The 107,827-nt window shown below is 44.5% G+C and overlaps 7 long non-coding RNA genes and 1 pseudogene across 10 annotated transcripts; 5 read left to right on the forward strand and 3 right to left on the reverse strand.

Moving 5' to 3' along the window:
* Positions 1-1,811: 1,811 nt before the first annotated feature.
* LOC140632571 (uncharacterized) lies at positions 1,812-28,589 on the reverse strand. Of its 2 annotated transcripts, XR_012030165.1 has the most exons (5): positions 27,297-28,589; positions 10,192-10,326; positions 8,734-8,962; positions 6,015-6,228; positions 1,812-2,676 (listed from the first exon to the last, which is right to left on the reverse strand). It is a non-coding gene; the product is annotated as an uncharacterized lncRNA (long non-coding RNA). The 2 variants fall into 2 exon arrangements; XR_012030164.1 differs by having other exon boundaries at positions 6,015-8,962.
* LOC140631611 (uncharacterized) lies at positions 14,109-24,018 on the forward strand. The gene is made up of 3 exons (XR_012029137.1): positions 14,109-14,314; positions 22,650-22,854; positions 23,754-24,018. It is a non-coding gene; the product is annotated as an uncharacterized lncRNA (long non-coding RNA).
* A 5,891-nt stretch (positions 28,590-34,480) lies between the features above and the next one.
* On the forward strand, positions 34,481-40,165 carry LOC140632572 (uncharacterized). The gene is made up of 2 exons (XR_012030166.1): positions 34,481-34,769; positions 39,151-40,165. It is a non-coding gene; the product is annotated as an uncharacterized lncRNA (long non-coding RNA).
* Positions 40,166-50,317: 10,152 nt separating this feature from the next.
* On the forward strand, positions 50,318-55,427 carry LOC140631427 (tax1-binding protein 1 homolog; annotated as a pseudogene).
* Positions 55,428-61,251: 5,824 nt separating this feature from the next.
* Positions 61,252-72,273, reverse strand: LOC140632573 (uncharacterized). 2 transcript variants are annotated; one of them, XR_012030168.1, is made up of 3 exons: positions 72,146-72,273; positions 67,187-67,388; positions 61,252-62,774 (listed from the first exon to the last, which is right to left on the reverse strand). It is a non-coding gene; the product is annotated as an uncharacterized lncRNA (long non-coding RNA). The 2 variants fall into 2 exon arrangements; XR_012030167.1 differs by lacking the exon at positions 72,146-72,273 and having other exon boundaries at positions 67,187-67,616.
* Positions 72,274-73,222: 949 nt separating this feature from the next.
* Positions 73,223-94,354, forward strand: LOC140632575 (uncharacterized). 2 transcript variants are annotated; one of them, XR_012030170.1, is made up of 3 exons: positions 73,223-74,146; positions 91,668-91,802; positions 93,244-94,354. It is a non-coding gene; the product is annotated as an uncharacterized lncRNA (long non-coding RNA). The 2 variants fall into 2 exon arrangements; XR_012030171.1 differs by lacking the exon at positions 73,223-74,146 and adding an exon at positions 88,934-89,209.
* On the reverse strand, positions 77,374-87,403 carry LOC140632574 (uncharacterized). Its single transcript, XR_012030169.1, has 3 exons — positions 87,220-87,403; positions 78,650-78,854; positions 77,374-77,750 (listed from the first exon to the last, which is right to left on the reverse strand). It is a non-coding gene; the product is annotated as an uncharacterized lncRNA (long non-coding RNA).
* Positions 94,355-94,413: 59 nt separating the features above from the next.
* Positions 94,414-98,627, forward strand: LOC140631612 (uncharacterized). Its single transcript, XR_012029138.1, has 3 exons — positions 94,414-96,190; positions 97,063-97,179; positions 98,347-98,627. It is a non-coding gene; the product is annotated as an uncharacterized lncRNA (long non-coding RNA).
* Positions 98,628-107,827: the final 9,200 nt, after the last annotated feature.

Below are 107,827 nucleotides of genomic sequence, written 5' to 3' on the forward strand. Positions count from 1 at the left end.
TGTAGCTAGCTTTTTCATTCATTTCTTGTAGCTACAAAATGAACTTTTTAAAAAAACTTTTATTTATCTATTTGACAGAGGGATAAAGAGCATAAGCTGGGGGAGCCACAGGGAGAGGGAGAAGCAGACCCTCAATAAGCAGGGAGGCCCGCTGTGGGGCTCCATTCCAGGACCCCCACATCATGACTTTCGAGGAAGGCAGAGGCTTAACCCACTGAACGACCTACCTGCCCCCAAAATGAATTTTCTTAATTTCATTTACCCAGTAGGGGTTTGAAATGATTTATTTCAAATTTCCTGTTGTTACACTCTTTCCAGTTCCTAGTTTTGACTGTAAGCATGCTGAACTTGCGGGCATACTATGTGTGTAGGGGGGAGATGTGTGCTTGTTTGTGTGCTGTGTGTAAGAGGCTGCCAATTCAGTTTTGTTTTTAGAGGATATATGCTTTGTAAGTTTCTTTGCCCCTTTATCTCACTGTATGACTACCAAATACAGCCCCACTTTCAGTATATGAAGTATATATTACCTTACAATGTCAAGGTCATTGGTAATATCGATGTACAATATCTTCAATTTGGTAGGTGAAAGATACATGCTGTGGTTTCAATTTCTATTTTTTTTATTTTTTAGGAATTTGAACCTTGCTTAATAAACTTAAAACAAAGAGAAATGTATGTGATATGAATGGTATTTTGCTTTCAACATAACCAAGTAGCTAAATTTTACTAGTTTGAGATTCAGTTTAAATTCCCTGACTGATGTTTACTGGGAGCTGCCTTGAGTTCTTTGCCAAGTGGGCTTCTGCAGAGGTCAGCTAGCCGAAGGTATCCAGCATCAGCAAAGCAAGCATGAGCGAAGAGTCAGAGAGAGAGAGTATGAGTAGGCTGAGGCAGGAATCAGGTTAAGCATGAAGTTTTTTTCTTAGACAATTTTCTTGCTTGGTCTAGCTAAGGTGCTATACTTTGGTCTTTAGTTTCAGAGTCCTCTCAACCCTTCACCTCACAGCCAGCACCAGTGTCAGCCCCTAACCAAATCAGATTTTGGATGCCCCAATCTCTGGACTACTTTGTGCCCATAGATTGGAGAAGCTCCTTGCTCTGTCTCAGGAACCCTATTAACACATACAGAAAAGATTCAAATTCTTTATTAAAATGGCTTATTTAGGAGCACCTGGGTGGCTCAGTGGCTGAGCATCTGCCTTTGGCTCAGGGCATGATCCTGGGGTCCTGGGATCAAGTCCTGCTTTGGGCTTCCTATGGGGAGCCTGCTTCTCCCTCTGCCTATATCTCTGCCTCTCTCTATGTCTCTCATGAATAAATAAAATCTCAAAAAAAATAAATAAAGTGGCTCATTTAATTCTTGATGGATGTGTAAGAAAGGAAAGATGTAAAATTTCAAGATGGTATATTGAAATTTTTCCTCTTTTTAAGTTTATGGTCTCATCTAAAAATCATGATTAATATAAAACAAATAACAAAAAATATTTTTTTAAAGATTTATTTATTTATTTATTCAGAGAGAGCGAAAGAGAGGCAGAGAAACAGGCAGAGAGAGAAGCAGGCTCCATGCAGGGAGCCCGACGTGGGACTCGATCCCTGGTCTCCAGGATCACACCCTGGGCTGCAGGCGACACTAAACCGCTGCGCCACCGGGGCTGCCCTAAAAAAATTATTTTATTGGAGTTCAATTTGCCAACATTTAGCATAACACCCAGTGCTCATCCCACCAAGTGCCCCCCTCAGTGCCCATCACCCAGTCACCCCAACCCACCCCCCACCCCCCCGTCCACCTCCCCTTCCACTACCCCTTGTTCATTTCCCAGAGTTAGGTGTCTCTCATGTTTGTCACCCTCACTGATATTTTCACTCATTTTCTCTTCTTTCCTTTTATTCCCTTTCACTAATTTTTATATTTCCCAAATGAATGAGACCATGTAATGTTTGTCCTTTTCCGATGGGCTTATTTCACTCAGCATAATACCCTCCAGTTCCATCCACGTTGAAGCAAATGGTGGGTATTTGTCGTTTCTAATAGCTGAGTAATATTCCATTGTATACATAAACCACATCTTCTTTATCCATTCATCTTTCGATGGACACCAAGGCTCCTTCCACAGTTTGGCTCTTGTGGACGTTATTGCTATAAACATTGGGGTGCAGGTGTCTCAGTCTTTCACTGCATCTGTATCTTTGGGGTAAATCCCCAGCAGTGCAATTGCTGGGTCGTAGGGCAGGTCTATTTTTAACTGTTTGAGGAACCTCCACACAGTTTTCCAGAGGGGCTGCACCAGTTCACATTCCCACCAACAGTGTAAGAGGGTTCCCTTTTCTCCACATCCCCTCCAACATTTGTTGTTTCCTGCCTTGTTAATTTGCCCCATGCTCACTGGTGTGAGGTGGTATCTCATTGTGGTTTTGATTTGTATTTCCCTGATGGCAAGTGATGCAGAGCATTTTCTCATATGCATGTTGGCCATGTCTATGTCTTCCTCTGTGAGATTTCTCTTCATGTCTTTTGCCCATTTCATGATTGGATTGTTTGTTTCTTTGCTGTTAAGTTTAATAAGTTCTTTATAGATCTTGGATACTAGCCCTTTATCTGATAGGTCATTTGCAAATATCTTCTCCCATTCTATAGGTTGTCTTTTAGTTTAAAACAAAGATTATTAAAATATCCTAAAAACAGAAAGAAAAACTAAATATTTACATATTATTAAGGAAATCTAGATTCATTCTCCTAAGATTGTCAAAGGGAAAAGATTGTAATAAGTTAATGTAATGTTGAATGTGATATCACTGTTATATTTCTTTTTTTAAAAGATTATTATTTTAGAGAGGGAGAGGCAGTGGGAGAGGGAGGGAGAGAATCTCAAGCAGACTCCCAGGGGAGGTCTGGAGCCCAACCCTTGGGGCTAGATCTCACAACCCTGTGATCATGACCTGAGCTGAAATCAAGAGTGGAATGCTTAACCGACTGAGTCACCCAGGTGCCTCCCTGTTGTATTTCTTTTTATGCTTTTTTTAGGAACAGAAATGAGGGGGCAGCCCCGGTGGCGCAGTGGTTTAGCAGCGCCTGCAGCCCAGGGTGTGATCCTGGAGACCCTGGATTGAGTCCCACGTCAGGCTCTCTGTATGATGCCTGCTTCTCCCTCTGCCTGTGTCTCTGCCTCTCTCTCTCTCTGTCTCTATGAATAAATCAATAAATCTTAAAAAAAAAGGAACAGAAATGAAATATGCTCAAATAGTGTAAGCATAACATAATTTATTAGGGGATAATTTTTTTTTTAATTTCATGGAATAATGAGAACAGAGATTTTTGCCTGAACATCAGGAATGGCTTTCGGTACCATGCAGCAAAGTGGCTCCCAAAGAGAAAGCGGAAAACACTGAATCCTCAGCTACCACCACTGCTGATCTGTTCGGAATCCCCAAGCCCCTGGCAAATGTTAGATTATTGGGTCATTCCAAATACTTGCGGGGAATGTGCACATTGAATAATCCTTATGCATTATTGTCGAGGGGTGAATGTTGCATGTATCCTAAAGAAAAATATAGCATTACTCAATAAAGTTAGGCTTTTGTACTTTTTTTATGGAATAATTCTAGTCATGGGTATACAAGGGAAATTCTCTCACGAGGAGTTATCATATGTGGTGAGGGTGGGTAGTTAACATTCCAAATGTCCACTGCGGGCAGCAGAGAGGTAAAATGTGGCAGGGTTCATCAGAAGGTAATATATTAGCATTGGAAACAACCTATGAAATGTACATGTAGCAGGGGCACCTGGCTGGCTCAGTCAGAAGAGCATTCGGCTCTTGATCCTGGGTCACGAGTTCGAGCCCCACCTTAGGTGTAGAGATTACTAAAAAATAAACTTTAAAAACATTTTTAAAAAGAAGTGTACAGGGGCATCTGGGTGGCTCGGTCAGTTAAGCATCTGCCTTCAGCTCTGGTCAGGATCCCAGGATCCTGGGATCCAGCGACATCAGGCTCCCTGCTCAGCGGGGAGCTGGCTTCTCCCTCTCCCTCCTGCTACTCTGGCCGCTTGTGCTTTCTTTCTCTCTCTGTCAAATAAAAAATAAATTCTTGAAAAAAAGAAAAAGAAATGTAGAGGTAACAATTTTAGAAACTTGCAGTTGAATGGAAAATCGTACTAAATTAGATATATAATTTAATAACCATACATGAATTGAAGATATACAGACTTAAAAGAATGTCATACATTACAAGACTGCTACAAAAGCACAGAAAAGGGACGCCTGGGTGGCTCAGCAGTTGAGTGTCCGCCTTTGGCTCAGGGTGTGATCCTGGGATACTGGATTGAGTCCCACATCGGGCTCCCTGTGGGGAGCCTGCTTCTCCTGCCTGTGTCTCTGCCTCTCTCTGTCTTGTGAATAAATAAATAAATCTTTAAAAACAAAAACACAAATAAAAAGTTTGTAATGGGAAGAATTACAATCAAATTGTAGGGAGAGCAGAGAGCAGAGAGAAAGCAATCACTAATGACAGAATGCACATAATCACATAAAACTGGATAGAGGTTCTGAAAAAAAAATCACTAAAAACTGTGGCATTAACTCAATGCACTTATCCAATGCGTCTGAAAAGCATGGAGTATTTTAAGTCTCTCTTTGACTCTCTGATTCAAATAATTGGATGAAGACAAAAATAGAAAAAATATAATTCTAAGAAAGGCGCAGGGCCTTTCCTTTTCCCATCTATACCTAATTACTTCTTTACTCATTTACCTACTTGATATGTGTACACGAAGACCTATACTCTCCATTCAGCTCTAGCATAAACCATTTTTGGGACCTTGTAAGGATCTAACCGTGCTGTTCTCACCTCTAAAAACCCGGCAATCTTCTCTGATGTGCCAAAAGTGTGATCTGTCCACGAGTGCCTGACAAGCACAGCAGTTTTCTCCCTTTCCCTTTCCTTCTTTTTAAGATTTTGTCTCTTTGAGAGACAGAGCGGGGGAGGAGGGAGAGGGAAAGGGAAGGAGGGAGAGAGAGAAAGCACCAATGGGGGAGGAGTGGAGGGAGAGGAACAAGCACACTCACCCTCGGAGCAGGAGGCCCGACTCCGGCTCAATCAATCCCAGGATCCCAGGACACAGGGGTCAGGATCTGAGCCAAAGGCGGACCCTTAACGGACTGAGCCACCCAGGCGCCCGCAGGGGTTTTCTACGGTAAAAGGAAACAGCCAGGAATTGTATCTCTCTCCCCAAAGACCATCTTTTTTCTCCCTGCCCTTCCCTTAATCCACTCCTGGGGAATTCTTCAAACCTTCAGCAGCGGCTCCCAGAATGACGCAATTTTCTCCTTAATCCTACGGGGCTCGGAGGCACTTTGCAAGGCAAATGAGGATCCGCCCCCGGGACTGGGACCGTCCTTCGCACGCCCCGGGCCCCAGAGCAGCGCCCCGACCCGAGCTGGGTGCCCCCCCGCCCCCCCCGCCCCGGGCGGCTCCGGAGGCCGAGGCGAGGGATCCCCGCCGGCCGCGGCTGGGGGAGCTGCCTCGCGGGGGCAGGTCCAGAGCCGCTCCTGCCCCCGGGCGCCCGCGCACTGCCGGGGGCTCAGCCGCGCTCCTGCCGGCGCCCCCAGGCCTGCGGGGACGGGCGCCGCGGTGCGGGCGGGAGCCCCGGGCCCCACCTGCCGGGGCCAGAACCGCGGCCGAGCGCGCGCGTCCAGGCCCGGACGGCCACGGAGCTGCGGGCACCGCGACCCGAGGCGGCGGCGGCGGGCCCGGATAGGGGACACCCAGCGCCTCGGCCCGGGCCCTGCAAGGAGCCTGCGACCCGCCTCTGGAAGTTCTTCCTGCCATACAGAACGTTCCTGATTTTTCCTCTCCTGGATGACTTACAGATTTTTTTAAGTTAGGAGAAAAACGCTCTTAATGGGATCTATGATGTGCCAAGGAACTTTTACCTCTACTTACACTTGTCACGGTTCTCTTACTGTGTATGTATACAGCAATTGAACCCTCCTTCCTACTTTCCAGTGTGGGCTTACCTCTCAGAGGGTGGCATCAGGCTCAATAGGAATATAGGTGGCCTTGGGGCAGGAAGAGCTGGAGGTGAACTAGAACACTTTGCCCGAAGTCAGAGGTATTCTTGGCGAGGGAGGGAACAGCAGAGGACACCTGGTCAGGGGTCTGTCTCCCTTGAAGCTGAGTGTGACCCTCCAGCTGAGTGCGGACAGCAGATGTCAGCGTTCCTTGAATGTTCTGGAGGATGCATTAGCAAGGGGGAAGGTACAGGTTAAGTTTAGGGGGATAAATAGAAAAAGGAAGACCTTAAGCCTTGTGCTATCTGAATTGACAGCTGTGGGGTTCCAGGGCATCAGCCCCAGGTCAGACAATTCTAGCAGCTACAGAATCCGCCTCTCCCGCCTTCTCCTGGGACCTGCCTTGTACCAATATCCATATGGACTCTAGTAAAGATCCAGCAAACGTGAAGGCTCCTGAGTGCAGCCATTTGGCGTGGTGAGGCTGTGGCCTCGGAGTCTTAGATGCTGCAGAGAGTTACTCTTTCCTGTTGGTGTCCTAGGAGAAAGATTTCTACTTCTTCAGTCCTGCAGCCTGCACCCTACATGGAAATGGCTGCGCTGGGAGATGTGAAAAAGCTTGTAGTAAGGACACGTTTGTCTTTTAAATTTTTCTGTCCCCTCAGATGTTAGAAATCAAGACCCAGAAAATGGGCGCTGGCATTAATTTAGTCTTCCTATGAGGACATTTCTCCTTTCGCACAGACAGTTCTACATTTCAACACAAACCATTCTTCACTATGATGAGGTTATGTCCCAATAAACTCATCATAAGTTGAAAATACCAGAAGTTGAAAAAGCATTTTATACGTCTAACCTACTGAACATCACAGTTTAGCCAGGCCTACCTTCACTGTGCTCAGAACACTTCCATTAGGCTACAGTTGGGCAAAATCATCTAACACAAAGCCTATTTTATAACAAAGTGTTGACCCTCTCACATAATTTATTGAATGCTATACTGAAAGTGAAAAACAGAATGCTTGTGTGCAAACACGTATGAGAACAGAATGCTTGGAAGCACATGGGTTCCTGACCCTCGTGATCAAGGGAGCTGTGGGGGTCACTGCCCAGCATCACAAGAGAGAATCGTACCATGTATCACTAGCCTGGGGAAAAAATTCAAATTCATAACTCAAAGTACAATCGCTATGGAATGTGTATCACTTTAGCACCACCATAAAGTCAGGAGATCATAAGTCAAACCACCGTAAACCACAGATATCTGTGTAGAAGAGCTGAAGTCTTGCGATTGCTTCAAAAACGAAGACAAAGCCACATTTGCCTTGCCCGCCTTGCAGAACTGAGTAAGCACGCTCGGTCATTGGGATCAGAGAATGGAAGTAGGTGGTCAGGGGCACCTGGGTGGCTCAGTGGTTGAGTGTCTGACTTGGCTCAGGTCGTGATCCCCGGGTCCTGGGATAGAGTCCCACATCAGGCTCCTGCTGGAGCCCTCTGCCTGTGTCTCTGCCTCTCTCTTTCTGGTCTCTCATGAATAAATAAAATCTTAAAAAAAATAGTAGATGGTCAGAGAGGAGTTGGAGTGGCTTTGTGGTTTGGATGTGGAGGGAGCTTCCCCATCTGATCGGCCTCCCTTCCTGTCCAAAAGTCTCTCTGTCTGCTCTTCTTCCCCTCCCTCTCGTTCAGATTTCTTTTTTTTTAATAATAAATTTATTTTTTATTGGTGTTCAATTTACCAACATACAGAATAACACCCAGTGCTCATCCCGTCAAGTGCCCCCCTCAGTGCCCGTCACCCATTCACCCCCACCCCCCGCCCTCCTCCCCTTCCATCACCCCTAGTTCATTTCCCAGAGTTAGGAGTCTTTATGTTCTGTCTCCCTTTCTGGTATTTCCCACACATTTCTTCTCCCTTCCCTTATATTCCCTTTCACTATTATTTATATTCCCCAAATGAATGAGAACATACACTGTTTGTCCTTCTCCGATTGACTTACTTCACTCAGCATAATACCCTCCAGCTCCATCCACGTTGAAGCAAATGGTGGGTATTTGTCGTTTCTAATGGCTGAGTAATATTCCGTCTTTTAACGACAAGGAGGCAGGTTGGCCTCCACAGTATGGAAAGACATGAGTTCCATAGGGGAGGAGTGGCTTTTACCCTGCATCAGCCCTGGGACCGCCAGGTTTGAGGGCCCAACAGAATCAAGTTGTGGGCAAGAATGGGAAAGATCAAAGAGGACATGAGCTCGGAAGACAGTGAAGCATGGGAATCCAGGCGCAAGAACTAGAAATTGCAAAGAAAAGAAAATCTCAGGGAAAAAAAATGAGATGAGAGAGGAAATGATCCAGGTATAGAACAGTTTCAGAATATGACTGAGAAAGGCTGACAGAAAACAATAGAATGAGGAAAAGAAAAAACAGCACCATAAAAGGGCTATTGTTGAAAGAAATTCAACAACAGGAACTGGATCCCGTGTGTCTCTGGGACTGTAATTGTTGAAAATTAGAGTCGTATAGATCTTGTTCCCCTGCTACACCTGCTGAATTTCTGAATTTCCACTGCTCCAGACTCGTCTACCCGACTATGTATCCCAGGGCCCAGAGCAGCTATCTGCCTTGGGCGCCAAGGAAATCCCAGCCAGTGCCCGGAACACTGGAAGAGAGGACAGACATGCCAAAACCAGACAGAGGACTCCAACTCCCATGGGACTCAAATCACTACCTGGAGAGTTGGCAAAGCACAGGAAGCCGACAGACTCCCTTCCAGGTATACTTTCCTGGCCAACCTGCTCCAGCTGGTCCACAGACAGCTTGAGAGAGTCCTCAGAACCAGGACCTTGTGAGCACTTCCTTCCTCTGGGGCCAGCTAGAAGAAGACACTGCCAAGATTCCTCCATCTGCTTGGAGTGGGTTGACTCCTCCTTGTCTTCCTGCTCGTGGGCAGCTGCCACCTGTCATTTGACAAACAGGAACTTTGAGATCTCAGCTTGGAAATCTTGATTGCATCTCCTTTAAAAATATTCTCAATAAAAGCTCTATTATTCTTCTTATTGGATCTTCCTCTTAAAAAAATTATGGCTCAATTAAGGTATCTCCAATTTGCTCAGTAATGATGTAAGAAGTTTTTGTCTTTGTTGTCTTTATAAAATTTTTGTTCTTTTTTCAATAAAACTGTACACAAATGTCAGCGTCTTTTTGTGTGAGTGTGTGTGTGTGTGTGTGTGTGTGTGTGTGTGTGTATGTAGGGGAACTGGACAGCTGTTGGAAAGGGATGCAACTTAGGGTCAGTGTGTAGCTCAATGAGGTCTTATCTGGGGTCCATGACACTCTGGGTTTGAGCAGCAGGAACAACCAAAAATCACCTTTGGATAGGGACTATGAGTGAGTGATCCTGGTCATTAACTGGAGCAGCTGCCACCTTGCTGGCCTCAAAGACAGCCTTGAGATTTGGCAGATAGGACAATAGATGAGAAAAGGGGGTATTGGAAAAATACAATTAAGAGGTAGTCCTTGGGCAGCACGGGTGACTCAGCGGTTTAGCACCGCCTTCTGACCAGGGGGTGATCCTGGAGACCTGGGATTGAGTCCCACGTCGGGCTCCCTGCATGGAGCCTGCTTCTCCCTCTGCCTGTGTCTCTGCCTTTCTGTGTGTGTGTGTGTCTCTAATGAATAAATAAATGAAATCTAAAAAAAAAAAAAAAAAGGTAGTCCTTGGGTAGGCCTAAGATATTTTTTTGAAGTCTACATTAGGGGCTCTCTCTCTAAAATAAAGTCTTTTTTAAAAAAAATTTTTTAAGGGATCCCTGGGTGGCGCACTAGTTTAGCACCTGCCTTTGGCCCAGGGCGCGATCCTGGAGACCCGGGATCGAATCCCACGTTGGGCTCCCGGTGCATGGAGCCTGTTTCTCCCTCTGCCTGTGTCTTTGCCTCTGTGTGTGTGTGTGTGTGTGTGTGTGTGTGTGTGTGACTATCATAAACAAATAAAAATTAAAAAAAATTTTTAAGTAATCTCTATACCAACTTTGGGCTCAAACTCACAACCCCAAGAGTAAGACTCCCATGCTCCACCGACTGAGCCAGCCAGGCACCCCCTTCTTTATTTTCTAAGATATCACACCACGTTTCCCCCTGTTACAAGATTCTCTGCACCACCCTTCCTGGAGTCAAGGCTATAACTTACCCAGGAAGTAATGTTTACTTGATCTTTCCACGGAGAATTGAAAAAGCGTTGTTTGTATCCACCTATTAAACCCAGGATGATATTATTTCAGTCCTGTAACTTCAGTCAATTCCAATTCCTTCGATTAGGGCTAGCCTGAAAAACATAAATCATACTACTTTGAGCAGTTGATATACGCTGGAGACACTGGTGAGCCTTTCCTTAAATACTTCAATATTTTTGGTTTAATTTTTACTTCTAAGAAGTGCAAGTTAAAAAAAAAAGACAATTGTTGAAGATAAGAGATTGCCAGAAATTCCATCTTTACTTTTCACTTTTAACCTTACTGTTTATTTTCTTCTTTCCAAATTAATAACTGATCACCAGGAAAGGGGAATGAAATGTGGATAAATAGTCCCTGAATGGACTATGGTAGATAGTCTACAATCCTCCTTGCCAATGACCACAGACAGAGATGAGAGCACAACTTCTTATTAGCAGCTCTAAGGTCCAAAACTTCTTAAAGCCCAGTCTTTTTATTTCACAATTCAGTCCACCAACTATGAGGTAACAAAACAGATCTGAAGTAAATATATATCAAGCTCTTTATTACAATCATCATGAATATTTTTTTAACATCATGATTAGTAATGCTACGTTACAGAATGCTACCCCAGACCAGGATGGTCACAGTTATAATATCTCAGAATATGCACCTTCTAGTCCACTAAAATCCTCTGCATTCTGAATTCTAAAGCACATCTGTCCCTAATATTTCACAAATACTATTGAGGTACTATGTCTTTCCTAGTTATATATAAATATGAAATTATACTATACATTACGATTTTAAGATTCATCAATTTAGCTGTATGTACGACTTGTTTTTCCAATTGCTACAGACCGAGTTCTAGAATGAATACAGGACATTTTACAGAAACCGCACAGTTGCCTCCAACCCCTCTCCCTCACAAACAATATCGAGATGAGCAGCATCTTGTAGGAATCCCCAGGGACCTAGAGGAGACCCTTTCTGTGATATGGGTCCAGGAGTGGGGTTTAGAGGAACAAAGGACACGACCTTCCACAAACACTTCCATCATGCCTTTCAGAATTAACAGCAATACCAGCCTTTTGACAGGTCTATTCACTTCAAATCCTTACCACCAGAGCAATGAGTCACCCATGTTTCTAACTTATGTCTACTTGATAGTTTCATAGTTTTATTTAGTGTGTTACCTTCTCAAGAATGATTTGCGGCTTCTCTCCATGTTCACTTTAGCCATTCTATATTAACCTTCTATTTAGTGTCATCTATCACTTTTCATGTATCCTTCAATGAATGGAAGCTTTTCTTCTTTCCATAAACTGTCCCTTTTCCCAGCCATTGTCCATAGTGAAGCATGTCGGGATTTCCACATTAAGCTACCAACCTTCTTCTCATCCTTTAGTCTTAGCTGTAGGAGATTCTCCTACTGAAGCCAATCCTGAAGCACGGTTCTTACCCAGGAGCTTCTCTAATAATTTCTGACTCTCACTAACAGTGGGACCCACGAACAGGGGGATAGAATACAGGCTACATGGCCCCTAATTAAAAGGAAACACAGCACCACATATGAAGTATTCTTGTCCCTAAAAATTCAGTCTAAATGCAATCACATCACTAAATCTAACAATATACAAGAGTTATGAGGGGGACGCCTCAGTGGCTCAGTAGTTGAGTATCTGCCTTCAGCTCAGGTCATGATCTGGGATCCAGGATGGAGACCGGCTTCGGGCTCCGCATGGGGAGCCTGCTTCTCTCTCTGCCTATGTCTCTACATCTCTCTCTGTGTCTTTCATCAGTAAATAAATAAAATCTTTAAAAAAAGAGAGAGAGAGAGAAACAGGGATCCCTGGGTGGCTTAGTGGTTTAGGGCCTGCCTTTGGCCCAGGGCGTGATCCCGGAGTCCCAGGATCAAGTCCCACGTCGGGCTCCCGGCATGGAGCCTGCTTCTCCCTCTCTCTATTCCTCCCCCCTCTTGCAGTCTTTCTCTCTCTGTCTCAAACAAATAAAAATAAAATCTTTAAAAAAGAAAGAAGAAAATCTATTAAAATGAACAAACAAACGTGTTTTACAGGAAAGAGTTGGGGAAAACTATGGTACATCTGAAAACCCAAAACTATGTAGCCCTTCAAATGAAATGAAGTAAATGCTTTTGAAAAGCTGTCCTACAGTACCACGAACCCAGCACTGGGTGGGCTGCCGGCTCCAACAGCAGGACTTGGAAGAAGTGGAAAAGCCAGGCTGGAGAGGAAAGCGCTGTGGCTAAGCCACCAGGTTCAGGTTAAAGGGGGCAGAGTTCCAGGATCCCTGCCTGAATGGAAATCAGGTCACAGGACTCTCAGCTTCTACCAGCAATGACCTGTCTCAGCGTTTCTGGGTCCCATTCAGCCACATGGTCTAGAGAACTCAGGAAAGCTTTACAGGTCTAACTGATTGGGTCATAGCATTACGTGGTCATAGCAAGTTTACTTGCATCTTCTGAGAAGCAAAATGAAACAAAGGAACAAAGGCTTCCAAGGAAGATATCTACACCTGCCCTTCCTCTGTTGAGCCAATGCCTGGAGATTATTTTGCATACACTCCTTCCTTTTTCTTTTTTTTTTCTTTTTAATTTTTTTTTAATTTTTATTTATTTATGATAGTCACAGAGAGCGTGAGAGAGAGAGGCAGAGGCATAGGCAGAGGGAGAAGCAGGCTCCATGCACCCGGAGCCCGATGTGGGATTCGATCCCGGGTCTCCAGGATCGTGCCCTGGGCCAAAGGCAGGCGCCAAACCGCTGGGCCACTCAGGGATCCCCAACTCCTTCCTTTTTCATTCATGAATACCTACTAAGTGCCTACATTATGCTACATGGTGATCAAGGCCCTGGAGATACAGTGATTGACAACACAGATGTGAATTATGTGTGATGTGCCTGACACATTCATGGGAGGAAACAAGCAGGAAACATGCTCACAAATTAAAAAAATATATATATATATGTGTGTATGATAAGTACTATCAAGAATATTAAACAAGATAAGAAAGACTGTAGCTGGGAGGGTGCTATCTAAGCTAGGGCAGTCAAGGAATTGTCAGATATGGCGGTGTCCTTTCAACTGAGATCTGAATAATGTAATGGAGGAAGCCGTGCAGAGTCTGAGAGAGGTGTTATCAGAAAGAGAGAATATAAAGTACAAGGGCTCTGAGTCTAGAACAAGTTTAATACAATCATGAACAGATAGAAAGCAACTGGTGACCCAAGTGGGAGGTATCTGGACTGGAACCATCCTGTCCAAGAGGGCTTCTTGGCCTCCAGACAACCGTAAAATGTGATTTGGATGAAAGATGGAAATTTCAATTCAGTTTCAATTGATTGCTGACAATAAGACTACTCAGATATATGATATTGATCCAGTATATTATGAGATTGGCCAGAGATGTACCCAAGAGATTGGTAAGGGAGATCCAACCAATTGTGTGTAAAGGTGTGTTTTTGCATTTTCTTCCTAAGTGTATCAGATTATATTACCCCATATCATTTGGGCTGCTTAGTTTCTAAATTATGACACACTAACGTCTTCCAGGACAGAATAGAAAAGAAAAAATGTGTAAGAGCAAAACATTGTAAGTGATCTTTCAAGGAAACTTTCACAGTCACTGGAGACCAGTAACATTTTGATTTAAGAATAAGTGTAACTTTAGATTGTATAAATCAAGATTCCCTAATAAAATCTCCTGACACAGTGAGTAGTTTCTGGTTTGGGGAGTTAGATGAAACCAAGGCTGCTCAGCAGGTTTCTGCCTTGGGAATGTGAGTCCCCACTGCGAAACCCCACTGCTCTGGGTGTGACAGCCCCCCAGGTACCACCCACTCTGTACAATGCAAGTGAAATACACTGTTCACACCTGGGAGATACATTCTGCTCCTTAGCCCAGGAAATGCTGAAGCCACTTTCCTGGGGTCACCACTGGAATCCTCAGTGATCCCTTGCCAGTTGGGCTTACTCTTGCTCTCAGGGTCCATCCTCCAGACACCTAGAGACCACCCCTAGGAATTCACATTTCTGGAGAGAGTTCCCATTCTTGTTTTCAAGGAAGGCTTCACATGCGCTAATGTAAGTATTTTTTGTCTCTTCCTTCTCTAGACTTGACGTGGCAGTCAATTGCGGAGGTTCACTTCTCTGGATTTAGCACTCCAGGGGGTGCCTCTTTTGTTCCTGGGTTTGTTTGTGGGGTTTTTCCAGTGGAAAAAGGCGGTTTTAAAGAATGGGGCAGTGTCCTCGGGCAGAAAGAGCTGCTGCCATTGAACTCTTCTGAGGCCACATTATTTTTCCCCATATCTTACCAAAAATGTATATCATTTTTTTAATCTTCCTTAAGAGCAAATTGAATAGGTTATATATCCACTCAGTAGCCACGTGATTTTGGATAAGTCTCTCCAGGTGGGAAAGTATTGGTTGTTGGTTTGTTTGTTTTTTTTAAGATTTTATGTATTTACTTAGTTGAGCGAGAGTAAGAGTGAGAGAGAGAACAGTGGGGAGAGGAGCACAGGGAGAGGGAGAAGCAGACTCCCCACTGAGCAGGGAGCCCCACGGGGCTTGATTCTGGGGCTCAATCCTCAGACTCCATCCTCAGACTCCATCTTCAGACTCCAGGATCATGACTTGAGCCAAAGGCAGATGCTTAACGGACTGAGCCACCCGAGGGCCCCTCCAGTGGGAAAGTGAATGTGAATGCTTGGCCGTGGTGACTATAACACACAGAGCTGTGGGGTGTCCCAATGGGGAGCTACATTACCAGACTAAACACTTGCAAAGCAGCCCCTCATGCAAACAAATTACTCAGATTCTGCAAAGCTACATTTCCTTACCAGTAAATTGTACATAATAATAGCTAAATAATAAATACATAAATAAGATACTAAAAATAAAACTTATCATATAGTACCTATCATATATCCATTCTTCATAAATATCAGTAGAATTCTTTAAAGTGAATAGCATTAGAATTCTTTTATTTTTTAGTTATTCTTAATATTCTATAATCAAAATGATACATATTTCTTTCCAAGTGAAATAAAACAGGGGGATCCCTGGGTGGCTCAGCGGTTTAGCACCTGCCTTCGGCCCAGGGCACGATCCTGGAGACCCGGGATCGAGTCCCACATCAGGCTCCCTGCATGGAGCCTGCTTCTCCCTCTGCCTGTGTCTCTGCCTCTCTCTCTCTCTCTCTCTCTCTCTGTGTGTGTGTGTGTGTCTCATGAATAAATAAAATATTTTTAAAAAAGAAATAAAACAGTAAAGTATAAAGTGAAAGCAGAAGTTCCATTCTCACTTTCCCTACCGCCCAAATGATAAGCAACCACAATGGATATATTTTGGAGGCTTTCTATAATTTTACACAAATGTAAACATACTATTTTTACTTCCCTCCAAAGAAATCCTATTATAACAGGAATCAACAACTTGTCATTTATCAATATTTTGGATATCTTTCTTTCTTTATTCAAAAATACTGTCCCTCTGGGCACAAGGTGGCTCCATAGTTGAGCATCTGCCTTTGGCTCAGGTCGTGATCTCGGGGTTCTGGGATCAAGTCCTGCATCAGTCTCCCGGCAGGGAGACTGCTTCTCCCTCTGCCTGTGTTTCTGCCTCTCACTGTGTCTCATGAATAAATAATAAATAACTTTTTTAAAACAATTGTGTCTTCTACTTAAAGCAGCATGGTAACCCAATTTATAAACTGTACTCTAAAAGACTTTCCTAGATGTAAACTTATCTAGAGAAAATAAACCTCTTTAAAATTAGTTTACTTATACGGCACAATAATGGTTCAAATTAGAACCAGAATATTTACAGGAGATTTGCTGTATGCACCACATTACACCCTTCCTGTCAGGCAGGTGGAACCACAGCTGCCACCTACTTGTGCTACCAGGGTGAGAAAAACAACTGTAGTTTTCTTCTTATGAAACCTGCATTTTATCTGATCTCTTTCTCAAAAACAAAAGATTAGCAATAAGAAGGCAGTCAGTCAGCAAGACCGTCTCACCAAAGCTGTCGCCTAAGATCCGAGAGATAGGACAACATGATGGGAAGAGCAGAGGGGCAAAAAAATCAATCAAGAAACAAATGTTCTTATGGTTTCATTCATATGCAGAATATAAGAAATAGTGAAAAGGACTATCAGGGAAAGGAGGGAAACTCAGTAGGGAAAAATTAGAAAAGAACAAACCATGAGAGACTCCTAACAAACTGAGGGTTGCAGAAGGAGAGGCAGGTGGAAGGATGGCGTGATTGGGTGATGGGCATTGAGGGCATTTGATGAGATGAGCACTGGATGTTATACCGTATGTTGGCAAATTGAATTGAAATTAAAAAAAGAAAAAATTAAAATAAAAAAAATAAATAAATTTTTATTAGAACAGAACCGCAAGGGCAGCCCGGGTGGCTCAGCGGTTTAGCACCGCCCTCGGCCAAGGGCCTGATCCTAGAGACCCAGAATCGAGTCCCACATCAGGCTCTCTGCATGGAGCCTGCTTCTCCCTCTGCCTGTGTCTCTGCCTCTCTCTCTCTCTCTCTCTCTCTCTGTGTGACTATCATAAATAAATAAAAATTTTTTTAAAAAATTTTAAAAAAAGAATAGAGCCACAGAAAAGAAAGAAAGAAAAATAAACGTTCTGCTGCTAGGCCTAGGATATTTTCCCTCAGAGTCTGTCTTGAGGTACCTCCTAGTATCTTCAGATAGCTTGTCATCGGCACCAGTGTTTCTTGAATTTCCTCTCTCCCACCAAACACACAAACCAGATGAGGGCTTGTTTGGTATCTGTCACCTTGGGAACTCAGAGGAGGTCCAAGGAAGAGGAGTCTCTGCATTCCCAGGATGGGGCAGCGGGCAGGTGGGAGGGAGTCCAGTGACCATGGAGGCCCAGACAGCTGGGCTATGTAGGCTGATGGTTTTAGAATCAGAAGTCTGCTGTAGTCATTCTTCAAATTTCTCACCTCTTGACTTTCAAAACTTACTTTATCCCTTCTGCCTCTTTGTCCTCATTAAGGAAAACAGGGTTTGGTTTGGTTTGGTTTTTAATGATTTCATGTGTTCATTTGTGAGAGAGCACATGCACACAGGTGGGAGGAGGGGCGGAGGGAGACAGAGAGGGAGAAGCAGATTCCCCACTGAGCAGGGAGCCCGATTCGGGGCTCAATCCCAGGACGCCCGGGATCACGACCTGAGCAGAAGGCAGACGCTTAACCGACTGAGCCCCCCCGGGACCCCGGGAACAGGGTTTAATTACAGTTCCCACCCTAGCGATGTGTTTAGAGGGTGCACTCCCTTAGGCATACATGCAGCACCGTGTAAAGTCAATAAATGTTAACTGGGATTTGATGCCAGTTGCTCTTTTCCAGCAATTCTGGAAGGGCAAAGTGTCCAACTCTATTAGCTCTGTAGTACTTGAATGCTCCGGGCTTTCTTCCCCAAGAGCTATTTCCTAAACCCTTTCCATTCCTTTCTTTTCTGATATATCCATCCCCCCCTTTCCATCTTTCCCTGTCACCGAGATTCACCGCGTCACCCTCACTGGTCTGAGGCTGTCGCTTATCCTGTCACTGTTGGCCTTTCTGGGAGAATTGGAAAACATTGTTTACGTCCATCTGTTTGACTGCAGGTTGATATTCCTGTTACTACAGATTCAATTCTGATTTCTCCAACACAGTTAGCTGTGAAACATACATTCTAGCACCTGAGGAATTGAAGACATTGGGGTATGTTGGAGGTGCTCGGTGCCTTCATTTAAATACAATAATTTTTGGTTCCAAGGATTGTATGTAAGAAAAGTGACAATCACTGAAGATAAGAGTTTGCCAGAAATTAGAGTTTCTTTTTCCTCTACTTTTCTGTTTTTGTTTCCAAAACACTGACTAATCAATGGGGGTTGGAGAAAGGGATAAATAGCTCCTGTATAGGGGCAGCCAGGGTGGCTCGGGGGGTTAGCGCCGCCTTCAGCCCAGGGCCTGATCCTGGAGACCCGGGAGTCCCACGTCGGGTCCCTGCATGGAGCCTGCTTCTCTCTCTGCCTCTCTCTCTCTCTTTTTCTCTCTCTCTCTCTCTGTGTCTCTCATGAGTAAATAAATAAAATCTTAAAAATAAAATATCTCCTGTATAGACTGAGACAAGGAAGTATTCTACAATCCTGCTTGCCATTAAACACGATAGCCTGTGGAGTACAGTTCTATACTGTCTCACTAGATATTCTAAAGTCCAAAATTTATTAAAGCCTGAATTCCCACCCCCCAACCCATACACAATTGGCCCCAAGACTATTTTCATCAAAGCAGATCTGAAGCCAAGTGAAGGCGTATTATGCTCTTTATTTCTCCCAATTAACAGAAATAGTGATACTTTCCACAATGGAAATACCATGTTACAGACTGGTACCCCAGGCAAAGGTGCTCAGGGTTCTATCAGGATGGGCACTCACTTGCCTGTGTAAAATTTTCTACATTCTGAATTTTACGCCAAACATGCCCTAAGTATTTCTTAAAAACTGTAGAGCTTCCTGTATTTTTTCTAGTTATATACAAATACTTTATCATGATCTAGGGATGCCTGGGTGGCTCAGTGGTAGAGTCTCCCTTCGGCCCAGGACATGATCCTGGAGTCCCGGGATCGAGTCCCACGTCAGGCTCCCTCCATGGAGCCTGCTTCTGTGTCTGCCTGTGTCTCTAATGAATAAATAAATAAAACCTTAAAAAAAATCATAATCTAAAAAAAAAAATCATAATCTAGATACCATTGTGACTCTCTTTTACCTCTTAACATCCTTAATATCCAGCCAACTTTTATTATGGCTATAGTGACTGCTCACTTTTTTTTTACCAACCATATATGTCATTTTAAGGGGAATGTTTATTTCCAATTTCCTATGATTAGACATTTCCCAGTTTCGACTCTTTAGCTTAAGTTATCTTTATCGTATGAAATGGTGAAATATATTGCTAAAAGTTAAATTTATATGTTGTATAAAGTTCTGTGTGTTATAAAGTTAGTTCATTTAGCTTTATTGTCTTCAAAATACAGTAGCAACAAATTCAACTTGAAGTATATGAGAGTGTCTACTGCCCTACACTCTTAATAACATGGGGTATCAACAACTTAAAATACCTATGATAGGTAAAATATATATCCCAATTTTAAATTTCTATTTCTTTAAATTTGGAGCGGTTTTATATGGTTTGTAGGAACTTTTGCTGCATTAATGATATTATACCTCTTGAGAATTATTATGTAACTACTTTTCTTCATCTGGACTAAACTTTAAAGTAATGTGATAGCCAGCCTCCAAGATGGCCAGCAATGGTTCTGGCATGTACACGTTTATGTGGTCCCCTCGCACATTGTTCTGAGATTGATCTGTATGATCCATAAATATGATGAAAGTCGTGACATATCACTTCTAAGTTAGGTTATAAACAATGCTGCAGGTAAAATTTTGGCTTACAAGTAGTTATCTATGTATTGTATAGAATTTGTAGCTTTGGGTGTGTAAACATTCTTCACATATAGAAATGTTATTCTGGTACAAACTTCTATTTAATAATTCACTCCTCATTAGGATTTTAAGATTAATCAATTTAGCTCTATGCGCAACTTGTTTTTCCAACTGCTACACGCCGTGTTCTAGAATGAATACAGGACATTTTACAGAAACCTCACAGTTGCCTCCAGCCCCTCTCCCTCACAAACAATATCGAGATGAGCGGCATCTTGTAGGAATCCCCAGGGACCTAGAGGAGACCCTTTCTGTGATACGGGTCCAGGAGTGGGGTTTAGAAGAACAAAGGACACGACCTTCCACACACACTGCCATCATGCTTTTCAGAATTAACAGCAATACCAGCCCTTGACAGGTCTATTCACTTCAAGTCCTTACCACCAGAGCAATGAGTCACCCATGTTTCTAACTTGTGTCTTCTTGATAGTTTCATAGTTTTATTTAGTGTGTTACCTTCTCAAGAATGATTTGCAGCTTCTCTCCATGTTCACTTTAGCCATTCTATATTAACCTTCTATTTAGTGTCATCTATCACTTTTCATGTATCCTTCAATGAATGGAAGCTTTTCTTCTTTCCATAAACTGTCCCTCTTCCCAGCCATTGTCCATTGTGAAGCATGTCGGGATTTCCACATTAAGCTACCAACCTTCTTCTTTTCCTTTAGTCTTAGCTGTAGGCAGTTCTCATACTGAAGCCGATCCTGAAGCATGGTTCTCACCCAGGAGCTTCTCTAATAATTTCTGACTCTCACTAACAGAGGGACCCATGATTAGGGTGATACAATACAGGCTACATGGCCCCTAATTAAAAGAAAACACAGCACCACCTATGAAGTATTCTTGTCCCTAAAAATTCAGTCTAAATCCAATCATACCTATAAATCTAACAGCATACAAGACTTATGAGGAATAAAAGAAAAAGCAACACATAGCAATCAGTCAGTCAAATCCAGAATGTGGATGATTCTACTGGATACATTACCCTGCTTTTTCAGAAATGAAAGGCAAGGAAAAAAAGGTGTACTGGGAATCATAAATCAAGAGTGTCAAGAGATATATTAACCATATGCAGTACATGAATCCTCATGTAAAGAATTCAAATATAAATAGGTACTTTTGAGGATGCCTGGCTGGCTCAGTTAGTAGAGCATGGGACTCTTACTCTCAGGGTTGTAAGTTTGAGCCCCACTTAAAAATAAAAAAGTTTTTTAAAAAAAATATTGGGGTGCCTGGGTGGTAGTCAATTAAGCATCCAACTCTTGGTTCCTGCTTGGGTTGTGATCTCAGGGTTGTGAGATTGAACCCTGGGTTGGCTCCATGCTCAGCACAGACTCTGCTCAGGACTCTCTCTCTCCCTCTTCCTATCCCCCCAGTGCTTGCGAGCTCATGGGTGCGCTCTCTGTCTCTCTCTGTCTCTCTCTGTCTAAAATAAATAAATATTTTTTTTAAAAAAGATACTTTTGAGGCAACCAGAAGAGGATGAAATGAGTACTGACTGCCAAATGGTATTAAAGAATTCCTGTTAAAGTTATAAGATATGATGATGGCATTATGAACAAAGTCTGATCTGTTCTACATAAATGCTATAGTATTGACAGGTACAATGATAAGATGTTTCTGATCTGGTTTCAAGCTTTCTACCTGAGGGGCCCCTGGGTGGCTCAGTCTGTTAAGCACCTGCCTTCTGCTCAGATCATGATCTCAGCTTCAGGTCATGATCTCCAGGTCCTGGGATCTAGCTCTGAATTGGGCTCCCTGCTCAGCAGGGAGTCTGCTTCTCCCTCTCCCTTTGCCCGCCCCCCACCTCATGTGCTCTTTCTCTCTCTCTTGCTCAAATGAACGGAATCTATAAAATAAAATAAAATAAAACATTCTACCTGAAATCTGGGACACATAGATCAAATGAGATTGCCAAAGGTCGATCATGGTTAAAGACTGGGCAATAGGGAATCCCTAGGTGGCTCAGCGATTTAGTGCCTACCTTCCACTCAGGGTGTGATCCTGGAATCCCAGGATTGAGTCCCACATTGGGCTCCCTGCATGGAGCCAGCTCCTCCCTCTGCCTGTGTCTCTGCCCCTCCCGTCTCTCTCTGTCTCTCATGAATAAATAAATAAAATCTTCAAAAATAAAAAGAAGACTGGGCAATACATAAGGGTTCCTTGTACTTTTTTCTCTATTTGTACATAGAGTGTGTACTTGAATTTTTCCAAATAACATTTTGAGGGGCACCTGGGTGGCTCCATGGTTGAGCACCTGCCTTCGCCCAGGGCATGATGCTGGGGTCCTGGGGTTCCAGTCCCCACATTGGGCTCCCCGCAGGGAGCCTGCTTCTCCCTCTACCTATGTCTCTACCATTCTCTCTGTGCCTCTCATGCATAAATAAATAAAATCTTTATAAATAAAAATAAACAAATAATAAAATAAAAATTTGAATTAAAAAAAGGACCACATCCAAAGGTGTCTGACACATACCAGGATAAATTCATTCAAACTTGAGCATTCAGACAGTGTGTTTATGATGAAAAATCGTGTGCAAAATAGATACATGTGCAAAATATTTTCAAGAATCTGTTTGGGCTGCCAATGTCAATTCAGTAAATTTTAGCATGAACATGCTAGGATTACCTTGCGTCAGGATTCTCCCAGAACTTTAGAGCCAAAGGTAATCCAAGGAGACACTCTGTCAATATTTACACTCAAGTCTATTGCCTCCTTGATTCTGATCTGCTATTCCTGTTATGTACTTTTACTAATGCACTTTGTCGGTACTTGATGCTGATCATCCTTTTTTACTGTTTCATTATTCCTCATCTATTATTCTATAACTGCCTATTTTTCTCAATCCGTGGGGAAAAAAAAACATATTCAGTACCATTTCTTTCTGGTCTTTAAACAGATAGCCTGATGCACATGGAGTTGGCTGTATTCAAGAGAGCAAGGTCTCTTGACTATGTCTTTGCGCTCTCACTAGTTTGCAAGGTCTGTGAAGGCTGCAGGCACTTTTTCATCTTTGTGTGTGTGGCTCCCATCACAGCACCTACAACATGGAAGACTCTCCCAACTTGCCTGTTAAATGTTGATAATCATCAAATTTCATTACGGTAAGCACTAATATCTGAACGAGAAATTCCATTTGTGTCCATCAATGTTGTGGTACACTGACTCAGATGAAGAATGTATTACAACACAGTCTCATCACGGTTAAGAGAAGTAAAAATAACGCACTTACAGAATGAGTACATCAAAAAAGTTGCCATTTTACATTTGTTCCCATTGAGATCATCTTTCTGTGCCTTGTAAAATCAGTAATAATGATATTAGGAACAACTGAGGAAATTATTTTTTGCCAGACACCGTCAAAACTTTAACGAGTACTATCGAATGCATTCATGAAAGCTACCTTGTGAAACAAGAACAAATTTGGCTTCCTTTTCAAATATTATAAAATAAGGCCTAGAGAAATTAGAAAACTTGCTGAGGGTCACTTGTTTAGAAAGACACAGAACTCATCTTAACTCGGCCTTCCTCTGGAGCCTGAGATCTCGGCTTCTGGCTGTTACACACATGCACACCTTCTGAAGGCCTTTCAATTTAGCAACTCAGACATAGAAGTCAAAGCTGGGAGAGTGAAAGACCCCGCTAGGACCTGGGCAACTACTCCTTCCCTGCTCCTCATTGACATCTCAGATCATCCCTGAGGGGCTACCGGCCAGCATTACTCTGCTGGCAGAACAGGGATCTAGTCTCTGCTCCAGGATTACCAGTAGGATTCCGAGCAGTAATAATCTCTGTATAAACCAGGGTCCCCTTAAATAGTCCTCTCCCCCAAGCCCAAAGTACTTATTTTCAGCCACTATGCCAATCTATTAGCCACAGAGTTTGACTCAGGATAATTTCAACCAACATGATAGGCTTTTATGCTAATATCTCTAATTCCATCTTCTGTTGCACTTTGCTCCTAAGCTTCTTGTCACCATCCTGCTTCTTTCTATCCATTTAGGACTGTTCAAGAGGCCAGGAAATCACTAAACCCCATGGGCTGGCAGCTTCTGAAGCCACCGCCAAGACTTCCACTGGGATATGCTTACCCATCTGTGGGCTGCTATGCTGGCACTGCCCAGTAACAGATGTGGAGAGCCTGGAAGACCCGAAGCGGGGCGCCCCCACCCATCAGGGGACCCATGAGGAGGGGCGCCCGGGTGGCTCAGTGGTTGGCCATATGCCTTCAGCTAGGTTGCCATCCCAGAGTCCTGGGATTGAGTCCCACATCGGGCTCCCTGCGAGGAGCCTGCTTCTCCATCTGCCTATGTCTGCCTTTCTCTCTGTGTCTCTCATGAATAAATAAAATTTAAAAAAAAAAGGAAACCCACAAGTAACCCAAGGCACCCCCAGACCATCCAGACCCACTGAGGAGCCTGTAGCCACCTGCCTCTTTGCGGGGGCGGGGGGGGGGTTCCTTGAGACTGCTTTGTACATTTTCCTCTTTTTCTCAATTCCCACAGAAGGGAAATTCTTCCTCCCATATGTTCCTGGTTTGTCTATTGGAGAAGGACCAGGTTTAGGGGTGGCTGTGGGGATGCTGTTTCTAGGCAGGACTCTTGGTCACCTGGCTTTGCTGGTGGGGGGGCACCCAGACATCAGAGCCACAGAGGTCAGGACGACCCCTGGTCAAACTTGCTCTCAAGTACTGGGCCTCCAAGAGGTCCAGCAGCCAGCAGCCCCAAGGACTCCATTCAGCCAGGGAACTTTCCTGCTCCACTGTGCTGGCCCTTCTCTCCAACTTCATCTCAGGGGCCCACGGATCACTTCAAGTTGTTATGCTGCATCTATAGTATCTATAGCATCTCTCACTTTCTTTTTTTTAAAGAGATAAATTAAGGGAAGAACTTTCTTTTTTAAGATTATTTATTTATTCCGGGGGCGGGGGACAGAGACACAGGCAGAGGGAGAAGCAGGCTCCATGCAGGGAGCCTGACTTGGGACTGGATCCCGGGTCTCCAGGATCACGCCCTAGGCTGCAGGTGGCGCTAAACCGCTGCACCACCAGGGCTGCCCATCTCTCACTTCCTAAAAGCCCCAGGTAAGCTTTGGCTTCTCAGGGCCAGGGTTCTGTCTCTCTCTCAGGTGCAGACAAAAATCCCAAGAAGTGCTCCTTCGGTCTCACACTCTCCAGATCTGGATTTGTAATGTGAGCAATGGAGTTCACAGACAGGAAGAATCCTGGGGTGCTGTGGGAAGGCAGATGTGGCCTGGGCAAGGGGAAACAAATCACAAGCCACCACCCTTGACAGTGTTGCCTTTATGCCCTAAGGTAAGGAGTGGGTGTGCTGGCTTCAAATCTCCACTCTGGACTGCTGGTCTTCCAAAGCACTCCACCTCTTTATAGGAAAGGGAATGGAGGGATCCCTGGGTGGCGCAGCGGTTTTTGCCTGCCTTTGACCCGGGGCATGATCCTGGAAACCCAGGATCGAATCCCACATCGGGCTCCCGGTGCATGGAGCCTGCTTCTCCCTCTGCCTATGTCTCTGCCTCTCTCTCTCTCTCTCTCTGTGTGACTATCATAAATAAATAAAAATTAAAAAAAAAAAAAGAAAGAAAGGGAATGGAATTAGTTTATTGGCACTTTTCTGGGGTTCAAAGGGAACAGTGGCTTAACAATTCCCAGCACGGTCATCAGTGTTAAGTGTGTGCTTAAGTATAATAACTCTTGAAATCCTTCTTCTGCCATTTCTCTAGAACAAGAAAATTCACTGGGATTTTGTGCTGTGTGGTATGAAAGTTCGGACTCTCTTGCCCTGGGTTAATTCTCTGCTTCCTTCACCTCACCTCTTCAGTTCCAGGATCCCACCTTGTGCCCACCCTACCCTCCTCTCTGTCAGGATTTCCTGGGCCACCGTGGCTGATGTGGATGCTGTTGCTAGACTCCTGTGAACATCACGTCTGCAGGGAACTGCAAAGTACCTGCTTATCCACCTCTCTTGGGCCACAGGGTGATATTTTGGCCTTTTCAGTCTCAAAAAAAAAATATTTAAGGGGATTGTTTTCAGTAAGAGCTAGCTCACCACTCTAGGAACTGTTAACTTAGATGTGTGTTGGAGACATAAATTACTCAAAGTCCTTCATTTTCTTTTTTGGCCTTTTTTTCTTGGGAAGTGTGTTTAAGAAAAAAAAAATGAGTAAAGATGGGATATAAATTATTGTTCAGAATTGTTTCTTTATCTCATCCAGAACTTTTTCTGGAGTGATTCCAATAGAAACACTTCGTGGAGGGGAGGGGAGGGGGTTAATAAGTAAAACACATCTTGAATTCATTGAGAGAATAATAGTCCCCTAAAAACTCTCTTATCAGCAGCTGGTCAAATTCAGAGTATAATCCACATTTTAGCAAGGCTAAAATCCTAACAGTTATGCCAACCTACCCCGCAAAATGTAAATGGGACTGCAAAATTCACTGGGCAGCAAATCTACCCTGAATGAAGTTCATTCTTTTGCTAATGCCGGTTGCACAAATATACTTAGGAAGAATCGGTTACCGGATGCTGTCCATCTATTTCATTCAGAAGAAAAGTTTTTAATGGGAAAACTTCACAACTTCCCTCCTTGGGGCAGAATGGGATTGGGATCAGGATAAGAAACATAAAGTTGAGCTATTGTTGAATCCTTTGCCTGCAGCTCTGCAGGAGCTGTGGTAGGGCAGCCTCTGGGACTTGCAGTTCTGCATAGGGTAAAGCCCCAAAGTGGCCATCACTCAAGAGGAGAGACCCTCTACTCCCTCAACCCCTGGCTCTGCTGAACCCTCAGGGCAGGGCTGGATGCGATACAAAGTCCCTGCTCTCTGGGGCCCTGGGAGTGAGGGGGATAGAGACAGAGACAGAGCCAAGCCCAGAAGAGGCCCCAGCTCCTGCCTTGGAGCCTGAAGCACCAAGGGGAGGGCTGGTTCTGTCCCAGCAGGCTATGGGAATTACAGAGGCCACCTTTGTGCAGCGCACAGCCTGGGGCCCCAGGGGTCTCCCAAGACTGGGGTGCCAGTGGACCCTGGCTGGCTGCAGTGGGCCCTGGGACTCTGGCTCCAATCTGCCAGGACCTCCTGCAGCCAGGGACCCTTGAGGGCTCCAAACCCAACCTGCCTTCTGGACTCTTCCTAGGTTTATTTTTATTTTATTCGGTTTAGTTGTATGTTATTTAAATCCAATTAATTAACATAGAGTGTATCATTAGCTTCAGAGGTAGAGTTCAGGGGTTCATCAGATTCATAGAACACCCAGGGCTCATTACACCCCCAGTTACCGCGGCTCCCCTCCCCCCTCCCCACCCCTCCAGCAACCTTCGGTTTGTTCCCTATGGTTAAGAGTCTCTTATGGTTCGTCTCCCTCTCTCATTTCCTCTTCGTTTATTTCCCTCCCCTGCGAGGCGAAATCACCTCCGTTTGCAGTAAAGAGAATTTTCCAGGATTCATCTTTACAATTAATTGTCGTTCAGGGAATTGAGGAACTGTTTCTCCATTCCTTCTGCAAAATATCAGAGTCTGAAAAATCATTCTTACCCAGGGGCCTGGGTGGCGCGGTGGGTTCAGCCTCTGCCTTCGCCTCGGTCACCATCTGGGGGACCTGAGCTCCAGCTCCTTCCCCCGGGTCACCGTCTGGGGGGCCTGAGGTCCAGCGCCTTCCCCCCGGGTCACCGTCTGGGGCGCCTGAGGTCCAGCGCCATCACCCCGGGTCACCGTCTGGGGGTCTGAGGTCCAGCGCCATCACCCCGGGTCACCGTCTGGGGGGCCTGAGGTCCAGCGCCATCACCCCGGGTCACCGTCTGGGGGGCCTGAGGTCCAGGGCCTTCGCCCCCCCCGCCCCGTCACCGTCTGGGGGGCCTGAGGTCCAGCGCCTTCGCCCCGGGTCACCGTCTGGGGGGCCTGAGGTCCAGCGCCATCACCCCGGGTCACCGTCTGGGGGGCCTGAGGTCCAGCGCCTTCGCCCCGGGTCACCGTCTGGGGGGGCCTGAGGTCCAGCGCCTTCGCCCCGGGTCACCGTCTGGGGGGCCTGAGGTCCAGCGCCTTCACCCCGGGTCACCGTCTGGGGGGGCCTGAGGTCCAGCGCCATCACCCCGGGTCACCGTCTGGGGGGCCTGAGGTCCAGCGCCTTCGCCCCGGGTCACCGTCTGGGGGGGCCTAAGGTCCAGCGCCATCACCCCGGGTCACCGTCTGGGGGGCCTGAGGTCCAGCGCCATCACCCCGGGTCACCGTCTGGGGGGCCTGAGGTCCAGCGCCTTCCCCCCGGGTCACCGTCTGGGGGGCCTGAGGTCCAGCGCCGAGGCTCCGGCTCAGCCGCGGGGGAGTCGGCTTCTCCCCTGCTCTTCCCCTGCTCGTCCTCTTCCCTGTCACTCCCTCTCTCTCTCCAGGTAATGAAGTCTTAGAAACTTCTGGCCGAGGTGTGGGCGCTTTTGCTCACGTCGGGCTGGGGCTGCGGGGTGGCGCCACCGAGCTGGGGAGCAAAGGAGTCTGCGGGCGGAGGGGCCCGAGGACCCGGGGAGGGGGGAGGGGGCCTCGCTGCCTCCTGGTGGGATCTGGCGGGTGCAGGAATCATAAAGGATCCCTCACTGGTCTATTTTTTAACGGGGGAGGGGGGGACCCAGGAAACAGGTTCTCTGATTCGGGCGAAATTGCCAGCCTGTGCGCCCTTTGCGCCCACCCCGAACCTGGGACCCGGGCGCCGTGGGGGTGGGGGGCCCAGCTAGCGCTGGGGGAGCCGCCTCGCCTCAAGGCCCCTCTTTCCACTTGCTGAGGGCTGGGAATGTACTTTTTAAAGGTCACCCGCAGTCCCTGGGCGGCATCAGAGGTGCCTTTTCCGCCTCCGTCCTTGACACCTGTGAGCACTTGGCTCCACCGCTCAGAGCAGCGGGCAGGCAGGCGGGAACCACGGCGGTTCTAGCGGTTTCCTGCGGAAATGTGAGGCGGGTAGCTGATTCCCGGCTCTCTCCCAGCTGGTGCATCAGGTAAATTACATCTTCTAAAGCCAAAAGTGTTGTGAAGTGGCCATCTCTTCCAGCACTTTCTTTGTACAACAGCACTCCTCCTGCTGTTGTCTTGTAGGGTGCTAGCCTGGGGTGCTTCCCCATCCACTGTGGTCTCCCTTTCTACCTGCCCACGCCCACCCTTTGTAGCTGGGCAGCGGGTCCCGCCACCTTCTCAATTACCACTTGGGAGCGTGCCTTTGTTGTGCCTGGCCACGCTGATTCTTATAGGCCCCACTTACAAGTATACAATCACACCAAAATACTTAGTAAACCAAAATATTTAGTCCTGGGGCATTCCAGAAGCAGAGCATAGAAAGAGGTTTCCTGCCCAGCCAACTGAGAATGGGTGTCTGCTGAAGTAAGAGGAAAACAAAGACTAGGGGATATCCTGGAAGCCAAGGAAATAGGCTCCCTAGGAGGACCCTGAGGATGCAGAAGTCTAATTGTGGAAATGAAAATCCCATTGTAGAGGTTTAGGAGAGGAAGGGAAGGTGGAGATGATGAGTATAGGTAGCTAAAGTGACTTTTTTTTTACTATAAATGTATTTTTTATTGGTGTTCAATTTGCCAACATATAGAATAACACCCAGTGCTCATCCCATCAAGTGCCCCCCTCAGTGCCCGCCACCCAGTCATCCCCACCCCCCGCCCACCCCCCCTTCCACCACCCCTAGTTCCTTTCCCAGTTAGGAGTTAAGGGAAGGGAAAGGTGGAGATGATGAGTATAGGTAGCTAAAGTGACTTTTTTTTTACTATAAATGTATTTTTTATTGGTGTTCAATTTGCCAACATATAGAATAACACCCAGTGCTCATCCCATCAAGTGCCCCCCTCAGTGTCCGCCACCCAGTCATCCCCACCCCCCGCCCACCCCCCCTTCCACCACCCCTACTTCCTTTCCCAGTTAGGAGTTAAGGTGACTTTTTTTTTTTTTTAAAGATCTTATTTCTTTATTTGAGAGGAGACAGAGCACAAGGGGTGGGGAGGCAACGGAGGGTGAGGGAGAGGGAGAAGCAGATGGCAGGCTGAGCAGGGAGCCCTACTTGGGCCTCAAACCCAGAGATCCTGACCTGAGCCCAAGGCAGCTGCTTAACCACCTGAGCCACCCCAGCGCTCACGAAGGTGACTTTTTAAAGATTTTCTCTTGGAAATAATCTAAACTTTGCAGGAATAGAATATAGAAATCCAACACACCTTTTATTCCTATGCCTCCGTTTTCAATATGCCACATTTGATCTCTCTCTATCTCTTTCTTACTCTTTCTCAGTCTCTCAGGCACATATACACACAATTTGCATGTAGTATGTCCAGCTATAGGTTAAGGTTTCAGTTCTACCTTACTTAAGGCTCTGCCTTAAGTACAGTACAATTATCAGATTCAGGACATTTAACCTCTATACTATACTTTTATGTAATCTAAACTCCAGAGTCCAATTTTGTCAATTTTCCCAAAAATGTTTTTTTTTAAGATTCTATTTACTGATTCATGAGAGAACCAGAGAGAGAGGCAGAGACACAGGCAGAGGGGGAAGCAGGGTCCATGCAGGGAGCCTGATGCGGGACTACATCCCAGGACCCAGGATCACGCCCTGAGCCAAAGGCAAATGCTCAACCACTGAGCCACACACGTGCCCCCCAAAAATATTCTTAATGTCATACTTATTCCTCCAGTTCATAATCCAGTCCAGAATCAAATGTTGCATTTATTTATCCTGCTTCTTCTTTCTTGTTTAAGACAGAGGAGTTCCCTACTCTCTCATGGCCTTGACAGTTTCAAGAATAGGGCCAGTTATTCTACTGAATAGTCCTCAATTTGGATTTGTTTGATGTTTCCTTACAATTAGATTGGCATTATGCATCTCTGGCTAGAATACTGTATAAGGGATTTTGTGTAATTTCAAAGCATCACACTTGAAAGTATACAATCTCTGTGTGCCTCCCACTGGCAGTGTTAACTCTCATAATGCCAACAAGGTGTTATATGATGTCTCCACTGCAGACTTACAATCCCCACCACCCCTACCCTACAACTAATAAGCAATCTGAAGGCAGACAAGTTGAGATAAAGCAAATATTCTGCTTTCATTAAAGTCCCCCCTCCATATTTAGTATCCTTTGGCAACTCCTGTCCAAATAAACTTTTAATGTAGTGGTTGCAAAAAGATTTTCCAATGGTAGCACTCTCTACACATTTGTCCATTGGAATTTTGCTTTAAGAAAGATCTTCCCAGGTGCCTGGGTGGCTCAGTCCGGTTGAGTGGCTAAAGGTCTGCTTTGGGTTCAGGTCTTGGTCTCAGGGTCCTGGGATGGAGCCCGCATTGGGCTCCCTTCTCAGCGAGGAGCCTGCTTCTCCCTCTCCCTCTGCCTGCAGCTCACTCTGCTTGTGCTTTCTCTCTTTCTCAAATAAATAAAATCAGAAAGAAAAGAAAGAAAGAAAGAAAGAAAGAAAGAAAGAAAGAAAGAAAGAAAAGGAAGGAAAGAAAGAAAAGAAGGAAAGAAAGAAAGAAAGAAAGAAAGAAAGAAAGAAAAGAAAGGAAAGAAAGGAAAGAAAAAAAGAAAAAAGAAAAAAGAAAAAGAAAAGAAAAAGAAAGAAAGAAAAGAAGAAAGAGAAAAATTCATCCATTCTTCTCTTTCTGATTATCTATTTTAGAATTAGGGATCCCTGGGTGGCTAAGCTGTTTAGCGCCTACCTTAGGCCCAGGGTGTGATCCTGGAGACCAGGGATCAATTCCCACATTGGGCTCCCTGCATGGAGCCTACTTCTCCTTCTGCCTGTGTCTCTGCCTCTCTCTCTCTCTCTCTCTCTCTCTCTCTGTGTGTGTGTGTCTCTCATGAATAAATAAAATCTTTAAAAAAATAAAAATAAAAATGGTTATAAGTGAAAACTGACAGGAATGTGATGCTAACTGAATGTAGAGTTTAAAGTGGTACACAGGCCAGGAAGAAGTGGAAGGACTGGCCAAGTGAGGCCATTCTGGGCAGTTCTAAGTAGTTGTGTCCATTAGAGAACTCACCTGTGTTTCAAGTGTTATGCTAGGTACACTGCCAGCATCATTTCTAATTTCCCCAGGCACTGGGCCCAATACACCTTTATCATGTACATATTATCATTATGTTTGTACATATGAGGCTCAGATCATATGATTCAAATTCATATTAAAATCCACAGCAATAAGCAAAGATGTAGTGGTAGGTTTGAGAAGGGAAATATTTAAGGCACCAGGGTAGTAGGTATACAGCCTAGCAAGTGGCAGGCAGTGGGGAGGACACTTGGGAGTGGGGAGACACCTGTCATTTGAGCAAGTGGTTTTTTTAATTTGGTACAACATTTTAAAGAACAATATAGAAATATTGATCAAACAGGTAGCATAAAGATTCTTATGAAGTAAATTTTCCTCTAGAACTGATTTCTTAAAAAAAAAAAAGATTTTATTTATTTATTTGAGAGAGAGTGAGAGACAGCAGGAGCAGAGGGAGAGGCAGAGGCAGAGGGAGAAGCAGCTCCCCCACCAACAGCAGGGAGCCCAGTGCAGGGCTCCCTCCATCCCTGAGATTATGACCTGAACCAAAGGCAGATGCTCAACCAACTGAGCCACCCAGGCACCCCAAGAACCATGCCCCTATAAAAGTATTCCAACAGGGACACCTGGGTGGCTCAGCAGTTGAGCATCTGACTTTGGCTCTGGGCATAATGCTGGGATCCGGGATGGAGTCCCATATTGGGCTCCTGGCAGGTAGTCTGCCTCTCCCTCTCTGTTTTGTTTCTCATAAATAAGCAAATTTTAAAAAGTATTCCAACAAACTGAAAATGGTCATAATTTAGAGTGTGGAATATCAACAATTTTTTAAAATTGATAAATAAACACTGTACATAGCCTCATCACATATCAGGTCAAGCTTTCTTTACCAATGAGTTTATTTATTTATTTGAGAGAGAGAGAGTAAGGGAAAGTACAAGGTGGGGAGGAAGGAGGAGGAACAGAGGGAGAGGGAGAAGTAGACTCCCAGCAAGACCCTGGGGCATGACCTCAGCCAAAAGCAGTTGCTCAACCAACTGAGCCACTCGGGTACCCCTACCAATGAGTTGAAATACATAATGTAGGATCCCTGGGTGGCGCAGCGGTTTGTCACCTGCCTTTGGCCCAGGGCGCAATCCTGGTAGACCCAGGATCGAATCCCACATCGGGCTCCCGGTGCATGGAGCCTGCTTCTCCCTCTGCCTGTGTCTCTGCGCCTCTCTCTCTCTCTGTGACTATCATAAATAAAAAAATTTTTTTAAAAATTTAAAAAATAATAAATACATATGTATATTCCCCAAAGAATAAAAGTATTACTCTTAAAACCTAGGGGGAAAGGTCAAAATAAAAACAAATTCCTGGCAATGCGTCCACTTCAACTTTAGGCCATCCCTTTCTTATATGCTTTCATTTGAAATAAAAGCCAATCAGAAAGATCAAATTACTTAAATAAAGAACCGCTAATGTCCTTGGCATATACTGATTTCATTAATTCCTTAAGCCCTTGGTATATATTGATTTCATTAATCCCTTAATTGTCAATGTGCTCCAGGCAAAGACCACCAGGAATACACGTGCAGTTGAATAAGGTGGTTTATTACTCATTACACAAGATGAACTTATGCCATGGGGGAACCATGAGGTGCCTCAATATGAGGGTTTTGACATGTTATAGGATGTGTTGGGGTTGTTTACTGATCTTGTGGAGGGTTTCAGCAAGCAACTTTTTCTCTGCATTATATCCCTGTGTGGAGTCAGGGGTAATTTTATGATTTACTATATTTTTTAAAGATTTATTTGAGAGAGAGAGAGAGTGAGAGCATGTGCAAGCAGGGAGAGAGAGGGAGAGAGAGAGAGAGAGAGAGAATCCTCAAGCAAACTCCCCACTGAGTAGGGAGCCTGATGTGGGGCTCACTCCCAGGACTCTGAGATGATGATCTGAGCAGAAATCAAGAGTCAGATGCTTGGCCAACTGAGCCATCCAGGTGCCCCCGATGATTCAATATCTTAATTAATCTCTCTGGAAGGATAGAAGTCCAGACAGAGAGCATGCCTAAAACTGGTAAAAAATAATTAAAATAAAATAAAATAAAATAAAATAAAATAAAATAAAGGCAGTCCACTTGGTATCATCGAAGACAGGCATCTTTGTTTCTTTTTGTGGTTAGGATAATATTCACATTTTTGCCTCTGATCAGATATGATTAGAGAGTATTTTTGTCTTGATTATTGACACAGGATGACCCTGTGTGATGGTGATGTTCTAGGAAACTGTTTATATTCAACCTAAGAACACCAGTGCCTACCTATGATTCTCAGGCTAACTCATGGCAACACAGGCATCATACATAGCAACATCGAGCTCTTGGATGTCAGGGCTGCTTTTGTCTTTCGAGGTGCTAAAATATAATAAAATAGAGACTAGGTTTGAAAATCTCCCAAGCAAACCTAACAATTAGCCACATAAGCAAATTAAATTAACTGATGCCATGAACATCAGCAAAACTTAGGTTATTTCTTACAAATGTGTCTGGTTTTCATAACTGAAGCATATCTTTCCAATACGGTATAAGAGTCACTTAATCAACCCCCAGCCACCTGGAAACCTCCATTGTAAGAACCAATCATTGTAAAGGGCAGGTTCCTCACTATCATTTTAGAAACCACCCTGTAACACTAAAGCCCTGAACCTCAGACCACATTTGCCCTTGAATTTTCCTTCTTTATGAACAGTTTGCTTCTTACTCACGAAAATATTTATATTGACTTTTTGGTAAAAATTTGTGTGCAGCGACTGGCGCCAGAAGTGGGATTTGGAAAAGACCCCGAGGAACCCGGAGTCCAGTGAGTAACTGAGTGCTGTACGTGTGGAGTCCGTAGTACTCACTGCTTCCTTGCTGATCCTGGAGTTCCAGGTGATCTCTCCCAAATCCAAGCTCCATTCCCTGTGTGGTGACCTCTGCAACTGACTGAGCAACTTCCTTGCTTTGTTGGTAAGTCACACTCCTGTCTGTAAGGAGAGAATGCCCTTGCTTTCCTGGGTTTAGGGGCAGTGGAATATTCCTGGGTTCTCCGCTGATTTGTTGTCTTAGGAAATGGGTTCCACCTAATCCAAAACTTGGAGCAGGATCTTGTGCCTTTTTTGAAAAATGGGTAAACTTGTGGATAGTTTGAAGTTGCAGCAGCCACTTTGGGGAAGCATTAATTTTGATAAGTAAGTCTGTTTCAGGGATACTCTTAAAAGAGAATCCAGGGGCACCTGGGTGGCTCAGTGGTTGAGCATCTGTCTTTGGGTCAAGATCCCGGGGTCCTGGGATTGAGTCCCACATCCAGCTCCCTGCAGGGAGCCTGTTTCTCCCTCTGCCTAAGTGTCTGCATCTCTGAGTCTCTTATGAATAAATAAAATCTAAAAGAAAGAGAATCCCAAACCTCTCCAAGACAAAGGAATGCATTCTTATTAGTATACAAAAATTTCTAAAAAAAAAAAAAAGCTCCGAAAATAGGTTCCTCGAAAAATATAACAGTATATTAAAAAGCTTTACTGAAGGGACACCTGGGTGGCTCAGTGGTTGAATGTCTGCCTTTGGCTCAGGGCATGATCCTGGGGGTCTAGATGGAGTCCTGGATCCAGTGCCGCCTGGAGTCACAAGTCCTGCATTGGGCTCCTTGCTGGGTGGAGGGGTAGGGGCGGAGGGGGGCTACTTCTCCCTCTGCATATGTCTCTGCCCCCCCCCCCCCCGCCCCGCGTGTGTGTTTGTGTGTGTGTGGTGTCTCATGAATAAATAAATAAAATCTAAAAAAAAAAAAAAGCTTTAATGAAAACCTGTACCCATCCCAGCAGTTAAGCTTAACTTATACCATCTGCCAAAAATGCAGTTTGGACCCAGCTATTTTTTTTTTTAAAGAGTTTATTTATTTATTTATTCATGACAGGCAGAGACAGAGACATAGGAAGAGGGAGGAGAAGCAGACTCCATACAGGGAGACTGGATTCCAAGACTCCAGGATCATGCTCTGAGCCAAAGGCAGCCACTCAACCACCTAGCCACCCTGGCGTCCCCAGCTATTTTTTTGAATTTTGAATTATTATACCTGACACATGGCTAACATTTGTAGATGGTTGCTGTAATATTTGCATTTGGGCATTTATGTATACCTATGTATGGATATATATTATTGTGCACTAAAACTGCTGATGTTAGCCTTCTGTGGGCCATTTCAGGTGATCTCAAGGAGATATTGAAAACAAACTGGGAAAAAGGTTAAGTGGAGGCATACAAGCAATATTTTTCAAAATCAGATATGACAGAAACATATGTTAAAATGATCTGAGGGTCTTTCACATGTCTCTGTGGAACTTAGTAAGCCTTCATCTCTACAACCAAATTATACCTTGTATGACCAAGTATTGGTCAGAGACAGTTTGCAAGTACCACTCTCCCTTTGCCTTCTTCCTATGTATAATCTGCAACAGCGAACAAGCTCCGGAGCAGTTCTTCAGAGCACTTGAAATATGGTCTCTGGGTGCCTGGGTGGCTCAGGGATTGAGCATCTGCCTTATCTCAGGTCTCGCTCCTGGGATGGAGTCCCGCATCAGGCTCCCCAAGGGGCACCTGTTTCTCCCTCTGCCTGTGTCTCTGCCTCTCTCTGTGGGTCTCTCATGAACAAGTAAATAAAATCTTAGAAAAGAAAAGAAGGAAAGAAAGAAAAAAAAAAGAAAAAAGACAAGCCGATCTCCTCCGGGGCTAGAGAGTCCTCAGTAAGACGGGGATCAAAGCATTTACTAAGATATGTGCAGGTTGGCTTTCTTTCAGCTGGCATGATGTATATGTGATATTTTTTAAAGAGCTCTATTTAATAACCAAAAAGGGGGGAATGTCTGTATAAATTATATCTCAGCGACACCTGGGTGGCGCAGGGGTTGCGCATCTGCCTTTGGCTCAGAGGGTGATCCCAGGGTCCTGGGATGGAGTCCCGCATGGGGCTCCCTGCACGGGAGCTTCTCCCTCCCGCCTACGTCTCTGTCTCTCCTGAGTAAACAAACAAATAAATGATCTTTTAAATAAATGAATTCTTTCTCTGTCAGAACTTTAGACGCAAACCCAGATGTGTTTCAGGCATGCAAGACCCGAGATCATCTGTGACTACAAGCCGCGATTTCTCTGGATCCCTAACGCCGGGAGCGCGAGCCCAGCGGCGGGGCGGGGGCAGCACAGCGCCCTCCGCGGAGCCCGACCCCTCCGGCGCGCGCCCGGCTCGGGGCTCGGGGCTCGGTGCCCGGGGCTCGGGGCTCCACGCTTGATGCTCGGTGCTCGGCGCCGGCCCTGGCTGCCCCCCGCGCGGTCCGCTGCCCCCTGTCGGCTCGCGTCCGCCTCGGCCGCCCCGGCCCCCCCGCTTGCACGGCCGCAGGTTCCAGCCCGCAGAGCCCGGCTGGCGCGTCCCGGCCGCGGGGACTCGGTGGCGCAGAGCCGGGGTGTTCTGCGGGCTTCGGCCCTCTTCGCTCAGCGGGGTGTTTGGTTCGCGGCCCCAGCGGAGCCGCGAAACCCGGGGGCCGGGGGTGGGGCGGGCCGGGGCCCTGGGGGGCCGCCCTGCTCCGGTCCCCGCCGCCGGTTCCTCGGCGCCACTTTCGCCAGCAGCGTCCGGGTGCGGACTGCGGGGCCTCCGGCCAGCCCAGGGCACCGTCGCGGCCCCCGGGTCGGGCCCTGGCCCCGCCCAGGGCCGCCAGCGCCGGCCTTGTGGTGCCCGCACTTCCCAGCCCTCCCGGAGCCGCCCTCCGGCCGGGACGCGAGCCGCCGGCGCGAGTCACAGCTCGGACCCGGGCCGCGTCTCGGCGTCTGCCAGCGGGGACGCTTCTCAGCCGCAGCACCGCCGGCCGCACAGCGCGGGTTCTCGCGGCCAGCACCGCCGCTCTGGCCCCGTTGGCATCTCTCCGGCCACGCCGCCCGGGCCCTGTCAAGGTGCAGCTTCCCTCCTGTCACCGACCGGCTCTCTCGGGGGCGGCTGCGCGGCGCTCGGTCCCCGAGCCGGTCGAGACGAGCCCGCGCGCTCCCTTTCCCCGCGAGCGCGGCGACGTCCCCGCCTGCCCCCTCCCCCGACCTTAGGACGGGCACTGCTGGAGCCGCGGGGCTCGGTCTCGGGGGCTCCAGACCTCGCCGTCCTCGTCGACTTCTTCCCTTTAGCAAATGTGGACTGCGCGGCGCGGGGCGCGGGATTTCCTGGTCGCCGCAAGTCGGGCTCGGTCGCTCCACAGCTTGTACAAATCGGGGAAACCGGCGAAGGACATTTCTCAGCCGCAGCAGATCCCGCTTAGGGAGATCAAGGGCTTTGCCACGCCCGCAACACCTTAGGAAAAGGAGTCCACGTGGACTCTGGGCAAATCGGTATTTAATCCTGCCTTGGAGATTTCTCCCTCCCACCAGATCCCAGTTTAGAGATTAGCATAAGGCTGGGAGCTTTAGCTGAGCCCCACTTTTCCAGGTGCAGTGAGTCCCAATGAACCGTGCCTGGGATAGCTAAGATCCCGGGAATTCAAGTCAAGAGAGAATATGTCCAGATTTTCCAGGACGCTGTGCCTGTTTCTGAGGCCTGTCGTTACTCGAAGGTAGCAAAGTGTGGTTTGGAAACAAGTACCCTTGTTGTTGGGTCCCACAGAAGTACGAGTCTATCGGCAAAACCCATTCTCTTGTCCTGTTTAGCTGGTTTTGTATGGTTTTGCTTAGAATTTCTTGCTATAGAAAGTCCACCTTGGCCATGCTTTTTATCACTAAGTCCAGAAGCCCACATCAACACACTACAAAAACTTCACACTCATACGAACTTTTGGAAAATTCGGACTTTGCTGTTTTTGATTGTCAGGCTCACAGAAGTCGATGTGTATTTGCTAAAGCCCTTTCTGATTTGCAGCAAGCTCTGGGGTGTTCCGCCTGAGTTATGGTTGCATCCTTAAGCTCTTAGAAGTCGATGTGTGCTGGCAAAGCGATTTTTAAATCCTACCAATGCTGGATTTGCCATGGGAGAGACCCTGCCCCCATTTACTAAATCCCCTGGAAGTTGATATAAATTGGGGAAAATATTGTCTTCTTCGTAGCTACTTCTGTAAATCTAGATTTATCTGCATCTCTGTTTATTATGCCATCAAAGTCGGTGTATATGGACAAACTCTATTTCTTAGTCATAATAAGTGAGGAGTTAGAAACGAGAGGTCGGTCCAGCATTTATTACACGAAATCCTGTAAAATCGGTATATACCGCTGAAAACAGCTTCTTCATCGTGAGAAGTTTCGGCGGTGCAACAGAGCCTGCCTTGTCTAGTCATTCCTAGGAGTCATGTTTTTGTAATAGGAAGTTTGAACTTCTTTGTGTTTTTTATTCTAGAGTCCAGTAGAAGACAGCGTCCACTGGCTGAAAAGATTCCTTGTGCACAAATTGCTCCAGGAAATCTTGATTTAGCTATGCTCTTGTTTAATGAGCCTGGAGAAGTCGATTTGTTAATCGTGGCGACGCTGTCTGCCTGTGGAGATACCTTTAGGTGGAACAAATACCGGTTTGGTTTAGTCGTTGCAGCCGTCTCTCAGATCGACCTCCTCTGGGACTGCGGGTAAGAAGACCGGATTATCGTAGGCGGCACGATTTAGACCTACTTTCTTTCGGTTTAGAACTTTGGCTTGAAAACTATCCTCTTTATGCTTTTAACACATTATACTTATTTTTCAGGTTCATTTCGGGTTTTTTTTTTTTTCTTTTTTGTCTGTTTCCGCTTTGATTTGATCAGGGGGGCGGCGGGTTCTAGGTATCCTCACCACCTTATGTGTTTCGTTGTGTCCTCTGATTAGTTAGCGCTCAGCTTCCCCTTGTCCCTGGCCCCGCCCACCAGCCCAGGGGGGCATAAGTACCCGGGCTGTAGGAGCGCTGTCGGCTTTGCCAGTTTAATCTGTGCAAAGCTCAAGACCTGATCTGAGGCCTCCTTGGTGAAACAGCATTTTCTTGGCTGGGTGAAAAAAAATCACATGAAAAAAGATAAAATTAAAAATTAAAAAATGAATATCACATGGACTTGTTTATTTTTTGTCACATTCAACAAGTCGATATACCCTGTGGAAAAGCGACTTCTAAAAAACAAAGTGAGAGAGACAAGAGAAAAACGACTTCTTTGTCCTACCACTTATGTGATATCCAGATTTAACTTTACATTTGCCACGTCACTGAAAATCGTTGTATACTATTGAACTCGGTATCTTTCTGTTAAAGTCATTTTAAAAATCATATAATATCGTGTATTTCCTTCAAACATTCAAGACGTTGGTATACACTGCAGAAAAACGACTTTTAGCAAAAAAGAATTATAAATAAAAAATTAAATTAAATTATAAAGGAGAGTGAAAAAAAAAAACCAAAAACGTCTTTTTCCTAGCCAGTTCTGAGAAATGATAATTAAATTATGTAATTGCCACGACTCTGGAACCTGTTGTATATGTGTGAACTTGGAAATTTCTGCCAATAATGTCAAAAAAAATCATATCAAAAAAACAGAAAATAAATGAAACTATAAATAATAAAAATAAATAAGTAAAATAAATATTGCATGAACTTGTTTATTTTTTCTCACATTCAACAAGTCGGTATACACTGTGGAAAAACGACTTTCAGCAAAAAAAGAATTATAAATAAAAAATTAAATTAAAGTATAAAGGAGAGAGAGTGAAAAAAAAAACAAAAAACGTCTTTTTCCTAGCCAGTTCTGTGAAATCATGATTAAATTATGTAATTGCCACGTCTCTGGAACCTGTTGTATATGTGTGAACTTGAAAATTTCTGCCAATAATGTCAAGAAAAATCATATCAAAAAAACAGAAAATAAATGAAATTATAAATAATAAAAATAAATAAGTAAAATAAATATTGAATGAACTTGTTTATTTTTTCTCACATTCAACAAGTCGGTATACACTGTGGAAAAACGACTTTGTGTAAAAAAAGAATTATAAATAAAAAATTAAATTAAATTATAAAGGAGAGAGTGTGAAAAAAAAACCAAAAACGTCTTTTTCCTAGCCAGTTCTGTGAAATCATGATTAAATTATGTAATTGCCACATCTCTGGAACCTGTTGTATATGTGTGAACTTGGAAATTTCTGCCAATAATGTCAAAAAATCATATCAAAAAAACAGAAAATAAATGAAAGTATAAATAATAAAAATAAATAAGTAAAATAAATATTGCATGAACTTCTTTATTTTTTTTCACATTCAAAAAGTCGGTATACCCTGTGGAAAAACGACTTTCAGCAAAAATAGAATTATAAATAAAAAATTAAATTAAATTATAAAGGAGAGAGAGTGAAAAAAACAACAAACAAAAACGTCTTTTTCCTAGCCAGTTCTGTGAAATCTGATTAAATCGTGTAATTGGCACCACCTTGGAAGTCGTTGTGTACTAATGAACTTGGAAAATTTCTGCCTATTATGTAAAAAATATCATATGAAAATATATATCTATAAATATTAAAAATAAATAAATAAATAAATAAATATTACATGAACTTCTTTATTTTTTTCACATTCAACAAGTCGGTATACCCTGTGGAAAAACGGCATCTAAATAACAAAGAGAGATAGAGAAGAGAAAAACGACTTCTTTGTCCTTCCATTTATGTGATATCCTGATTTTGCTTTTGCCACCTCACTGAAAATCGTTGTATACTATTGAACTCGGTATCTTTCTGTTAATGTCATTTAAAAATCATATAAAATCGTGTATTTTCCTTCAAACATTTAACAAGTTGGTATACACTGCGGAAAAACGACTTTCAGCAAAAAAAGAATTATAAATAAAAATTAAATTAAATTATAAAGGAGAGAGAGAGTTGAAAAAAAAAAAACGTCTTTTGCCTAGCCAGTTCTGTGAAATCGTGATTAAGTCATGTAATTGCCACGTCTCTGGAAGTTGTTGTATATCTGTGAACTTGGGAAATTTCTGCCAATAATGTCAAAAAAAATCACATCAAAAAAACAAAAATTAATTAAAACTATAAATAATATAAATAAATAAATAAAATAAATATTACATGAACTTGTTTATTTTTTCTCACATTCAACAAATCGGTATACACTGTGGAAACAGGACTTTAGCATAAAGAAGAGAGTGAGACATAGGCAAACTGTCTCCTTGCCAGTTCTGTGAAATCATGATGAAATCGTGTAACTGCCACCACTCTGGAAGTTGTATACTAATGAACTTGGAAAATTTCTGCCAATTATGTCAAAAAATATCATATGAAAAAATATATGTATAAATATTAAAAATAAAGAAATAAAATATCAAATGAAATTCTTTATTTTTTTTCACATTCAACAAGTCGGTATACCCTGTGGAAAAACGACTTTTAGCAAAAAAAAGAGAGAGAGACATAGATAGAATGCGGGGGCGTTAGTCCACGTGGACCGACCCGGCCGCCGAAGGGTGTCGCAGGCTCCTTGCAGGGCCCGGGCCGAGGCGCTGGGTGTCCCCTATCCGGGCCCGCCGCCGCCGCCTCGGGTCGCGGTGCCCGCAGCTCCGTGGCCGTCCGGGCCTGGACGCGCGCGCTCGGCCGCGGTTCTGGCCCCGGCAGGTGGGGCCCGGGGCTCCCGCCCGCACCGCGGCGCCCGTCCCCGCAGGCCTGGGGGCGCCGGCAGGAGCGCGGCTGAGCCCCCGGCAGTGCGCGGGCGCCCGGGGGCAGGAGCGGCTCTGGACCTGCCCCCGCGAGGCAGCTCCCCCAGCCGCGGCCGGCGGGGATCCCTCGCCTCGGCCTCCGGAGCCGCCCGGGGCGGGGGGGCTGGGGGGGAGGCGAGCAGCCAGCGCAGGAGACGACGCGGCGATGGGGCCGGTTCGGTCTAAGTGGACTAACCACCCCGCATTCTCGGCTGGCCCCGAACCGATTTGCGCCTTGGGGTCTTTACGGTGGAGAGTCTTCCTTGACGCTTCCTTTCCTTAATAACCTACAGGTTTTTCAGTTAGCAAACACTCTTCATGTAATCCGTATCTTTAAAAACTTTTCTTCTAGATCTACTGAGAATTTACACAATTCTTTTTTTAAGATTTATTTATTGATTTATGATAGACACACAGAGAGAGAGGGAGGGAGGCAGAGACACAGGCAGAGGGAGAAGCAGGCTCCATGCAGGGAGCCCGACGCGGGACTCGATCCCGGGACCCCAGGATCGCGCCCTGGGCCAAAGGCAGGCGGCAAACCGCTGAGCCACCCAGGGATCCCCAATTCTTATCCTAATTGCACATGAGGATTAAAGCCTTTTTTCCTTATTCTCAGCTTGTGGCTTTGATTTGGGGCGGGCGCTGTCTGGACCAGAGGAGTATTGGTAGGTTTGGGGCCAAAAGGCACTAGGGAGACTCAGGTCAGAACACGTTAAAATCAAAGAAATGCAAATGAAAACAATGATTACCTTGTGGGAGGTCGGTGCGTGGTGGGGGGGAGGTGGGTGAAACAGTGAAGATTGAGAGCACACTTAAGAGTGATGAGCACTGAGTAACGTACATATTGTTGAATCACTGTTACACACCTGAAATAATATAACACCACGTTAATTATACTGGAATTAAAACAAAATTTAAAAATCTATGAAAACAATGGGATATAGCTCAACTACTACAGTGGCACACATTAACATTTTTCATTTTATCCAATGTTGCTAAACATATAGAAAGTTGTAACTCTCAGCCATTTTGGGAATGGATTTGAAGAGCTCTTTGGAAAGGCAATCTGGCTAGTAAACATTCCAATGTGAGCATTCTGTGGGTCCAGAAATTCCACTTCTTACAGGCAAGAAATTATAACTTTAAAAACAAGCATGCTTTTCAGTAAAAAAAAAAAAAAAAAGATTAGAAAAAAAGAATCATTGTATAGCTGTACAATCCCCAAACTATGCAGCCCTAGGAAATAAAATGGAAGGTGGGATTTTGAAAAGCTATCCTGGGACTCCTGGGTGGCTCAGCAGTTGAGCGGCTGCCTTTGGTTCTGGCGTGATCCCGGAGTCCCGGGATAGAGTCCCACATGGCTTCCTGCATGGAGCCTGCTTCTCCCTCTGCCTATGTCGCTGCCTCTCTGTGTCTCTCATGAATAAATAAATAAAATCTAAAAAGGAAAAGCTATCCTATTACTCAGCTATCAGAAAGGATGAATACCTACCATTTACTTCAATATGGATGGAACTGGAGGGTGTTATGATGAGTGAAGTAAATCAATCGGAGAAGGACAAACATTATATGGTCTCATTCATTCGGGGAATATAAGAAATAGTGAAAGGGATTATAGGGGAAAGGAGAGAAAATGAGTGGGAAAAATCAGAGAGAGTGATGGAACATGAGAGGCTCCTAACTCTGGAAAACGAACAAGGGGAAATGGAAGGGGAGCTGGGGGGGGTGGTTGGGGTGACTAAGTGACAGGCACTGAGGGGGGCACTTGACGGGATGAGCACTGGGTGTTATGCTATATGTTGGCAAATCGAACTCCAATAAAAAATATACAAGAAAGAAAAAAAAAAGAAAGATTTTATTTATTTATTTATTTATTTATTTATTCATTTATTTGAGAGAGAGCACACCCACAAGCAGTGGGGAGTGGCAGGCAGAGGGAGAGGGAGAAGCAGGGAGCCAGTTGCAGGGGCTGGAACCCAGGACTTTGGGATCATGACCTGGGCCGAAGGCAGATGCTTAACCGACTGAGTCACCCAGGTGGCCTGAAATGGAGCTTATTTTATTCTAAAATCCATCTACATTTATTGCACATCAATTTCAATTATCATTTATGAACTCTATAAAATATTCCTTCTTCCTTCTTTTTGAAAGCTCCTCATTATTGTCTTGAGAAAATAACTGCCTAGATAATTCCTTGCTGTTTCACATGCCCAAGATTGAAGGATGAACTTGCTCCATCCCGACACACAGAATTGGTGGAACATTCCCATTTTTGATGTTCAGAAAGGTTGTTTACTAATGAAACTTTTAAAAATAGGTGAGATGCTGTAATTGACATGTGCTTTCCTTCACAAAATAAAAGGAAAAAGTAAAAGAGATGGGGATCTCATAAATTAAAAGAGATTTTAAGACATCTCGACTATATGTAGTGAATAGATCTGGTCTGAATCCAGGTGATCCCTACCTTGAGAATGATGCTAATCATCTGCATTCTGGTCACACTGCTGGGTCTCACTGTAGTGGCTTCTTTCTCATGCATCTACAACACTGACTAGCTGCCGCTAACCTCTGGTCGAAATCAGCTGTCACTGTGGTTCAGGCAACTCTTGGGGAAGGTTCTACACCACTAAATCCAGTCTGCTCCAAGCTGAGCCCTCAAGGGGATCATGGATCTTGAGCCTATGTTTGTCCCACTCATACTCAGCTCAGTAGAGCATTCTGTCTTGAGTATCTTTATCCCATGCCCTTAGATGCAAAGATTCCACGTTGCTCCAGTGAACTCCTTCAGCTTAGCATTGTTGGCTCCCTTGACCAGTTTCCAATCCCCTGCTTCTTCTGTTGTGCATACTTTTATCTTCTTTCATTATTTCCTTATTTCTCCCCAACCGAATCTCTCTCTCTCTCTCTCTCTCTCTCTCAGCTTTGAGTGCCTGTTCTCTCTCCTTTTTTTCCTATTTATTTCTCATTTTACCTCTACCATTGTCTTTTTTCCTCAGTTCATGCAGAAAGACTGTCTTTGGTGGGAGCCATCTCAAACATTAGAAATTTTCTTTCCTAGCATGAAATCAACCACTATGGGTAATAGAAGTTGACTGTATCCTCATGGTTTCTTGAGAATACCACGGAGCAGAGCACCTCTGTTCTCCCCCTAAAATTTGACCTTTGCAGAAGCAGGAGCCAGTTCTTTAACTCTCCCTGTGTAGCACCAATCATGAGCACCTTGCTCATGACAGGTGATCAAAACATACTTGTGAAGCTCTTTAAATTAAACTGACTGTGTTATATTGAAGATAAATGTCTGATCAAGGAAATGTAGGCTTGGATGTATTGACAAATTTACCAAGAGAAGATCTGAAACTTTTGAAAAGGATACATCCTACATCCTATCCTGTAATAGGATGCGATTTCACTGTAGATATGATACAAGGAGGAAAAAGCAATCCACCAAGAGAAAACACACACAAAAAGACATTATATATTTTTTCATTGATGTCATGTTTATACCCATGGCCATATCACCAAAAATGACAATAAAAATAATAATTGTAACAGAACAAACTTATATTCGACCAGGGGTATCTAATTACTTAGCCTTTGTTATCAATTTAATCATAAAGGCTAGCTCATAAAATATTACGTTTTACCTCCAATCCACAGATGATAATATGTGGACAAGAGAGGCTAGGAACTGAGAGTCACATAAATGGAAATGAGGGAGGGGTGCCTGGGTGGCTCAGTCAGTTAAGCATCTGACTTTAGCTCTGGTCACTCTTGGATTGGAGCCGTCCCACTTCTGCCTCTCTGCTCAGCGGGGAGTCTGCTTCTCCGTCTTTCTCTGTCCCTCCCCTCCACTCCTGCTGTTTCTCAAACACATAAATAAAATCTCAAAAAAATATGATGGACCAAAGTTGAACAGAAACTGTGCATCTAGGGATCCCTGGGTGGCGCAGCGGTTTGGCGCCTGCCTTTGGCCCAGGGCGCGATCCTGGAGACCCAGGATCGAATCCCACGTCGGGCTCCCGGTGCATGGAGCCTGCTTCTCCCTCTGCCTGTGTCTCTGCCTCTCTCTCTCTCTCTCTCTCTCTCTCTCTCTGTGTGACTATCATAAATAAATAAAAAAATTTAAAAAAAAAAAAAAAAAAAAAAAAAAAGAAACTGTGCATCTAGACCTTGACCCCTCCCCATCATAGCGTTGACTGAAATTCTGAAGCTATTTTAACTTAGACAAATACAAGACCAGGGTGTGAGTCTGACATCTGTCACTGGCCAGCAGTGTGATTTCATGCAGAGATGGCCACTTCCCACTCTGGTCATCTGGGTAAAATCTGCTGGTGTGTTCCAAGCAGAAGGGCCATGAGAATCAATGGATGTAAAGTTGCGTAGCATATAGGATTTTTTTTTTTTTTGCATATAGGATTTTTAAAATAGAAGAATAACCTCCCGAATAGCATGTATTGACCAAGGCCCTCTACCCAAAGTTTCTTTTAAAACAACTTTTATTTTTTTAAGATTTATTTATGATAGACCTAGAGAGAGAGAGAGAGAGGCAGAGACTCAGGAGGAGGGAGAAGCAGGCTCCATGCCAGGAGCCCGACGTGGGACTCGACCCCGGGTCCCCAGGATGGAGCCCTGGGTCAAAGGCAGGTGCTAAACCGCTGCGCCACCAGGGATCCCCTAAAACAAATTTAATCTTACCAGTGAACAAAGTTCAACTCCACACGAGATGATTGCATTTTCCCTTAATTTCACCAGGTTCGCGTCTCCTGAAGCACTTTGCATCTCGGGACCCCACGCAGCCTAGCGCCCTGGGGTGGCCCTAGCGCCCCGGGGGGACACCCGCGGCCAGGAGGCCCCGCAGCGGCCCGCGCTCCCGGCGGCCGAGGCACGGAGCGGAGCCGGCGGGCGCCCGGCGCGCGGCCAGCCTGGGCCTCGGGCACTCGGGGCCCCGGCCGCTCCCTTCCCGCCCGAGCTCGCCGCCCCTCGGAGACGCCCTGTGTCCCGGCGGGCTTCTGCGCCGACGCTGCCGAGACCTGCCCCCGGAGTCGCCCCAGGACTCTCAGAGCGTCACCGTCCTCCTGCCCGGGGGATCGCCCCTCGCCTTTCCGAGGCTGCCCGGGTTGGGGCCTCGGAGCTGTCGCCGCCGCCGCCTGGAGCGCCCGGGGCCCCTGCGCCCGCCTCTCGGAGCCGCCGCCGCTTCTCCTGGAGCCAGGATGCTGCGGGGACAGCGCCCCGCCCAGCGGTCCCTTATAACTGAGCAGTTTACGTTTGTCCTTCATAGAGACTTTCTCTTAGCTTCCTTACCAAAATTATACGAAAATGCTCAAGTCCTTCTTTCTTTTTTTTTTAATATTTATTTATTCATGAGACACACAGAGAGAGAGAGAGAGAGTCATAGGCAGAGGGAGAAGCAGGCTCCATACAGAGAGCCAGACATGGGACTCCATCCCGATCCCATGGGACTGGATCCCGGGTCTCCAGGATCATGTTCTGAGCCACCCAGGCGTCCCCCGCCCCCCCCCCCTTTTTAAATGAGAAACAGAAAGAGAGGCAGATCAACCATACAGTGCCTTATAGAAGAGGTGACTGTCTTGAACATACATGTTGACTGTTTGGCTCCAACTCCAGCGGGATCAACGGGGACCACTTTAGCTGTCCAGGACACCTCTCACACTCTGGCAAGACATGGCCTGTCCAACTTGAGGGAAGTTGCCATTCCAACCCATTCAAATGTCCCCTCCCCCATGACAATGGACTGAGGAGCACAGAACCATGGTTGTTTCTGGCCTGCTTTGAGCTTAGGAACCAGGGCCTCAGGCCTCATTTCCCAGACAGCAACAGTCAGAGGCATGCTGGTTTTGGCTCCTAACTTCCTATAGGATGTGGCCACAGGCTGTCAAATTTAACAAGTGTATGGCCTCTGGCAAGATATGCAACTGTGATGTCCCTAAGAGGGGCTCTCAGTTGAGTTTTTTTTTTTTTTTTTTTTTTTTTTTTTTTATTTTTTAATTTTTTTTTATTTATTTATGATAGGCACACAGTGAGAGAGAGAGAGAGAGGCAGAGACACAGGCAGAGAGAGAAGCAGGCTCCATGCACCGGGAGCCTGACGTGGGATTCGATCCCGGATCTCCAGGATCACGCCCTGGGCCAAAGGCAGGCGCTAAACCGCTGTGCCACCCAGGGATCCCCCTCTCAGTTGAGTTTTAAGAATGTCATTCTTCCTTTCGGTGAGTCCAGCAACTTGTGGATTATAGGGTAAATGAAACTGCCAATGTACGTCCTGCTTATGAGCCCAGCCCTGCACATCATGACCAGTAAAATGTATTTCCTATCCCTGTCTATCCTTTGAGGTTATCTATACATGACACTAAGTTGTTCTAGGCCATTGAGGTTGGCATTTTGATTAGCCCTTTTACAGGGGAAGACTTGTGTCAGCCCAGTGGCTGTATCAACACAAGTTAGGATGTACTGTTTTTCCTGACTCATGTAGAGGACCAATAGAATCAATTTGCCAGTCAAAAACTGATTGGATCCCAAGGTGAATGCATGGTGTATGGAAACTTCCTAGGTCTCAGATGGTAGGAGATCAGGCAAGTTGCTGACTTCAGTACAGTCAAGTGGGATGCCAGCTCCCTTCAGTATGTTCCAGTCCACCCGAGCGCTGTGATGCCCACTGGGCTTATCAATCCCATGCAACCAATTCTGAACTTTGTTGGGGGTAAAGGCCCTGATCTTTGCTAAGGTGTCTGTCTCAGTGTTGTAAGGGGGCAAGGTAGGCCTATGCTCTGAGACATGGAAAACAGTAAATGAGGCAGTGGGGTCCTCTATCCTTTCTGATATATTTTCCCATGATTCTGTTCTCTGTAATGGTTTCTGTAAAACTTTCTAGTTGTCCCTAGCCTATTGGGCCACCCAGGTTGTCAAAGCCTTGCAGATAGCCCAATTGACAATGCAAAGGGAAAGAGCCAAGGTTCATGTATACTTATACCACCCAGGCTGCCCTCAGTTCAGCCCAGTGGCTGCTTTGACTATTCCCAGTCTCAAACCAGATTGTATCAGTCTGGGGTTGGATTACTACTGCAGTCCAGTGACTAGAATTTTCTCTACTAATAGAGCCATCTATATACCAAGCATCTTTAGGAATAGGGTATATGCCTTCCTTTACTTGTGAGGGGGTCTCCATAGGAGACTGGGGGGGGGGACATTAAAGGTTTTATATTCTACTGGCCCAAAGATAGCATGTAATTCAGCTCCCAGTGGACTAGTGGAAAGAACACTCCATTTTTGTAAGTAAGCATCATAGAGGCTTGTGCTATGGCAATTGCCAGTCTTGCCAACAAACCATTTAACTACCCCTTTATAGGCGAACCAGTCCAGTCATTTACCAGAAGAGTGGTCATGAAGGGCTCTCCCTGTTAAAGGTTCTTATAGACTCAACACTTGTTCAGTAGGAGAATATCAGATCTCTGCCAGCATTGTGACCAAAAGCCCAATGGAATTAACTTCCGCTGTTCCTGCCGGAATGCCTAATTCATCTAATCTGGTGTAGCAGCCACATCTAGGGTTCAGGGATACCAGGTAGAGGTGTCCTAAGGCCTGTTCTTTTACAACTAATATCTTAGTTTGGTCAAAGGTAGCTTGATGTTCTTTTACCCAATCCCAAGTCACTCCTTTTTTTTTTTTTTAACCAAATGGTATAGAGAGTGCAGATACACGAAATGTAGTCCTAAAGGGAGACCACCCAGGAGGAAATGTTTGAGAATCAGAGTCATATCTCCAGGAGAGATCAAGAATATTATGCCTCAAGACTACCTAAGTGTGTTACTAAACAGAAAGAGAAAATGGAGAGGGTGCTATGCTCAAGAAGCCTTCAGGTCATGGACTGGTCATCATAGTGGGTTTGTCCAAGAGAGTGTTAGTCTAGTTTACACACTGGGTAAATACAGTTATTATTGGAGAAAGGTAGAAACAAGACCCTGGACATTCTGGCCATAAAAGTTGAACTTAGTAAGAGACTTCTAATTGATTGTATTTTGATTGTACTTGATTGTATTTTGCGGTGACCTTGGGAAAAGAAGAGAAAATGGTCACAGGGAGGATGAGAGAATGGATCTCAAGCATCATAGATAGATCAGAATCTTTGATGACAAATCCAACAATTTGAAGGCTTACTCCCCTTAGAAATGGTCTGGGAGATATGAATGAGGGTGTTCTTTCCAGGCCAATGCCAAAGGAAAGGAAAGGAAAAGATGGAGAAAGTACTTCATGTTTAAAGTATCAAGCCGTGGGGCACCTGGGTGGCTTCAGCAGTTGAGCGTTTGCCTTTGGCTCAGGTAGTGATCCCTGGTCCTGGGATAGAGTCCTGCATCAGGCTCCCTGCAGGGAGCCTGCTTCTCCCTCTGCCTGTGTCTCTGCTTCTCTCTGTGTGTCTCTCATGAATAAATAAATAAAATCTTTAAAAAAATAAAAATAAATAAATTGGAATCTGGGGAGGCTTCTTTAACCTGTTGATGAAAGACTTTAGCACAAGACATTAAAAACTTAAACAGTAGCCAGTCATATTAGCAAGAGATAATAAAGGGTCAGAAGAAAGTTGTATACCAGTAGACGTTGGTCTGCTGGTGACAATCTAATGTGGAATGAGTTTATGTTTCCCAAAAGGGATACCATGAGCAGTCAGCAAAATCAAAACCATACATACCATACATCAGGCAAGTCCGATTGTTTTGGCAAGTTTACAGGTTTTAAGTTTGAGGATCCCATTAGTTCTCTCAATCTTGCCTGAAGTTTGAGGAGAATAGGGACAAGGATAATTCCAAGAAGTTTGCAAGGTTTTCATTAAGGTTCATATGATTTGCCTGGTGAAGGTGGGTTCTATGATCACTTGAGACTGGGAAAGATATACCAAGTGGTAAACACATTTTCTAAGAATTTCTTTGCTGCCATGAGGACATCAGCCTGGCAGCAGGGGGAACTTTCAGCCTATCTGGAAAACCACATACAATAACATATTTATAACCCATAAGAAGTGGCAGGTTCAAAAGGTCCAGAAGGAGGTCTGAAGCCTCTGGAATAAAAATTTACAGGATTATGGACTATGTCCCAGGATTATTGCTGGTAGACTGTTTTTGCAAAGTTATGGAATTTTTCCCACCAATGTCTATTCACAATTTGAGTCACTTTGAATGGACTAGGGTAGGAGAAGGAATGCAAAAACCAAAAACCAAAAAATGGGGTTTGCCAGGGAGTTGGGAAGAACCAAGCTGGTGTCTTGGGTTTCCCATAGCCCCGACTGTTCATTTAATTTTGTTTTTAATTTCTTTTAAAGATTTTATTTATTCACGAGAGACACACAGAGAGAAAGAGGCAGAGACTCAGAGGGAGAAGCAGGCTCCATGCAAGGAGCCCAACATGGGACTCGATCCTTGGTCTCCAGGATCACACCCTGGGCTAAAGACAGCGCTAAACCGCTGAGCCACCCGGGCTGCCCCGTTCATTTAATTTACAACTATTGTTCATCCATTTGAATTTCTCTGATTTAGGAGCAGTGTTGCCACATTACAAAGACATCAAGAAGGCAAAAGTTGGGCAATGAGGGGCCATTTCTTGCAAGAGAATGGACTTATCCACATGTACCACAATCTTACAAGTACAATATAAAGAAGTCTTAGTATTACTTATTTGACAATACTTCCTACGGAATTGACATATCAAATAAGCCTAATTTAACATATACCTTCCATTTATTTACATTTCACACAAGCATTGTTTAGCAAACACTTTGAAATGCTGCATGTCAAAAAGACTTCATTTACAATTTGACTTTGAGAAGTTTGTAAAGAATATTTAAGAAAAGGTTTTAAAGTGCTTGTCTAAATAGGACCACAGATTATTATGAAACTTAAAAGTTAAAGAAACTGGGCAGCCCAGGTGGCTCAGCAGTTTAGTGCTGCCTTCGGCCGGCCAGCCGAAGGCCCGATCCTGGAGACCTGCGATTGAGCCTCACGTCAGGCTCCCTGCATGGAGCCTGCTCCTCCCTCTGCCTGTGTCTCTGCCTCTCTCTTTCTCTCTCTCTCTCTCTATCTCTCATGAATAAATAAATTTTTTAAAATCTTTTTTTTTAAAGATTGGGAAAAAGCTGGATTTCTTGAGTTGAAAATTGAGAAAACCATGAAAGAATAAGACCTATTAACCATCAGAAAGAAAGATGTGGCCAACTGCAAGCAGAACAAGGGGGTCTTGTCAAAGTACCAAAAACTTAAAAATGGAAAACGAAGAATTTAAGAAGAGATACAATGATGCTACATCCAAAGCTCTCCAGCTTGAGGAAGATACGGTGTCAGTGACACACAAAGCGACTGAAAAAGAAATTGAATTAGACAGTTTAAAGGGCAAACTCAGGAAGGCAGAATATGAAAGAGAACAACCGGAATGTCAGTTGAAGATGGAGAAGAATGACAAGGAACTTTATAAGTACAGTTGAAGAATACTGAAACAGGAAATACCAAGTCCCTGTCAGAGATGGGGACTTTAAGGAATTTAGATGAGAATGAAGGTAGCATGACTACTAAGGAGCACCTGGCTAGCTCAGTCAGGGGAGTGTATGCCTCTTGAGCTTGGCATTGTAACTTTGAGCCCCATTGAAGTATAGAGATTCCTTAAATAAATAAACTTTTGGGGATCCCAGGGTGGCTCAGCGGTTTAGCGCCTGCCTGGGCACCTGCCTTTGGCTCACAGAGTAATCCTGAAGTCCTGGGATTGAGTCCCACATCAGGCTCCCTGCATGGAGTCTGCTTCTCTCTCTGCCTCTCTCTCTCTCTCTCTCTATCTCTCATGAATAAATAATTAAAGTATTTTTAAAAATAAATAAATAAACTTTTTTTTAAAAAAAGCATGAGGGCAGCCCAGGTGGCGCAGCGGTTTAGCGCCGCCTGCAGCCCAGGGCCTGATCTGGAGACCGTGGATCGAGTCCCACATCAGGCTCTCTGCATGGAGCCTGCTTCTCCCTCTGCCTGTGTCTCTGCCTCTCTCTCTCTCTCTCTCTGTATCTCTATGAATAAATAAATAAAATCTTTAAAAAAATAAAAATAAAAAATAAAAAAAGCATGATTACTCATTTCCAAGAAGAGATCAGAGCACTATTGTTCTGTTTGGCTGAAATGGAAAATCCACAAAGGGCTTTCTTGTTTCCAACCTCAAGTAAGGAAAAAAATATATTTTAAAAGGTTTTATTTATTTATTCATGAGAGACAGAGAGGCAGAGGGAGAAGCAAGCTCCATGCAGGGAGCCCGACGTGGGACTCGATCCCGGGCCCCCAGGATCACACCCTGGGCTGAAGGCAGGTGCCAAACTGCTGAGCCACCCAGGGATCCCAAAAAATATATATATTTTAAAAGGAGTAACTTCATAAAGCAGAGGGACAGGTTCAGGCAAATTGGCAAGAAGTTGTCTTTCTGGCCAAAAAACTTAGTGATGCTGTAAAACTGCAAGATAAAACAATGACAGATCTGCGTAGTGAGTGCACACTTGGAAAATGAGAAAGTAAAAAAAAGCAGTTAGCTGATGCAATGGCAGAAAAACTAAATGCTATGACAAAAAAAGACAAGGGAAAGACTGATACACTGAAATTCGAACTGAGAAGAGAGGTTGAAGATTTGAAGCTTTGCCTTCAGATGGCAGCAGATCATTATAAAGAAAAAAATCAAGGAATGCCAGAGCCTCCAAAAACAAATAAATAAACCTCCAGACCAATTAGCCAATAGCAACAGTGTCTTCACAAAGAAAATTGGGAATCAGCAAAAAAAGTGAGCGGTGCCTCAATAAACACAGGCCCAGCTTCTGCGGGCTTTACTGTAGATAGAAAGCCGCCGCTATCTGCAGGGAGACAGATTCGAACATTGTAACAAAGGGGCAAATCTGTGATGTGACCAAAGAAATTGCTGACCAGACAGAAAAATATAACAAAGGTAAATGACTCTTGCAGAATGAGAAAACAAAATTCAATAAATACGCTGATGAACTTGGGAGCATGGAGCTGAACTACGGGAAAGAGCAAGGGAAGATCGCAGGAAATACAACTGAAGTAGAGGACGTTTACAAACTTCAACTGGCAGAGAAAGACAAAGACAAAAGTGGTCTAACTTCACATTTGGGAAACCTGTCCAGGGAGAAGGAACTTAAAAGGAGACTAGAAAATCAAGCAGAGAGGAAAAATGGAAGGTCAGAATTCCCGGGGTCCTCAGCAGATCTCAGAGCATCTCAACACCTGCTCCGAACAAACTGGTCCTGTTGCTGCTGTGCCAAATACACAGCCAGTTCTGCAGGATGGTAACCCGTCTGGAACACAGGGAACAGATGGTGGTTTTTACCCAGATGAACCCTGAAGGCCACCTGTGAAAGTACCTTCTTGGGGACTGGAAGATATGTCTGCAGCCAGTCTCCAGGAAATCCTAGTGAGCCTGATGGTTGAGAAGACTCTGAGGATAGTAAAGAAGGTGAGAATGTACCCAGAGCTCCTGATCCTCCAAGTCAGCATTAGTGTGGGCACAGAACAGGCTTGTGCAAGACGCCTGGGTGGCTCAGTGGTTTAGCTCCTGCCCTCGGCCCACGGTGTGACCCCGGAGTGGGAGTGGGAGTCCCAGGATCAAGTCCCACTTTGGGCTCCCTGCATGGAGCCTGCTTCTCCCTCTGCCTATGTCTCTGCCTCTCTGTCTTTATGAATAAATAAACAAAATCTTAAAAAAACCCAACAGGCTTTTGCTTTGATTCCAGCTTTGACCTTCAGGAGAAGTGCCCCCTCTGTGAATTAATGTTCTCTCTCACCTAGGATCAGAGTGAATTGGAAGAAGATGTTGAAAGTCACTGGAAGGTGTGCCCCACATACAGGGAGCAGTTCCCTCCTAACTATGACCAGCGGGGCTTTGAAAGGCCCGTGCAGACCCATTTTGCTTTAAATTTTGACTAGTTACTTTTTGTCATGAGTTAGTAATATAGGTTAGCAATTTTTAAAAATCACCTCAAATAGACCACCATAGGGACAATAAGGTATCACTTCCATGCACCCTCTACCACACTTTTCTGAACAAGAGCTACTTTTGAGTTTGGTGTGACTAGGGTCAGGGTCAGTCATTGGCTTATCACTAAACATAGCTGTAATCTTTGTTAATCCTACCAGTTTAAGAAGTCTTTCTGTGTTTGTATCCTTATTTACTCCCCAGTTTGCAAAACCACGTGAATAAAGGAAATGGATTATTTCAATGTTACACACTGAAAAAGTACATATGTAGGGTATATTATTTAGCAGAATATTTACAAGGTTTTTTAAAATTTATTTATTTATGAGAGACACAGAGAGAGGCAGAGGGAGAAGCAGGCTCCACGTGGGGAGCCTGACGTGGGACTCACTCGATCCCATGTCTCCAGGATCATGCCCTGGGCTGAAGGCAGGTGCTAAACCGCTGAGCCACGCAGGCTGCCCTAATATTTACAAGTTTTTGTTCACCTTCTTGATTGAGAATAACTAAATATTATGTACTAAAAGTAATTTATCATAACTTTTTAAATTGTGTAAAGAAAATGTACACATTCTGTTATCAAAAGCATACCCAAAATTCCAAGAAAACTGTCCTTTTTAAAAGAGAGAAAAACCAAATTCTAATTTTGCGCCAGGTTACTTTTGATATTAAAATTCATTTTTAAGTAAATTAATTTAAATCTTAGCCAGTTTGACCACACAATAAAATTGTTTTTCAAAGATTCCTCTTCTGAGGCATCTGGGTGGCTCAGCAGTTGAGCATCTGCCCTTGGCTCAGGTCTGGATCTGGGATCCTGGGACTGAGTCCCACATCAGGCTCCCCACAGGGAACCTGCTTCTCCTTCTGCCTACATCTCTGCCTCTCTGTGTCTCTAATAAATAAATTAATAAAATCTTTAAAACAAAAGAAAAAAAGATTTCTTTTCTATAATCTTTCTCCAATATTCTTTTCTACATTCCAATTTTGTTGTGTTTTGCTTCTTTAAACAATCAGCCTTACTTTAAGACAAAATTACCTTCTTTTCCCTCAAGAAAAAATGCACTTGCATTCTTTACATCTTTTTTTACTGAGAATACTGGCATATGAAGATGCTTCCCTTATTATTTTCAGGAGGTTTAATTACATATTATTTAGAATTCTTAACCCTTTGGAACCTTAATTTTTAATGAAAACTACTAAGAAGTAATTGATGTAACTGAGTGTTACATCGGCATTCTTCAAATTTGCAAATCTATAAATATATTTCATAACTTTTTTTTTTTTTTTAGAGAGACGAGGGAAACAGAGGGAGAGGGAGAGACAGATTTTTAAGCAGGTTCCACGCCCACCACAGAACCCAATGTTCAGCTACACCTCACAACCTTGAGATCACGTCCTGAGTTGAGATCAAGAGTTGGATGCTTAACTGACTGAGCCACCCAGGAGCCCCTACATTACATAATTCCTAGAAGCATATGCCTTTTTCAATTTTCCCATAGAGGATTAACACAGCCAAATGCCTTTTATTATGAAAACTTGACAGATAAAACTGGGCCTGCATAAATGTGAGGTGTAAATGTGAGAGTGCGAATCTGCCTATCCTGCCTCCTCAGAGGGAATAATGTCATAGTGTCCCTCAGCATAGTGTCATCAATGTAATGCCAAAATGGCATCTTTCCCATTGTAAGGTATTTAATTCCTACAAAACTTGATAGCAGAGATTATGTGCAATCACAGGACTATTTAAACCTCCCATTGGGAACTGAGTAAATGTATACTGAGTCTCTTCAAAAGTGAAAGAAAATTGGGCCTGGGATTCCCACACAGTGGGGACAAAATAGAACATACTAGCTAGGTCAATGACTGCAGAGGATGTTGTTTGCGCCTGTTTCATGTCCTCAGTCAGTTCTATAATATTAGGAATTGGAGCCTTAATCGGGGAACTGGAGCAGTGGGGTTTGGATAGAGAGTCAATGGTGAGGAGTCATGCATTAGTGGGTGGCTTAAATACTGGCCAAACGGGGCGACTGAAAAGCGAGCTTTTGGGCTAATGACTCTTGTCTGAAGCATATCTTTAATGACCAGGCATAGGCCTTCAGTGTTCTGTTTAAGGCATTGTAAAGAGTGTTCACCATCTTGACTGGAGAAGAGGAATCACAGACATCCATTTGGCAGTCCCACTAGGAAGTAAAAGAGCTTGGGCTATTTATTTCATGTGGCATGGCATCCTGTTAATGCATCCATGCCTACAGTAAGGAAACAAAGAACCAGGGGGGCCACTGTCAGAGGAGGCCATTTGAAGTGAATGGTTCCAAAGGTTACATCCCAATGGGGCTATACATCTTTGATTATCATATCAGAAATGCCCTATAAGTAGAAGGACTTTCCCTTTGGGAATTGAGAGGGATTTCCTGGAATGACAGTGACTTGGGCCTTCTAATAGGGGAAAAAAGACAGATTTTTTTTTTTTAAGATTTCATTTATTTATTCATGAGAGACACACACACACACACACACACAGAGAGAGGCAGAGACACAGGCAGAGGGAGAAACAGGCTCCATGCACCGGGAGCCCGACGTGGGATTCGATCCCGGGTCTCCAGGATCGCGCCCTGGGCCAAAGGCAGGCGCTAAACCGCTGCGCCACCCAGGGATCCCCTCCTTCTTTTCTTTTCTAAGATTTTATTTATTTGTTCATGAGAGACCCACAGAGAGAGGCAGAGACACAGGCAGAGGGAGAAACAGGCGCCCCTTGGGGAGCCTGATGCGGGACTCCATCCCAGGAGCAAGACCTGAGATAAGGCAGATGCTCAATCCCTGAGCCACCCAGGCACCCAGAGACCATATTTCAAGTGCTCTGAAGAACTGCTCCGGAGCATGTTCGCTGTTGCAGATTAGATTTACGAAGAGCGCAAAGGGATAGTGGTACTTGCAAGCCGTTATATTAATATACTGTTATATTTTTAGAGGAACCTATTTTGGGAGCTTTTGTTTTTTAGAAATTTTTGTATACTGATAAAGAGAATGCACTGCTTTGTCTTGGAGAGATTTGGGATTCTCTTTCTCTTTCTTTTAGATACAACAACTTCAGTGAGGTGGCTATTGCAAAATTAAATCCTGATTTCACACGACCGAAAGTAGAAAGAAGTCGCTTTTCTCTTCTCTCTCTCACTTCATTTTTTAGAAGTCCTTTTTCCATCGGGGATACCGCCTTGTTGAATGTGAGAAAAAATAAACAAGTTCATATGATACTGATTTTTTGAAATTTTTTTGTTTTTCATGTGATTTTTTTTTTTGACATTGACAGAAATTTCACAAGTTCAAGAGTATACAACAACCACTAGAGAGGTGGAAATTACACGATTTAATCACGATTTCACAGAACTGGCTGGGAAAAAGACTTTTTTTTTTTTTTCCATCTCTCTCTCTCCTTTATAATTTTTTAGTTATAATTATTTTTTGCTGAAAGTCGTTTTTCCGCAGTGTATACCAACTTCTTGAATGTTTGAAGGAAATACACGATTTTATATGATTTTTTAAATGACATTAAAGGAAAGATACCGAGTTCAAAGTATACAACGATTTTCAGTGAGGTGGCAAAAGCAAAATCAGGATATCACATAAATGGAAGGACAAAGAAGTCGTTTTTCTCTTTTCTATCTCACTTTGTTATTTAGATGCCGTTTTTCCACAGGGTATACCGACATGTTGAATGTGAAAAAAAAATAAAGTATTTCATGTAATATTTATTTATTTATTTATTTATTTTTAATATATATAGATATATATTTTCATATGATATTTTTTGACATAATTGGCAGAAATTTTCCCAGTTCATTAGTATACAACGACTTCTAGAGTGGTGGCAATTACACGATTTAATCATGATTTCACAGAACTAGCTAGGAAAAAGACGTTTTTGTTTTTTTTTTCACTCGCCTTTATAATTTAATTTAATTTTTTATTTATAATTCTTTTTTGCAGAAAGTCGTTTTTCCACAGTGTATATCGACTTGTTGAATGTGAGAAAAAATAAACAAGCTCACGCAATATTTATTTTACTTATTTATTTTTATTATTTATACTTTCATTCATTTTCTGTTTTTTTGATATGATTTTTTTTGACATTATTGGCAGAAATTTCCAAGTTCACACATATACAACAGGTTTCAGAGACGTGGCAATTACATAATTTAATCATGATTTCACAGAACTGGCTAGGATAAAGACGTTTTTGGTTTTTTTTCACTCTCTCCCCTTTATAATTTAATTTAATTTTTTATTTATTTATTTATTTATTTATTTATTTTATTTTTTTTTAAACTTTTTATTTATAATTCTTTTTTGCTAAAAGTCGTTTTTCCGCAGTGTATACCAACTTCTTGAATGTTTGAAGGAAATACACGATTTTATAAGATTTTTTAAATGACATTAAAGGAAAGATACCGAGTTCAATAGTATACAACGATTTTCAGTGAGGTGGCAAAAGTAAAATTTGGTTATCACATAAATAGAAGGACAAAGAAGTCGTTTTTCTCTTCTCTATCTCACTTTGTTATTTAGATGCCGTTTTTCCACAAGGTATAGCGACATGTTGAATGTGAAAAAAAAATAAACAAGTTCATGTAATATATATATATATATTTATTATATTTATAGATACATGTTTTCATATGATATTTTTTGACATAATTGGCAGAAATTTTCCAAGTTCATTAGTTTACAACGACTTCTAGAGTGGTGCAAATTACACGATTTAATCATGATTTCACAGAACTGGCTAGGAAAAAGACGTTTTTGGTTTTTTTTTCCACTCTCCTTTATAATTTAATTTAATTTTTTATTTATAATTCCTTTTTGCTAAAAGTCCTTTTTTCGCAGTGTATACCAACTTCTTGAATGTTTGAAGGAAATACACGATTTTATATGATTTTTTAAATGATATTAAAGGAAAGATACCGAGTTCAAAGTATGCAACGATTTTCAGTGAGGTGCCTAAGTAAAGTTAAATCTGGATATCACATAAATGGAAGGACAAAAAAGTCGTTTTTCTCTTCTCTATCTCACTTTATTATTTAGATGCCGTTTTTCCACAGGGTATAACGACTTGTTAAATGTGAAGAAAAATAAAGAATTTCATGTAATATTTATTTATTTATTTATTTATTTTTAATATTTATAGATATATATTTTCATATGATATTTTTTGACATAATTGGCAGAAATTTTCCAAGTTCATTGGTATACAACGACTTCCAGAGTGGTGGCAATTACACGATTTAATCATGATTTCACAGAACTGGCTAGGAAAAAGACGTTTTTGTTTTTTTTTTTTTTCACTCTCTCTCCTTTATAATTTAATTTTTTATTTATAATTCTATTTTTGCTGAAAGTCGTTTTTCCACAGGGTATACCGACTTTTTGAATGTGAAAAAAAATAAAGAAGTTCATGCAATATTTATTTTACTTATTTATTTTTATTATTTATACTTTCATTTATTTTCTGTTTTTTTGATATGATTTTTTGACATTATTGGCAGAAATTTCCAAGTTCACACATATACAACAGGTTCCAGAGACGTGGCAATTACATAATTTAATCATGATTTCACAGAACTGGCTAGGAAAAAGACGTTTTTGGTTTTTTTTTCACACTCTCTCCTTTATAATTTAATTTAATTTTTTATTTATAATTCTTTTTTTACTGAAAGTCGTTTTTCCACAGTGTATACCGACTTGTTGAATGTGAGAAAAAATAAACAAGTTCATTCAATATTTATTTTACTTATTTATTTTTATTACTTATAATTTCATTTATTTTCTGTTTTTTTGATATGATTTTTTTTGACATTATTGGCAGAAATTTTCAAGTTCACACATATACAACAGGTTCCAGAGACGTGGCAATTACATAATTTAATCATGATTTCACAGAACTGGCTAGGAAAAAGACGTTTTTGGTTTTTTTTTCACTCTCTCTCCTTTATACTTTAATTTAATTTTTTATTTATAATTCTTTTTTTGCTGAAAGTCGTTTTTCCACAGTGTATACCGACTTGTTGAATGTGAGAAAAAATAAACAAGTTCATGCAATATTTATTTTACTTATTTATTTTTATTATTTATAGTTTCATTTATTTTCTGTTTTTTTGATATGATTTTTTTGACATTATTGGCAGAAATTTCCAAGTTCACACATATACAACAGGTTCCAGAGTCGTGGCAATTACATAATTTAATTATCATTTCTCAGAACTGGCTAGGAAAAAGACGTTTTTGGTTTTTTTTTCACTCTCCTTTATAATTTAATTTAATTTTTTATTTATAATTCTTTTTTGCTAAAAGTCGTTTTTCTGCAGTGTATACCAACGTCTTGAATGTTTGAAGGAAATACACGATATTATATGATTTTTAAAATGACTTTAACAGAAAGATACCGAGTTCAATAGTATACAACGATTTTCAGCGAGGTGGCAAATGTAAAGTTAAATCTGGATATCACATAAGTGGTAGGACAAAGAAGTCGTTTTTCTCTTGTCTCTCTCACTTTGTTTTTTAGAAGTCGCTTTTCCACAGGGTATATCGACTTGTTGAATGTGACAAAAAATAAACAAGTCCATGTGATATTCATTTTTTAATTTTTAATTTTATCTTTTTTTCATGTGATTTTTTTTCACCCAGCCAAGAAAATGCTGTTTCACCAAGGAGGCCTCAGATCAGGAGGTCTTGAGCTTTGCACAGATTAAACTGGCAAAGCCGACAGCGCTCCTACAGCCCGGGTACTTATGCCCCCCTGGGCTGGTGGGCGGGGCCAGGGACAAGGGGAAGCTGAGCGCTAACTAATCAGAGGACACAACGAAACAGATAAGGTGGTGAGGATACCTAGAACCCGCCGCCCCCCTGATCAAATCAAAGCGGAAACAGACAAAAAAGAAAAAAAAAAAAAACCCGAAATGAACCTGAAAAATAAGTATAATGTGTTAAAAGCATAAAGAGGATAGTTTTCAAGCCAAAGTTCTAAACCGAAAGAAAGTAGGTCTAAATCGTGCCGCCTACGATAATCCGGTCTTCTTACCCGCAGTCCCAGAGGAGGTCGATCTGAGAGACGGCTGCAACGACTAAACCAAACCGGTATTTGTTCCACCTAAAGGTATCTCCACAGGCAGACAGCGTCGCCACGATTAACAAATCGATTTCTCCAGGCTCATTAAACAAGAGCATAGCTAAATCAAGATTTCCTGGAGCAATTTGTGCACAAGGAATCTTTTCAGCCAGTGGACGCTGTCTTCTACTGGACTCTAGAATAAAAAACACAAAGAAGTTCAAACTTCCTATTGCAAAAACATGACTCCTAGGAATGACTAGACAAGGCAGGCTCTGTTGCACCGCCGAAACTTCTCACGATGAAGAAGCTGTTTTCAGCGGTATATACCGATTTTACAGGATTTCGTGTAATAAATGCTGGACCGACCTCTCGTTTCTAACTCCTCACTTATTATGACTAAGAAATAGAGTTTGTCCATATACACCGACTTTGATGGCATAATAAACAGAGATGCAGATAAATCTAGATTTACAGAAGTAGCTACGAAGAAGACAATATTTTCCCCAATTTATATCAACTTCCAGGGGATTTAGTAAATGGGGGCAGGGTCTCTCCCATGGCAAATCCAGCATTGGTAGGATTTAAAAATCGCTTTGCCAGCACACATCGACTTCTAAGAGCTTAAGGATGCAACCATAACTCAGGCGGAACACCCCAGAGCTTGCTGCAAATCAGAAAGGGCTTTAGCAAATACACATCGACTTCTGTGAGCCTGACGATCAAAAACAGCAAAGTCCGAATTTTCCAAAAGTTCGTATGAGTGTGAAGTTTTTGTAGTGTGTTGATGTGGGCTTCTGGACTTAGTGATAAAAAGCATGGCCAAGGTGGGCTTTCTATAGCAAGAAATTCTAAGCAAAACCATACAAAACCAGCTAAACAGGACAAGAGAATGGGTTTTGCCGATAGACTCGTACTTCTGTGGGACCCAACAACAAGGGTACTTGTTTCCAAACCACACTTTGCTACCTTCGAGTAACGACAGGCCTCAGAAACAGGCACAGCGTCCTGGAAAATCTGGACATATTCTCTCTTGAATTGAATTCCCGGGATCTTAGCTATCCCAGGCACGGTTCATTGGGACTCACTGCACCTGGAAAAGTGGGGCTCAGCTAAAGCTCCCAGCCTTATGCTAATCTCTAAACTGGGATCTGGTGGGAGGGAGAAATCTCCAAGGCAGGATTAAATACCGATTTGCCCAGAGTCCACGTGGACTCCTTTTCCTAAGGTGTTGCGGGCGTGGCAAAGCCCTTGATCTCCCTAAGCGGGATCTGCTGCGGCTGAGAAATGTCCTTCGCCGGTTTCCCCGATTTGTACAAGCTGTGGAGCGACCGAGCCCGACTTGCGGCGACCAGGAAATCCCGCGCCCCGCGCCGCGCAGTCCACATTTGCTAAAGGGAAGAAGTCGACGAGGACGGCGAGGTCTGGAGCCCCCGAGACCGAGCCCCGCGGCTCCAGCGGTGCCCGTCCTAAGGTCGGGGGAGGGGGCAGGCGGGGACGTCGCCGCGCTCGCGGGGAAAGGGAGCGCGCGGGCTCGTCTCGACCGGCTCGGGGACCGAGCGCCGCGCAGCCGCCCCCGAGAGAGCCGGTCGGTGACAGGAGGGAAGCTGCACCTTGACAGGGCCCGGGCGGCGTGGCTGGAGAGATGCCAACGGGGCCAGAGCGGCGGTGCTGGCCGCGAGAACCCGCGCTGTGCGGCCGGCGGTGCTGCGGCTGAGAAGCGTCCCCGCTGGCAGACGCCGAGACGCGGCCCGGGTCCGAGCTGTGACTCGCGCCGGCGGCTCGCGTCCCGGCCGGAGGGCGGCTCCGGGAGGGCTGGGAAGTGCGGGCACCACAAGGCCGGCGCTGGCGGCCCTGGGCGGGGCCAGGGCCCGACCCGGGGGCCGCGACGGTGCCCTGGGCTGGCCGGAGGCCCCGCAGTCCGCACCCGGACGCTGCTGGCGAAAGTGGCGCCGAGGAACCGGCGGCGGGGACCGGAGCAGGGCGGCCCCCCAGGGCCCCGGCCGGCCCCACCCCCGGCCCCCGGGTTTCGCGGCTCCGCTGGGGCCGCGAACCAAACACCCCGCTGAGCGAAGAGGGCCGAAGCCCGCAGAACACCCCGGCTCTGCGCCACCGAGTCCCCGCGGCCGGGACGCGCCAGCCGGGCTCTGCGGGCTGGAACCTGCGGCCGTGCAAGCGGGGGGGCCGGGGCGGCCGAGGCGGACGCGAGCCGACAGGGGGCAGCGGACCGCGCGGGGGGCAGCCAGGGCCGGCGCCGAGCACCGAGCATCAAGCGTGGAGCCCCGAGCCCCGGGCACCGAGCCCCGAGCCCCGAGCCGGGCGCACGCCGGAGGGGTCGGGCTCCGCGGAGGGCGCTGTGCTGCCCCCGCCCCGCCGCTGGGCTCGCGCTCCCGGCGTTAGGGATGCAGAGAAATCGCGGCTTGTAGTCACAGATGATCTCGGGTCTTGCATGCCTGAAACACATCTGGGTTTGCGTCTACAGTTCTGACAGAGAAAGAATTCATTTATTTAAAAGATCATTTATTTGTTTGTTTACTCAGGAGAGACAGAGACGTAGGCGGGAGGGAGAAGCTCCCGTGCAGGGAGCCCCATGCGGGACTCCATCCCAGGACCCTGGGATCACCCTCTGAGCCAAAGGCAGATGCGCAACCCCTGCGCCACCCAGGTGTCGCTGAGATATAATTTATACAGACATTCCCCCCTTTTTGGTTATTAAATAGAGCTCTTTAAAAAATATCACATATACATCATGCCAGCTGAAAGAAAGCCAACCTGCAAATATCTTAGTAAATGCTTTGATCCCCGTCTTACTGAGGACTCTCTAGCCCCGGAGGAGATCGGCTTGTCTTTTTTCTTTTTTTTTTTCTTTCTTTCCTTCTTTTCTTTTCTAAGATTTTATTTACTTGTTCATGAGAGACCCACAGAGAGAGGCAGAGACACAGGCAGAGGGAGAAACAGGCGCCCCTTGGGGAGCCTGATGCGGGACTCCATCCCAGGAGCGAGACCTGAGATAAGGCAGATGCTCAATCCCTGAGCCACCCAGGCACCCAGAGACCATATTTCAAGTGCTCTGAAGAACTGCTCCGGAGCTTGTTCGCTGTTGCAGATTATACATAGGAAGAAGGCAAAGGGAGAGTGGTACTTGCAAACTGTCTCTGACCAATACTTGGTCATACAAGGTATAATTTGTTTGGTTGTAGAGATGAAGGCTTACTAAGTTCCACAGAGACATGTGAAAGACCCTCAGATCATTTTAACATATGTTTCTGTCATATCTGATTTTGAAAAATATTGCTTGTATGCCTCCACTTAACCTTTTTCCCAGTTTGTTTTCAATATCTCCTTGAGATCACCTGAAATGGCCCACAGAAGGCTAACATCAGCAGTTTTAGTGCACAATAATATATATCCATACATAGGTATACATAAATGCCCAATGCAAATATTACAGCAACCATCTACAAATGTTAGCCATGTGTCAGGTATAATAATTCAAAATTCAAAAAAATAGCTGGGGACGCCTGGGTGGCTAGGTGGTTGAGTGGCTGCCTTTGGCTCAGAGCATGATCCTGGAGTCTTGGAATCCAGTCTCCTATCAGGCTCCCGGTATGGAGCCTGCTTCTCCTCCCTCTTCCTATGTCTCTGTCTCTGCCTGTCATGAATAAATAAATAAATAAACTCTTTAAAAAAAAAATAGCTGGGTCCAAACTGCATTTTTGGCAGATGGTGTAAGTTAAGATTAACTGCTGGGATGGGTACAGGTTTTCATTAAAGCTTTTTTTTTTTTTTAGATTTTAATTTTTTATTCATGAGACACCACACACACACACACACACAAACACACATGCGGGGGGGGGGGGGGCAGAGACATATTCAGAGGGAGAAGTAGCCCCCCTCCGCCCCTACCCCTCCACCCAGCAAGGAGCCCAATGCAGGACTTGTGACTCCAGGCGGCACTGGATCCAGGACTCCATCTAGACCCCCAGGATCATGCCCTGAGCCAAAGGCAGACATTCAACCACTGAGCCACCCAGGTGTCCCTTCAGTAAAGCTTTTTAATATACTGTTATATTTTTCGAGGAACCTATTTTCGGAGCTTTTTTTTTTTTTTTAGAAATTTTTGTATACTAATAAGAGAATGCATTCCTTTGTCTTGGAGAGGTTTGGGATTCTCTTTCTTTTAGATTTTATTTATTTATTCATAAGAGACTCAGAGATGCAGACACTTAGGCAGAGGGAGAAACAGACTCCCTGCAGGGAGCTGGATGTGGGACTCAATCCCAGGACCCCGGGATCTTGACTTGACCCAAAGACAGATGCTCAACCACTGAGCCACCCAGGTGCCCCTGGATTCTCTCTTTTTAAGAGTATCCCTGAAACAGACTTACTTATCAAAATTAATGCTTCCCCAAAGTGGCTGCTGCAACTTCAAACTATCCACAAGTTTACCCATTTTTCAAAAAGGCACAAGATCCTGCTCCAAGTTTTGGATTAGGTGGAACCCATTTCCTAAGACAACAAATCAGCGGAGAACCCAGGAATATTCCACTGCCCCTAAACCCAGGAAAGCAAGGGCATTCTCTCCTTACAGACAGGAGTGTGACTTACCAACAAAGCAAGGAAGTTGCTCAGTCAGTTGCAGAGGTCACCACACAGGGAATGGAGCTTGGATTTGGGAGAGATCACCTGGAACTCCAGGATCAGCAAGGAAGCAGTGAGTACTACGGACTCCACACGTACAGCACTCAGTTACTCACTGGACTCCGGGTTCCTCGGGGTCTTTTCCAAATCCCACTTCTGGCGCCAGTCGCTGCACACAAATTTTTACCAAAAAGTCAATATAAATATTTTTGTGAGTAAGAAGCAAACTGTTCATAAAGAAGGAAAATTCAAGGGCAAATGTGGTCTGAGGTTCAGGGCTTTAGTGTTACAGGGTGGTTTCTAAAATGATAGTGAGGAACCTGCCCTTTACAATGATTGGTTCTTACAATGGAGGTTTCCAGGTGGCTGGGGGTTGATTAAGTGACTCTTATACCATATTGGAAAGATATGCTTCATTTATGAAAACCAGACACATTTGTAAGAAATAACCTAAGTTTTGCTGATGTTCATGGCATCAGTTAATTTAATTTGCTTATGTGGCTAATTGTTAGGTTTGCTTGGGAGATTTTCAAACCTAGTCTCTATTTTATTATATTTTAGCACCTCGAAAGACAAAAGCAGCCCTGACATCCAAGAGCTCGATGTTGCTATGTATGATGCCTGTGTTGCCATGAGTTAGCCTGAGAATCATAGGTAGGCACTGGTGTTCTTAGGTTGAATATAAACAGTTTCCTAGAACATCACCATCACACAGGGTCATCCTGTGTCAATAATCAAGACAAAAATACTCTCTAATCATATCTGATCAGAGGCAAAAATGTGAATATTATCCTAACCACAAAAAGAAACAAAGATGCCTGTCTTCGATGATACCAAGTGGACTGCCTTTTATTTTATTTTATTTTATTTTTTTATTTTATTTTATTTTATTTATTATTATTTTTTTACCAGTTTTAGGCATGCTCTCTGTCTGGACTTCTATCCTTCCAGAGAGATTAATTAAGATATTGAATCATCGGGGGCCCCTGGATGGCTCAGTTGGCCAAGCATCTGACTCTTGATTTCTGCTCAGATCATCATCTCAGAGTCCTGGGAGTGAGCCCCACATCAGGCTCCCTACTCAGTGGGGAGTTTGCTTGAGGATTTTCTCTCTCTCTCTCTCTCTCTCTCTCCCCCTCTCTCCCTGCTTGCACATGCTCTCACTCTCTCTCTCTCTCAAATAAATCTTTAAAAAATATAGTAAATCATAAAATTACCCCTGACTCCACACAGGGATATAATGCAGAGAAAAAGTTGTTTGCTGAAACCCTCCACAAGGTCGGTAAACAACCCCAACACATCCTATAACATGTCAAAACCCTCATATTGAGGCACCTCATGGTTCCCCCATGGCATAAGTTCATCTTGTGTAATGAGTAATAAACCACCTTATTCAACTGCACGTGTATTCCTGGTGGTCTTTGCCTGGAGCACATTGACAATTAAGGGATTAATGAAATCAATATATACCAAGGGCTTAAGGAATTAATGAAATCAGTATATGCCAAGGACATTAGCGGTTCTTTATTTAAGTAGTTTGATCTTTCTGATTGGCTTTTATTTCAAATGAAAGCATATAAGAAAGGGATGGCCTAAAGTTGAAGTGGACGCATTGCCAGGAATTTGTTTTTATTTTGACCTTTCCCCCTAGGTTTTAAGAGTAATACTTTTATTCTTTGGGGAATATACATTATGTATTTATTATTTTTTTAAATTAAAAAAAAATTTTTTTAATTTATGATAGTCACAGAGAGAGAGGCGCAGAGACACAGGCAGAGGGAGAAGCAGGCTCCATGCACTGGGAGCCCGATGTGGGATTCGATCCCAGGTCTACCAGGATTGCGCCCTGGGCCAAAGGCAGGTGACAAACCGCTGCGCCACCCAGGGATCCTACATTATGTATTTCAACTCATTGGTAGGGGTACCCGAGTGGCTCAGTTGGTTGAGCAACTGCTTTTGGCTGAGGTCATGCCCCCAGGGTCTTGCTGGGAGTCTGCTTCTCCCTCTCCCTCTGTTCCTCCTCCCTCCTCTCCACCTTGTACTTTCCCTTACTCTCTCTCTCTCAAATAAATAAACAAACTCATTGTTAAAGAAAGCTTGACCTGATATGTGATGAGGCTATGTACAGTGTTTATTTATCAATTTTAAAAAATTGTTGATATTCCACACTCTAAATTATGACCATTTTCAGTTTGTTGGAATACTTTTTAAAATTTGCTTATTTATGAGAAACAAAACAGAGAGGGAGAGGCAGAGACATAGGCAGAGGGAGAAGCAGACTACCTGCCAGGAGCCCAATATGGGACTCCATCCCGGATCCCAGCATTATGCCCAGAGCCAAAGTCAGATGCTCAACTGCTGAGCCACCCAGGTGTCCATGTTGGAATACTTTTATAGGGGCATGGTTCTTGGGGTGCCTGGGTGGCTCAGTTGGTTGAGCATCTGCCTTTGGTTCAGGTCATAATCTCAGGGATGGAGGGAGCCCTGCACTGGGCTCCCTGCTGTTGGTGGGGGAGCTGCTTCTCCCTCTGCCTCTGCCTCTCCCTCTGCTCCTGCTGTCTCTCACTCTCTCTCAAATAAATAAATAAAATCTTTTTTTTTTTTTTAAGAAATCAGTTCTAGAGGAAAATTTACTTCATAAGAATCTTTATGCTACCTGTTTGATCAATATTTCTATATTCTTTAAAATGTTGTACCAAATTAAAAAAAACCACTTGCTCAAATGACTGGTGTCTCCCCGCTCCCAAGTGTCCTCCCCACTGCCTGCCACTTGCTAGGCTGTACACCTACTACCCTGGTGCCTTAAACATTTCCCTTCTCAAACCTACCACTACATCTTTGCTTATTGCTGTGGATTTTAATATGAATTTGAATCATATGATCTGAGCCTCATATGTACAAACATAATGATAATATGTACATGATAAAGGTGTATTGGGCCCAGTGCCTGGGAAAATTAGAAATGATGCTGGCAGTGTACCTAGCATAACACTTGAAACACAGGTGATTTCTCTAATGGACACAACTACTTAGAACTACCCAGAATGGCCTCACTTGGCCAGTCCTTCCACTTCTTCCTTGCCTGTGTACCACTTTAAACTCTACATTCAGTTAGAAAGCATCACATTCCTGTCAGTTTTCACTTATAACCATTTTTATTTTTATTTTTTTAAAGATTTTATTTATTTATTCATGAGAGACACAGAGAGAGAGAGAGAGAGAGAGAGAGAGAGAGAGAGGCAGAGACACAGGCAGAAGGAGAAGTAGGCTCCATGCAGGGAGCCCGATGTGGGAATTGATCCCTGGTCTCCAGGATCACACCCTGGGCCTAAGGTAGGCGCTAAACAGCTTAGCCACCCAGGGATCCCTATTTCTAAAATAGATAATCAGAAAGAGAAGAATGGATGATTCTTTCTCTTTCTTCTTTGCTTTCTTTCTTTTCTTTCTTTCTTTCTTTCTTTCTTTCTTTCTTTCTTTCTTTCTTTCTTTCTTTCTTCCCTTTCTTTCTTTCTTCCCTTTCTTTCTTTCTTTCTTTCTTTCTTTCTTTCTTTCTTTCTTCCCTTTCTTTCTTTCTTCCCTTTCTTTCTTTCTTTCTTTCTTTCTTTCTTTCTTTCTTTCTTTCTTTCTTTCTTTCTGATTTTATTTATTTGAGAAAGAGAGAAAGCACAAGCAGAGTGAGCTGCAGGCAGAGGGAGAGGGAGAAGCAGGCTCCTCACTGAGAAGGGAGCCCAATGCGGGCTCCATCCCAGGACCCTGAGACCAAGACCTGAACCCAAAGCAGACCTTTAGCCACTCAACCGGACTGAGCCACCCAGGCACCTGGGAAGATCTTTCTTAAAGCAAAATTCCAATGAACAAATGTGTAGAGAGTGCTACCATTGGAAAATCTTTTTGCAACCAATACATTAAAAGTTTATTTGGACAGGAGTTGCCAAAGGATACTAAATATGGAGGGGGGACTTTAATGAAAGCAGAATATTTGCTTTATCTCAACTTGTCTGCCTTCAGATTGCTTATTAGTTGTAGGGTAGGGGTGGTGGGGATTGTAAGTCTGCAGTGGAGACATCATATAACACCTTGTTGGCATTATGAGAGTTAACACTGCCAGTGGGAGGCACACAGAGATTGTATACTTTCAAGTGTGATGCTTTGAAATTACACAAAATCCCTTATACAGTATTCTAGCCAGAGATGCATAATGCCAATCTAATTGTAAGGAAACATCAAACAAATCCAAATTGAGGACTATTCAGTAGAATAACTGGCCCTATTCTTGAAACTGTCAAGGCCATGAGAGAGTAGGGAACTCCTCTGTCTTAAACAAGAAAGACGAAGCAGGATAAATAAATGCAACATTTATTTCTGGACTGGATTATGAACTGGAGGAATAAGTATGACATTAAGAATATTTTTGGGGGGCACGTGTGTGACTCAGTGGTTGAGCATTTGCCTTTGGCTCAGGGCATGATCCTGGGTCCTGGGATGTAGTCCAGCATCAGGCTCCCTGCATGGAGCCTGCTTCTCCCTCTGCCTGTGTCTCTGCCTCTCTCTCTGGTTCTCTCATGAATCAGTAAATAAAATCTTAAAAAAAACATTTTTGGGAAAATTGACAAAATTGGACTCTGGAGTTTAGATTACATAAAAGTATAGTATAGAGATTAAATGTCCTGAATCTGATAATTGTACTGTACTTAAGGCAGAGTAAGGTACCACTGAAACCTTTACCTATAGCGGGACATACTACATGCAAATTGTGTGTATATGTGCCTGAGAGACTGAGAAAGAGTAAGAAAGAGACAGAGATAGAGAGAGATCAAATGTGGCATATTGAAAACTGAGGCATAGGAATAAAAGGTATGTTGGATTTCTATATTCTATTCCTGCAAAGTTTAGATTATTTCCAAGAGAAAATCTTTAAAAAGTCACCTTCGTGAGCGCTGGGGTGGCTCAGGTGGTTAAGCAGCTGCCTTGGGCTCAGGTCAGGATCTCTGGGTTTGAGGCCCAAGTAGGGCTCCCTGCTCAGCCTGCCATCTGCTTCTCCCTCTCCCTCACCCTCCGTTGCCTCCCCACCCCTTGTGCTCTGTCTCCTCTCAAATAAAGAAATAAGATCTTTAAAAAAAAAAAAAAGTCACCTTAACTCCTAACTCTGGGAAAGGAACTAGGGGTGGTGGAAGGGGGGGTGGGCCGGGGGGTGGGGATGACTGGGTGGCGGGCACTGAGGGGGGCACTCGATGGGATGAGCACTGGGTGTTATTCTATATGTTGGCAAATTGAACACCAATAAAAAATACATTTATAGTAAAAAAAAAGTCACTTTAGCTACCTATACTCATCATCTCCACCTTTCCCTTCCCAGCCTCTCCTAAACCTCTACAATGGGATTTTCATTTCCACAATTAGACTTCTGCATCCTCAGGGTCCTCCTAGGGAGCCTATTTCCTTGGCTTCCAGGATATCCCATGCTCTTTGTTTTCCTCTTACTTCAGCAGACACCCATTCTCAGTGGGCTGGGCAGGAAACCTCTTTCTATGCTCTGCTTCTGGAATGCCCCAGGACTAAATATTTTGGTTTACTAAGTATTTTGGTGTGATTGTATACTTGTAAGTGGGGCCTATAAGAATCAGCGTGGCCAGGCACAACAAAGGCACGCTCCCAAGTGGTAATTGAGAAGGTGGCGGGACCCGCTGCCCAGCTACAAAGGGTGGGCGTGGGCAGGTAGAAAGGGAGACCACAGTGGATGGGGAAGCACCCCAGGCTAGCACCCTACAAGACAACAGCAGGAGGAGTGCTGTTGTACAAAGAAAGTGCTGGAAGAGATGGCCACTTCACAACACTTTTGGCTTTAGAAGATGTAATTTACCTGATGCACCAGCTGGGAGAGAGCCGGGAATCAGCTACCCGCCTCACATTTCCGCAGGAAACCGCTAGAACCGCCGTGGTTCCCGCCTGCCTGCCCGCTGCTCTGAGCGGTGGAGCCAAGTGCTCACAGGTGTCAAGGACGGAGGCGGAAAAGGCACCTCTGATGCCGCCCAGGGACTGTGGGTGACCTTTAAAAAGTACATTCCCAGCCCTCAGCAAGTGGAAAGAGGGGCCTTGAGGCGAGGCGGCTCCCCCAGCGCTAGCTGGGCCCCCCACCCCCACGGCGCCCGGGTCCCAGGTTCGGGGTGGGCGCAAAGGGCGCACAGGCTGGCAATTTCGCCCGAATCAGAGAACCTGTTTCCTGGGTGCCCCCCTCCCCCGTTAAAAAATAGACCAGTGAGGGATCCTTTATGATTCCTCCACCCGCCAGATCCCACCAGGAGGCAGCGAAGCCCCCTCCCCCCTCCCCGGGTCCTCGGGCCCCTCCGCCCGCAGACTCCTTTGCTCCCCAGCTCGGTGGCGCCACCCCGCAGCCCCAGCCCGACGCGAGCAAAAGCGCCCACACCTCGGCCAGAAGTTTTTAAGACTTCATTACCTGGAGAGAGAGAGGGAGTGACAGGGAAGAGGACGAGCAGGGGAAGAGCAGGGGAGAAGCCGACTCCCCCGCGGCTGAGCCGGAGCCTCGGCGCTGGACCTCAGGCCCCCCAGACGGTGACCCGGGGGGAGGGCGCTGGACCTCAGGCCCCCCAGACGGTGACCCGGGGGGAGGGCGCTGGACCTCAGGCCCCCCAGACGGTGACCCGGGGCGAAGGCGCTGGACCTCAGGCCCCCCAGACGGTGACGGGGCGGGGGGGCGAAGGCCCTGGACCTCAGGCCCCCCAGACGGTGACCCGGGGGGAAGGCGCTGGACCTCAGGCCCCCCAGACGGTGACGGGGCGGGGGGGCGAAGGCGCTGGACCTCAGGCCCCCCAGACGGTGACCCGGGGGAAGGAGCTGGAGCTCAGGTCCCCCAGATGGTGACCGAGGCGAAGGCAGAGGCTGAACCCACCGCGCCACCCAGGCCCCTGGGTAAGAATGATTTTTCAGACTCTGATATTTTGCAGAAGGAATGGAGAAACAGTTCCTCAATTCCCTGAACGACAATTAATTGTAAAGATGAATCCTGGAAAATTCTCTTTACTGCAAACGGAGGTGATTTCGCCTCGCAGGGGAGGGAAATAAACGAAGAGGAAATGAGAGAGGGAGACGAACCATAAGAGACTCTTAACCATAGGGAACAAACCGAAGGTTGCTGGAGGGGTGGGGAGGGGGGAGGGGAGCCGCGGTAACTGGGGGTGTAATGAGCCCTGGGTGTTCTATGAATCTGATGAGCCCCTGAACTCTACCTCTGAAGCTAATGATACACTCTATGTTAATTAATTGGATTTAAATAACATACAACTAAACCGAATAAAATAAAAATAAACCTAGGAAGAGTCCAGAAGGCAGGTTGGGTTTGGAGCCCTCAAGGGTCCCTGGCTGCAGGAGGTCCTGGCAGATTGGAGCCAGAGTCCCAGGGCCCACTGCAGCCAGCCAGGGTCCACTGGCACCCCAGTCTTGGGAGACCCCTGGGGCCCCAGGCTGTGCGCTGCACAAAGGTGGCCTCTGTAATTCCCATAGCCTGCTGGGACAGAACCAGCCCTCCCCTTGGTGCTTCAGGCTCCAAGGCAGGAGCTGGGGCCTCTTCTGGGCTTGGCTCTGTCTCTGTCTCTATCCCCCTCACTCCCAGGGCCCCAGAGAGCAGGGACTTTGTATCGCATCCAGCCCTGCCCTGAGGGTTCAGCAGAGCCAGGGGTTGAGGGAGTAGAGGGTCTCTCCTCTTGAGTGATGGCCACTTTGGGGCTTTACCCTATGCAGAACTGCAAGTCCCAGAGGCTGCCCTACCACAGCTCCTGCAGAGCTCCCCTATGGAGAGTGATAAGGCAAAGGATTCAACAATAGCTCAACTTTATGTTTCTTATCCCGATCCCAATCCCATTCTGCCCCAAGGAGGGAAGTTGTGAAGTTTTCCCATTTAAACTTTTCTTCTGAATGAAATAGATGGACAGCATCCGGTAACCGATTCTTCCTAAGTATATTTGTGCAACCGGCATTAGCAAAAGAATGAACTTCATTCAGGGTAGATTTGCTGCCCAGTGAATTTTGCAATCCCATTTACATTTTGCGGGGTAGGTTGGCATAACTGTTAGGATTTTAGCCTTGCTAAAATGTGGATTATACTCTGAATTTGACCAGCTGCTGATAAGAGAGTTTTTAGGGGACTATTATTCTCTCAATGAATTCAAGATGTGTTTTACTTATTAACCCCCTCCCCTCCCCTCCACGAAGTGTTTCTATTGGAATCACTCCAGAAAAAGTTCTGGATGAGATAAAGAAACAATTCTGAACAATAATTTATATCCCATCTTTACTCATTTTTTTTTTTCTTAAACACACTTCCCAAGAAAAAAAGGCCAAAAAAGAAAATGAAAGACTTTGAGTAATTTATGTCTCCAACACACATCTAAGTTAACAGTTCCTAGAGTGGTGAGCTAGCTCTTACTGAAAACAATCCCCTTAAATATTTTTTTTTTGAGACTGAAAAGGCCAAAATATCACCCTGTGGCCCAAGAGACGTGGATAAGCAGGTACTTTGCAGTTCCCTGCAGACGTGATGTTCACAGGAGTCTAGCAACAGCATCCACATCAGCCACGGTGGCCCAGGAAATCCTGACAGAGAGGAGGGTAGGGTGGGCACAAGGTGGGATCCTGGAACTGAAGAGGTGAGGTGAAGGAAGCAGAGAATTAACCCAGGGCAAGAGAGTCCGAACTTTCATACCACACAGCACAAAATCCCAGTGAATTTTCTTGTTCTAGAGAAATGGCAGAAGAAGGATTTCAAGAGTTATTATACTTAAGCACACACTTAACACTGATGACCGTGCTGGGAATTGTTAAGCCACTGTTCCCTTTGAACCCCAGAAAAGTGCCAATAAACTAATTCCATTCCCTTTCTTTCTTTTTTTTTTTAATTTTTATTTATTTATGATAGTCACACACACAGAGAGAGAGAGAGAGGCAGAGACATAGGCAGAGGGAGAAGCAGGCTCCATGCACCGGGAGCCCGATGTGGGATTCGATCCTGCGTTTCCAGGCTCCATGCACCGGGAGCCTGACGTGGGATTCGATCCTGGGTTTCCAGGATCATGCCCCGGGTCAAAGGCAGGCAAAAACCGCTGCGCCACCCAGGGATCCCTCCATTCCCTTTCCTATAAAGAGGTGGAGTGCTTTGGAAGACCAGCAGTCCAGAGTGGAGATTTGAAGCCAGCACACCCACTCCTTACCTTAGGGCATAAAGGCAACACTGTCAAGGGTGGTGGCTTGTGATTTGTTTCCCCTTGCCCAGGCCACATCTGCCTTCCCACAGCACCCCAGGATTCTTCCTGTCTGTGAACTCCATTGCTCACATATCAAATCCAGATCTGGAGAGTGTGAGACCGAAGGAGCACTTCTTGGGATTTTTGTCTGCACCTGAGAGAGAGACAGAACCCTGGCCCTGAGAAGCCAAAGCTTACCTGGGGCTTTTAGGAAGTGAGAGATGGGCAGCCCTGGTGGTGCAGCGGTTTAGCGCCACCTGCAGCCTAGGGCGTGATCCTGGAGACCCGGGATCCAGTCCCAAGTCAGGCTCCCTGCATGGAGCCTGCTTCTCCCTCTGCCTGTGTCTCTGCCCCCCGCCCCCGGAATAAATAAATAATCTTAAAAAAGAAAGTTCTTCCCTTAATTTATCTCTTTAAAAAAAAGAAAGTGAGAGATGCTATAGATACTATAGATGCAGCATAACAACTTGAAGTGATCCGTGGGCCCCTGAGATGAAGTTGGAGAGAAGGGCCAGCACAGTGGAGCAGGAAAGTTCCCTGGCTGAATGGAGTCCTTGGGGCTGCTGGCTGCTGGACCTCTTGGAGGCCCAGTACTTGAGAGCAAGTTTGACCAGGGGTCGTCCTGACCTCTGTGGCTCTGATGTCTGGGTGCCCCCCCACCAGCAAAGCCAGGTGACCAAGAGTCCTGCCTAGAAACAGCATCCCCACAGCCACCCCTAAACCTGGTCCTTCTCCAATAGACAAACCAGGAACATATGGGAGGAAGAATTTCCCTTCTGTGGGAATTGAGAAAAAGAGGAAAATGTACAAAGCAGTCTCAAGGAACCCCCCCCCCCCCCCCGCAAAGAGGCAGGTGGCTACAGGCTCCTCAGTGGGTCTGGATGGTCTGGGGGTGCCTTGGGTTACTTGTGGGTTTCCTTTTTTTTAAATTTTATTTATTCATGAGAGACACAGAGAGAAAGGCAGACATAGGCAGATGGAGAAGCAGGCTCCTCGCAGGGAGCCCGATGTGGGACTCAATCCCAGGACTCTGGGATGGCAACCTGAGCTGAAGGCATATGGCCAACCACTGAGCCACCCGGGTGCCCCTCCTCATGGGTCCCCTGATGGGTGGGGGCGCCCCGCTTCGGGTCTTCCAGGCTCTCCACATCTGTTACTGGGCAGTGCCAGCATAGCAGCCCACAGATGGGTAAGCATATCCCAGTGGAAGTCTTGGCGGTGGCTTCAGAAGCTGCCAGCCCATGGGGTTTAGTGATTTCCTGGCCTCTTGAACAGTCCTAAATGGATAGAAAGAAGCAGGATGGTGACAAGAAGCTTAGGAGCAAAGTGCAACAGAAGATGGAATTAGAGATATTAGCATAAAAGCCTATCATGTTGGTTGAAATTATCCTGAGTCAAACTCTGTGGCTAATAGATTGGCATAGTGGCTGAAAATAAGTACTTTGGGCTTGGGGGAGAGGACTATTTAAGGGGACCCTGGTTTATACAGAGATTATTACTGCTCGGAATCCTACTGGTAATCCTGGAGCAGAGACTAGATCCCTGTTCTGCCAGCGGAGCAATGCTGGCCGGTAGCCCCTCAGGGATGATCTGAGATGTCAATGAGGAGCAGGGAAGGGGTAGTTGCCCAGGTCCTAGCGGGGTCTTTCACTCTCCCAGCTTTGACTTCTATGTCTGAGTTGCTAAATTGAAAGGCCTTCAGAAGGTGTGCATGTGTGTAACAGCCAGAAGCCGAGATCTCAGGCTCCAGAGGAAGGCCGAGTTAAGATGAGTTCTGTGTCTTTCTAAACAAGTGACCCTCAGCAAGTTTTCTAATTTCTCTAGGCCTTATTTTATAATATTTGAAAAGGAAGCCAAATTTGTTCTTGTTTCACAAGGTAGCTTTCATGAATGCATTTGATAGTACTCGTTAAAGTTTTGACGGTGTCTGGCAAAAAATAATTTCCTCAGTTGTTCCTAATATCATTATTACTGATTTTACAAGGCACAGAAAGATGATCTCAATGGGAACAAATGTAAAATGGCAACTTTTTTGATGTACTCATTCTGTAAGTGCGTTATTTTTACTTCTCTTAACCGTGATGAGACTGTGTTGTAATACATTCTTCATCTGAGTCAGTGTACCACAACATTGATGGACACAAATGGAATTTCTCGTTCAGATATTAGTGCTTACCGTAATGAAATTTGATGATTATCAACATTTAACAGGCAAGTTGGGAGAGTCTTCCATGTTGTAGGTGCTGTGATGGGAGCCACACACACAAAGATGAAAAAGTGCCTGCAGCCTTCACAGACCTTGCAAACTAGTGAGAGCGCAAAGACATAGTCAAGAGACCTTGCTCTCCTGAGTACAGCCAACTCCATGTGCATCAGGCTATCTGTTTAAAGACCAGAAAGAAATGGTACTGAATATGTTTTTTTTTCCCCACGGATTGAGAAAAATAGGCAGTTATAGAATAATAGATGAGGAATAATGAAACAGTAAAAAAGGATGATCAGCATCAAGTACCGACAAAGTGCATTAGTAAAAGTACATAACAGGAATAGCAGATCAGAATCAAGGAGGCAATAGACTTGAGTGTAAATATTGACAGAGTGTCTCCTTGGATTACCTTTGGCTCTAAAGTTCTGGGAGAATCCTGACGCAAGGTAATCCTAGCATGTTCATGCTAAAATTTACTGAATTGACATTGGCAGCCCAAACAGATTCTTGAAAATATTTTGCACATGTATCTATTTTGCACACGATTTTTCATCATAAACACACTGTCTGAATGCTCAAGTTTGAATGAATTTATCCTGGTATGTGTCAGACACCTTTGGATGTGGTCCTTTTTTTAATTCAAATTTTTATTTTATTATTTGTTTATTTTTATTTATAAAGATTTTATTTATTTATGCATGAGGGGCACAGAGAGAATGGTAGAGACATAGGTAGAGGGAGAAGCAGGCTCCCTGCGGGGAGCCCAATGTGGGGACTGGACCCCAGGACCCCAGCATCATGCCCTGGGTGAAGGCAGGTGCTCAACCATGGAGCCACCCAGGTGCCCCTCAAAATGTTATTTGGAAAAATTCAAGTACACACTCTATGTACAAATAGAGAAAAAAGTACAAGGAACCCTTATGTATTGCCCAGTCTTCTTTTTATTTTTGAAGATTTTATTTATTTATTCATGAGAGACAGAGAGAGAGAGACGGGAGGGGCAGAGACACAGGCAGAGGGAGGAGCTGGCTCCATGCAGGGAGCCCAATGTGGGACTCAATCCTGGGATTCCAGGATCACACCCTGAGTGGAAGGTAGGCACTAAATCGCTGAGCCACCTAGGGATTCCCTATTGCCCAGTCTTTAACCATGATCGACCTTTGGCAATCTCATTTGATCTATGTGTCCCAGATTTCAGGTAGAATGTTTTATTTTATTTTATTTTATAGATTCCATTCATTTGAGCAAGAGAGAGAGAAAGAGCACATGAGGTGGGGGGCGGGCAAAGGGAGAGGGAGAAGCAGGGAGAAGCAGACTCCCTGCTGAGCAGGGAGCCCAATTCAGAGCTAGATCCCAGGACCTGGAGATCATGACCTGAAGCTGAGATCATGATCTGAGCAGAAGGCAGGTGCTTAACAGACTGAGCCACCCAGGGGCCCCTCAGGTAGAAAGCTTGAAACCAGATCAGAAACATCTTATCATTGTACCTGTCAATACTATAGCATTTATGTAGAACAGATCAGACTTTGTTCATAATGCCATCATCATATCTTATAACTTTAACAGGAATTCTTTAATACCATTTGGCAGTCAGTACTCATTTCATCCTCTTCTGGTTGCCTCAAAAGTATCTTTTTTTAAAAAAAATATTTATTTATTTTAGACAGAGAGAGAGAGAGAGACAGAGAGAGACAGAGAGCGCACCCATGAGCTCGCAAGCACTGGGGGGATAGGGAGAGGGAGAGAGAGAGTCCTGAGCAGAGTCTGTGCTGAGCATGGAGCCAACCCAGGGTTCAATCTCACAACCCTGAGATCACAACCCAAGCAGGAACCAAGAGTTGGATGCTTAATTGACTACCACCCAGGCACCCCAATATTTTTTTTAAAAAACTTTTTTATTTTTAAGTGGGGCTCAAACTTACAACCCTGAGAGTAAGAGTCCCATGCTCTACTAACTGAGCCAGCCAGGCATCCTCAAAAGTACCTATTTATATTTGAATTCTTTACATGAGGATTCATGTACTGCATATGGTTAATATATCTCTTGACACTCTTGATTTATGATTCCCAGTACACCTTTTTTTCCTTGCCTTTCATTTCTGAAAAAGCAGGGTAATGTATCCAGTAGAATCATCCACATTCTGGATTTGACTGACTGATTGCTATGTGTTGCTTTTTCTTTTATTCCTCATAAGTCTTGTATGCTGTTAGATTTATAGGTATGATTGGATTTAGACTGAATTTTTAGGGACAAGTATACTTCATAGGTGGTGCTGTGTTTTCTTTTAATTAGGGGCCATGTAGCCTGTATTGTATCACCCTAATCATGGGTCCCTCTGTTAGTGAGAGTCAGAAATTATTAGAGAAGCTCCTGGGTGAGAACCGTGCTTCAGGATCGGCTTCAGTATGAGAACTGCCTACAGCTAAGACTAAAGGAAAAGAAGAAGGTTGGTAGCTTAATGTGGAAATCCCGACATGCTTCACTATGGACAATGGCTGGGAAGAGGGACAGTTTATGGAAAGAAGAAAAGCTTCCATTCATTGAAGGATACATGAAAAGTGATAGATGACACTAAATAGAAGGTTAATATAGAATGGCTAAAGTGAACATGGAGAGAAGCCGCAAATCATTCTTGAGAAGGTAACACACTAAATAAAACTATGAAACTATCAAGTAGACATAAGTTAGAAACATGGGTGACTCATTGCTCTGGTGGTAAGGACTTGAAGTGAATAGACCTGTCAAGGGCTGGTATTGCTGTTAATTCTGAAAAGCATGATGGCAGTGTGTGTGGAAGGTCGTGTCCTTTGTTCCTGTAAACCCCACTCCTGGACCCGTATCACAGAAAGGGTCTCCTCTAGGTCCCTGGGGATTCCTACAAGATGCTGCTCATCTCAATATTGTTTGTGAGGGAGAGGGGCTGGAGGCAACTGTGAGGTTTCTGTAAAATGTCCTGTATTCATTCTAGAACACGGCGTGTAGCAGTTGGAAAAACAAGTTGTACATAGAGCTAAATTGATTAATCTTAAAATCCTAATGAGGAGTGAATTATTAAATAGAAGTTTGTACCAGAATAACATTTCTATATGTGAAGAATGTTTACACACCCAAAGCTACAAATTCTATACAATACATAGATAACTACTTGTAAGCCAAAATTTTACCTGCAGCATTGTTTATAACCTAACTTAGAAGTGATATGTCACGACTTTCATCATATTTACGGATCATACAGATCAATCTCAGAACAATGTGTGAGGGGACCACATAAACGTGTACATGCCAGAACCATTGCTGGCCATCTTGGAGGCTGGCTATCACATTACTTTAAAGTTTAGTCTCGATGAAGAAAAGTAGTTACATAATAATTCTCAAGAGGTATAATATCATTAATGCAGCAAAAGTTCCTACAAACCATATAAAACCGCTCCAAATTTAAAGAAATAGAAATTTAAAATTGGGATATATATTTTACCTATCATAGGTATTTTAAGTTGTTGATACCCCATGTTATTAAGAGTGTAGGGCAGTAGACACTCTCATATACTTCAAGTTGAATTTGTTGCTACTGTATTTTGAAGAAAATAAAGCTAAATGAACTAACTTTATAACACACAGAACTTTATACAACATACAAATTTAACTTTTAGCAATATATTCCACCATTCCATACGATAAAGATAACTTAAGCCAAAGAGTTGAAACTGGGAAATGGCTAATCATAGGAAATTGGAAATAAACATTCCCCTTAAAATGACATATATGGTTGGTAAAAAAAAAGTGAGCAGTCACTATAGCCATAATAAAAGTTGGCTGGATGTTAAGGATGTTAAGAGGTAAAAGAGAGTCACAATGGTATCTAGATTATGATTTTTTTTTTTAGATTATGATTTTTTTAAGGTTTTATTTATTTATTCATTAGAGACACAGGCAGAGACAGAAGCAGGCTCCATGCAGGGAGTCTGATGTGGGACTCGATCCCGGGACTCCAGGATCATGTCCTGGGCCGAAGGGAGACTCTACCACTGAGCCACCCAGGCATCCCTAGATCATGATAAAGTATTTGTATATAACTAGAAAAAATACAGGAAGCTCTACAGTTTTTAAGAAATACTTAGGGCATGTTTGGCGTAAAATTCAGAATGTAGAAAATTTTACACAGGCAAGTGAGTGCCCATCCTGATAGAACCCTGAGCACCTTTGCCTGGGGTACCAGTCTGTAACATGGTATTTCCATTGTGGAAAGTATCACTATTTCTGTTAATTGGGAGAAATAAAGAGCATAATATGCCTTCACTTGGCTTCAGATCTGCTTTGATGCAAAATAGTCTTGGGGCCAATTGTGTGTGGGTTGGGGAGGGGGGGAATTCAGGCTTTAAGAAATTTTGGACTTTAGAATCTCTAGTGAGACAGTATAGAACTGTACTCCACAGGCTATCGTGTTTAATGGCAAGCAGGATTGTAGAATACTTCCTTGTCTCAGTCTATACAGGAGATATTTTATTTTTAAGATTTTATTTATTTACTCATGAGAGACAGAGAGAGAGAGAGAGAGAAAGAGAGAGAGAGAGGCAGAGAGAGAAGCAGTCTCCATGCAGGGACCCGACGTGGGACTCCCGGGTCTCCAGGATCAGGCCCTGGGCTGAAGGCGGCGCTAAACCCCCGAGCCACCCTGGCTGCCCCTATACAGGAGCTATTTATCCCTTTCTCCAACCCCCATTGATTCGTCAGTGTTTTGGAAACAAAAACAGAAAAGTAGAGGAAAAAGAAACTCTAATTTCTGGCAAACTCTTATCTTCAGTGATTGTCACTTTTCTTACATACAATCCTTGGAACCAAAAATTATTGTATTTAAATGAAGGCACCCGAGTACCTCCAACATACCCCAATGTCTTCAATTCCTCAGGTGCTAGAATGTATGTTTCACAGCGAACTGTGTTGGAGAAATCGGAATTGAATCTGTAGTAACAGTAATATCAACCTGCAGTCAAACAGATGGACGTAAACAATGTTTTCCAATTCTCCCAGAAAGGCCAACAGTGACAGGATAAGCGACAGCCTCAGACCAGTGAGGGTGACGCGGTGAATCTCGGTGACAGGGAAAGATGGAAAGGGGGGGATGGATATATCAGAAAAGAAAGGAAAGGAAAGGGTTTAGGAAATAGCTCTTGGGGAAGAAAGCCCGGAGCATTCAAGTACTACAGAGCTAATAGAGTTGGACACTTTGCCCTTCCAGAATTGCTGGAAAAGAGCAACTGGCATCAAATCCCAGTTAACATTTATTGACTTTACACGGTGCTGCATGTATGCCTAAGGGAGTGCACCCTCTAAACACATCGCTAGGGTGGGAACTATAATTAAACCCTGTTCCCGGGGTCCCGGGGGGGGGGGGGGCTCAGTCGGTTAAGCGTCTGCCTTCTGCTCAGGTCGTGATCCCGGGCGTCCTGGGATTGAGCCCCGAATCGGGCTCCCTGCTCAGTGGGGAATCTGCTTCTCCCTCTCTGTCTCCCTCCGCCCCTCCTCCCACCTGTGTGCATGTGCTCTCTCACAAATGAACACATGAAATCATTAAAAACCAAACCAAACCCTGTTTTCCTTAATGAGGACAAAGAGGCGGAAGGGATAAAGTAAGTTTTGAAAGTCAAGAGGTGAGAAATTTGAAGAATGACTACAGCAGACTTCTGATTCTAAAACCATCAGCCTACATAGCCCAGCTGTCTGGGCCTCCATGGTCACTGGACTCCCTCCCACCTGCCCGCTGCCCCATCCTGGGAATGCAGAGACTCCTCTTCCTTGGACCTCCTCTGAGTTCCCAAGGTGACAGATACCAAACAAGCCCTCATCTGGTTTGTGTGTTTGGTGGGAGAGAGGAAATTCAAGAAACACTGGTGCCGATGACAAGCTATCTGAAGATACTAGGAGGTACCTCAAGACAGACTCTGAGGGAAAATATCCTAGGCCTAGCAGCAGAACGTTTATTTTTCTTTCTTTCTTTTCTGTGGCTCTATTCTTTTTTTAAAATTTTTTTAAAAAATTTTTATTTATTTATGATAGTCACACAGAGAGAGAGAGAGAGAGAGAGAGGCAGAGACACAGGCAGAGGGAGAAGCAGGCTCCATGCAGAGAGCCTGATGTGGGACTCGATTCTGGGTCTCTAGGATCAGGCCCTTGGCCGAGGGCGGTGCTAAACCGCTGAGCCACCCGGGCTGCCCTTGCGGTTCTGTTCTAATAAAACTTTATTTAATTTTTTTTATTTTAATTTTTTCTTCTTTTAATTTAAATTCAATTTGCCAACATACAGTATAACATCCAGTGCTCATCTCATCAAATGCCCTCAATGCCCATCACCCAATCACGCCATCCTTCCACCTGCCTCTCCTTCTGCAACCCTCAGTTTGTTAGGAGTCTTCATGGTTTGTCTTCTTTTCTAATTTTTCCCTACTGAGTTTCCCTCCTTTCCCTGATAGTCCTTTTCACTATTTCTTATATTCTGCATATGAATGAAACCATAAGAACATTTGTTTCTTGATTGATTTTTTTGCCCCTCTTGCTCTTCCCATCATGTTGTCCTATCTCTCGGATCTTAGGCGACAGCTTTGGTGAGACGGTCTTGCTGACTGACTGCCTTCTTATTGCTAATCTTTTGTTTTTGAGAAAGAGATCAGATAAAATGCAGGTTTCATAAGAAGAAAACTACAGTTGTTTTTCTCACCCTGGTAGCACAAGTAGGTGGCAGCTGTGGTTCCACCTGCCTGACAGGAAGGGTGTAATGTGGTGCATACAGCGAATCTCCTGTAAATATTCTGGTTCTAATTTGAACCATTATTGTGCCGTATAAGTAAACTAATTTTAAAGAGGTTTATTTTCTCTAGATAAGTTTACATCTAGGAAAGTCTTTTAGAGTACAGTTTATAAATTGGGTTACCACGCTGCTTTAAGTAGAAGACACAATTGTTTTTAAAAAGTTATTTATTATTTATTCATGAGACACAGTGAGAGGCAGAAACACAGGCAGAGGGAGAAGCAGTCTCCCTGCCGGGAGACTGATGCAGGACTTGATCCCAGAACCCCGAGATCACGACCTGAGCCAAAGGCAGATGCTCAACTATGGAGCCACCTTGTGCCCAGAGGGACAGTATTTTTGAATAAAGAAAGAAAGATATCCAAAATATTGATAAATGACAAGTTGTTGATTCCTGTTATAATAGGATTTCTTTGGAGGGAAGTAAAAATAGTATGTTTACATTTGTGTAAAATTATAGAAAGCCTCCAAAATATATCCATTGTGGTTGCTTGTCATTTGGGCGGTAGAGAAAGTGAGGATGGAACTTCTGCTTTCACTTTATACTTTACTGTTTTATTTCTTTTTTAAAAATATTTTATTTATTCATGAGACACACACACACACACACACAGAGAGAGAGAGAGAGAGAGAGAGAGGCAGAGACACAGGCAGAGGGAGAAGCAGGCTCCATGCAGGGAGCCTGATGTGGGACTCGATCCCGGGTCTCCAGGATCGTGCCCTGGGCCGAAGGCAGGTGCTAAACCGCTGAGCCACCCAGGGATCCCCCTGTTTTATTTCACTTGGAAAGAAATATGTATCATTTTGATTATAGAATATTAAGAATAACTAAAAAATAAAAGAATTCTAATGCTATTCACTTTAAAGAATTCTACTGATATTTATGAAGAATGGATATATGATAGGTACTATATGATAAGTTTTATTTTTAGTATCTTATTTATGTATTTATTATTTAGCTATTATTATGTACAATTTACTGGTAAGGAAATGTAGCTTTGCAGAATCTGAGTAATTTGTTTGCATGAGGGGCTGCTTTGCAAGTGTTTAGTCTGGTAATGTAGCTCCCCATTGGGACACCCCACAGCTCTGTGTGTTATAGTCACCACGGCCAAGCATTCACATTCACTTTCCCACTGGAGGGGCCCTCGGGTGGCTCAGTCCGTTAAGCATCTGCCTTTGGCTCAAGTCATGATCCTGGAGTCTGAAGATGGAGTCTGAGGATGGAGTCTGAGGATTGAGCCCCAGAATCAAGCCCCGTGGGGCTCCCTGCTCAGTGGGGAGTCTGCTTCTCCCTCTCCCTGTGCTCCTCTACCCACTGTTCTCTCTCTCACTCTTACTCTCGCTCAAATAAGTAAATACATAAAATCTTAAAAAAAAAAAACAAACCAACAACCAATACTTTCCCACCTGGAGAGACTTATCCAAAATCACGTGGCTACTGAGTGGATATATAACCTATTCAATTTGCTCTTAAGGAAGATTAAAAAAATGATATACATTTTTGGTAAGATATGGGGAAAAATAATGTGGCCTCAGAAGAGTTCAATGGCAGCAGCTCTTTCTGCCTGAGGACACTGCCTCATTCTTTAAAACCGCCTTTTTCCACTGGAAAAACCCCACAAACAAACCCAGGAACAAAAGAGGCACCCCCTGGAGTGCTAAATCCAGAGAAGTGAACCTCCGCAATTGACTGCCACGTCAAGTCTAGAGAAGGAAGAGACAAAAAATACTTACATTAGCGCATGTGAAGCCTTCCTTGAAAACAAGAATGGGAACTCTCTCCAGAAATGTGAATTCCTAGGGGTGGTCTCTAGGTGTCTGGAGGATGGACCCTGAGAGCAAGAGTAAGCCCAACTGGCAAGGGATCACTGAGGATTCCAGTGGTGACCCCAGGAAAGTGGCTTCAGCATTTCCTGGGCTAAGGAGCAGAATGTATCTCCCAGGTGTGAACAGTGTATTTCACTTGCATTGTACAGAGTGGGTGGTACCTGGGGGGCTGTCACACCCAGAGCAGTGGGGTTTCGCAGTGGAGACTCACATTCCCAAGGCAGAAACCTGCTGAGCAGCCTTGGTTTCATCTAACTCCCCAAACCAGAAACTACTCACTGTGTCAGGAGATTTTATTAGGGAATCTTGATTTATACAATCTAAAGTTACACTTATTCTTAAATCAAAATGTTACTGGTCTCCAGTGACTGTGAAAGTTTCCTTGAAAGATCAGTTACAATGTTTTGCTCTTACACATTTTTTCTTTTCTATTCTGTCCTGGAAGACGTTAGTGTGTCATAATTTAGAAACTAAGCAGCCCAAATGATATGGGGTGATATAATCTGATACACTTAGGAAGAAAATGCAAAAACACACCTTTACACACAATTGGTTGGATCTCCCTTACCAATCTCTTGGGTACATCTCTGGCCAATCTCATAATTTACTGGATCAATATCATATATCTGAGTAGTCTTATTGTCAGCAATCAATTGAAACTGAATTGAAATTTCCATCTTTCATCCAAATCACATCTTACGGTTGTCTGGAGGCCAAGAAGCCCTCTTGGACAGGATGGTTCCAGTCCAGATACCTCCCACTTGGGTCACCAGTTGCTTTCTATCTGTTCATGATTGTATTAAACTTGTTCTAGACTCAGAGCCCTTGTACTTTATATTCTCTCTTTCTGATAACACCTCTCTCAGACTCTGCACGGCTTCCTCCATTACATTATTCAGATCTCAGTTGAAAGGACACCGCCATATCTGACAATTCCTTGACTGCCCTAGCTTAGATAGCACCCTCCCAGCTACAGTCTTTCCAATTATCTTGTTTAATATTCTTGATAGTACTTATCATACACACACATATATATATTTTTAATTTGTGAGCATGTTTCCTGCTTGTTTCCTCCCATGAATGTGTCAGGCACATCACACATAATTCACATCTGTGTTGTCAATCACTGTATCTCCAGGGCCTTGATCACCATGTAGCATAATGTAGGCACTTAGTAGGTATTCATGAATGAAAAAGGAAGGAGTTGGGGATCCCTGAGTGGCCCAGCGGTTTGGCGCCTGCCTTTGGCCCAGGGCACGATCCTGGAGACCCGGGATCGAATCCCACATCGGGCTCCGGGTGCATGGAGCCTGCTTCTCCCTCTGCCTATGCCTCTGCCTCTCTCTCTCACGCTCTCTGTGACTATCATAAATAAATAAAAATTAAAAAAAAATTAAAAAGAAAAAAAAAAAGAAAAAGGAAGGAGTGTATGCAAAATAATCTCCAGGCATTGGCTCAACAGAGGAAGGGCAGGTGTAGATATCTTCCTTGGAAGCCTTTGTTCCTTTGTTTCATTTTGCTTCTCAGAAGATGCAAGTAAACTTGCTATGACCACGTAATGCTATGACCCAATCAGTTAGACCTGTAAAGCTTTCCTGAACTTGCTTTGATTAATGTCATGCAGAAAGAGCATATTTACCCGCTTCCTCTCACCACGCCAGGCTTTCTGAAGCAATCCAGTTTTCAGCATTGGGTTTTTGCTAATTAAAAGTGCTAGACTGGAAGACCGCTCCTTCCTTCTCTCTCTTGGCCCAGACACTGTTTTGCCATCCAGGAGCCTGATGGATGAGAGCTTCATCTGTCTTGCTGAGAGGGTTTGGTTGTCTGCCCGCAAGAGGTGGGAACCCTGGTTACTGTCGCACTGCACATGATAGAAGCATGGGCCTGCAGCATCCAGGTACTGAGAAGAGGCTCAGCCGAAGGCCTCAGACTGCTGAGAATAAGGGAGATCTGGAGACTTTCTTCGTGCTACCAGCAGTTTGAAAAGCCACCTAGATAAGCTTACCTGGGAGTTGATACTGAGTTTCCAACTGGGCCATAGCAGATCCAGGGGAGGGGAGTTCTCTAGACCATGTGGCTGAATGGGACCCAGAAACGCTGAGACAGGTCATTGCTGGTGGAAGCTGAGAGTCCTGTGACCTGATTTCCATTCAGGCAGGGATCCTGGAACTCTGCCCCCTTTAACCTGAACCTGGTGGCTTAGCCACAGCGCTTTCCTCTCCAGCCTGGCTTTTCCACTTCTTCCAAGTCCTGCTGTTGGAGCCGGCAGCCCACCCAGTGCTGGGTTCGTGGTACTGTAGGACAGCTTTTCAAAAGCATTTACTTCATTTTATTTGAAGGGCTACATAGTTTTGGGTTTTCAGATGTACCATAGTTTTCCCCAACTCTTTCCTGTAAAACACGTTTGTTTGTTCATTTTAATAGATTTTCTTCTTTCTTTTTTAAAGATTTTATTTTTATTTGTTTGAGACAGAGAGAGAAAGACTGCACGAGGGGGGAGGAATAGAGAGAGGGAGAAGCAGGCTCCATGCCGGGAGCCCGACGTGGGACTTGATCCTGGGACTCCGGGATCACGCCCTGGGCCAAAGGCAGGCCCTAAACCACCTAGCCACCCAGGGATCCCTGTTTCTCTCTCTCTCTCTTTTTTTAAAGATTTTATTTATTTACTGATGAAAGACACAGAGAGAGATGTAGAGACATAGGCAGAGAGAGAAGCAGGCTCCCCATGCGGAGCCCGAAGCCGGACTCCATCCTGGATCCCAGATCATGACCTGAGCTGAAGGCAGATACTCAACTACTGAGCCACTGAGGCGTCCCCCTCATAACTCTTGTATATTGTTAGATTTAGTGATGTGATTGCATTTAGACTGAATTTTTAGGGACAAGAATACTTCATAGGTGGTGCTGTGTTTCCTTTTCATTAGGGGCCATGTAGCCTGTATTCTATCCCCCTGTTCGTGGGTCCCACTGTTAGTGAGAGTCAGAAATTATTAGAGAAGCTCCTGGGTAAGAACCGTGCTTCAGGATTGGCTTCAGTAGGAGAATCTCCTACAGCTAAGACTAAAGGATGAGAAGAAGGTTGGTAGCTTAATGTGGAAATCCCGACATGCTTCACTATGGACAATGGCTGGGAAAAGGGACAGTTTATGGAAAGAAGAAAAGCTTCCATTCATTGAAGGATACATGAAAAGTGATAGATGACACTAAATAGAAGGTTAATATAGAATGGCTAAAGTGAACATGGAGAGAAGCCGCAAATCATTCTTGAGAAGGTAACACACTAAATAAAACTATGAAACTATCAAGTAGACATAAGTTAGAAACATGGGTGACTCATTGCTCTGGTGGTAAGGACTTGAAGTGAATAGACCTGTCAAAAGGCTGGTATTGCTGTTAATTCTGAAAGGCATGATGGAAGTGTTTGTGGAAGGTCGTGTCCTTTGTTCCTCTAAACCCCATTCCTGGACCCATATCACAGAAAGGGTCTCCTCTAGGTCCCTGGGGATTCCTACAAGATGCTGCTCATCTCGATATTGTTTGTGAGGGAGAGGGGTTGGAGGCAACTGTGAGGTTTCTGTAAAATGTCCTGTATTCATTCTAGAACTTGGTCTGTAGCAATTGGAAAAACAAGTCATACATATAGCTAAATTGATGAATCTTAAAATCGTAATGTATAGTATAATTTCATATTTATATATAACTAGGAAAGACATAGTACCTCAATAGTATTTGTGAAATATTAGGGACAGATGTGCTTTAGAATTCAGAATGCAGAGGATTTTAGTGGACTAGAAGGTGCATATTCTGAGATATTATAACTGTGACCATCCTGGTCTGGGGTAGCATTCTGTAACGTAGCATTACTATTCATGATGTTAAAAAAATATTCATGATGATTGTAATAAAGAGCTTGATATATATTTACTTCAGATCTGTTTTGTTACCTCATAGTTGGTGGACTGAATTGTGAAATAAAAAGACTAGGCTTTAAGAAGTTTTGGACCTTAGAGCTGCTAATAAGAAGTTGTGCTCTCATCTCTGTCTGTGGTCATTGGCAAGGAGGATTGTAGACTATCTACCATAGTCCATTCAGAGACTATTTATCCACATTTCATTCCCCTTTCCTGGTGATCAGTTATTAATTTGGAAAGAAGAAAATAAACAGTAAGGTTAAAAGTGAAAAGTAAAGATGGAATTTCTGGCAATCTCTTATCTTCAACAATTGTCTTTTTTTTTTAACTTGCACTTCTTAGAAGTAAAAATTAAACCAAAAATATTGAAGTATTTAAGGAAAGGCTCACCAGTGTCTCCAGCGTATATCAACTGCTCAAAGTAGTATGATTTATGTTTTTCAGGCTAGCCCTAATCGAAGGAATTGGAATTGACTGAAGTTACAGGACTGAAATAATATCATCCTGGGTTTAATAGGTGGATACAAACAACGCTTTTTCAATTCTCCGTGGAAAGATCAAGTAAACATTACTTCCTGGGTAAGTTATAGCCTTGACTCCAGGAAGGGTGGTGCAGAGAATCTTGTAACAGGGGAAACGTGGTGTGATATCTTAGAAAATAAAGAAGGGGGTGCCTGGCTGGCTCAGTCGGTGGAGCATGGGAGTCTTACTCTTGGGGTTGTGAGTTTGAGCCCAAAGTTGGTATAGAGATTACTTAAAAATTTTTTTTTAATTTTTATTTGTTTATGATAGTCACACACACACACACACACACACACACACACAGAGGCAAAGACACAGGCAGAGGGAGAAACAGGCTCCATGCACCGGGAGCCCAACGTGGGTTTCAATCCCGGGTCTCCAGGATTGCGCCCTGGGCCAAAGGCAGGTGCTAAACTAGTGCGCCACCCAGGGATCCCTTAAAAATTTTTTTTTAAAAAAGACTTTATTTTAGAGAGAGAGCCCCTAATGTAGACTTCAAAAAAATATCTTAGGCCTGCCCAAGGACTACCTTTTTTTTTTTTTTTAAAGATTTTATTTATTTATTCATTAGAGACACACACACACACACAGAAAGGCAGAGACACAGGCAGAGGGAGAAGCAGGCTCCATGCAGGGAGCCCGACGTGGGACTCAATCCCAGGTCTCCAGGATCACCCCCTGGTCAGAAGGCGGTGCTAAACCGCTGAGTCACCCGTGCTGCCCAAGGACTACCTCTCAATTGTATTTTTCCAATACCCCCTTTTCTCATCTATTGTCCTATCTGCCAAATCTCAAGGCTGTCTTTGAGGCCAGCAAGGTGGCAGCTGCTCCAGTTAATGACCAGGATCACTCACTCATAGTCCCTATCCAAAGGTGATTTTTGGTTGTTCCTGCTGCTCAAACCCAGAGTGTCATGGACCCCAGATAAGACCTCATTGAGCTACACACTGACCCTAAGTTGCATCCCTTTCCAACAGCTGTCCAGTTCCCCTACATACACACACACACACACACACACACACACACACAAAAAAAAAAAAAGACGCTGGCATTTGTGTACAGTTTTATTGAAAAAAGAACAAAAATTTTATAAAGACAACAAAGACAAAAACTTCTTACATCATTACTGAGCAAATTGGAGATATCTTAATTGAGCCATAATTTTTTTTTAATTTTTTAATTTTTATTTATTTATTTTTATTTATGATAGGCACGCAGTGTGAGAGAGAGAGAGAGAGGCAGAGACACAGGCAGAGGGAGAAGCAGGCTCCATGCACCGGGACCCCGACGCGGGACTCGATCCCGGGTCTCCAGGATCGCGCCCTGGGCCAAAGGCAGGCGCCAAACTGCTGCGCCACCCAGGGATCCCGAGCCATAATTTTTTAAGAGGAAGATCCAATAAGAAGAATAATAGAGCTTTTAATGAGAATATTTTTAAAGGAGATGCAATCAAGATTTCCAAGCTGAGATCTCAAAGTTCCTGTTTGTCAAATGACAGGTGGCAGCTGCCCACGAGCAGGAAGACAAGGAGGAGTCAACCCACTCCATCAGATGGAGGAACCTTGGCAGTGTCTTCTTCTAGCTGGCCCCAGAGGAAGGAGGTGCTCACAAGGTCCCGGTTCTGAGGACTCTCTCAAGCTGTCTGTGGACCAGCTGGAGCAGGTTGGCCAGGAAAGTATACCTGGAAGGGAGTCTGTCGGCTTCCTGTGCTTTGCCAACTCTCCAGGTAGTGATTTGAGTCCCATGGGAGTTGGAGTCCTCTGTCTGGTTTTGGCATGTCTGTCCTCTCTTCCAGTGTTCCGGGCACTGGCTGGGATTTCCTTGGCGCCCAAGGCAGATAGCTGCTCTGGGCCCTGGGATACATAGTCGGGTAGACGAGTCTGGAGCAGTGGAAATTCAGAAATTCAGCAGGTGTAACAGGGGAACAAGATCTATACGACTCTAATTTTCAACAATTACAGTCCCAGAGACACACGGGATCCAGTTCCTGTTGTTGAATTTCTTTCAACAATAGCCCTTTTATGGTGCTGTTTTTTCTTTTCCTCATTCTATTGTTTTCTGTCAGCCTTTCTCAGTCATATTCTGAAACTGTTCTATACCTGGATCATTTCCTCTCTCATCTCATTTTTTTTCCCTGAGATTTTCTTTTCTTTGCAATTTCTAGTTCTTGCGCCTGGATTCCCATGCTTCACTGTCTTCCAAGCTCATGTCCTCTTTGATCTTTCCCATTCTTGCCCACAACTTGATTCTGTTGGGCCCTCAAACCTGGCGGTCCCAGGGCTGATGCAGGGTAAAAGCCACTCCTCCCCTATGGGACTCATGTTTTTCCATACTGTGGAGGCCAACCTGCCTCCTTGTCGTTAAAAGATGGAATATTACTCAGCCATTAGAAACGACAAATACCCACCATTTGCTTCAACGTGGATGGAGCTGGAGGGTATTATGCTGAGTGAAGTAAGTCAATCGGAGAAGGACAAACAGTGTATGTTCTCATTCATTTGGGGAATATAAATAATAGTGAAAGGGAATATAAGGGAAGGGCGAAGAAATGTGTGGGAAATATCAGAAAGGGAGACAGAACATAAAGACTCCTAACTCTGGGAAATGAACTAGGGGTGATGGAAGGGGAGGAGGGCGGGGGGGTGGGGGTGAATGGGTGACGGGCACTGAGGGGGGCACTTGACGGGATGAGCACTGGATGTTATTCTGTATGTTGGTAAATTGAACACCAATAAAAAATAAATTTATTATTAAAAAAAAGAAATCTGAACGAGAGGGAGGGGAAGAAGAGCAGAAAGAGAGACTTTTGGACTGGAAGGGAGGCCGGTCAGATGGGGAAGCTCCCTCCACATCCAAACCACAAAGCCACTCCAACTCCTCTCTGACCATCTACTATTTTTTTTAAGATTTTATTTATTCATGAGAGACCAGAAAGAGAGAGGCAGAGACACAGGCAGAGGGCTCCAGCAGGAGCCTGATGTGGGACTCTATCCCAGGACCGGGGGATCACGACCTGAGCCAAGTCAGACACTCAACCACTGAGCCACCCAGGTGCCCCTGACCACCTACTTCCATTCTCTGATCCCAATGACCGAGCGTGCTTACTCAGTTCTGCAAGGCGGGCAAGGCAAATGTGGGTTTGTCTTCGTTTTTGAAGCAATCGCAAGACTCCAGCTCTTCTACACAGATATCTGTGGTTTACGGTGGTTTGACTTATGATCTTCTGACTTTATGGTGGTGCTAAAGTGATACACATTCCATAGCGATTGTACTTTGAGTTATGAATTTGAATTTTTTCCCCAGGCTAGTGATACATGGTACGATTCTCTCTTGTGATGCTGGGCAGTGACCCCCACAGCTCCCATGATCACGAGGGTCAGGAACCCACGTGCTTCCAACCATTCTGTTCTCATACGTGTTTGCACACAAGCATTCTGTTTTTCACTTTCAGTATAGCATTCAATAAATTATGTGAGAGGGTCAACACTTTGTTATAAAATAGGCTTTGTGTTAGATGATTTTGCCCAACTGTAGCCTAATGGAAGTGTTCTGAGCACAGTGAAGGTAGGCCTGGCTAAACTGTGATGTTCAGTAGGTTAGACGTATAAAATGCTTTTTCAACTTCTGGTATTTTCAACTTATGATGAGTTTATTGGGACATAACCTCATCATAGTGAAGAATGGTTTGTGTTGAAATGTAGAACTGTCTGTGCGAAAGGAGAAATGTCCTCATAGGAAGACTAAATTAATGCCAGCGCCCATTTTCTGGGTCTTGATTTCTAACATCTGAGGGGACAGAAAAATTTAAAAGACAAACGTGTCCTTACTACAAGCTTTTTCACATCTCCCAGCGCAGCCATTTCCATGTAGGGTGCAGGCTGCAGGACTGAAGAAGTAGAAATCTTTCTCCTAGGACACCAACAGGAAAGAGTAACTCTCTGCAGCATCTAAGACTCCGAGGCCACAGCCTCACCACGCCAAATGGCTGCACTCAGGAGCCTTCACGTTTGCTGGATCTTTACTAGAGTCCATATGGATATTGGTACAAGGCAGGTCCCAAGAGAAGGCGGGAGAGGCGGATTCTGTAGCTGCTAGAATTGTCTGACCTGGGGCTGATGCCCTGGAACCCCACAGCTGTCAATTCAGATAGCACAAGGCTTAAGGTCTTCCTTTTTCTATTTATCCCCCTAAACTTAACCTGTACCTTCCCCCTTGCTAATGCATCCTCCAGAGCATTCAAGGAACGCTGACATCTGCTGTCCGCACTCAGCTGGAGGGTCACACTCAGCTTCAAGGGAGACAGACCCCTGACCAGGTGTCCTCTGCTGTTCCCTCCCTCGCCAAGAATACCTCTGACTTCGGGCAAAGTGTTCTAGTTCACCTCCAGCTCTTCCTGCCCCAAGGCCACCTATATTCCTATTGAGCCTGATGCCACCCTCTGAGAGGTAAGCCCACACTGGAAAGTAGGAAGGAGGGTTCAATTGCTGTATACATACACAGTAAGAGAACCGTGACAAGTGTAAGTAGAGGTAAAAGTTCCTTGGCACATCATAGATCCCATTAAGAGCGTTTTTCTCCTAACTTAAAAAAATCTGTAAGTCATCCAGGAGAGGAAAAATCAGGAAGGTTCTGTATGGCAGGAAGAACTTCCAGGGGCGGGTCGCAGGCTCCTTGCAGGGCCCGGGCCGAGGCGCTGGGTGTCCCCTATCCGGGCCCGCCGCCGCCGCCTCGGGTCGCGGTGCCCGCAGCTCCGTGGCCGTCCGGGCCTGGACGCGCGCGCTCGGCCGCGGTTCTGGCCCCGGCAGGTGGGGCCCGGGGCTCCCGCCCGCACCGCGGCGCCCGTCCCCGCAGGCCTGGGGGCGCCGGCAGGAGCGCGGCTGAGCCCCCGGCAGTGCGCGGGCGCCCGGGGGCAGGAGCGGCTCTGGACCTGCCCCCGCGAGGCAGCTCCCCCAGCCGCGGCCGGCGGGGATCCCTCGCCTCGGCCTCCGGAGCCGCCCGGGGCGGGGGGGGCGGGGGGGCACCCAGCTCGGGTCGGGGCGCTGCTCTGGGGCCCGGGGCGTGCGGAGGACGGTCCCAGTCCCGGGGGCGGATCCTCATTTGCTTGCAAAGTGCCTCCGAGCCCCGTAGGATTAAGGAGAAAATTGCGTCATTCTGGGAGCCGCTGCTGAAATTGGGTTTTGATGATTGGATCAGGCCGAGGCCTGGCTGGTGGGTGGGGAGATTGGTCCAGTGTTGACAGCTTCCACCCGACATAGACGGTTGCAGACAAGCCTAGACGAGTCACACTTACTAAACTAATTCTCTTTCCTTAACACAGAGGCATTTCCTGGCAGTGGAGACGAGACTCCGGTGAAGCCGGATCATAATCCGAGATCGCAGAGCTCCTTCAGGTTAGCGATGGACTGAGAACCAGGGCCTTACGCACGTGTATCAGGTAAGGAGTTAGCAGAGGATAGTGAGGCAGGGTAGGGAAAAGGGGGCCTCATACCTACTTAGAGTTGTAATTTTTCTATTTTTGTCTACACTAAACTACCTGAAAGGAACATCCAAAATTGCTATGATTTTCATACCTCTTGGGCAAATGGATTGACTTAAAGTCACATTCTCAGTAGTGTTTTTGCTGAACCCTATCCATTTTAATGCAATCGTGTGCATTATAAGCTATTTCCCTTATTTGCTTTCCCTTCTTCCACTGCATACTATTTTACTTTAAATGTGTATTTTCCTATCAACCAGTCTTGTAACATGTGATTTATTTTTCCATGTGCTTCTATTTTCAATTCATGTAAAAACTATTAGATTGTATGTTATTTATCATTTTGCACTCATTTGCCAATTCCTAGGATCTTTACATGGACTTTGATCTATTGCTTCCCAGTCTGGTGTATTAGCCTTTGATGAGTCTCTGCCACTCCTTACCCATCTGCTGTCCCCAGTGGACACTCAGATTGCCACTCGGTCACCATCACCATCTATACTAGTCCCTTACAGACCTGTGAGAGAATTTCTCTAGGCTATGAACTGGTGAGCAGAATTGTACCATAGCAAGTATATAAACCTAATTTTCCTGAGTTCTTCCAGATTGTGCGTTAGCACGAAAGCAGCATTTACCTTCTGACAGTGCATGAAGATTATTCCATGCACACATTCCTCACAAGCCCTTGGAGAGGCCTAGTGGGCATTGGAACACTCACTAGGGGTGGCGATTAGCTGTGGTGGTGGCCACCTGATTCAGTCTGTTCTGACTGCTGCCAGGGTCTGTCCTGGTGTGTCAGTCTGCACTGTGCTTTGAGAGCCATTCTCTGATGTTCAATAGAAAAATCTCTGTTCACCTTTCTGTTGGATTTGAAGCTATCTTAATTTGCTCAAACCCTTTATGCTTAAACTATTAAGTTTCTGTCACAAAAAAAGACAAAAAGCACAAAAACCAAAAATCCCAAATGCAAAAACACCAAAACCAGAAAAAGAAACAACAGTGACCTCACATTCAACTTCATACTTTAGCTTAATGTAATCTCTTTTCTTTGTAGCAACCTGGGTAGAATTAATCTAGATTTTTCCTCATAAAATAATTAAGTATTTGAAGGATTTTTTTTTCTAGTTTCAGGATATTTCAAGATTTTTATTTTCAAGTAATTTCTACACCAAACATGGGCTTGAACTTACGACCACGAGATCAAGAGTAGCATGCTGTACCAACTGATCCAGCCAGGTATCCCTATTTCAAGAATGTTAGTTTGCCATTGTCCAGGATTTTTAGATGAGAAAAAGGGTAAATATAAAAGAAAAAGCAAATTCCCCTCGTCACATCTGGAAATTTTACATTTTTCTTATAAGCCCTTCCATCAAGAATTATTTAAATAAAGACATTTTGATCATTTACATGTGTGCTAATTTCATTCACACAGGAATCTTGGGGCAGGAGCCAGGAGGGCTGCTTCCCAGGACCTCTTTTGATCCTGATGGGATGTCTACAGATCCAGATCACACGCTGATTGGAGCCCAGCTCTATGGTTGGGGTGGGGAAGGTGGGTAGAGTAGAACCGCAGAGAAACTAAAGATGTAGGAACTGTTCCTTGGCTAAACTCAGAAGAATTGTTCAAGCAGAAAGATATCCTACTTAACCAGATTCTCAGATCCCTGCCTCATTGTATATCCACTCCCCGACTCACCCAGATTTTAAGGCTGACTTTGTATGAGGCTAAAATTGGCACTCCTTTGTCCCTGGTCAGCTTGAACACTTCTAACCCAACCCTGCCCAGGACCAAAGAAGAGGAGAGCTCTAAATTCCTACCGCTAGTAGGTCCCAAGGGTAGCTCAGGATCAGAGCTTTGTCCCCGGCCCTTCACCCTTCACTCTTCTCCCTTCTCCAGCTCCATACCTTTATTCAGAGTACTAATGGGAGAGAAAAAGGACTTCCTCACATATGCACCCTCCCTCTACTCTTGTAATTCTGTCTACTATTGAGAAAGGGCACAAAACATTTATGAAAGGCCTCTAAAAACAACATTTATTGTCTTATTAGGGACTAAATGAAGAGACAAGTTCCCAGGCTGATCCTTCAGCTTTCCTAAGGCCATATGGTCCTAAGGCCTCATGGTTCAAAAGTAGCATGTATCCAGGGTGGGGTAGGGGAGGACAGCATCATTCTGGAGGTCTCCACCACCACAGATCTCCGTCTCTGGGGTGTGTGTCCAGAGCTGGATGGATGTGGCTAAGAGCCAGCCATGGCAGGTAGCTGTCCAGTGTTCTGTAGTACCATGTTCTCTGGGGGCTGTCTGACTCCTTTTGGCTCGTGGATGATGGCTCCTATGCAGACAGATCTAAGTCTGGCTCCAAAGTGTTCTGGGTTCCAGATGAGTGGCTGTGTTGAGGGCAGGTGTGGCTCAGTAGCCCACACAGACTAGAAAGTAGTTCCCAGTTGAAATATATACTGTCCCACCAGGGCTCCCCCAGCTTAGGGTAGAAAGGGAGAGGCCATGGCCCCAAATCTTTTGAGCTCAGAGGCAAAGGCAGTGGGGGTTCTAGCACCACCTCTGCAGATTCCCAAGCCTTCTTCACACAGTGGCAAAAAGGCTGGTCCATGACTTCCACCTCTGAATCTAGAGAAATGGAGTGTCTAGACGGAGAGAAGAGGCAAAGGACTGAGCTTAGCATGGAGCTTTTTTTTTTTCCGAGGACATGATTGCTACGTTTAATTCAATGGTTATACCCAATCCTGTCTTGTAAAACCAAAACACCCCTATCAAAACTACATTGTGATGTGAGTACAGGTTTCTCGTTTTTGATACAGCTCTAGAAAAAAGTTGGCACCAAATGCACATTAAAAGAAGTTTTAAGGCTTAATAAAAATACGGACTAAGGATTCCAAAATGCAGCTTAGAGGTTGAGAACAGGATGCTGAGTTAATGAACCTTCCAAATACAGGCAGTCCCCGGTGTATTGAGCATTTCCCAAATATAAATGGGCTCACAGGAGTAGGAAGTCCTCTCCTGCTTCTCTCAGTGACCAGGCTACCAGGCACCTAAACCCACTTCTACAGCTCGGGGGAGGGAAGGGCGGGGAGAGCAGGAAGGGAGGGCACCCGTCTGTACTGTGCAGAGACTCCTGCTCAGTTCCCCTGTGCCTCCATCCCTACTTCTAGCATGGGACTTCATATACTGTTTGGTCTCTTGTGCAGTCCCAAATTACAGTGCATTAGGTAGGGTGGTGACATTACTTTGAGACAAATTGTTTCAGAAGGCTGAGTCTGATGATGTTAAGTCAAAAGTAGAATCATATTGATCCCAATTCTATAAAGTTGAACTGGTATCAGTGATTAATAGGGTTAAAGTTAAAAACAAGAAAGATCACAAATGGGGTTACTCTGTGTGAAAAACCAGATACATTCTGTGTCCTTTACATATGTGATATTGGATATTCTCATCATCACCTGAAGTTAGAGCACAGGCTTTGCTAGAGTGGAGGTGAAAACCTGGGTCTCCAGAGAGATTTCTGTAGGGGGACTGGTTTGGAGAGGCGGTAAGGACCAAAGTGATTCATCAATTCTCCGGTCTTGATTTGAACTCTCAACTTCCTGCTTTGGTCCTCTACTTCTGGATTCCTAAATGACAACCGAGAGGAGAGAGAGACAAAAAAGCTTTAGATATCAAAAGGTTACATGTTGGGTTCCAATTCTTATTTCAACCTTTACCAAGTGTATATAATTATTAAACTAAGTTGCTCTTTTAAAAGATTTTATTTATTCATGAGACACACAGGCAGAGGGAGAAGCAGGCTCTGTGCAGGGAGCCGGACGCGGGACTTGATCCCAGGTCTCCAGGATCAGGCCGTGGGCCAAAGGCAGGCCCTAAACTGCTCAGCCACCTAGGGATTCCCCTGCCAGTTGCTTTTTTTAAACTGTGAAGGGAGGACAAAAAATACTGATTTCAAAAGGCAGCTGTGAGGATTTAATAAAATATTGGTAAGGTGACAGTTCCTGACACACAACTAATAAACTTTGTAAAGGTATAATCATTATTATTTGATCAAAGATATGAGGGTAGAAGTCCATGGTTCTGTCATGGTTTTTGTGTGTGTGCATGTGTGTTTTTGAGATTCACTTGAGAGAGAGAGAGAAGGAGAGAGAGAGAGAAAGAGAGAAAGAGAGAGAGAGAGAAAGAGAGAGAGAGACAGAGAGAAAGAGAAAGAGAGACAGAGAAAGAGAGAGAGAGAGAGAAAGAGAGACAGAGAAAGAGAGAGAGAGAGAAAGAGAGACAGAGAAAGAGAGAGAGAGAGAGAGAAAGAGAGACAGAGAAAGAGAGAGAGAGAGAAAGAGAGACAGAGAAAGAGAGAGAGAGAGAGAGAAAGAGAGACAGAGAAAGAGCAGACATAGGGAGGAGGAGGAGCAGGAGAGAAGCAGCCTCCCCTGAGTGCTGAGCCCAGGTGGGGCTCAATTCCCACCATCCTGAGACCATGACCTGAGCTGAAATCAAGACTCCTGTGCTTAACCGGCTGAGGCCCTGAGGTGCCCCCAATTATAGTTCATTATTCCCATAAAACAAATGGAAAACGTGGCTTTTAAGAAACATCTCTCGGGATCCCTGGGTGGCGCAACGGTTTGGCGCCTGCCTTTGGCCCAGGGCGCGATCCTGGAGACCCGGGATCGAATCCCACGTCGGGCTTCCGGTGCATGGAGCCTGCTTCTCCCTCTGCCTATGTCTCTGCCTCTCTCTCTCTCTCACTGTGTGCCTATCATAAAAAAAAAAAAAAAATTAAGAAACATCTCTCACGTGAGTAATTTTTACATTCTTGGATTCTGGAGTAAAATCCTAGCCACTATACACTATCCTCTGTTCTGCATTTTGCGTGATCCAAGGTTCTTCTTCAAGGTCATCAACCTTGCATCCTCACCCCAGTAGGCATGTGCCCAGAGCCTCCCCCTTGCCAGGTGCTGCGAAAGGCAGTGAAGACCCATCTCCCCTTTCTGGCCTGAAGCAGGTGCAGGAGCTTGCAGCCCCAGGACTTGAGCCTGGAAGGGGTTTGCTCCCTTGGGGACCCGGTCTCTAAAAAGCAATGAGCAGATGGGCTCCCCAGCCAGCCTCCCTTGCAAGGTCTGCGGTGTGCCAGGCCGGCGGGGGCCCAAGCTCGGTCTGGGTGTGGGTGTGGGAGCGCGAGGCGGCCCCGGGGGGCCAGTGGCAGGGCCCCGGGCAGGCGGGGGGCTGCGGGGCGGTCATGCACCCAGGGGGATTCCGGCAGCCTGCTCGGGTTGGGCTGTCTCCCATTACCATCCATCGCTTTTTGAGGTCTCCCCCGCCCACTGGGTGCCCGCGCCCTGAGCCCCTCGGCAGCGCCCCGCGCGGCCCCCTCTCCTGCTGCGGGGGAGCTGGGCCCTGGGTGCACCGCCGCCCGGGGCCTTAGCCCGGGGTTCCCTTCCCGGCCCCTCCTTTTCTACGCATTTAGAGTCTTGGGAATTAAATCATCCACTTCGGGTCAGTAATAAGGCAACAGGATTGGCCTTCAGGGGTTTTAGAGATGGTGAGGGAATGTTTTGCAAGGAAATTTTAAACCCCGCCCCCACAGTAACAGTTATTTCACTAATTTATTCGTTTAGCTGTGAAGCACAAGAGCCAAAAAAACCCCTCAGTAAACCGGGAAAATGCAAGTCCCTTGCACCCACCTTTGGTCTTCCAGGTTAAGCCCTGACACGCGTTTCAAATATAAGTCTGCATGGGTTTCACACCTAAGTGTGCTTAAAATAAGACTAGTGGCCCAAGGGAGCAGCATTACCAGCTAATGAAAAGAAACAAGACACTCGCATTAAAAGCCAGCAGGCAGCTACTAGGCATTAGAGAACAAAGTTGAAACCTAACACAAGAATAGAGAGCCAAAGAGAGTGGATTCTAAGTGTTTTCAACACACACACACACACACACACACACACACACGGAAGTAACTGTGTGAAGTGATTGATATGTTAATTTGATTGTGCTAATCATTTCCCATAGATTAAATCATTACGTTGTACATAAAAAATTTTAAGATAAAGAAGAATGGAGCATAGAAAGGAGTTTAAACCAAAGAGAAATTTCCTCCAGATGAGAGAAACGTTTCTACCCTGTTCTCCCTCCTATGGCCCAGTACTTTCCAGCAACACCATTAATTATATCTTTCATCCCACTATGCACCCACATAGTCACAATAACAATTCCAACACCATAATGTGATTACCAAAAATCATCATAATTTTTGAGTTCTGTAAAGTCTTTGGTCTATCCCACTAGAGAGAAATAATATTACTGTCTTTTAAAGTCACTTGAAATAGTTCCTGGTGTGGTTATAACACACATTTAGGACCTCTGTTGTTCATTTTGGTTTCAATTCTTAAAGAATTATTCTATGCTTTTTTAAAAATTTTTTTTTGTATTTATTTATGATAGTCACACAGAGAGAGAGAGAGAGAGAGAACGGCAGAGGCACAGGCAGAGGGAGAAGCAGGCTCCATGCACCGGGAGCCCGACGTGGGATTCGATCCCGGGTCTCCAGGATCGCGCCTTGGGCCAAAGGCAGGCGCTAAACCGCTAGCCACCCAGGGATCCCTATTCTATGTTTTTTAAAGTATTAAAAATTTTCCCAAACCAAATCTACAAATTATATTCAGAGCTTCTATTCAAGCATCCTCCACTCTGTTGTATTCACATAGAGCAGGGTAGGGAGGAAGGGGGAAAAGGAGAGGGGAGGAAGAGGGAGGGAGAGACTGAGAATATTCATTTCCTTGCTTTTCTTCACTTAATATTTCCAGCACTAGCTTCTCCCTTGGCTGCAATCCTTTCCCCATCTTCAGGATTCCATAAGGGAGTTCTCACTACGTTTTGTTAGCAAAGGACATAATTTGTGATGGAGAATTGAGATTTCTCCCTCCCCACCTGTTTTACTGATTTAGAATGAGAAAATTGGAGGGGTAAAGGCAGAGAGTGGAACGGAAGAAAAGGGACTCCCATTCTAGAATGAGGAACTTAATTTTGATTAATAGTTAAAAGCATCCAGATAGGGACGCCTGGGTGGCTCAGCAGTTGAGCGTCTGCCTGTGGCTCAGGGCATCATCCTGGGGTCCTGGGATCGAGTCCCACATCGGGCTCCTTGTGTGGACCCTGCTTATGTTTCTGCTTCTCTCTCAAGAAAAAATAAATAAAATCTTAAAAAAATAAATAAAAGCATCCAGATAAATGGATTCTACTTCTGGTTTCCTACTATTTGATGCAAAGAGATCAGCTCTCTTGATCTCTCAAAATAATAATAAGCAATGAGAGATCAACGGTAGGAAACCAGAAAAGTAGAATCCATTTATCTGGATGCTTTTAACTATTAATCAAAAGTTTCTGAAAAGATGTTTTAGAAAATAGGGAAATATATTTAAAACCTAGGCTAGGGTGTCCATCAAAAGATGAATGGATAAAGAAGCTGTGGTCTATGTATACAAGGGAATACTACTCAGCCATTAGAAACGACAAATACCCACCATTTGCTTCGATGTGGAGGGACCTGGAGGGTATTGTGCTGAGTGAAATAAGTCAATCGGAGAAGGACAAACATCATATGGTCTCATTCATTTGGGGAATATAAAAAATAGTGAAAGGGAATAAAGGGGAAAGGAGAGAAAATGAGTGAAAATATCAGTGAGGGTGACAAAACATGAGAGACTCCTAACTTTGGGAAATGAACAAGGGGTAGTGGAAGGGGAGGTGGGTGAGGGGTTGGGGTGACTGGGTGATGGGCACTGAGCGGGGAATTTGACAGGATGAGCACTGGGTGATATGTTATATGTTGACAAATTGAACTCCAATTAAAAAAAACCCAACCTGGCTAGGGTGGAAGGTAATGATGATTCATAAAGTATGTTTATTATTAATCACTCTACAGATGACTCAACCTAAAACATCTCTACTGAGATTTAAAAAGTTTTCACTGCCTTAAACTCCAACATCATTAAAACCTTGGAGTGCGTTCAGAAATTTCAGACAGCAGGCTGACTGTTGTCTCTGCCCTAGTGTCCTGAAGGCGAGTGTTTCTGACCAGTTCCCAGGAGCATGCAGAGCTCTGCTTATACCTAGATATTATCCACTTCCCAATGCCCAACCGCCACGCTCCAAACACATCTTCATACCTCCCCTGGCAAAGATCTTCCCTTCTCTTCTTTGCGCTGGCAAGTCAGTGCTGCTGCAATCGCCAATAGGTTTGATTTAGTTTGATGTTCATGGAAAGCAGAACAAAAAAAAGCTCTTTCCCCCCTCCTCCTCCCACCCTTCCCTCCCAGCGGAGCCAGAAGTAAGCTAGGATTTATAGTTTAACTTGCTACTTAATGTGTGGTCAGCCGACAGCACTAGCATCACCTGGGAGCTTGCTTCGAAGTGCAGTCTCCCAGGCTCCACCCCAGACCTACTGAATCTGAATCTCATCCGTGGCAGGTGATTTGTGTTCACATTCGAGGTGAGAAACACTCCTCAAGATTGGGTTCTGGGAGTTTGGGAACCAGCTCCTTGTAAGAGGTCTGGGGGATACGGGCTCAATGTGGTCGTCAGATCCTCGATCACAGGCTTTGGAACACAGATGGCACGCTTGCTGCTCAGCCTGGAATCACTGTTCCTGGGAGAGGTCGGGGCTGCTTCCTGCACAACAGCTGCCAAACTGACCCCATGATTCCAAACTAGAGGAAGCAAGAGTCATTTCTTGGTAATCTCTAGGAGGTAACCTCCAGGCAGCTGTGGCCTGAAGTACTGCAGTGCCTCTCTCTCCAAATGTGAGGACAGTTATTTTTGTTATTGGGAATTATTGTGGGACTACTAGTCCATGATACTTTATTACACTAAGTAATATTGTTTGATTCTTGTTGAACTAGAGGTTGAATCCAGAGGCAGTTGGCAAGATCCTTATGAGTGTCTAAAATAGATTTTTTTTTTAGTATGAATGAACATTGAATTTTCTTTTTTAAAATATTTTATTTCCTTGAGAGAGAGAGAGAACTCAGCAGAGGAGGGACAGAGGAAGAAGCAGAGTCCCCGCTGAGCAGAAAAGCCTGGCCAGGACCCTAAGATCATGACCTTAGCCTAAGATAGACCCTTAACCCACTGAGCCAATGAGGTGCTCCTGACTTTTGAATTTTCATCAAATGATTTTTCTATGTCTGTTGAGATGATCATAAGGTTTTTTTCTTTTATTCTTTCAATGCATGGAGTAGCATTCCTCAACCTGTTCCTTGGTGCCCAGTTTGGTCTCCATATTTTTCTTTTTTATGCATATTTCTGGTTTCAGTTTCCTAAAGAGAAGCTGAAGGGACTCCATAAAAATCTGCTTTTTGCCTCTTTTCCTGCTCTATTCTTGCCAGGACCAGCACCCCCACCTTACATATGCTTTATAATACAAATAGTGTATGTCTTCCTTGTCAGGGACAAGGAGTTGAATGATTTCTTTAGAACCTTCCAGCACAACAGATAACACCTAAGGAGGACCAGGCAAGAAAGAGCAGATGGAGCCAATATGTGTGTATTCTAGATTACTGGCACTAGGCTTCTTAACACAGGACCCCCTGGCTCCAAGGAATAAATGACTCAAGGAGGACACCTGGACTCCCGTCCTTGTTCTAACTGGTTCCTAAATGTCTGAAGGACACGTATATCAGACCACAATCCTCTATAAGTACCCCAGACCCCAAGCAAAGGGGAACTGTCTCTCCTTTCTGTGCTGAGTCTCCTAGATACTGTCTGTACCTGTACTCTCTTTACACCTTCCACAAACTCTGCTCTCACTCCTGCTGGCTCAAGTTTGATTTCTATCCTGTGCGAAGCCAAGGATCCTCTTGGCTAGTCCTGCAGGGACCCCCTCTGGTCCTCAGACTCAACCAGCCTATATCACTATTACTTTGTTTAGAATATTTGTATTACTGTTCATAACTGAGATTGGCCAGTTTTCCTTTTTTGCTATATCTTTTTCAGGGTTTGTATCAAAGTTACTATAGCTTCACAAAATGAGGAGGGAAATGTTCTCTTTCTCCGCTCTCTGGAAGTTTGTGCAAGTATACAGTTATTTCTTCCTTTAAAAAGCTGGCTTCTCAGAGGGATGATGTTGAAGTCAATCAGTCCTGGTAAACCGCCAGACTTGGTTGGACTCCAGCCCCAGATCTTGCCAGGGTAGGGGTGGATACATTCTGAACCATGAATGTCAACATGGCTAAATCTGTAATGTGAAGAGATATCCAGAACCATGGTCTTGTAATATACTTTGTGACTTAAATAGAATCATCGCACAGTGAATTCAAATTATTTTTTTCAGTGACCTTGTTTTTTTTTTTCTAACAACAAGAATCAGTCACAATGTAATTTCACTGATACAAAGAAACAAACTCAAATTTATCATAAAATTTTGAAGGTATTATACCTGGAAATATAATACAATTTAATATTTATTGTTTTCCTGAATAGTTTGTTTTTTTTCATAATCATAACATTAAAAAGTAATGATTTTTAAAACCAAGCCCCATAAACCTCTCCCTAATCTTCTTCATTTTAGCCTAGGTGCCAAATATTTTCTTCATTGTGTGCCAGGATATA

Source organism: Canis lupus, chromosome 4, assembly GCF_048164855.1.
Source record: "Canis lupus baileyi chromosome 4, mCanLup2.hap1, whole genome shotgun sequence".
Classification (NCBI taxonomy): Eukaryota; Metazoa; Chordata; class Mammalia; order Carnivora; family Canidae; genus Canis; species Canis lupus.